This window comes from Eleutherodactylus coqui, chromosome 8 (genome assembly GCF_035609145.1).
Source record: "Eleutherodactylus coqui strain aEleCoq1 chromosome 8, aEleCoq1.hap1, whole genome shotgun sequence".
Lineage (NCBI taxonomy): Eukaryota > Metazoa > Chordata > Amphibia > Anura > Eleutherodactylidae > Eleutherodactylus > Eleutherodactylus coqui.
The window spans coordinates 34,851,720-34,973,615 of record NC_089844.1 but is presented as its reverse complement, the minus strand read 5'-3'; the positions used below and the strand labels follow the sequence as shown (position 1 = coordinate 34,973,615).

At 46.0% G+C, this 121,896-nt stretch overlaps 1 protein-coding gene across 2 annotated transcripts; it reads left to right on the top strand.

Moving 5' to 3' along the window:
- The first annotated feature begins 4,531 nt into the window (after positions 1 to 4,531).
- Positions 4,532 to 76,534, top strand: IHH (Indian hedgehog signaling molecule). Of its 2 annotated transcripts, XM_066575490.1 has the most exons (4): positions 4,532 to 5,363; positions 50,226 to 50,487; positions 54,201 to 54,372; positions 58,823 to 62,359. In XM_066575490.1, exons 1-4 carry the CDS (start codon positions 5,061 to 5,063, stop codon positions 59,040 to 59,042), a joined length of 957 nt encoding a protein of 318 aa, XP_066431587.1. In that variant the 5' UTR covers positions 4,532 to 5,060; the 3' UTR covers positions 59,043 to 62,359. The 2 variants fall into 2 exon arrangements, with proteins under 2 accessions (XP_066431587.1, XP_066431586.1); XM_066575489.1 differs by lacking the exons at positions 54,201 to 54,372; positions 58,823 to 62,359 and adding an exon at positions 74,745 to 76,534.
- Positions 76,535 to 121,896: the final 45,362 nt, after the last annotated feature.

Below are 121,896 nucleotides of genomic sequence, written 5' to 3'. Positions count from 1 at the left end.
AATACTGCCCCCTATGTACAAGAATATGACTACTATAATACTGCCTCCTATGTACAAGAATATGACTACTATAATACTGCCCCCTATGTACAAGAATATGACTACTCCCCTATGTACAAGAATATAACTACTATAATACTGCCCCCTATGTACAGGAATATAACTACTATAATACTGCCCTCTATGTACAAGAATATGACTACTATAATACTGCCCCCTATGTACAAGAATATGACTACTATAATACTGCCTCCTATGTACAAGAATATGACTACAATAATACTGCCCCCTATGTACAAAAATATAACTACAATAATACTTGCCCCCTATGTACAAGAATATAACTACTATAATATTGCCCCTTATGTACAAGAATATAACTACTATAATACTGCCCCCTATGTCCAAGAATATAACTACTATAATACTGCTCCCTAGGTACAAGAATATGACTACTATAATACTGCTCCCTAGGTACAAGAATATAACTACTATAATACTTGCCCCCCATGTACAAGAATATAACTACTATAATACTGCCCCTTATGTACAAGAATATATCTACTATAATACTGCCCTCTATGTACAAGAATATAACAACTATAATGCTGCCCCTATGTACAAGAATATAACTACTATAATACTGCCCCCTATGTACAATAATATAACTACTATAATACTGCCCCCTATGTACAAGAATATAACTACTATAATACTGCCCCCTATGTACAAGAATATAACTACAATAATACTGCCCCCTATGTACAAGAATATAACTACAATAATACTGCCCCCTATGTACAAGAATATAACTACTATAATACTGCCTCCTATGTACAAGATTATAACTACTATAATACTGCCCCCTATGTCCAAGAATATAACTACTATAATACTGCCCCCTATGTACAAGAATATAACTACTATAATACTGCCCCCTATGTACAAGAATATAACTACTATAATACTGCCTCCTATGTACAAGAATATAACTACTATAATACTACCCCCTATGTACAAGAATATAACTACTATAATACTGCCCCCTAAGTACAAGAATATAACTTCTGTAATACTGAGTCCTATGTACAACTTTAACATACAGTTAGACCAGTGGTCCCTAATTTTGAGGTTGAGGTTGTAGTTTCAAACTAGAAGGCAAATTTGGGAGCCACCGAGTTAGTCCCCCATCTTTGCCTGTTTTTTACAGGTTGTTTTTCATGGCCTCGGTATTGGCAACTGGTTCTGCAGGGGAGACAATGATAGGGTCCTCCTAGTGATTTACACTGTTCTTCGGGGGCTCCAAATTCATTTCAAGTTACACATATGATATGTATGCCCCTTTAAGCTTATAGTTGCTGTAGGGTCTCAGCACTGGGGATATGTCACATAAAGTAGTTACCCTATTACAGCAAGCCTTTGTCCAGTCTGATATGGCTGATAAAAGGGAGCAATATACTTTTGGTAGTTTTAGTGCCCCCAGGGCAAACTGCATGTGACTGCTTCCTGTTCTAACAGCCATAGACAAGCTGGATTTGACTGTTGCCGCATACTGACTGATCCATAGAACAGCAGGCAGAGGTGGGAGCACAGGGCAGGACAGGGAGAGGTCTCAGCAGGGTTCTCATCTCTCTAGCCAGTAATAGAACATAACCAAAGGGATTAACCCCCTCCTTGCTGGGAGATAAACCATGAAATATAATGTTCTTTTGCTATATGGCTCTTGACCAGCATCTTCCAGTATAGTCTGTATTCACCAGTTAGGGATCTGACCAGTATAAAGGTATGACATTTCCAGCACCTGTCAGTAATTGCAGACTGACCACTAGGAGGTTAAGCAGTAAAGTGCAATAGATAACTCTATAAATTGTCGGCTTTTGGTTCCATTGGCTGGCAGGACAGGGTGAGTCTTGTGGTTCTACTTTAGTGCCATAAATGTTCTGTCTAGGATTTCTGGCCTCCTCAGCAGGTTATTGTGGTTAGCAAGTGTGTTATAAAGTAACAGAATGCTGCATCACATGTATAAGGAGGGTCTAGGTGTGCCATCAGTGATACACTGCATCAGGGCTGTATCCTGCACCAAGTACCACCTAAGTGATCCAGTGCATCAGGAAGACGGTATGGTGACCCCTCCTATGGTCAGGATGGAAGTAGCAGGACACCGAATCAGTGAGTCAATGTATCAGGAGGACTGTATCCTGCACCAGGTGCCCACTCAGTGGTGCACTGTAAGAGAAGGGTAAACTGCACCCGGTGCCCTCTCAGTGGTGCACTGTAAAGGGGTAAACTGCACCAGGTGCCTCATCAGTGGTGCACTGGAAAAGAGGTGTATCCTGCACCAGGTGCCCCCTCAGTGATGCATTGTAGAATGGGTGTATCTTGCACCAGGTGCCCCCTCAGTGACGCAATTTAGCAGAGCGATGTCCTCTACCAGGTGCCCCCTCAGTGATGCAATGTATCAGGACTGTATCTTGCACCAGGTACCACCTCCTTAATGATGCATTGTAAAATAGGTGTATCTTTCACCATGTGACCCCTCAGTGATGCGATATGTCAAAGCTGTCTCCTTTACCAGGTGCCCCTTCAGTGATGCGGTATGTCAGAGCTGTGTACTGCACCAGGTGCCCCCTCAGTGATGCAACGCGTCAGGGCTGTATCCTGCACCAGGTACCCCTCAGTGATGCAACGTGTCAGGGCTGTATCCTGCAGCAGGTACCCCTCAGTGATGCATTGAAGAATGGGTGTATCTTGCCCCAGGTGCCCCCTCAGTGACGCAATTTATCAGAGCTGTGTCCTGCACCAGGTGCCCCTTTAGTGATGTGATATGTCAGAGCTGTGCCCTGCACCAGGTGCCCCCTCAGTGATGCAAGGTCAAAGCTGTGTCCTGCACCAAGTACCCCTCAGTGATGCATTGTAGAATAGGTGTATTCTGCACTAGGTACCCCCTTTGTGAAGCAATGTATCAGAGCTGTATTGAGCACTAGGTGCCCGCTTAATGATGCAATGTATCAGAGTTGCATCCTGCATCAGGTACCCCCTTAGTAATACAATGTATCAGGGCTACATCCTACATTAGGTGCCCCCTCAGAGATGCATTGTGAAAGGTCTATTGTACACCAGATGCCCCTCAGTGATACAATACATCAGAGCTGTATCCTGCATCAGGTGCCCCCTCAGTAATACAATGTATTAGGGCTACATCCTACGCCAACTGCCCCCTCAATGACTCAATGCATCAGGACTGCCCCCTGCATCAGGTGCCCCTTCAGTGATACATTTTATCAGAGTTGCATCATACACCAAGATGCACACTCCTTGGCTCAAGATGAAAGTAACTAAACATTGCACCAGTGATGCGTTATATAAGAGGTGTATTCTGCACCAAGTGCTCCCTCAATATCTCCGTCCGGGCTATATGCTGCCCAGGTGTCCACTTAGTGATACGATGTATCAGGTAGGTGTCCTGCACCAGGTGCTTACTCCTCTGGCCAAGGTGAATGTGGCAGAATATCGCATCAGTGATATATTGTATCAGGGCTGTATCCTGCACCAGATGCCCCCTAAGTAATACGTTGTATCTCTTTCCTGCCCCGGGTGCCCCCTCTTCTGGTGTGGCGACAGAGAATTACACCAGTGATACAGTGCATAAAGACGGTCTTGAACCCGGTGCCCCCTCAGTGATGCACTGTACCAGGGATATGTCCTGCACCAATTGCCCCCTCAGTGAAGGAATATATCAGGGCTGTGTCCTGCACCAAGTATCCTCTCAGTGATGCAATGTACCAGGGCTGTGTCTTGCACCAGGTGCCCCTCAGTGATGCTATGTACCAGGGCAGTGTCCTGCACCAAGTGCCCCTTCAGTGATTCAACGTACCAGGGCTATGTCCTGCACCAAGTACCCCCTCAGTGATGCAATGTGCCAGGGCTGTGTCTTTCACCAGGTGCCCCCTCAGTGATGCTATGTACTAGGGCTGTGTCTTGCACCAAGTGCCCCATCAGTGATGCTATGTGCCAGGGCTATGTCTTTCACCAGGTGCCCCTTTAGTGATGATATGTACCAGGGCTGTGTCTTGCACCAAGTGCCCTCTCAGTGATGCAATGTACCAGGGCTGTGTCTTGCACCAGGTGCCCTCTTAGTGATGCTAATGTACCAGGGCTGTGTCTTGCACCAGGTGCCCCCTCAGTGATGCTATGTACTAGGGCTGTCTTGCACCAGGTGCCCTCTTAGTGATGCTAATGTACCAGGGCTGTGTCTTGCACCAGGTGCCCCCTCAGTGATGCTATGTACTAGGGCTGTCTTGCACCAGGTGCCCTCTTAGTGATGCTATGTACCAGGGCTGTGTCTTGCACCAGGTGCCCCCTCAGTGATGCTATGTACCAGGGCTGTGTCTTGCACCAGGTGCCCCCTCACCTGGTGAGGATGTACATGACAGAAGATTTCACCAGTGATAGATTGTTCCGGAGCTGTATCCTGCACCAGTGATACATTGTGCCAGGGCTGGGTGCAGCACCAGGTGCCCCTTCCTGGGCTCGCGTGTGGCAGCTGAGTGACATCCCCAGTGGATGCTGCTGCTGGAGCCGCCCGCCCTGCAGAGGTGACCCGGGCGGATTATTATAGGTGACTGCTGAGAGGCGGCAGTGGGCGTGAGAGTGAGTGCAAGCTCCGCAGACCCCGGTATAAGAGCACCCCCTCCTCCTGGCGCTCCAGGTGCCAAAACAAACCGCCTGAACTATTTATTACGGGCGGACAGCGCAGAGCGCAACACACAGAGCGACAGCGGCGGAGCGGACCCGGGAGCGCTACCGGAGCTACACACAGGTCCCGGCGCACAGAGCAGTCCCAGGAGCGCTGACTGCCGGACAACCTGCACAGGGCGAGCGCTGTCCCCGGACTGTACAGGGCAGCGGTGGAGCCATTGCAGTGCACAGCCCAAGACAGAGAGCGCTGGACTTAGCGCTGGGCGCAGTGATCGCAGGAGATAACAGGACTGAGGGTCCCAGGTGGAGCGGCGGATGGAGCTCCCGTGATCCAGGGCAGCCCAGGGAGCACCGGACGCCCCATGCAGCTGCCCCCCCTGATCGTGCTGCTGCTCTGCGGCGCGGCGCTGCTCCTGTGCCCGGGGGTGCGCGGCTGTGGGCCGGGCAGGGTGGTGGGCAGGAGGCGAAGACCGACCAAGCTCAGCCCGCTCTCCTACAAGCAGTTCAGTCCCAATGTGCCCGAGAAGACGCTGGGTGCCAGCGGGAGGTACGAGGGCAAGATCGCCCGCAACTCAGAGCGCTTCAAGGAGCTCACCCCCAACTACAACGCGGACATTATCTTCAAGGACGAGGAGAACACGGGAGCAGACAGGCTCATGACACAGGTGAGGGGCACAGGTGAAGGTGGCACAAGTGAAGTGATGACGGGGTACAGGTGTGGGGCATATGTAGACACAGTTGAAAGTGGTACAAGTGAAGTGATGAAGGGGCACAGGTGAGGACAATGGAGGTTAGAGTGGGTACAGGTGTTGGGGTGGCAAATGAGGGGAAGAACATCGGCAAATATGAGGTATGGGAGTGACACAAGTGAAGGGTTAAGACTGGTACAATGTGTGATGAGGGAGCACAGGTGAGGAGGTTACAGGTAAGAGTGGCTCAGGATACAATTGTCGGCTTAGAGTGGCACAGGTGAGGGGGCACAAGTAACAGTAAGACATTTGGCACATATGGGAAAGGGGTAGAGTTAAAGAGTTAAACATGGCACAAGTGACGTGATGAGGGAGCACTGGCGAGGAGGGTACAGGTAAGAGTGGGTTGAGGACGCAATTGTCGGCTAAGAGTGGCACAGATGAGGGGGATGACAAATGAGTGTAAGACAATTAGCACATATGAGGTGGTGAAGGTGGCATACGTGAAGGGAAGAGATTGGCACAGATAAAGAGGGTACAGATAAGAGTGGGTTCAGGATACAGATGACTGATAACAGTGACAGGTGAGGGGTAACAAGTAAGAGGTTGTACCTGGCACCGGTGAGGGTGACACAGTCAAAGTGGTGAAACATGCCAAGTGAGGAATAAAAAGGATTCGGGGTACAGGTGCCGTATCAAGATGGCACAGCTACGGTCCTAACAAAGGTGAAAGACCAAGGACAGCCAGGTGACATAGATAAGAGTAGTCACAGGTGAAGACTAGTGGGTAGTAGAGGTGATATAGGAGAGGTACAAATAAATACTAACAATCATGGTAGTGGAGATGTGGCTAAGAATGGGCACAGAGGATGATCCTATCTGACATTGTGGGCAATGCCATGCGAGGCTGTGGGGCAAGTTCACGGTAATAGCTGGGGTTGAAGATGAGCTCCTGACTGGAGAGGCAGAGGATGGCCTATAGGACAAGGAAGACGACTCAGGGTCCAACTAATGAGATTATGCTTCACCCCAGATTCTTCATTTGCAAGGTGCATGCAGCAGCACAGTGAATAGTTACATAGTGACTACACAGCAACAACCTGCAGCAGATCCTGTAGTCCTGATAGTTCTGGCTGCGGAGGAAATGCAGTTGCTATTGGTGACTGCAGTTAGTAATTGGTAGGTGGGAGTCTCAGACGTCTATATGATGATGGTTCTTCTAGCTGTTGCCTGTTTATTTTGGGATTTAATTGCAGTTTGATAGAAAGTATGCAATGATGTTTGCTATGGAAAACCCATCTGGTCAACTATGTAACATCACCCAGAGTGGAGACAGGCTACCTGGAATTCTCCTTCTGTTGTAGAATTACAAATATCAGCATGTCATGCAGAATAAATGCTGTGATCTGCAATCTGTAACACTGTAGCTGTTGGGAAACCACAGGCTGTCCTGGAATGCTGGGAGGTGTAGTTTCATTATAGGCTAATGTAGTGTTGTTACATCTTCAGCCTCACCACATACATAGTCATGTGTTATGGTTCTATCATGCTGGGAGTTGTAGTTTCCCAACAGCTGGAGACCTCTAGATTAAAAACCACTGTAGTGTTGTTTCACTTTCAGCCTCCTTTCTTAGTCATGTATCATTGTGCTTTAAATGGTCTTCTGCCCATACAGTAGTGGATAGAATTTACGTTACATGGGACTGCTGATTTTGCTAAATTCAAGTGCAGAGAGGAACTGACTGATGGGATTAGCTATATATGTGATAGCAGTTCAATGATTGCCACATGATCTGCCCTGATTGATCCAGTGATCACATTGTAACTAAATCCAGATACAAACAGATTTGTAGGTGGGACGACCTGAAAAATGTAACAAGTTGTCACTGGGATTCCGAGATTTATTTGTCACGTGGACTTCGCTCAGGTTGTAAATCGCCAACAGGTTGACCAGAGAGCAACAGTAGGTTCACTGCAGTGAGGTTCCATGCAGAAGATATGAACTCTCTAGGAAGAGGTTGAAACTGGAATTAATGTGAATATCCCATTTCCTATACTGGAAGCTGAGATATGTGGAGCTGTATAGCAGGGTCCTTACATTGGCATGGCACCAATATATATATTTTTCCTTATGGGCTCTGCTATCAGGGGTTAAAATATATTTTTCTATCCTGACAAACAGCTCTCCATAGCTCAGCTTTTTAACCCTTGCCCCACCAGGGCTCATTACACACTTTTTCAGTGCTTTTAAACACTTGTTAAAAATAATACCATGCTTCTGTTGCTGTTTTACAAGCATTTCTGTTGACGGTTTTTATTTTAAAACATGAGTTTTTTTTCCTGGTGTTTTCCAAGTCCTATAGAGAAGGGAAAAAATGATAGAAAAATAATATTTATGAGCCCACCCGCTGGTTTCAGATGGCTGTAGTGTAGCTGCTTTGTAACAACTGCATTATGGCCATAAGAAGTGAACTCTCCATGTAGGTCAGATCTAGAATCCTATGATGCTCTAAGTACAGCTCAGTAGTACTTTTTTGGGGGGTGTTCCAGTGTTCCAGTTGCAATTACATAGACCAAGAACCAAGCATCCCAAGGCTCACCATATATGTTAGACAGCAGTTGCTCGGCTGGCAACCATTCCTCTCTTCCCCCCATACACATGTATGCTGGGCTTGGCTGAATGGGAAGAGGAGAGTAAGTTACTTCCAGAATGAAAGGATTGGGCATTTGGCAACTGCCAAACCTACTCTCCCCAACATCTGCCATCGGACAACAGTTGGAAGACCCCAAATACACTTTACATGGTCCACCAATCCCACCAAAATCAGCTGGTTTGGACAAAATTAACCTAAAATGTATGGTCAGTTTAAAGGGGTTTGATTGAGATTTTAAGAAATTGCCTACGAGCAGCAGATGGTATGAAAAATAACCAGTACTTGCTCTTTAAATCCCTCCACTGCTCTTGTGGTCCCCACTGGTCCTGCAATGATGACGTATCATTCATATAACTGCTGCAGCCAATCACTGGGACCATGTGCCATATATGCCAGCATCACCGCTGAGGCCAGTGAATATATGCTGCAGTCACATGACATCATATCTGCAGGGCCATCAGAGACCACGGTAGTGGCACTTGGGATTTAACATGTTAGATCGGCTTTACACGGACGCATTTCTGCGCGTATTTGCATAAGCAAAATTTGTACACGGAATCCGCAGAGAATGGAACCCATTGATTTCAGTGTGTTTGTACACATTTCCGTATTTTGCTCAAATATTTTGACTGCCCCCCCAAAAAATATAACATTCTATTTTTCTGTGCATTTGTACACAAAAGGTCCCGGGGGGCTGCGCAAATGAGTGCACAATATGCAAGGAGGTGTGTGAAACACTGCCTAATTCCGCTGAAAAAAACATCTGGAACTCAGACAAATTAGGCACTTCTATCGGTGCGTCCCATGCGCAAATTAACATGCCCTGTGGGCAGAAATACTATAGTAAGATACGCGTGCAAAAAGCCTTGTTCATAGCACAAATACGTTGCACTAATGCGCACGCAATTCTGCATGTGTTTGTGTGAAGTCTGCCTAATGTTTTTTAAAAAAAAATATTTATGTTTTCTTCTCATTTTATAATCTTTGCTGTAATGGAAGTTAGACGGATATATTGCTTAGCCTGTGTTTACAGTAATTTGAACAAGCAGAGCTGCAGTGTAAAGCATGGAGGCAGCAGCCTATGATGGCACTAGGGGTGGATTTAAAAGTACTCCAGACTCCAGTCCATAATGCAGTTAAGCTGAAATCATTGACTATAGCCGTGTCCTAATGGACCTAAGAAGCAGCCGTGAAAGAACATACACAGGTGTGCATTACCTGTATGTAACATATACAAACGGCAAGTGTCGTTCCCATTGAACTGGACCTTGCAGATCAAAATAAGGGTCCGGGCTGGCACTAGACATGCCATAAAACTGTGATAGCTGAGGGTCCGACTTCATAGTCCCTGCATATCAAAGCAAGGGGGTGGGGTACAGAGAATTGACTTCTGTGTTCAGAGTGCGCTTTGAACTTCATGCATGTGCCTAAAGTTCACGGACCTGCGCATGCGCAGAAATTTATCCCTATTGTGAACAGATTCGTTTTTCCCGTATACGCATGCGCTGGTCCACAAAATTCGAGATGTTCAAAGTGCAGTCTGAATGACGTGATACAGCAGAGACTGGATGCCCCCCATATGAACTATATTCTTAACTGTATACAGTGAGCTCCCCCTAGTGGTGACTGCAGGCAGCCAGCATGTTTTCACGTAATTATGTCCGCAGTGGATTTAGAGCTCTGCATCAGAAAAGTGGAGTAGTGACCATTATAAAGATATATTAGGAAACTAATCAGCCCAGAATGTTGGCTCTCGTTAGATTAAAAAATATTACTTTACATATAAAATAGAATATGGAGAGCAAATTGTGACTGTGGACTGAAGAAGTTAATGACTGACAACTGACTATTGCACAGGTCCGAGTTTGTTCTGATCTTCAGGTTACCTTATTCACACAGACGAGAACCTTGTGTAAGTTTTGTGTGTTGTGGGATGCACAAATAGGAACTCCATTCTTTTGAATGGACTTATTCACAAGTACAAGGAAAAAAAAAACAAAACGCAGGATGTTCTATCTTTTGGCCTAACCCATTGTTTTCAATGGGACCTTTAAAGACATTGTGTGGCACTTACATACCGTGCAATGTGCTGTTTTCCACTGAAATCAATGGGAAGCACCCATGAAACATGCGCCTGAGGATTGCAGTTTCACAGAAGCGACAAAAGGTGTTTTAGAATCGTAAATGCCTCACATCGGCATGAAAAATGCACTTTGGCAAGAGCGATATTGGGCTCAGTATCTCGACCCGATCTTGTTTTCACCTGTGTGAATTTAGCCTAACTATATAGCTTATCTCCAGTTATAAATCTGTACCCGAGGAATGTTCGCTTCCTCCATCACAAGTGTCCTCAAGCTAAAAGCCTATCAGGCAGAGTGTAGTCCTTGTATCCTCTATATGCAATTTTGAGCTCCATTTCACGATATCATATCCTGTATTTTACTCCAGAGCTGCACTCACTGTTCTGCTGCTTGATACACTGTACATACATTACTTATCCTGTACTGATCCTGAGTTCCATCCTGTATTATACTCCAGAGCTGCACTCACTATTCTGCTGGTGGAGTCACTGTGTACATGCATTACTTATCCTGTACTGATCCTGAGTTACATCCTGTATTATACTCCAGAGCTGCAGTCACTATTCTGCTGGTGGAGTCACTGTGTACATACATTACTGATCCTGTATTGACGCTGAGTTACATCCTGTATTATGTACTCCAGAGCTGCACTCACTATTCTGCTGGTGGAGTCACTGTGTATACATACATTACTTATCCTGTACTGATCCTGAGTTCCATCCTGTATTATACTCCAGAGCTGCACTCACTATTATGCTGGTGGAGTCACTGTGTGCATACATTACTTATCCTGTACTGATCCTGAGTTCCATCCTGTATTATACTCCAGAGCTGCACTCACTATTCTGCTGGTGGAGTCACTGTGTACATACATTACTTATCCTGTACTGATCCTGAGTTCCATCCTGTATTATACTCCAGAGCTGCACTCACTATTCTGCTGGTGGAGTCACTGTGTACATACATTACTTATCCTGTATTGATGCGGAGTTACAATCTGTATTACACTCCAGAGCTGCACTCACTATTCTGCTGGTGGAGTCACTGTATACATCCATTCCGTATCCTACATGGAGCTGCATTTACAATTCTGACATTTCCCAGGTTCTTGCTGGGAATGTCTATATTTACACCGGCTTTGTACAGTCATATGATGTGGGGAAAATTAAGTATCCCCTGCATTATAGAAGCTGTTAGGAGTGTTTCTGATGAGCAGCTTACTGACTGTTTCCAAATGATGACCAACAACCAGTAGAATTGTGACTAAGGCCAGCTGCACACGGGCGCAAGCATATTTTACATTTGCGTTGCATATTTGCGCAACGGGCTTTGCGTTCGTGCGCCCGTGTTTGTATTTTACTTTATTTTTGCGCACGTGCTCTGAGTATTTACGCAAAAAAATAGAAAATGCGTATCTTTTTTGTATGAACAAAATGTGTGCCCAAAATTTGCTCATGTGAACGAACACATTGAAATTCATGGGTTCCATTCACTGTGTCTTTCAATGGCCACACTTGTTCGCAGTCTTCAGCCTGCGCTTCCTGGTCAGGGGGTTCAAAAATCCCGCCTCCAGGAAGCGCTGGCTCTGATTGGTTCTCAAGCACTCCGGCTCAGCCAATCACTGCAGCGCTCGATGAGCCAATCACAGCCGTTCAATGCAGCAATATTCAGCATGCCGCAATCTTTTTTTCTCGTAATGTAGCAGCCTACAAAACAATCGCTAATGTGATGGAACTCATTGGAAATCATGGGCTTCACACACATGCGATTTGCAGCATTGTCGCATCGTGAAAAATCCGTCTGATCTTGCCGCGATGCGATAACATGAGAAAACGCCTGTATGTGAAGCCCATGCTTTCCAATGGGTTCCGTCACACTAGCGATGCTTTCTCAGATGCCATGCCAACATGCTCTATCTTGCTGCGATTTGTAGCCTGTGTTTCCCTATGGAGCCTCCTTATTTATCTCATCACTAGAGATGAGCGAGCATACTCGCTAAGAACAATTACTCGATCAAGCGTTGTCCTTAGCGAGTACCTGCCCGCTCGGGAGAAAAGGTTCGGCTGCCGGCGCGGGTGACAGGTGAGTTGCGGGAGTGAGCAGGGGGGAGGGGGGGGGGGGGGAGAGAGAGATCTCCCCTCTGTTCCTACCCGCTCTCCCCCGCAGCTCCCTGCCGGCACCCAAATCTTTTCTTCCGAGTGGGTAGGTACTCGCTAAGGACAATGCTCGCTCGCTCATCTCTACTCATCGATGCGATGCAGGATTATTCTCACGAAAAAGCAGCAATATCGTGGGGGGAAAAAAAGACACGATTTTGCAGCGATTTTCTTGCAGCAAAACTGCTGTCGCCCGTGTGAAAGAACCCTTAAGATACCTTTAGGCGGGGCGATTATCATCTTTATTAACGCTGGAAACAGTGAATTTGCGTGATAATCGGCCGCTGGCAGGACACTGATCGCTCGAACAACATTCATTCGTACGCTAGCAGCAGTTCGGACGATAGTCGTCTCATATGAAGCCACTGTAAGGCCAGCTTCACAAGAACATATGCGCAGTCGTGCAAGCCTTAGCGCAACTTACTATGTATAAACAAGGCTTTTTTGCAGCCAATCCGTTGCGGTCAAGCCGTGCTGAAATTGACATGCTGCGTGGAATTCAAAGACGCGGCATGTCAATTCTTTCCCCGGCGGCCTCTCTCCTTACTATGGGGAGAGATGGCCGCAGTGGAATGCAGGCGGCAAAGCCACTCCAAAATCTGCAGCGAAAGGCCGCAGGTATTGAAGCTGCATTTCTCCCGCTGAAATCTCGCAGTATTTCCATGCGGTCATTCTGCAAGATTTCCACCCCGTCTCACCCCAGGCTAAGGGGACCTTTACTGTGTACATATGCAGACAAATAGAACATGTTCTATTATTTTTTTGTGCAACTGAAATATGCGCGCCAAAATACAGAAATGTGAACGAACCAATTGTAATCAATGGTTTTCATTCTCTGCATGCGCAAATTTTGCAAATACATCTATGTGAAGTTTGCCTAGGGCCGGGCGCACACTATCATGTGCCTGAGTTGCACCTGAGATTAACGGACAAGTAGAGGCCACCTGATAAGGCGTAGTCCGTGTGGGAGAAAAAAAAAAAACTTACAAAGGTCTCCATCTGATATGCGAACAACTTTCCCAAACTCCTGAAAAGAAGTCTAGAAAACGCCGTGTGCGAATAAATATGGTGGCTGTAATGACCATATTGGTTGGGGACAAGCTCCTACTGCCATCATGATGGTGATGCCAGCGGCTGTCCGGGCTATTACTGAGCAGGAATAAGGATGCAATATAGGAGCGTCTCGCGCTGCGCCGTGTGAATGGTAGGAAGGGAGTATATCGGGACACGGATCCGGGATGTATAGAAGAACGCGGGATCGCTCTGCAGATGTCTTGACAAAGGAAATGTTGCTGGTGTAGGAATTCCCCTAATTAGAGCAGCGAGTGGCTGCAGACGGAACAATCACTCCCATTGGAAGGGATATTAGTGATACATTTTTTTAATGTTTTGTTGCTGCAGAAAAATCCAGGGAGCGGCAGCGCTCTGCGTGTCCCTCGCGCTCTCGTCGTGAGGTGTGTGTATATTGGAGGGGGCTTATACTTCCAGAGGTATGTGAAATATTTATTTGACACTGTAACATTCACAAGTGCAGCGAGCCTCTTCTCACATCGTCTGCAGCCAACAGAAGTCACAAACTCTTCTCCTGACAAGTTGATGAAAATTCGAATCAGACGTTTCATAGTTCTATTGGTTCCCCAAAAAGTTGGGTAACAACGTACATAGCCACCTTTACCCCTCCCACAGGCTGGTCACCCAACTTTTCAAGAGTCCTGAATGGCACAGTTGCCTAATTGTAGAGGCACACATTCAGTTTTTCTAACAGATCTGCCACTCAGAAGCTTGGGAAAGTTGGATGAGATGGGTAAGCAATATTCCGCCGCTGGGGATCAGGGGAAAGGTGTCAGTTCTCTGCGGTGAACCTATCTGACAGATAAAGCACGATTCTCCACAGTGAGCCTGAGTCCCGCGAGCAGAGAAATCGCTATGATTTTCCGCTTGTGGACAGGGGGACTGTGTTACTCGCAGGCGGATTATCGCCGTAACGCAATGCAAAATCGCCCGTGGACAGGAGCCCTAAGCGGGGGCATGCTGCTGTCACCCACAGGTTGCGGGGACTGATACAAGGAAGAACAGCTGAATAAACTTTTAAACCGCCCTTTAGTTTCTATTGCTGTGCAAGGCACGGATTGTTGTCAGTGACCTTGAGGGTGGAGCTGATTGTTCGTAGGGTGACAATGTTGCAGTTCTGGGCCTTGGGGACAGAACTAGGCTAAATGTTATTCAGGGGCCCTTTATTTGGTAGGAGGGAACAAAAAATAGATTAGAAAGTTCTCAGATAATAACTGCAGTATCTGAATAAATAACTGCAATACAGTCTCCAAATAACAGTGACTCCCAGCAGCTAAATAATGCCACCATACCATGTCCTATTAAGTACTCCATGCAGTGCCCAAGTAATGTGCCATACAGTGATCAAATGCCACCAAAATACTGTACCCTGATAATATCTCCACACAGTTCCCAGCAATATTCTGTGCAGTGCTCAAATAATGGCACCATACTGTGCTCTAATAACTCCTAAGAGGACTCAAATAATACCGCCAACCCTAATAACTCCATGAAGCACTCAAGTGATGAGCCACAGAGGGATCAAAAATCTCCATACAGTGTCCAGAAATGTGCCATACAGTGCTCAAATAGTGCTACAATACTGTGCCCTAATATCTCCTTACAGTGCTCAAATAATTGCCCCCATATTGAGCCTTAATATCGTAATAACCAGTCCACACTATGTCTATACAATATGTCAATCAGTGCTCAAATAATGCTACTATACTGTGCCCCAATAGTAACTCCATACAGTTACCATATAGTGTTCAAATAGGACTACCAGTTTCCATGTAACATGACTATACAGTGTGACGGAGACCATACTATATAGTGCCTACATAATGTGCCATCGCATATTGCCAAAGACTGTGTTAAATAGTACTCTGCTGCCAGATGCCAGGCTCCCATAGAAGTCAATGTAATAATTTCTATGGGCTTCTGATGAGCTCTCAGCAGTGTGATCCTGCAGTTGAAGAAGTTTTTGTTATGCTTTTACTTTTGGTCATGTGACTCTTTGTTAGATATCGGGGTGAACAACACTCAATTCAGATCCGCCATTGGGGTTCCATATTGCTTGTCCTACGTTTTGCCTTTAATTTGCCTTTCATTTATATTGTTCCGTAACTTTATACTCCAGTCACATCCGAAGCTACATAAAATAATACAATTCTCACTGCTGCTTGGAAGGTTTGTAGGTTTCCGCTGCTATCAGTCATGATGGGCCTCAATGCTTTTGCTATAACTGTGTAACAGTTATTTGAGTCCCACAATGCACTGCTCTCTGGAAACCATCCCAATTTGGAATGCGGCTTTGGCTGTGACTAGAGTATATGACACTTTGTACAAGATTAAAGTAAAGCTAATGTTTGCAGAGTTACCCATCATGCTGTGTAGAGGTTAAACTGCACAATTTAAGGCAATTTGTTGGGTTAACCTAAAAGTAGGTCAATAAAAGGGGACGATCCTAATTCCTCGCAGTCCGGACTTTGACACATTGTTTACTGTTCTGCACTGTGCGCTATCCCAGGCGCATATCAGATGGGAGGTTTGGACCTTGTGCATGACTGGCAGGGAGATGAGCACGCTGCAGAGAGAAAACAAGATGCACCCGGCATAATATGCACTTAATAAATGACTTATTGCATAGGCAGCGCTGCAGCGTAAGTCTCTCCAACTTAAAGGGGCTTTTTGGTTTCAGTAAATAAAGTTTAGTCATTGTAGAAAGAAAAAAGTTTGTCAAGTTTCATATACATTTTGTGTTTTAGTTCTTCACAATTTTCAAGATCTCTGCTTTCTGTCAGTGGAGAGAAACATTGTTTACACCCAGCAGCTACAGATCTGTATATAATAATTTTCACTGTTGAGTGTTGGATACAATTGTATCCTTCTAGACATACAATCCTCTGGGAGCTAAACATCTGAACTCCAGACTGATACATTGTAACAAACTCTTACTGTTGGGCTGGTCTGTGATTTTTGCATTCGCGCTTTAGGGCTGTATTTACACGGCTGATAGCGAGTTGTGCGCGAGATTCTCAGACACAAGTCGCATCACACAGTGCATGGACACCTCATATGTGTGCTGCGCGAGACACAGGACATTGCAAGTCCCATTCTCACACATGAAACCGGTACCGGTTTCAGTTTTTCCATCTCGCATTATTGTGTGAGAGGAAAACCGGCTGCGTAAATTAACCCATTGGAAACATTAAATCCCAGAAAATGGCCATAAACTTACCAATGTACTGAAGCAAGAGGGCAGGAAGAGGCATTAGATCTCTCATCATGCAGACTGCTATATGAAGGAGCATCACACAGGTGAAGGTTCTGATGAACAACCACTTAGACACCTTCCTTCTACTGAGGGGCGGCTGCTTAGTACTATACTTGTACACAGATACAGCATACAAAGGGTGTCAGGCCACCTAGTACATGTAGTGCACCATACAGGCTTACAACCGATTAGTCACATCATATGTCAATCCAGCGAGCTGCCCTGCACCTCATAGGTGAACCGCACCAGCACCCTGGGCTCCCCAGCATTCAAAGCTGCACTGCATGTTACTGATACGTGCCAAGAAATAACAAAAAATATGAGGTATTGGTTAATATTTTGGCCAAAATACACAAGCCCGCATCAAGGGTCCTCGTTTTCTTGTGAGACCCTACCCTAATATTAATAAAGCACATCTGTGCTTTCATTGGAAACAATGGGTTAATACATCGTGCAAGTTCTGTGAGTTGTACAAATGCACAGAAGTTGCGCAATTTATGCAGCCGTGTAAATATGGTCTTACAGGGGTTGTATCAAGATTGACTTATCCATAGGATAGGTGATAAATGTCTAATCAGTGGTGGTCCCACTGCTGAGATTCTGAGAATAAGGTTCTCGTGTCCCCCTGTTCTGTCACTGTGGGGATGCTTCTCCCACCTGCAGTGCCCTTAGATTGAAAGCAGCAATGGCTGTGCATGCGCAGCCGCCACTCGACTCATTTCAGCTGATGGAAATAGTGGAGCACTTGTGTCTCCAGCAGTCCCATTGAAATGAATGGAGCTGCACCGTGCATGCACGTCCATCGCTCTGTTCAATACTGCTGAGGGTGCAGCGAGCCTGCAGCAAGGAGGAGGGAGGAAACAGGATCGCTGTTCTTTGGGATCAGTGGCGGTTTCAGTGGTGAGACCCCCTCCAATCAGACTTTTATCACCTATTCTAGGGTTTTTGGGCTGTTTGGCACATTTATTCAAGCATTAAGATGCTCACTGGTTGGCTAAAACAATAAACCAACATCTGCAGTAATTGATAGGATCTGCATCTGCACTGCGTCCTGCAGCCCATTCCGTCCTGTGTGAACGGTACCTTAAGGTGACTTTACACAGGATGACCATCGGCCAAATAATTACTTGAAATAACAGAAACAGCAAATTCAGGCGACAGTCATCCCGTGTGCACGCGGCCGCCAACAGGGCTCTGAGCGCCAAATGTATATGAGCTAAAAACCGTGTAAACAGGAGTCACCCAATCTTTGAGCGACTGCCTGTTTACTGTGAACGGAGGCAAACCTTCAGAAGAGATCTCCAGCCGCTCAGCCTCCATTCACAGAATGACTGTCGCTCCTGTGTGAAAGTGCCAAAGCGATAGTTGCTGGAATGGCTGTTAAGTGCCCGAAAGTGTAAATTGGCCAATCCTGCTGAAATTGGTGGGCTCAGCGGACTTTCATCTAATGCGTATGGGGACCCTGGCCAAAAGGTCTTCCCCTTTGCCCCATGAATACTGGGATTATTGGCCCATGTGTCTATGTGAGGTTCCTGTAAGCTGGTCATGCTGTTTTCCAGGTGGAGCAGCAGGGATTTCTAGTGACTGAGGATGTTTGGCCGGCAGGACGCACCGTCCCTGCCGCTCATCTCATCATCTTGTGAGCTCACTTTTCCTGTCTCAGCCACGACCGTCACATGCCGGCATCTCTGGATTACTACTTAAAAAAGAAGCGATCCTTTAATTTGCTTTTCCCGTGTAAACATCTCGACTTTTCATAAGCTGGCCAAACTTAGGCGGGTGATAGATGGGGATTCTAGGAAACCGATTTTGGAAAATTGCAGGTTTGGATTATTTTCAGGGATCACCTAGTGAATTAAAGACATTTGTAGCATCTTGGAAGCCGCTCGGGGCTTGTAAGGCTTAGACAGGGCAGTTGGGCATCTGCACCACAATACATTAGTCATTATATATATATATATATATATATATATATATATATATATATATATATATATATATATATATATATATATATATATATATATATATATAGTGCTGCTTACAGGGGTGAATGTACCCTCGTCACTTGTTAGTTGGATCCCTTCCCTTTGTGATCAGGTAACATAGTATGTTAGGCTGAAAAACGGCAAATGTCCATCCAGTTCAGCCTGTTTCCGCCCCCCATGTTGATCCAGAGGAAGGTAAAAAAAATAAAACCCTAATGAAGAAGAAGCCAATTTTTTTTTTCCCGACTCCATAAGAAGTGAGCGTCTTTGCAAAATTCCACTTGCCTTGCTAGCAAATAAGGAGGGGGAATGATTTGGCTCGAAAGGGATGGTAAGAGTAAGGTCTAGCTGACACCATAATGGGGACCCAGTTTGATCCTTGCTATGGGGCCCCTCTAGGCCCTTTTACATGGGATGACCTTGTTTAGGCCCTTTTACATGGGATAACCTTGTTTAGGCCCTTTTACATGGGATGACCTTGTTCGGCGCGGATGCCCAACAGACCGTCCCAGCAATGATTGTTCGTGTGCTTTTACACTGGAAGATCATCGCAGAGTGAATAGAGGTGTAGTGAGCCACAGATCGTTCCGGCCACCCGCCTCCATTCACAGTAAACAGGCAGTCAGTCACAGATGAATAACTGCCTGTTTACATGGGCCGATCATCGTTCCATTTTTATGCCTGCAGAAACTGAATGACGAATGAGAAGCAAATTAATTCTCATACGTCGTTCAGTTGGGGGAATGCATTTACAGTGAATGAAATGTTCAGATTCTCACTTGATCTCGGGAATCCGGATGATTATTGGCTCGTGTAAAAGTAGTATTACTTCTGTACACTGGCCACGTTATATGCTTGATTCTTATTACATTTTAGACCCCGTTTGTTGTCATGTTTGTTGTCACCCAGCTCTCCCATAAACAGGACTATGAAACGACTGTCTGCAGACTTGGCAGCATTGGACGCTTCAGGACCTCATATTTATAGGGGATTTCTTCTTTTTTTGGGCTTCTCTATTAAGAGTTTTGAGCTTTATGACTGACAGGTTAGAAGGCATGAGCTGCGTTTGTCTGTGATATTTTTGTAAACATCAATTAATTCTGATTTTAGAACACAAGCGAAGAAAAAAATTATTGATCCTTCCTGTCCGGTCGATATGACGCTACTATAAAATGCTGCATAGTGTGAGGTTCTTCAGGGTCACCGCATGTAATAAGTTGCTGGCTCTGGTAATGCAGTTCTGTATAATAATGTAGCAGCATATACTCTGTGAAATGGAATGGGGCCGACCAGGTTGAGCACAAGGCACCGCTTGTTACCTCCTAATAATGACATCACATGCTGCTGTCTGTGATGTCATCATATCAGACATCTACTATGCCAGATATACCAAAAGGCTCCTGCAACAAAGGGAGACCGCAGAGCGCAGCAAACCTCCCACATGGGTAGCAGTCCTCCATCTGCTTTGGGGTGTTGTCCATGAATTAGATAATGATTACGGGGTTGTATTTACCTCTTATTATTGGGCACCGACTGGCACTTCTATTTGGCTCTTTTTATAATGAATTTTGGATACTGTATATCATAAGGCAATGGTACTATTCATATACATTGTGCATAGTGCTGTTGCACTGTATGATACTGTTAAGTTGGCACTGTATGGAAGAAGCATTAAACATGGCTGAGAGGACTGTGCGGCACTATTATTGGGGGCTCTATAGGTCTAACACAATAGATAATGTACACTAATCTACCAAAAGTAATTGGACAGCTGAGCAAGAATCAAAATAAGTATTCATTTCCATATGTTAATACTTAGTGGGGCTCCTTTGACCCTAATGACATCGGATACTCTCTGTGGCATACTTTCTACTAACATCTGATACACTTTAGCTGGTATTTCCCTCAATTCATCCTGCAAACATCCATCAGGTTCTCTCAAAGAAGATGAATTGGCCTGTCTACAATGGTGCAAGAAGTGTCATCATTGGACACTTGAGCAATGGAAGAACATGCTATAGAGTGACGAATCACACTACTCCATCTTCACATCACATGGGTGTGGAGAATGCCTGGGGAATGACTTCTCCCTAAGTTTGTTGTGCCAACAGTTAAGTATGGCGGAGGTTCCATTACAGTCTTGGTCCTTTGGTTGTAGTGACAAGAACCATGAACACAGAAGTGAACCCTGACATTCTAGACAATAGTGTTCTGCTGACAATGTGACAATACTCTGGGAATGGTCGGACATACTTCCAACAAGACAACCCGCCTTGTTACAAATCCAATGCTGTTTTATGTGGGTTTGAGGTTATGGATGTTGCACGATTGGACCGGCTGCACAGAGTCCCAACCTGAACCTATTTAACATCTCTGGGAAGAACTGGAACTTTGGGTCAAGAAATATGAACAGTGTCTGTCTTCTTTGAGAAAACTCACCAGACATTTGCAGGATGAATCGAGGGAAATACCAGATGAAGTGTATCAGACGTTAGTAGAAAGAAAGTATGCCACGGAGAGTATGCGATGTCATTAGGGCCAAAAAAAAGGCCCCACCAAGTATGGAAATAAATACTGTTTCTGATTCTTGCTTAGGGGTCCAATTACTTTTGATAGAATAGTGTATGCTATATAGCATTGTATAGGTCTAGCACAGTACATAGTGTATATTGTGTAAGGGTCTGTACAGGCTATTTGACTATCACCATTTTATTGTCTAGTTCTATGTAAATCTATGTGTATCCTCTTGGACGCCCAAGAACTCTTGTAACCGCTAAATAGGACTGACTGTCCTTTGTGTTTTGGACCTGTATATTTAGCTGTTTGGGGTGGATTACAGCGTGCCATGTGTTGTAGTTACCTACTGCTACTCTAGCTGTGACTTACGCCACAATTAGCGGCACATGGCAGAGGGTTATTGCACATGTTTAAGGGCGGTTTAGACTGCCGATTTCTTGTTTGAACGAGCGAACGATGTCAGAGTTCCCCCTGCAGCCTGTTTATACAGGCAGACTCATTGTTGGCTCGTTCAAATTTAAAAAATCGTTCAGTGACTGAAAACGACCAAACGATTAGTGAACGAGCCAACGAGCATAAAATGAACGATGAACAAAAAGCGTACGATTTATCGCTCGTCGCTGGCTGCGTTTACACTGAACGCTTATTGTTCATTTTTACTCGTTGGAACGCTAATCCTTCCATGTAAAAGGGCCTTTAGGAGTGTCTCCATGTGCAAAAGTGCCACCTTTAAATAGGGTCTGTTCCACAGGTTCGAGGTCTTTAGTTGTGGATGCAAGGAGTTGCTGACCGCGCACCCACGTGGGACGATCGTGATGTAACAGACTTTGTGGTGTTCACCTCTGAGAGTGCCAGTCTGTTGAATATTTTCAGAGACGCCATTAAAGAAGCAGATCAAGCTCCAGTTGCCATACGCCGCTAGCCAGAATCGCCATATTGCTGTATTGTAGCTGAGAGAAGGTTCCAGTGCTATTAAGAAGTGAAGTTTGCTTGAAGCATCACAATGTGGGCTTTTGGATATGTCATGCTGCCAAACCCCTTCATGCACCACTACTTGTATGCCTTCAGTAAGCCTGACCAGAGATACTGAGCCAGCCTCCTGTCCTCCCCGGCCCATCAGGTGAGCCCGGCATCAGCTTACAACCATATAGCACTGTATGGCTCTGTGTTTTTTGGGATCTGTATGGACATTGCACAATACACAGTATATAGATGTGTTTAGCGCTATTATTTTGACCCTGTATAAAGGTATCACAGTAGATGGTATATGGAACTATTATTTAAGCTCTGTATGGCTGTAGCGCAGTAAATGGTTTGTAGCTCTATATGGATCTATTATTTTGACCCTGTATAGGTGTAGCGCAGTACATACTGCATAGATCTGGATGGCACTATTATTTGACTGAGTATAGGGGTAACAACCTGCATGGTATATGGTACCATAATTTGGGCTCCGTATGGATCCTACACAGTACACTGTCTGTAGCACAATATGGCAGTATTATCTGGACCCAGTATAGAGATAATAGCACATAGTATAAACTATCCTACCAAAAGGAATTGGACACCTAAGCAAAAATCAGTAGTATTTATTTCCATATGTTAATACTTAGTGGTTCTTCTTTGGCCCTAACTACATCGGATGCTCTCCGTGGCATACGTACTACTAAAATCTGATATACTTTAGCTGGTATTTCCCTCCATTCATCCTGCAAATATCTGGCAAGTTCTCTCAAAGAAGATGGACGCTGTTCATATTTCCTGACCTGATGTTGCAGTTCATTCCAAAGATGTTCAGGTCGGGACTCTGTGCAGCCAGTTCAAGCATGGAACATCCATATCCTCAAACCCACATAAAACAGCGTGGACTTGTGACAAGGCGCGTTGTCTTGTTGGAAGTATGGCCGACCATTCCCAGAGTATTATCACATTATCTGCAGCACATTATTGTCTAGAATATCACGGTACATCTCCGTGTTCATGGTTCTTGTCACTACAACAAATGGACGGAGATTATGCCACGTAAAACATCCCCCGACCATAACGGAACCTCCGCCGTACTTAACTGTTGGCACAACACCCTTCAGAAGACATTCCCCAGGATCCTCCACACTCAGGTACCTCCATCTGATGTGAAGATAGAGTAGTGTGATTCATCACTCCATAGAACATTCTTCCATTGATCAACTGTCCAATGATGACGCTCTTTGTGCTACAATAGACAGGACAATGAATCTTCTTTAAGAAAAATCATCAAACGTTTGCAGGATGAATGGGGGGAAATACTAAGTGAAGTGAATTAGGCTTTAGCAGAAAGTATGCCATGGAGAGTATCCAATGTCATTAGGGCCAAAGGAGCCCCACTGAGTATTAACATATGGAAATAAGTACTACTTCTCAAGTTCCCAATTACTTTTGATAGGACAGTTGAAGGTGGTATTATTGGGGCTCTGTAGGGATGTAGCTCAGTGCATGGTATAAATCACTGTATGGCACTATTATTTTGACCTCTGTATAGAGGTAACACGGTACATGTCACGTGGTCCTGCTTAGCCTACGTCATGATATATAGTATTGTTTAGCACTAGAGATGAGCGAACTTACTCGTTTCGGGCGTTTTTGCACTCGAGCACCGCTTTTTCCGAGTAACCGACTAGTTGGGCGAAAAGATTCGAGGGGCGCCGGGGGTGAGCGGGGGGTTGCAGAGAGAAGTGGGGGGGGGGGAGGGAGAGAGAGAGAGCTCCCCCCTGTTCCCCACTGCTACCCCCCGCGCCGCCACGCCGCCCCCTGCCCCCCGGCGCCCCCCGAATCTTTTCGTCCGAGTAGTCAGTTACTCGGAAAAAGCGGTGCTCGAGTGCAAAAACACCCTAAACGAGTACGTTCGCTCATCTCTATTTAGCACCATTTTTAAGTAGTGACAGTACGATTGTCTAGATTTCTCCATAGGGCTAAGGCCGCTGCACACAGTATTTGGCCCATTTGTTACCCCTTTCTTCCCTATGTAACCAGTTACACAGCTCAATACTCCATCTCTTACTAGCGAGAGGTCAGGAAATAAACCCTCATTTTTTTATAGTGAAGCCTATGTCCAAAAAGCCTTCTGTCCCTGTATGGTTTCTCGGCGCTGATTCTGTACCTTACCTCCTTTCCTTACTGCTTCCTTACAATAAAGGCTTCCTTCCAGATCCAAGTATGTCGCTTCCAAAACCAGGAAAAAAATACATTGGCGCAAAGCCAATAAATGAATTTAAATTCGCCCCGCAGGTGACATGTCTTTTGAACGTTGTATTGAATATTTTGCAAGTGCGATAATTCCTTTTAACCAAAATGTGTAGTTAAAAAGAAATTAATCAAAAAGCGATTAGGACTTCTGCAGAACGTAAGCCTTTGATCTACTGCTCTTATTGCAGGTTCAGGGCAATTAAACATAATATATGCAGAGGTGAAGCACTCTTCCATGTTCCAATGTCATGTGATACAACAACTCGTGTCGCTAGGTCACACAAGTCCGTCACCTGAACTGCGCGGACTCTCCCCTCGCTGGAAGCGAAGACATCAGCAGTTACTCAGCAAAACCCAGAAGTAATGGAAGGCTCAAGCGTCCCTGTTTTACTGCCGGACACAGTCCACATTTCTGGGTTTTTGTATCGGCTCGCTTTATTAAACCATTGAAAGTTCTACAACTGTTGAATATAATTTGTGTATCAAGTCATCACCATCTCCAAGATCTCTGCTTCCTTTCGGTGAAGAGGGACAGTTAAGAGGTTTTTAACAATGTACTACGAAATGAGGAAAAAACCACATGGATATTGTGGACAACCTCGTGTAGATTAGGGGTCCCCAGCAGATGAGGGAATCACAGGGATTCTGTTGCGGTGATATCCCTGAATGACCCATTAATGTGGTGGAGTCTACAGCCTCCCACATCATCATGTACAACATTGTCATCATATAGCCTTCTATGTCATCAGGTTGCCTCCTAGGTCATAGTCTTGGCTCCCATGTCATCATTTAGTCTCCTGCATCATCATCTAGCTTTGTATGTCATGATGAATCCTCATATATCACCATATAGCCTTGTATGTCATCATGTAGGCTTGTATGTCATCTTCTAGTCCTCCACGTCATCATATTATCTCCTATGTCATCATATAACCTCCTATGTCATCATTTAGCCTCCTAGGTCATCATAGTCTTGTATGTCATAATGCTTCATCATATGTCACCATACAACCTCCTATATCATCATAAAGGCTCATATTATTTAGCCTCCTATGTTAGCATGTAACCTCCCATGTCATGACATAAACTTGTAAGTCATCTTATAGCCTCCTATGTCACCATATAAGCCTCTTATGTCATCATTTGGCCCCTTATCTCCTCATATGGCTTATGTCATCATAGTGCCTGCTATGTCAACACACAACCACATAAGTCATCATATAGCTTACGCCATCCTATAGCCTCTTATGTCATCATCCAACCATGTATGTCATTGTAAAGCCATTTCATCATATAACCTTATATGTCATAAACAATGCATCCTCATATGTCGCCATGTAACCTTCTAGGTCATCCTATAGCCTAGTATGTCATCATCTATCCTCCTAATATCATATTTAAAAAAATCTTGTTATTTGTATAGCACCAACTTATTCCGCAGTATTCATATAATACTTTATGCAATCTTTTAGCCTCCTATTGCATCGCAGCTTGTATGTTATAATGCATCCTCATACGTCACCATATAACCATCTATGTCATCACATTGCCTCCTATGTCACCATATAACCTTCTATGTCATCATATAGCCTTGCATATCTCCCTATAGCCTCTTATGTCACTATGACCTTCTATGTCATCACGTTGTCTCTTATGTCATCATATAGCCTTGTATATCTCCCTATAGCCTCTTATGTCACTATATGACCTTTTATGTCATCACCTTGTCTCTTATGTCATCATATAGCCTTCTATGTCTTCCTATAGCTGTTTATGGTATCACATTACGTCAAGTTGTGATCAATTTGCTTTCTTTGGACCTAAACTAGAGTGTAGTAAATACTTTACCCACAGCAACCATATTGGCAGATTAAGGCTGGGTTCTCACGGGATGGAAATCCTGTAGCTTGGCCGCACTGAAAATCCGCGAGATTTCCACGGGAGAGCCACAGCTTCAAAACCCGCTGCATTTCACCGTGAGTTTTGGCTTAAAGAGGTTGTGCAAGAAAAAACAAAACATAACTGCTTTCTTCTAAAAACAGCACCACACCTGACCACAGGCTATACTTGGTATTGCAACTCAGTTCCATTCACATTAGTGGAGCTGACTGCAATACCAGTCATGGACAGGTGTGGTGCTCTTTCGGGAAGAAAGCAGCCACCTTTTTTTGGTCTTGTACAACCCCTTTAACTGTTTCTCCTTTCCAAGGTCACCCAGCCAATTCTAAAGTGCAGCTTTAGTTGTGACTAGAGTATAAGGCACGACCTTTTAAAATATTAACACTGGAGTTGCGCCTTTAGAAAGTGTAAATTTCCTAAAGGAAGCGTCGGACTTGTCATGGCAAAAATAACGCCTTCACGGGTTCTCAGTGTTTGCGCAGGGAAGTCTTAAAAATATAATTGTGTCTTGGAAGCGGCAGAGGATTGACGGACAGCGGCTCCTTAGAAAAGAAGAACTTTTATTTTGAGACATCACCTGCGGAAATGGCAAAAACATGGAAACTGCCAGGCTCTTCTCGCATCTGGTAACACATGGCCAGAGACCGCACCGCTCGCCCCGTGGTTACTATTCTCTGACTACAAGTAGTGATGCAGTTATTTTAGGTTTTGTAAATTTTTTTTTTCTTTCGCAAGAGAGGAGGATTATGGGTTAACCGCAGCGATATTTACCACGAAAATAGAAATGATAGGTAAATATAGAGTCGTCACACTTTATTTAGAGATCTGCCTTTCTGGGAAAGCTGGTTGACAAACAATATGGTCTCCATTATAACTCTTGTAGGGTTTGTCACTCTGCTCTCGCTCACGACCGGAAGGTTGTGGGTTCATTTCCCGCTTGGTTCAGGTAGCCGGCTCAAGGTTGACTCATCCTTCTGGTAAAATGAGTACCCAGCTTGGTGGGGGGTAATAAGTTACCCAAAAACTTCACAGCTGAAGACGGAGCTCCATGGCTGTGGGCATTCCTCTTTCCTGCTCCCCAAACGGAGCTGGAAAGAGGAATCCTAGCACTGATGTGAAATCACCCTTACAGAGGTACCGCAGCAATTAAGGGCTATTTGTATCACCTGCAGCTTTGGTCACCTGTGTGGCGTCTGGTATGTTAGGGGCTCTCAGCTGTGCTTTGGGGGTTCCTGAACGTTATCTTTTCTCCTTAGGGAGAGCACCTAGCAGGTGAGTGAGACTTATAAGGCCATTCATGCTCCTCTGGGTAATATGCAAATAAGGGAGATTTTCCATCTCCCTTATTTGAGGGTTCCTGGTACGCTCATGAGTGGGGCAGATTTTTTATTTTTTGTGGGTTTCATAGCATGTGACGTGTTCTGCGCCTGTAGACAATTGTTCATATTGTGACGTCTATGTCATTGTCTTGGTGAATGAGCTGTCATTACTCATTTCCTTCCATGGTATTCTCTGCCCGCTTCTCTTATCACTGTGGACATTGCAGAGTGCAGGAGGATCTGGAGACCTCAGTCCCACACAAATATTTGCATGTGTCGGATTCAATTTAAGAACAACTTCCTTCTAATGAACAGCGCCCCTCCCTGCATTTACCCACTTCTTGATTATAGCCGTTTCAGGGAAAATGGGGAGGCAACCAATATGGCCGCCACTATAACTGCTACGGAGTTGTCACCTGGTTCGGCTGAAGTCCTGAGTTGGCCAGTCTGACTAGTCATGTGACTATACTGCGTGTCATGTCTTTTTTTTTTCGCGGCGCGGATTTCAAATTTGTGTCATGACGACAGCGATACAGATTCCCATTGAATAAAAGAGACATGGACTTGGCATGAAGCGGAATGGGTTTGGAGCAGAGTCAGCACCAAAATTGGGGACAAGGTCCGCAATATTAACATACATTAAAAATGTAGAGGAGGTGAAACAAGAAGTATTTTAGCAAGTTGTAGCGCTTTCCACCTCTGCACTGATTAAGCTTTCTATACGGGGACCTTCACACATCAAGTAAATGCTGCTGGCCCTGGCGGAAAAACCCACAGCAAATAGAAGACAAATCTGCACCTAAATGATGCGCACTTTGCTGCAGGTTGCAACCCTTAAACACTCATTGTAAGAAAAAAAAAATCCCTCCCCTAGAAGTTGTCAGAATGAAACTTTTCTCTGTGTGATTGTAACGTTGTTATAAGAAGTGATTACAATATCAGAGCAAAAGCATTGTTTGTTATGGAGGACTGACCCCTTGTAGGGAGGATCTAGTACCCTGTTGTACTGCCTCTAGCTTGGGTACAAGATGTGATACGGCTGAGCATGGAGGCTATAGTACCCTGTTGTACCACATCTAGTTTGGATACAAAACGTGATACAGCCGGTATAGATGCACTAGTACCCCGTTGTACCGCCTCTGGCTTAGATACAAGATGTGATACAGGCAGGCATGGAGGCTCTAGTACCTTGTTGTACCACCTCTAGCTTGGATACAAGATGTGATACAGGCGGTCATGGAGGCTCTAGTGCCCTGTTGTACTGCCTCTAGCTTGGATACACGATGAGATGCAGGCGGGCATGGAAGCTTCAGTACCTTGTTGGGCCGCCTCTAGTTTGGATACAAGCTGTGATATGAGTGGGCATGGAGGCTCTAGTACCTTGTTGAGCTGCAGCATATCGCTCCACGTTTGCTGTGACTGAGCCTCTAGATTGTGCAAACTCGTAGGCTGTCAAAGTTGGTGTCCCAGATGGTGTCATACATGTTTTATTGGTGATAAATCTGGTCTGTGGGTAGCCACAGAAGTGTGACAATGTTGTGGAGGCTCCTGTGACCCCCTTGTGTGTGCGGCCGAGCATTATCCTGCTGCCTCCTGGAAGTCGCCATGAGAGGAACACATGTGGCTGCAGGATGTCCTGAACATATCGCTGAGCTGTCATTGTCCCTCGTACCACCACTAGGGGGGACTGTCGTATGTGATAGCCCCCCAGATCATCATACCACTAGGGTACAATGTGCTGCTCCACAGCAAAGGCAGGATTGAGGTGCTCACCTCGAGGTCTCCCGACATGAACACGGCCGTCGTCAGCAGCCAAACTAAACCTGGATTCATCACTGAACACATCCCAGTTCCTCCGTAGTGTCCAGTTTTGTTGTTCACTACACCACTGCAAATGGGGGCAACAGTGTGGTCAGACAATGCATATAATGGGTGCCGTGAGACCAAATGTCCTTTAGCCTGGAAATGGTTCCAACAAACACAGGGGCCTGTAACAATTGTGCCACCTGTCTCTGGTCTCTGGATGGTAGACAGCGAAACAATTGGAGCTGTTGGTGCTTGTCGTATGAACAGATGATCCTCTCTACGGGTGATTTGTCGGAGGTCCTGAGCCCGATAATCTTGTGTGCCCTCACACATCCACTGGTCCCAACACCTCTTAACGGTCTGGTCAGACACTCCCCTCTACTGCTGGTCTGTAGGGGAAGTCCTGAGCCCAGTCACCTTGTATGCCCTCACACATCCACTGGTCCCAACACCTCCTAACAGTCTGGTCAGACGCTCTTCTCTACTGGTGGTCTGTAAGGGGGTCCTGAGCCTGGTCACCTTGTGTGCCCTCACACATCCACTGGTCCCAACACCTCCTAACAGTCTGGTCAGACGCTCCTCTCTACTGTTGGTCTGTCGCGGGGTCCTGAGCCCAGTCACCTTGTATGCCCTCACACATCCACTGGTTCCAACACCTCCTAACAGTCTGGTCAGATGCTCCTCTCTACTGGTGGTCTTTCGGGGATCCTGAGCCCGGACACCTTGTGTGCCCTCACAAATCCACTGGTCCCAACACCTCCTAAGAGTCAGGTCGGAAGCTCCTCTCAACTGGTGGTCTGTAGGGGGTGTCCCGAGCCCGGTCACCTTGTGTGCCCTAACACATCCACTGGTCCCAACACCTCCTAACAGTCTGGTCAGACACTCCCCTCTACTGGTGGTCTGTCGGGAGTCCTGAGCCCAGTCACCTTGTATGCCCTCACACATCCACTGGTCCCAACACCTCCTAACAGTCTGGTCAGACGCTCCTCTCTACTGGTGGTCTGTAAGGGGGTCCTGAGCCCGGTCACCTTGTGTGCCCTCACACATCCACTGGTCCCAACACCTCCTAACAGTCTGGTCAGACGCTCCTCTCTACTGTTGGTCTGTCGGGGGGTCCTGAGCCCAGTCACCTTGTATGCCCTCACACATCCACTGGTCCCAACACCTCCTAACAGTCTGGTCAGATGCTCCTCTCTACTGGTGGTCTTTCGGGGATCCTGAGCCCGGACATCTTGTGTGCCCTCACAAATCCACTGGTCCCAACACCTCCTAAGAGTCAGGTCGGAAGCTCCTCTCAACTGGTGGTCTGTAGGGGGTGTCCCGAGCCCGGTCACCTTGTGTGCCCTAACACATCCACTGCTCCCAACACCTCCTAAAAGTCTGGTCAGGTGCTCCTCTCTACTGGTGGTCTGTAAGAGGGTCCTGAGCCCAGACACCTTGTGTGCCCTCACACAGCCACTGCTCCCAACACCTCTTAACAGTCTGGTCAGACGCTCTTCTCTACTGGTGGTCTGTAAGGGGGTCCTGAGCCTGGTCACCTTGTGTGCCCTCACACATCCACTGGTCCCAACACCTCCTAAGAGTCAGGTTGGAAGCTCCTCTCAACTGGTGGTCTGTAGGGGGTGTCCCGAGCCCGGTCACCTTGTGTGCCCTAACACATCCACTGCTCCCAACACCTCCTAAAAGTCTGGTCAGATGCTCCTCTCTACTGGTGGTCTGTAAGAGGGTCCTGAGCCCAGACACCTTGTGTGCCCTCACACATCCACTGCTCCCAACACCTCTTAACAGTCTGGTCAGACGCTCCTCTCTACTGGTGGTCTGTAAGAGGGTCCTGAGCCCAGACACCTTGCGTGCCCTCACACATCCACTGGTCCCAACACCCTCCAACAGTCTGGTCAGATGCTCCTTTTTACTGGTGGTCTGTCAGAGGTCCTGAGCCCGGTCACCTTGTGTGTCCTCACACATCCACGGTTCCCACACCTCCTAACAGTCTAGTCAGACGCTCCTCTCTGCTGGTGGTCTGTAGGGGGCGTTCTGAGCCCGGTCACCTTGTGTCCCCATCCACTACAGGCTGCATCTGGACTTGCAACTATAACCCAACAATTATTGATAATCCGCAAGCTGTAGCAGGAGCAGCTAGCACTCACGTATCCGTTACCCAAAGACAGTAAATAAACTTAACAACCCTTGTGGGAAATCTGCTCCTCTGGTTGTAACAGTCAACAGTTGAATAAAAGGTAACTGGTTCGGAATTCCCTTTATTGGGTGCTGCAAATATTGATCGAATTGCTTCCTTTGCCACCCTGCAACGTTACCCAACTGATTTTACTATAAGAGTCATTCTGGCAGCGACATTGCGGTATATTGTGGAATATTGCGGTACATTGTGGAATATTTTCACGTGTAAATTTTGTTGGGGATTTGCTGCAGTAAAATTACTCAGAAGCGCCACATTTCAATCTGTGCGGCATTTTTGCCGCTGCTGACAATTTTTGTTAAAGCCTCATCCACTTTACTGCAACAAACTGCTAATTTAGAAGGAGTAGTCGCGGGCGCAGCCATAAAGTGAACCACATTTCATTGTTTGCATGGCTCCTTTCAAGGTATCTGCATTATCTTCTGGATCTTCTGGGGTCTTGAGCTCTTGGAGACGTTTCATTGTTTAAAAGGATTTTGAGCAAGTTGCACCTTGGGGAGGCAAATATTATTTCTAGTCAGCAAACAGTCTGATGGGCCCTTTTTCTATTGAGGAAGGTGAACATTTCTCTCTTCGTATTTACTTTAGTGCAGCTCAGCCTGTAAAAAACCCATTCTAGGTGAAAATTGTCAATGTGTTTACTCAGTGGGTCCGGTTCCAGGTCAGTAGAAGAGTAACCAGCTGCCTGGGTCTTACTGTTCCACTTGACGGTGCAGCTGGGCGCTGGCTGGGGCCTTACGGAACTGCTTCATATCAGTCCTTAAAGGGACACTATACTGAAGTCTATAGGACAGAACCTGGTAATTGTGCTGGTGAATGTAATCTTTTGTTCCCTGGTATCAGCCCTTCCAAGGATATATAGTGTTCTTCAATGGGAAGAGTCTAAGAACGATCTGAAAGGTCCGTGACTGCACGATCCCTACTTCAGCCAGAAGTTGTGTATACACTGAATGGCCCCTTTAATAAAGCCCGACCCTTTCAGGATTGGCACTACCCTGTATTGAAATCATCCCTGTGACCCTAAGGTACACCATAAAACCACGTGACAAGTTTTCCGTAAATCAGTTTCAGTGTGAATCCACATTAGATGGGAAAATCCAGCGATCTGAGCGACTTCCAATGGGGCCAGTTCATCGGTGCTGGACTAGTCGGGCCGGGATGTCCCCGCCGACCGCGTGGGGTTTTCTCTTGAAAGGGTGCGTGATCGAGAAAAAACATCCAATGAAAGGGGATCCCGTGGAGTCGGAGGAGGATGTCAGGAATTACTCTAAGAAACAGGTGCTGCACAGTCAAAAAAACTGCAGCTCAATATAACACTGGTGCTCCAACTAACGTGTCCGAATGTATAACTTCCTTTGCATGGATGGACTATAGCAGCAGGCGACCAGTTCAAGCACCATTGTTTGTAAGAGCACAAAAAAAGCACAAAAATTGTATCACTGAGCAGCGGAAAAACATCACCTCCTGGTCAGATGAATCCAGATTTCTGTTACACCATGTTGATGGGATGTCAGGATTTGGCACAAGCGGCATGAATCGCTGAACCCTTCCTGTCAGCTGGTTAGAATATGTTAGTACTGACATCTGATATGTGGCAACTGCAAGAAACTTCCTGCCCACAGGGGCCGATATTCTTGCAGAACAATTTCATCGCCTACTGAAATCTTCACGGTCCAGCGTGTTACTAAATGGTTGTCTCTAATAAAGTGACCATCCAGTGTATATAGAATATGTGTACTATAGCAAACAAAAAACAGACTGCTTAAAGGAGCTGCTTGACACCAGCACACCCCTAACCACCCACAATAGGACGTCATGATGTCCACATCCTATTTTCATGACTCTTACATTTTCCACTTCCTTGTTTGCCAACATTGCTACCCCTGTGGAGATTACATATTTTGAGCAAAGTCGTGACTGATCCAAACCAAGCCAAATTTTCCCAGCCACGTCTGGTCCATAAATAACTACAGAGGCAGAGTGGGGCCTATAAATGACTAAGGAGGCAGAACGGGACCTATAATTTCCTATGGGGGAACAGCGGGAGTTACAAATCGCTAAGGGAGCGCAACAGGACCTACAAATTGCTAAGGGAACACAGCGTACCTATAAATTACTAGGGGGGCACAAGGTGATCCATAAATTACTAAGGGGGAACAATGGGACCTATAAATTACTCAGCACAGTAGGGCTCTCAATTTACTAAGGAGGTAGAATGGGGCCTATAAATTGCTAAGGGAACACAGCGAGATTTATGATTACTAAGGAGGCATAGGGGGGCCTTTAAGTGACTCAGAACAGTGGGGGAATAAATTAGTAAGGGAGCCCAATGTGACTCTGTTGCCCGAGGGCCCACATAAACCTGAAGCCAGCCCTGGTACAAGCAGTAGCTTGCCCCCATAAGCCGATCCTTGGCCCATGTAAAAAGATTAAATGACCACTAATCAACGTGTGTAAGTCGTCACTGGTTAGATAGGGCCAAGAATTCAACCTCAGTGAAAGGACCCCAACTATAGCTTCATTACAGAAATGTCCAACTGTGTCCAGACATAGTATGGAGAACATAAACTGCTTTCAGAATGCTCGATAAGCTGCTAAATGGACAATTTTACTATAAACTTTTGGTTATGACAGAATACAGGGAGGAAAAATACTGAAATACTGAATACAACGCGGCAAAATCTGGGGTTACAATTCTGGTATTGTGTATCACCCCCCCCCCCCCCCAAAAAAAAAAAATTACTCATTTGGACAACCCCTTCTGTAAATGAGGACCAGCTGCTAATTAGATCCTTACAGATTCTGCAGCTGGAATCCCTGAAGAACAAAGGGGAGCGGTAGGCAGCTGCACAATTCTCTTGCAGTGACTACTACTGAAGGAATAGGGTATTACATGGGGACCTCCAGAGCAGGAGCGGCTCTGTGCAGCAGCTCTCTGATCTGACTAATAGAGGTGGGTCCTGAATACTGATTAGTATGTAGCACATGTCAATATGAGGCTTTACCTTCTGATGTGTTCTGTACTAACACCTGCTCACCCGACACCTGAGGAGGGACCTGCTCCTCACCCTGTGTTCTAGATGTGTTCATAGATTTGGATTAGAACATGTTATCATTAATACTCATTAGTTATCGTGTGAAGTCATCTCGGGTCGTGTACACAGCTGTCTTATCAGGTCACGGCGAGGGCTGCAGCAATATTCATCCATCGGTCCTCATGAGGTTGGAATAGGCGAACAGCTATGGCCAGAACTGACAACCCCATTGTACACTATTTTGTGTAGCTGAGGACAGTTGTCATTTCCCTTCCCCCACATGGTAGTAAAAGGGAACAGAGATCTTAGTGCAAGTCAGTTATTTGCCATAGAGGCACAGTCAGTATAAATGTGTCAATATGGGGCTTTGCAAAAAAATATAGTTTCCTAGAAATGGCATAGGAGGGAGGTGCAATATGCTCTTAATGGCCCTAATACTGGATCTATACACAAGTAATTGTACGCAGTCATTGGGGCAGGAAGCTGTACATTTTGTGCATATGTATGGCAGTAACCTTCTGTATGTGTTTGGCCGTTCCTGGGCTGCAATGTACATCCTGCTTGGATATTGTATTGCTGTAGGACATGGCTGTCAACAGGTGGACTTAACTGGGACGTGTTGCAGGTATTGATCAGCCGCTTAGATTCCTCGGCCTAATCTCTGTGCTGAACCAGTTGGACTTTTGAACCTCAATCAGGAGTTGACATGGAAAAGGCTTTTATTACGTGCCAGCCATGGGGTTTCTAGGTGGATCTCCACCTTTAAATAGAGAACAAACATTGGGCTGCATTCCAGTAGAATCACTCAGCGATGGGGTGGGAAGGTCCAAGGAGCTGACCTGTTAACCCCTTCACTCACAGGGGGCAGAAACTAGCAATAACCGTCTCAGAGATGGGTTAACCCATTACATAGTCCCTTATGATGGTTACAATATTCTGAGAACTGGTATAACATGGGCACCACCTGTATATAATTATATATGTATAGCTGGTATACGTTATCCTGTATATAGTGATAAAGACCATGCTTGTATAACCTGGGTATCTTCTGTGTATAATTATATATGTATAGCTTGTATAAGTAATGCATCTTCCTATATAAAGTGATACGGACCATGCTGGGTATCTTCTGTATATAAATATATATGTACACTGTGGTGCAGAGTGTTAGAGCAGCAGTATGCAGTCTAAGCTCTCACTCACGACCTGAAGGTTGCGAGTTCAATCCCTGCCTGGTTCAGGTAGCCGGCTCAAGGTCGACTCAGCCTTCCATCCCTATGAGGTCGGTAAAATGAGCTTGGTGGGGGGTAATAAATAAATTACCTAAAAGCACTGCAGAATAAGTTGGCGCTATACAAATCTTCCTGTATATAATCATATGGACCACACTGGTATCTTCTGTGTATAATTAGATATGTATAGTTGGTATAAACAGGGTTCTTACTGGCTAAATAAAACTATTAACCTAGATAGTTCCTTGGATTTTAGTATACATATATGGAGTACATTTTGGGGGAAATTTACTTGGCTAATATAATGCTGGTCCAAATCCAAAGTGTCCAAGTGCTCCAAATGTATTGGGAAGCACACACCTCTCAATAAATTAGACGCATGTCTGCCCAGTTAGTACACAACAATGTGAAATCTATACCATCTATGAGCTGGCGTAGATTTCCTTTAGAATTAATGCTTGTTTATGTTGGGTCATGGGAGGCCACGTCCTCTTTTGTGAATTCCCTTCCATGTTAAGAAAGCATGCAACGTGTTAACGCCAAGATTCTGGCGCAAGTAGTTGATAAATTCCCCTATGGACCTTTCCAGCTTTCTAGCTGTTTGTATGGAGTGTATCTGCACTATGGATCAAACGTATCCATTAATGAGTCCAATACATGTTTAGCAACATTAAGTCAGATACATTTGTATTAAGAAACACAAACCTAATATTGAAAGTGCACAATGGGGCTAAGCATGTAATAACAGATATTTCACCATGTATATTTAGCCATAACAGATATTTCCAGGAATGCAGACAAGTTACTGGCAGAGCAGATAGGCCTTTCTTATGTACTGTATCAACTGTGTGTTTTTGAGCTGCATAGCCATCGGAGACAAACAGCAACTAATTAATATCAATTATATTCTTGTACATAGGGGGCAGTGTTATAGTAGTTATATTCTGGTACCTAGGGGGCAGTATTACAGTAGTTATATTCTTGTACATAGGGGGCAGTATTATAGTAGTTATATTCTTGTACATAGGGGGCAGTATTATAGTAGTTATATTCTTGTACATAGGGGGCAGTATTATAGTAGTTATATTCTTGTACATAGGGGGCAGTATTATAGTAGTTATATTCTTGTACATAGGGGGCAGTATTATAGCAGTTATATTCTTGGACATAGGGGGCAGTATTATAGTAGTTATATTCTTGGACATAGGGGGCAGTATTATAGTAGTTATATTCTTGTACATAGGGGGCAGTATTATAGTAGTTATATTCTTGGACATAGGGGGCAGTATTATAGTAGTTATATTCTTGGACATAGGGGGCAGTATTATAGTAGTTATATTCTTGTACATAGGGGACAGCATATAGCAGTTATATTCTTGTACATAGGGGACAGTATTATAGCAGTTATATTCTTGTACATAGGGGGCAGTATTATAGTAGTTATATTCTTGTACATAGGGGGCAGTATTATAGTAGTTATATTCTTGTACATAGGGGACAGTATTATAGTAGTTATATTCTTGTACATAGGGGGCAGTATTATAGTAGTTATATTCTTGTACATAGGGGGCAGTATTATAGTAGTTATATTCTTGTACATAAGAGGCAGTATTATAGTAGTTATATTCTTGTACATAGGAGGCAGTATTATAGTAGTTATATTCTTGTACATAGGGAGCAGTATTATAGTAGTTACATTCTTGGACATAGGAGGCAGTATTATAGTAGTTGTATTCTTGTACATAGGGGCAGTATTATAGTAGTTATATTCTTGTACATAGGGGGCAGTATTATAGTAGTTATATTCTTGTACATAGGAGGCAGTATTATAGTAGTTATATTCTTGTACATAGGGAGCAGTATTATAGTAGTTACATTCTTGGACATAGGAGGCAGTATTATAGTAGTTGTATTCTTGTACATAGGGGCAGTATTATAGTAGGTATATTCTTGCTAATAGGGGACAGTATTATAGTAGTTATACTCTTATACACAGGGGGCAGTATTATAGTAGTTATATTCTTGTACATAGGGGGCAGTATTATAGTATATATATTCTTGTACATAGGTGGCAGTATTATAGTAGTTATGGTATATTCTAGGTATATGAGACTTTGGGGCATAAAAGTCTAAAAAGGTAAACATTAAAAAGCTTTCAAGTCCAAGGGTTTTGTCTCGGGATTGTCACCTCCTAGAGACTTGGTTGGGAAGGACACTGTTCCCATATCTTATCAAGTAAGAAACTAATTTTCCTTGCAGCTGTGTTTGAATTCCGAGGCCTTGATAACACTGTGTGCAGAAGATTCTTTACCTTTGGCTGGGACTGCAGAGCGATGGCAACATTGTAGCAGCAACAAAATGTAATACATTAAAATTGTAGTAACAATAGATGCACATACAGTATTGAAAACTTTAAAGGGCACTTCCATCATGCTTGCTTGACATACAGTTTCCATAATTGTGATGAGTGGGTTTCCAACTGCTATTATTTGACAGGACCCTCATATTGACTTACTTAGCTTTTTTGAGCCACTGCTAGACAGGGACAGTTTCCGCTCTGGCGAGCTACGTGGGTTCTGCTGCATCTTGTCTCCACCAGAACTGTGGGTGAAGTAATGGGTTTGACCTGGTGGAGTTATAGGGAACACCCACAGCGATTGGCTACCTCACATTCCTCCCCAGACGCAAGGTGAGACCTCTATCCATCGTTCTGCCATGTAGGCTCCCAGCTGGGCTGCTCTACGTGCTGCTAGCCCCATTGTTGCTAGTGGCGCTGTCAATGTGGCTGCGGCACCGTGCCATGTATCTCTCTTTCCCAAACCCACTGTCTCTTTGGCCGCTGGTCATCTTCCCTCCTGGCTCCTGTCAGTGTCCCCGGCGCTCTCCCTTCTCCCTCCTGCCCTCCCATCGCTGCTGCTGTAACATCATCTCCCCTGGCGGCTCATGTCACTGTGCTGTCCCCTGCTGTAAGTCTCCCCAGCGGCCTCTCATCAGCACTGCAATTTTTCTCCGGCCCTCTGCCTTCTCACCTCCCTGGTCTGGCGCTGTCCATCCCCCTGTGTCACTCTCCCCGCTGACCTCCCATCAGCGCAGGTATCTCTCATGCCCTCCACCCGCACAGCTTAAGCCGTGCTCGCGGTCTCTCCCTGCCACTCATCGTGCGCTCCAGCCGAACAGCAGCTGTGAGTTCTCGCCAAAGCCCGGCATGACAGCGCTGGAGAGGGTGGTGAGCACATCCCTAACACTGAGGACATCCCTAACACTAAACCTAACTCGGTTGGCTTTACGTGGGTGTTCCCTGTCACTCTGGCTGGCCAACCCATCTCCACCTGTAATTCTGGTGGAGACATAATGCACCAGTATTGGCTACATGATCATGATCAATGATGCTATCCATTGATTTAAGCACCGCTCACTACTACATATCCTGCAAAGCTTCCCAAGTAATTCAAGCTGATCTCTGGGAGACGACCCAGTTGTGACCATGTTACACATTTGCAGTAGATTTTTTTATGTGCGTCAAATGAAAAATGAGCTTTGCAATTAACCTGTTAAAATTGTTTTGTGTATACAGCTTTTATACAAACTACATGTGGATATGAGCGCAGGATAGTATATGTAATATGCAGATTCTACCTGTGCATTGCGGATTAGTGAGTTGCATTGTCCTAGTGACAATAGAGCGTGTGGGGCCTTATCAGGCACTGACCAGCATTCACAGCACAATCTACTGTAGGGAATAAGATACAAAAGAGAACAAGAATGAATGCAGTCAAGGATTTATGTGCAACGCTCCATGACACCCGGAAAATGAAAGTCCAATTAAAAAGCGTGGAATGAAAGATAAAATGAAGCATTCAGATTAATTTTCACAAGTACCCAAGAATTCTGTATGACTGCAGTTAGGATTATGTGTTACATCAAGCCACGTACAAATACTTTCTTAAAGCGATCCACCCGTTTTGGGACAAAACTCTGTCTGAGGACCAGAGGAAGGGGGTATGTTACCTACAGTAGTTTTTCTCTGCCGTCCCTCTGATTGGCTATTCCAGGTCCCATTTTCATCTGTCCAAGATGACCGACGCAATCTTCAGACTATCTAATTCCCACAGTGCATTGGATAATGTTAGACTACTAGTGTACTATACCTGCTGTCTGATTGGCCAGAGCGGCTCACATGATTAGCAGAGGCCAAATCAGAGTACAGTGCACAGTGTGCATTAGAAGTTAGAAAATTGCTGAGGCCATCTTGTTGGCCGAAAATGGGGCCAGGACAGAAGTTTGTCCAGAAACTGGACAGTCGCTTTAAATTTTACCTCTTAAATAAAAAAGAAATGCAAGTATATAGAAAATGACACCTGAAGAATTCATATCACACTTAACCCTTTGCAATCCAATTTTGGATTCAGGGTTTCCTAAGGGGCTTTCTCTTTCTGCCATTATACAATGGCGCCATCTGCTGGCTAGATCCAGTACTGCGGTATGGGACATTCTGGATAGGTCCCGGACAACAGAGTGGCCAGCAATCTACAGTAAGAATACCCTGCCGGACGTCTTCCGATATCGGAGCTGTACAGGCTTCAATCAGAATGTCTTTAGACGTCAGACAGTGGATTGGAAAGGGTTAAGATCTCTATGCTGCCTTTCCTTAGTTATATCTGCATCTGGGAAAGCTGGGTGGCAGTTAATATGGACTACATTACAGATCCTACAGCAGAAATGGTCCGTATTTTTCACAGAGGAACATTTGCACCAAAATCTGCATCAAAAGGTGAAAAGTCTGGACGGCAGGCGGCTGGTTCACCACCCAGACTCATATTCTGTGAAGCCATGCTGTTGTGTAGATGCAGTATGTGGTTTAGCATCATCTTGCTGAAATATGCAAGGTCTTCCTTGAAAGAGATGTTGTCTGGATGGGAGCATATGTTGTTCTAAAATCTCTATATACTGCTCAGCATTGATAGGGCCTTTCAGGATGTGTACGCCGCCCATGCCATAGGCAATAATGCAACCCCATACCATCAGAATGCAGGCTGGTGAACTGTGAGCTGATAACAATCTGGACAGTCCCTCCCTTCTTGAATCCACAGGACACGAAATCTGTGGTTTCCAAAAAGAATTTCAAATTTTAACTCATCTGACCACAGAAGTTTTCCATTGTGTCTCAGTCCATCACAAATGAGGTTTGGCCCATAGAAGACTCCGGTGTTTCTGGATTGTGTTGACATATGTATGGTTTCTTCTTTGCATGATACAGCTTTAACTTGTATTTTTGGTTTTTATGGCAAACTGTGTTCACAATGATTTCCTGAGCCCATGCATTGATTTGCATTACAGAATCATGCCCATTTTTAATGCAGTGCCACCTGAGGGCCCATTGGATCTCAAGCATCCAATATAGACCTTCAGCCTTGTCCTTCATGCATATGCATTTCTGTGTACTGTAGATGGTGGGATATTCAAAGTCATTGCAATTTTACGTCAAGGAGCATTTTTCTGAAATTATTCCACAATTTGTAGACGCAGTTTTTCACAGATTGAAGAACTTCTGACCATCTTTGTTTCTGAGAGACTCTGCCTCTCTAACATGCTTTTTATACACAGTCATGTGACTTAATTGTTCCAGAATTTCAGTGCCAATTGTACAGGGAAAACAACAAATCTGTTACCGGTATGTGCGAACTCACCCTAATTGTAGCCTCTGCCTCCACAGTTTTGGTTATAGCAATGCCTCTTTTTATTTAACTTTATATTTTTAGCGAATGTAACATCCAGCATGTTTGTAATAGGTCTTCATTATCTAGATCCACCTGTTTTCCAATGTATTTCTCTGCTACATTATTACGTGGAAACAGTCAACATGCAGGCTAGCTGTTGACTGACGATTGCTCAATTTTTCTAATTGTCGCTTATACACAAACCAAAAATAGTAAATGAAGCTGTACTCACCCGTCCATTCCTCTGATGATCCAGCACTGCAGTTCCCGCACTTCTCCAGGTCTTTGTGCACAAACAACTACCGCTGCAGCCAATCAGAGGTCACATGTCGTTCATTTAGCATCACAGCTCAGATGCTGGAGAACAGCATGTGACCACTGCAGCTTCTGATTGGTTGCAGCATTCAGGTGGTGGTCATTTGTACACGAACACCAGGACCACCGCAGGAGCTACAACACTGGATTTCCAGGTGAACACTATGAAATAAGAAAAAAAAATTGACACTGTGAATAACCCCCAGAGGTCTTATATAACATCATGGAGGACAGAGATGCTAAAAAAATTGTGAAAAAAAAAAGAAATTGCAGAATAAAAAACAACATATAAAAAAAACCCACACCAACCTAAACAGTCACCATAGCCGTCCTGTCATCCGAGACTATACAAATTATATATCAAAATGCCTGAAAGAAAATGGAGAGTCCGTTTCTGCAATTTATTTTTGCATAAATATGCAGATTTTTTAAAAATAAAAAACTATTGAAATGAAATTAACTCTCTGCACACATTACCCTTAAAAACAAAAACTGAAAAAAATTCAGTGAAAAGAGGTATTAAAAATAGCCTCATATGTCACAAAAAAAGTTGCAAAAATAATTTTTTTAGCCCAAGAAAAAAAATTAAAAATTAACCCATGAAACCACCACTAAAAAGTGTCTGGTTCTGTAGGACCAAAGCACTCTGGACCCTAAGGGGTTAAAGCGCCCCTGCTCCGGAGTTATTACTATGTCATTAATACATATCTTTATAATCATAAATGTGCAGATTATCGCTGTATTATACGTATCGCTCGTTGTGAGATTAATGTGGATTTAATTTATATGAACCTTCATCTCAGGAATAACAGCAGTCTTATATTTACCAGCACAGAATCAATACGTTCTGCTGCCATTAATGTGTTTTATTGATCGCACTTTATTGTCCGGCCTTAAACATTCTGCTGACTTTATATACAGTAATAACAAGGTCAGAAAGCTCGAAAAAATATACCTGCCGCCTTATAAATGTATATAGTATATCCCCTGCCGGTGAATACAGCGTACTAGCCCCCATATAAAATGTATATAGTATATCCACTGCCGGTGAATACAGCGTACTAGCCCCCATATAAAATGTATATAGTATATCCACTGCCGGTGAATACAGCGTACTAGCCCCCATATAAAATGTATATAGTATATCCACTGCCGGTGAATACAGCATACCAGCCACCATATAAAATGTATATAGTATATCTACTGCCAAGCAGGTGAATACAGCATACCAGCCACCATATAAAATGTATATAGTGTAGCTGCAGCCATACAGATGAAGGCTGGATTCAGACGAACGTATATCGGCTGGGTTTTCACGCCCAGCCGATATACGGCGTCTCTCTCTGCAGGGGGAGGAGGCTGGAAGAGCCAGGAGCAGTGCTCTGAGCACCCGTAAATAGTGCAGAGGGGCGGAGAGGAGGCAGGGAGGGGGCGGGAGCTCAGTTCCTGCTCCTGGCTCTTCCATTCCCCCCTGCAGATGAGGACACCGTATATCGGCTCGGCATGAAAACCCAGCTGATATATGGTCGTCTGAATCCACCCGAATACAGCATATCTGCCATATAAATGAATATCGTATACCTGCCACAGTGGATATAAAATAAGTCTACACACCCCTGTTAGAATGCCAGGTTTAAATGTCATGTTAAAAAATATGACAAACATGAATCGCTTCAGATTTATTTCCACCTCCCATGTTACCCGTTATCTGTACAATTACACTGGAAAACAATGAACCTTTTAGGGTGAAAAAATAAAACTAAAATAATGTGGTTGCATAGATATTTTTGCAAAAATTAGCCGGGCTTGAATGTTTTTATTTGTTAGATATGGCTTCCGTCTTGCCCCCCCTACCCCGCAGCTGGTTGTCACCTGCACTACACCACCAGTACTTGCCAGAAACGCCTGCAGCTCCTTTAATGCTGCTGTCGGCCACTTGACTGCCTCCCGGACCAATTTTCTTTTACCTTTTTCAGCAATTTTTGAGGGACGTCCAGTTCTTAGTAATGCCACTGTTGTGCCGAATTTAACACACTTGTTGCTGACAGTTTGTTACGTCTGTACAGGCCATAGGAACCATGACCTACACATGTAAATAAGTGCTGGAAAGGAGAATAGAGGAGTAGGCATGCATTCAAATGGACACGAACAACATAAACTGAATGTGCATACAAACAAACACAAAGACAACAGATGCCAAAACACTAACCAAATGTACAACAACAAAATAGCTGGAAATATGAATATGTATGTACGAGGTATTGGTTCATAATTTGGCCAGAGTACATAAGCTCACGAGTCCACGTCAAGGGTCCTCATTGTCTTGTGAGTCCCTACAAAAAGGGAACCCTGCCTACAAGCAAGGTGATTATTCTAATCGAGATAGCCCTACACTGGAACCCAGGGGTCTGGCTCACCCTAGATGGTAAAAGGCAGGAACACCAGACATGGGAAATACAACACACACAATGAGAACGATCCAGTTCACACCTAGGGTAGTTCACACCTGCAGACACACACTGAACAAGTCATTCTTCACACCAAAAGTCTGCTCAACTCACAGACAGAAGGAAAACCTAACTTAGAACTAAAAAGAACAGTGTCAGATATCACCCATCTGACAGCATACGGGACCTCAGATGTCTGGAGGCCGCACCTGATTAAGTGAAAGGGAACAGTGGCCCACAGAAGATGCAGATGGGGAGATCAGGTGTCCAGACCATCTTCAGGGAAGGTGGGAAAAGCAACTCAAACTAGCAGCATGCATAACGCCAAGTACTGAGTGGGAATAAGATTAAGGTTAAATGACCAGCACCCTCTAGTAAGAGTTGCTGGTATTTATGTGCACAAGACCGATGGTAATTGGCTGGCTAGAGAACTTCACAGCATCAGCCAGCCAAATCAGCCACACCTTCAGCAGTGTGTTTCTGGAGGTACATAGTACTATTGGTCCCAGGAGCACAATGTGACACCGTCTTCACTATGACCCATGGTACATGTAATGTCTTGGAGATGTTTTGGCCCCCTTCTCCTGACTGACATCTTCCAACAATCAGACCCCTCTGATGTGCTGTAAGATCTTTACGGACCAACTAAGAAAATGTCAGGAAACTGACTAGAAGAGCCAAACTTTAAATGGGGTAATCCAGAATCCATGTAAATAATGGCAGCGGAGTGCTGACTCCTATTTATATAAAGTATAAATGTGATTGGCTAATTCTGAACACAACTACACCCCCAAATATAAGAGGGTGTGAACACTTATGCAACCGTATTATATTAGTTTGGTTATATTTATTTTTCCACCCTAAATGAGTTCAGTTTGTTTTCCAATGGAATTGTACAGATAGCAGGTCACATGAAGGGGGAAAGAAATCTGAAATGATTCCTCTTTGTCGGATTATTTAACAGGACAAAAAAATGACTTTTTAACAGGGGTGTGCAGACTTTATATATCCACTGTATATAGTATAGTATACATGCTACCATAGAAAGGGACTATGATAGGCCTATATCTGATGACATATAAATATATGATATATTCTACCCCCATACAAATGAATATAGCATACCTGCCACCATATAAATACATCATATCTGTAGCCATACAGATGAATAAAGTATACCTGCTGCTATACAGATGTATATAGTATACCTACTACCATAGAGGACTATAGTAGGCCTTTATCTGATGACATATAAAATAAATGTACATACTGTAGTATATCTGCTGCCATATAAAGGTCTATAGCATACCTACTAGCATACAGATGAATATAGTACATTTGACACCATATACATGAATATAACTGCTGCCATACAGATGTACGTAGTATGCTTCCAGCCACAGAGATGTATATAATATATCTGATGCAATATAAATGTACATTAGATCACCATATTATAGAATTCCTGTGGTTAAATAGATAATTACTCTACTACTGCCATATGGATGTATGTAGTATATCTGCAGCCATGCAGAGGAATATAATATAGCGAATACCATATGGATGAATATAACTGTCGACATATTGATGTATACAGCATATCTGCAACCATACAGATAAATATAGCAAATGTACTACCACATATAGATACATGTATTATACTTACAGCCATACAGATGAATATAACTGCAACCATACAGATGAATATAACTGCAACCATACAGATGAATATAACTGCAGCCATACAGATGTATACATTTTGTCTGCCACCATATAAATGAAGATCATATACCCACCACCATAATGACTTATTTAAATGGTACTTCGAAGCATAGGACTGTGACAATGTATCATCACTGTGATGTAGGGAAGTGAGAGCAGGATATATGTGACTGATGCTCATGTGGATCACTTTGTGTCGTGGGACATGTAGATGGTGACTAGGATGGAGCCGCGCTGGGACCGTGTTGATGGTTGTGTTCTTGTTCCTGCTTAGCTCATTGGCACCTTCAGGTTTGTAAACATTACCGCATGGCATCAAATAATGATGAGGCATCCATATTTTATAAGTGTAGCTGTGTGCGGGCAGACAGCCTGATGCTGGCACTGAAGACTCGTCCCGGGAGGGAGATAAAACAATCTATTAGAGGCGATCTCTACATCAGTATACAGTTCCTGACTGATTGCATGTTTATCAGTAGAGCTGCAGAGAATGTATAAACCAGGCAACAGGAGTCCAAGTATAGGGGGTGTAGGGGTATCCATCACAAATAGCACCCTATTGCTGGGCTCATATGTTACATAAAACTTTTTTGTATTATCCATGGATCCAATAGAGTGGGACAGAAGCCCATGTGGTGGAATGCAATGTCACCAGCTCCTAGTTAGTGGTCCAGGTGAAGCTTTTACAGTGGGTTCCAAGGAGAGAGCTGGTATAAAGTGCATAACCCATCCTGGAACCAGCAACTGGCATTTCACCTGTTCCAACAGCGAGTTGAAGATTAAATGTAAAGTGTGTAGAGTATAGGTGTAGACACAGCTGGCAGGACAAGTCTCAGCACAGTCCAGTTGGCTGAACGGATGATAAGTCACTATGCCCACAGTTTACCGCAACATCTGATACCGTGTGTTTAAAGTCTGTGGGCATGAGTAGTTTGAGTTCTCTTCCATTGTCTCAAAATCAGGACTTTGAAATCGGGTATATCGATGACATAATTTGATCTCGTATGATTATGAAGTGAATACCTGTGGTATATTGGGCAAAAACAGCCGAGCAGAAGACAAAGAATGATCACACTTCATTTCTACTGCATCAAAAGGATTATATGTCACCCATGGACATCAACAGATCATCGGGCAGGAAGGGGAGCCACCCTTTGCATCATTCTGGATTATAGGGAGGGGATCCAGTGTGGGACCACCTCCTTCGACTATATTCATTGGTCCATTGTACAATGGTTGTCTACTATGACCTGGACCTCCAGTATAGCTGGTCATGGTCAGGCCTCTGTTGGGAATGACTAGTTTAAACAATTAAAAAGCATTGGGCATCTATGTAATGCTTGAATGACTGCCAGCGTTTCTGTTTTGCCTTGTCTATTACTAGGGGAATCCCTTTTGTTGTCTCCATAACCTCTAGTAGTAAGGAAAGGAGTTATCCAAAGTGGACAAAGCCTAGTGCAATAGACGATGCAGAACTCGCAACACGAATGTTGTAGAGCAGTGTTCTCAACATTCCCGAGCCAAGTAGACCCAACTCAAGTAATGCCTAAACACTATGCTGCACTCCAAAAGAATAGTATAAGAACAGTGTGAGTACCCCTTCAGACATGGCATATACCCACAGTAGTAACGTACTAAGGTTCTGGATACCCATAGTAATAATCAAACATGTGACTTTGATACTTCTTTTGTACGTTCCTGAAGGACATTTAAGTCTAATGCAATTTCATTCTTGAAAAATCACCTGTAACATACAATGTAGACCCTCACCCAGGGGCGAGACGAATTAAGCTAATATCCATAAGTAGAGTGAAACCACTTTGAGACTAAGGGCGGCTTTATACAGTTCAACTTTACAAGTGACCGACAGCCATCCCATCGATCACTGCTGTGCTCCCGGGTGCTTGCCTCCACTAACTGTGGACAGGCATTAATAGATGAACGACTGCCTGGTTACATGGGCCGATAGTCGTTTGGTTATTAGGTAAGCTAACAACCAAGTGACTGACAAGTGATCGCTTCTCGCTCAATTGCCTTGTTGGGTCCTATGTTTACATGGGACAAGTTGCCTGTAATTGCTCTTTTCAGCAACTACTCAAGTGACTATCGGCCAGTGTAAAGTCTCCCAAGGACATAGAAGGGCTTTCATTATCTAAGATCTGTGCAGACTTAGCTTTGTGGGTGTAGGGTAATTGTGGCTTTACACTGGGAAACTATCAGCCCAAAATATGCTCAGACAAGCAATTTTGATTGATAGTTGTCCCGTGTTTGAGACCCGACAGGGTGCTGAGTGAGAAATTGCTCAGTAGTCACTAGTCTCTTCATTTCAGCTCACTCGTTAGCGAATTCTCAATCAGGGTAAACAGGTAGTTGGTCATCCTTGAACTACTGCCTGTTTATAGTGGATGGAGGCGGACGGCTGGCAGAGATCTCCGGCAATTTCCGACTCTATTCAATAGAGAACTGTTACTCCTATGTACAGGAGCGATAGTCGTTGTCTCACCATAAGACTAAAAGCTGACGGTAGCGGGATAATGAGCACAGTTCAGCTGTATTACATGACTTGTGTAGTAATGCCCGGAGTTGTATGTAGACAAATACTGTTTGTGTACAAGGACTGAATCATTAATGAGTTGATACATTTGCTTCTATGAATCAAAAAGCACGTGCTACACCCCTGTAGCCAAACATGGTGTACGTGCGGATATTAGATGTGAAGGAGCCTCCTATACTCCCGTATACACGTGCACCCCGCATGCATCATGGAAAGTCAATGCAGGGTGGCAACTGCAGTAACAATCCAATTATCAATCACTATTGTAATGTACATCTACTGTAATTGAGGAAAGCTTTACCTTCTGAAATCCCCTGGATGCAAGGCGTTTTAACATGGAAATAGCCTCCCTTCATCCCCGCCGCGGCTGTCATGCTGTTCTCCCACTGTTTTCATTGGGGTTGGCGCTGCTGCTGCCGACCCCATTGAAAACCTGTGGAAACCCCTGGATGCGACAGCCTTGCATCCCTGTGGGACTGAAGGACTCCCCTGGCGTGGATATCACAGCCATGGTAGGGGATCGCAATGTTCTCCCATTGTTTTCAATGGGGCCGGTGCTGCTGCCACTGGCACCATTGATAACAATGGGCGATATCACAATAAGAAAGGATATCCTGCAAATTTTTTTTAATGCATGAGTGAAAGCATTGCAAATGAGAACGAAACCATTGAAAATAATTGGTTTCATAATCATGCGTTTTTACTCAGTCTTGCCTCGCGAGAAAATCGCACGATTTTCTCGCCACTGTGAAGGCCCCCCAATGCAGCTACAATGAAAAATTAAGCAACTTTGCAAATCTTCATGAAAAAAAAAATCTTTAGTGCAGTCCCTGCGTAGCCCGATCCTACAGTCATGTGTTAACCTTTTGCAATCCAATTTTGGATTCAGGGTTTCCTAGGGGGCTTTCTCTTTCTGCCATTATACAATAGCACCATCTACTGGCTAAACCAGTATTGCGGTGTGGGATATGATGGAGAGGCCCCTGACAGCAGAGCGACCAGTAATCTACAGTAAGAATACCCTGCTGGACATCTTCAGACATTGGAGCTGTACAGCCTTCAATCAGAATGTCTTTAGACGTCAGACAGTGGATTGGAAAAGGTTAAGATACCTTTGCACGGGCCAATAGTCGCTTGAATAATTGCTCAAATGAGTGATTTCAGGCAACTGCCGGCCCGTGTACACAGGGCCCCCGACAGGGCCCTGAGCGAGAAGTTGCTCAGTTGTCGCTAGCCGTTGCGTTTCAGGTTGCTCCAACGGAACGCCAGCCTGTTTACAGTGGATGGCCGGAACGATCCCCAGCCCGTTCCGGGTCCATTCACTTAAAGGACTATCCCTTCCATGTAATGCACAGGAGTGATAGTTGCTGGATCGGCTGACAGCCGCACCGTGTAGAGATAACTTTATTCTCTGCCTCCTCTTCTTGATAACCTACCAGAGGCAGATGGAAGGGAGTAACACTTGCCTGCAGGTTAGGACTACACCGAGTTTGTTTGTTGTCTGTAACTATAGCATTAGATACAATAGTTCAGCCTCGGAGCTGTATGCACTAAATGCTAATTTTTATTCTTTTTCGTCAAGACTATTTGCAAATGTACCTTTATGCTTAATTGGTCCGTCTTACTGATATCTTGTGTTTTCTTTTGCAGCGCTGCAAAGACCGTCTAAACTCTTTAGCCATCTCTGTCATGAACCTATGGCCGGGCATTAAGCTGCGAGTGACTGAAGGCTGGGATGAGGACGGTCATCATTCTGATGAATCCTTACATTACGAGGGGCGAGCGGTGGACATCACCACCTCCGACAGGGACCGCAATAAATACGGGATGTTGGCCCGGCTGGCTGTGGAAGCTGGATTTGACTGGGTGTTCTATGAATCTAAAGCGCATATCCACTGCTCTGTGAAGTCAGGTAAGAACATTGCTTTATATACCATTACACCTTATAGCATAAGACATCTTCAATGTCCTTCTTTGTGTCCACTGATTTATGTCCATTCTTCTTAACAACGGCTCTACCAACCGCAATAACCTCTTTTGTACAATTTTTGAGCAAGGTCTATTGTTGAAAGTTGTATCCCGACCAAAAAGGCAGATGATATGACGGTTATGGGTCTCTTGATAAGAAGGGCCTGGCCTCTTCTACTTTTGGTGACACTCTCATAATGCTTGCTTGCTATCAGTGGAGGCAGTTCAATGCATAGACAGGGCCATGTAAATCCAGATGCTGTGGGCTCCCCCCAGTGGTGGTTAGAGGCAGCCATAGTTTTACCAGGTATCTTATAGGGGATATGATGAGGATGTCAAACTTTTATTAAAGGCTTATATGCTGTTCTGGAGCTCACAGTTTGAAGAGTCCAACTCATATTAACTTCAACATTTTCAGGACTTTGCCTCTCTAGGGGTCTCAATAACCTAAGAGATGAAAAGGGCTGTCAACAACTCCACTATTTCCAAAACTTGAGAGTAAACCAGCTCTACGATGGTGCCCCATTTAGATCTTTATTATTGGCCCTCCTTCTTGTAAACCCAGACAGTGCATTCATTTTGGTAGTACTGACTGATCCGATGATCTATAGTGTCATTCAGTGCTTCAGATCTGTGTAGCAGTGTCTTTTGATATATAGTATATGCCTCCTATTGGGGTACCTCACATACCCATTTAATGTCACCCTCTCTGTATCCTTTGTGAATGAGCAGTGCATGATGGGACTACTCCTAAAATCACCTGCACCACCTGCCTAAAGCTGTTATGTGAAGTCCTTTTTCAAAATCTATTGTTGGTAACTTTTTACAGCCAGTTTAGGTATTTCAGGCTGATAGGATTAATTAATATTGACAATTGAATCCAAGTATTTGTCATATGTAGTCAGACTTTTTAAAAGGCACCCCCGTTCCTGCTCTGATTGATATAAAAAACCTCTGGTCAGCTCTTTGTAACTCCCAAACAGTAATGTTAAAGAACACATCCACCCAAACTTGTCCTTGCCCTCCCAAGATAAAGGTGCAAGGGGCAACAAAGACAACTGCTACGAATAGAATTTCTAGAAAACTATGTAAAAGGGCTTGTCCTCTTTAGAAAACCCTTTTACAAACCTTTCAAGAGAATTTTGGGTTAATAGTCATGGAGATCCCCTTTTGAGGACTCCACGGAGAAGAGGAATGTCAGTGCATTAAACAACCAGCTTGTTGATTTGAATAGTAACTATGTCATACTTCAGTTCCCCTGTAGAGGCGCTGCAGGAAAATATAACATTTGCTGCCAGGTTAGCCTACAAATCAGAGTGGATCCTATTAGTGGCATACCCTAGGATCTACTTAGCATCAAGGGGCTCTTTGAGGTTCCATTCTAAAACTGACAACCCCAGTACTAACTGTCCCTGTAGTATAATAATCAACTCCTATGACTAATGGGGGTTGACCATTACACTAATGAATGACTAATGGTGCGGTATACTTTAAGATGGAATGTTTGAGCTCTACAGGGTATTTTTCTCATCAAAAGTGGACATGATGAGTGCCTGCTGTAGATCTGGCAATCTTTGTAGAGTTTAGGGCTTTTAACATGGCCCAATAATCAGGCACGAATGTTCCTTTTTACCCCATTGTCAGGCCATGCAAACTTGCTAATGCTCAATGAGCAGATGCTTGTTTGTCGGCTGATTGGCTCACCTATGCTCAGGGGCCGGCTGCTCATCCCCTCGTATGAACAGGGTGATGTGCAGCCGGCCAATGATTTGCTCATGTGAAACACAATGTCATGCTCATTGTCAGTCAGTGCACATCCCATGGGCAGACGATGCAGAAGGATCCCTACTGCAGCATATCTTTCATTGCATGTAATTGCCATTAAATTAAGGGAGGTCTCTCCCTGGATACTTTCCCGATACTGTACCCGCTGTCAGACTAAGTTGTTTATCTCTTATTGATCCAGGTTAAAGCATGTCTTCTTAGAATAGAAGCCCAATAATCAATCAATACTGCACTTTTCTTTGGAGGACTAGTAAATCAAACGCGCTCTAATTGCAAATGCGCTAAAAATAAAAGATGCAAGAGGGAGTCACTCATCAAAAGTTCTCTGGAGCAGCATAGGACTATAAAGATTATAGCTGCATGAAATGAGAGCAGCTCATTGGTTGGAATATTTAATTGGGATGGGGTTGGTTACAACATTTATGGAGGAAATATATATATTTGAAGCAATCACATGGTTAAACAAAGGTGTTATGGGTAAACTTCAGTCATATGGTCCATGAAGATCCTGCCTTAGAGTGATTCACAAACCACCAGCTATGTGTATTTTAGGACAATTTGTAAAAGTTGTGCCCAGTGGTCTTAAGTGGTACTGCATTTTTTATACTGTTTCCAATTTGGGCGCTGCATGGAAAAGACATGGGGGAGTCCAAAGCAGTTTATTGGTTACAATATGTATATCAATTAAAAGGATGAGTCCAGGGGTGTTGCACCCCAGCCCTAGAATCTTAGGGGGCGTATAAAGTTTCTCTTCCCCATATAAGTTGATTGGGGCCCACAACTTCATGTTACACCTTTGGATGATTCCCAGCTATAAGATATGTACAAGGATTTGGAACAATTACAAGCTACATGCAAAGGATCTGTTAGCAACATTCCACATATGACAATCCCATAGCTCACACAAAATCCTGCCCTAGATTAGTTATCAAACTAAAACGGTGTGATCTATGTTCAGCTGTAAAAGCTGCACCCTGGTGGTCATAAATGGTACTGCAATTTTTTTACACTATGCATTTCATGAACGTGTCTTAATTTTGCTTCCTTCTACATTCCGTCTAATTCTAAATACTTTAAATCGTTGCTGTAAGAGGATTCATGCAAAGTAGTTCCTACTAAAGGAAGCAAAAAGAATTTCACCCCCGAAATTCCTTCAGGCAGCAGCTGAATCCAGGAGCTTTCTGTGCTGTGTTCTTCGTGGAAACCCTGTTATTACACGTCTTGTCATTGCCGTGCCTCACTTGCTCACTTTTAATGCCCATTTGCCTTGAGATTTCCTTTGTAAAATTAAAAAACAAACATTCCACACAAATATTTGCAGTTTGATCTGGCAGAGTTTGTACATAGCTCACTAGACCGTTCTAGATGTTTGCATAATGCGCTATACCCCCCGGGGTTTGACACTGGGCCGTCGTACAGCCAGAGGTGAATATTGGCATCGGCGCTACTGTTATGTTTTTGGATTGCAGTCCACATGTTAAAAATCTATATAAATTCTGCCAAGGAGAAACGAGAAAAAAAAAATGACACTTTGTAACAATTTTTTGAAAGCAAAAAGTTTTGAATTCCAGATGAAGTTTTCTGCAAGATTTACTATAGGTCTAAGAGCTGACAATCCAATGTGTGAATGACGTGTGCTATGGGACTTACAGGAATGGTGTGTTGAGAATGAAGCTTCCCGACAGTCTCGGCTTTGGGTACCCGATAGTTTCGATCTTTTTTTTTTTTAATGGTGCTCGTCACAGGGGTTCATGGTTGAAGATGGTCCCCTTTGCCTTGGTAAGTATTATTTGTTTCAATGTCTTTATATATTTTTGGTTACGACCAGCTGACTGTGGGTGGTTTATGGCGCTCTCTGTGTTTTCTCGACAGATCATCAGGCAAATGGAAATCCACAGATTGCTCCTCAGGACCGGGCCTGGAAATCTTCTCTCGACAAGAGTAGACCGGAAGAAGGTCAGGATCCATACTCTGTATGGAGAACACAGGGGGCTGCAGATGTGCAAGCAGAAGGGGGGAACGACCCTTGGAGCAACCTGATAAGGTAAGGTGATCAGGTGGTCTGAGTGATACCCTTCTAATTCCAAACTGAATTCTCAAACATATCATCCGTACTATTTAAAGGGACTTTTTAAAGAGACACCAAACATAGATAAGCATGCCAACAGAAAACATGCCGATTGTCAGCTATCAGTAGTTTCTGCAAAGTCTCCTAACTGATAGTTTTACAGGAATGTGCTAATGAAGTGGCAGAATTTACACCTTGGTTGTCCCCATGTTTTTGATGACCTACTGAGAAGGGGCGTGGCTTAAAGTGGTTGGCCATCTTACACACAAAACATAGTTGGAGAGGTTTGCAACTTAATAATGTGTTAAGCCTCTTTTACACGGGTCAACCGTCGGGTCCGACGGCTGTCCCAGCGATGATCGCTTCTGTGTTTTTTTACACGCAGTCATTGATAGATGAACGGCTGCCAGTTCAAACAGAATGATGTAGCAGCAGACTAATGATGATTTACCGCTGATTGGTCTGTCGCTGCATGCGTTCACACGCCACAATTATCGTGCACACTGCTCGATCTAACAAGCGATTTGCACGATAATCGTCTTGTGTAAATGGGGCTTAATTTAAAGCAATTCTGCACCTTTGTGTCTTTTCTTAGACTCTGCAAGCTCAGCATCTTCATGCTAGAGCGGTCAGCTGCATTGTCGCCATCAGCACCTCCCATGTTCTATGCTCTGCAGCTAGTACTATAACTAAATCAGATTGGGCGGATTATCTCCCCATTGAACTTAAAGTACGCTGGACCTGGCATTGGCCCTGGCTCTAAAATAATTCTTTACTTTTGCAAATGGGGTAGATGCATAGGCATGATGCCCCTAAAGAGTTAAAAGTTATAACCACCTTTACAACCATTTTTTATTTTCAACGTGCCAATGCATCTAAAGTGAAAAATGAGGTAACTTTGCAAAAGGTGTTAATTAAAAATGTACCATTGTTTAGGGTCTACAGATCTCTGCAGATCAATGCTTCTCCATGGTAACAGACAGCAAAGGAACACTGTGTAGTCTGATCCTGCAGTCACACCTTCTATCAGTTTCCAGTGCTATGCTAACATACACTGAGTGGGTTACTAAGAAGTAGGGGACTGATGAAAGAATGTATGACTGCAGGATCAGACTACACAGGGCATGTTTGTAGTCTGTTACCATGGAGACACATAGATCTGCATAGCAGCGGTATAGAGAAAATAATAGAAAATTTGGAATTCAGACCCTTTGCAAAGTTACTTAATTCTTAATTTTAGATGCATGGGCACAATAAAAAAATGAGAATGTGGACACATTAAATCAGTAGATAGTGTGAGCGGTTGTAAGCGGTGTCAGCCAATTAGCTGGACTGCCTACCGAATTCCAGAATGAAGGGGCAACAGCGCTCATTACAGAACCAGGCATAGGAATCACCAACACAATGCATTTTTAGATGCACCATTGTAATTAACAATGTTGTATCATGTATGCAGGAAGATAAATAGTGCAATTCCCCTTTAAATCTCTTAAAGGTGTATTACTTCTTAGTGACACAAAATATTAACAGACGTGACATGTGATGCCATTCATTATACGTAAAAAAATAAAAATCACAATGACTGCAGCTCCTCTGTGCTCAAGTATTCCCATGACAACACTTCCTGCCTGTCTTACAGTCTTGCTTATCCTAGTAAGAGGGACACCATGTTGATCCAAATCATCATCCACATGAATATGCACATATATACACCTGCATAACTGCTAGTATACATGTCAGGATGTGGTTAGTTATGTAGATTTGGACTCACCTCTTGTACACCACTTCAGGTGGAATTTTGAACAAAGCATTTGCATAGTTAAATAGCACATCAAATGCTAAATAAATTGTCCTAGAGCAGTTATCTACAGCCCACGGCACTCCAAATGTTGCAAAACTACAACTCTCAATATGCCCTGACAGACTGCGGCTTGCACTGCTCGCTGGAAGCTGTGGTTATGCAATTACTGGAGGTTGTAGGTCACTGCAAATTGTGCATTCATTGTACTATATACACTTTAGTACCAAGTCCACCTGTCCAGTTCCAAGTCATTGGAAACTTATGTCACTGAAGTTCAAGGTTCCTTGGAAATAACGGTGTGAAGGTAACAGATACACGCAGGCTGTAAATGCTTGACATACTGTAACCCAAAAACATGTGGCAATCATTAAAGTGGTCATATACCTCCTAAGTGCTGACATAACCAAGTCATCTACATTGGAAGTAACTGGTGAGCATAAGAGGTGTTAGCTGTAAGTTGTTATACCAGGAGAGATGCAAACAGTTATTACTTACTACTGATGCCATGATTGAGGAACATATATGAGGTCTAAACTCCATAGCACTGGAGACCATGCGAGGTCTAAACTCCATAGCACTGGAGACCATGCGAGGTCTAAACTCCATAGCACTGGAGACCATGCGAGGTCGAAGCTCCATAGCACTGGAGACCATGCGAGGTCTAAGCTCCATAGCACTGGAGACCATGCGAGGTCTAAGCTCCATAGCACTGGAGACCATGCGAGGTCTAAGCTCCATAGCACTGGAGACCATGCGAGGTCTAAGCTCCATAGCACTGGAGACCATGCGAGGTCTAAACTCCATAGCACTGGAGACCATGCGAGGTCTAAACTCCATAGCACTGGAGACCATGCGAGGTCTAAGCTCCATAGCACTGGAGACCATGCGAGGTCTAAACTCCATAGCACTGGAGACCATGCAAGGTCTAAACTCCATAGCACTGGAGACCATGAGAGGTCTAAACTCCATAGCACTGGAGACCATGCGAGGTCTAAACTCCATAGCACTGGAGACCATGCAAGGTCTAAACCCCATAGCACTGGAGACCATGGAAGGTCTAAACCCCATAGCACTGGAGACCATGCAAGGTCTAAACTCCATAGCACTGGAGACCATGCGAGGTCTAAACTCCATAGCACTGGAGACCATGCGAGGTCTAAACTCTATAGCACTGGAGTCCGTGCGAGGTCTAAACTCCATAGCACTGGAGACCATGCGAGGTCTAAACTCCATAGCACTGGAGACCATGCGAGGTCTAAACTCCATAGCACTGGAGACCATGCGAGGTCTAAACCCCATAGCACTGGAGACCATGCGAGGTCTAAACCCCATAGCACTGGAGACCATGCGAGGTCTAAACTCCATAGCACTGGAGACCATGCGAGGTCTAAACTCTATAGCACTGGAGTCCATGCAAGGTCTAAACTCCATAGCACTGGAGACCATGCGAGGTCTAAACTCCATAGCACTGGAGACCATGCGAGGTCTAAACTCCATAGCACTGGAGACCATGCGAGGTCTAAACCCCATAGCACTGGAGACCATGCGAGGTCTAAACCCCATAGCACTGGAGACCATGCGAGGTCTAAACTCCATAGCACTGGAGACCATGCGAGGTCTAAACTCTATAGCACTGGAGTCCATGCAAGGTCTAAACTCCATAGCACTGGAGACCATGCGAGGTCTAAACTCCATAGCACTGCAGACCATATGAGGTCTAAACTCCATAGCATTGAAGATCATACAAGGTCTAAGTTTCATTGCTCTGGAGACCATGCATGGTCTAATCTTTGTTGCACTGGAGACCATGTAAGATTAAAAAGGGATATCTAGCCATTTAAAATTTGTTAGAAAACACTAAATCTGCTTTAAAATAATGAAAGTAGTAAAACTCAGCTTACTGATTCCCCAACGGGTCCCATTCTATTGCTTCCTAGGTCAGACACCAGTCTCTATACTCCCTAGTTCCTGTTGATACAGATATGCGACTGCTGCAACCAATCACTGGCTGCAGCACTGACGTTCTACAGCCAGCAGTTAGCAGCAGCGCATCACATGTCTAGATCCAGGATAGCCAATACTTTGCTGTAGTGGTCGCACGGCTGTGTCATTGAGGACCAGGAAGTACAGAGACTGGTGGGAAACTTGGAAAGCATCAGAATAGGTAAAGTGGAATATTGATAAGGAGAGTGTTAGTTCTTTCATTATTTCACAGTATTCTGAGTATTAAAAAAATAAATAAATAAGAGCCTGGACAATCCCTTTAAAAGAAATATTCCCCACCACTGTGGACCAAGCATTCAAAATACTCATAGCTGCACTGTATGACCATCATTCATGAGAAGTTCGTTGTTCACGATTGCATTGTTATTAAGGAATGTAGTGACTTTAAACCCATTGCCAGTATTGATACTTTCTACTAAGCAGTTTCACTCACCGGCACTCAGCTTTTGAGAACCGCCCTATTACCTTAGAATGAGCTTCAGAGCACTTTCAGGAAATATGAATTCATGAAAGGACAGAGTGAATTGTAAGGATGCAGTGAACTAAAATGTAGTACTAGGGAACATTCGGGAATTGTCTGCCTGGTGGGATAGCCATTTATTTTCTTTTGTTTACTTCTAGGGCACATGCAGCTGAGGAATTAGGATCTACAAGCTTCAAAGAACAGAAACAGAAGAAGAAAAAAGGAGAAAGAAAGTATAAAAAGGAAAAGAAAGGGAAAACTCTGGTAGGGGCTGAGAGAAGAGTGAAAAAGAGGAAAAATGAAGGAAAAAACACAAGTGACAAAACATCACGGAAAGGAAGGAAGGAAGGAAAGGGAAGGGTGACAAAGGAGAATTGAAGAGAAGAAAATGTTGATTGACAAGGCTGGAGAAAGTCAGTGGTGGAATAGTGCAAAGACAAGGGGAAAAGAAGCAAGTGAACTGGGAGACTGTACCTTCCAAATCCAGGGCACCGCTATGGGCACTGCTATGGCCCCAAACAAGCACAAACCTAGGAGACAAGGAACAAAATGTTTCATAGAAACAGCAAGGACATAAAAGAAGAATAATCACTGGATATGTGAGAAAATATGAAGGATAATATGAAGCTAAATGTAACTGATCGACCAATGGAAATCAGCATAATATTGTATGTTAACTTATACATTCACATATATACCAGGCCAGTCATTTCTAGAAAATACTGCTGAGCTATTGTAGAACTTATTTCAGTGTAGTGGACTCGCTCAGTTCACTTGTAACAAAAAATGAAATTCCGTGTGAATGGTACAACAAGGCAGCTTCTAGCCATATTGTGAAGGCATCTCGAAGCAATTGTCACATTGCTCTAGCTGAAAAAAATTGTGAAAAATCGCATAGAAAAGTAGTCAAGGTGGAACTGTTAGTTAAAACATGCATATTGTATGCTGATTAAAACGAGGACCCCATGGTGAATCACCCGATATGTATAAATTTTAGTTTTTTACTTTTGTATTTTTCCTCTATAAATGTGTATTTTGTTCCGTTTTAAAGACACAGACTCTATATATACAGATACTATGATATTTATGCCTTTGCACAAATTAATATATTGAACAATTACTGTGCAACCAGGGGATGCATTAGCATTCATAATAAGGTAAAGATAGAGTACTTAAAAAAGGGGCATCTCTAGGATATGCCATATAGTTCTAAGAGGTGGAAGTCCAACATTAGAACTTTTTCCCAAAGCAATTTTAATGATAGGGCTAAGGAAACCATGCACCAGGCCCCATCTTTGGTGAGGTGTTGCTTGATAATGATATGCGCAGTGCTAATCAGATTTAGAGGAGGTAAGCAGAGGCTGGTTTCTGAAGAACGACTTTGTCAGGCACTTGGCAAATGTCTGAGGTGTTTTATTGGCACCTGTGGTAGGCAATCTGGGAGACATGCGAAGCACTGTATGGACCATCTGTGGTTGGCACTCTGGAAAGCATCTCTATGGCTGGCCCTGTGGAGGAGGTGAGGGTATCTGTGGCAAGCACACATGATAGGGGATTACTGGAGTAAAAAAGGCAAAGAAAATTTCCCCAGAACGATACAAATGGCTTAATTTTGTGCGCCACATTAGTTTTGTTCTAGCCAGAGAAGGGTACTTCACCATTGCAATTGGCCTGTAAGATGTAGGGGCCAGCCCAGGTTTCCTGAAACGGTCATACACAGCTTGGGATTGGAACGCATAGTCTCGTGATGGTCTACTTTGGATTGACCAACTGGGAAACGAGTTAGGTGAGGCAAAAGTGAATGTCTTTTACTTGTAGTTCTTAAATGGCAACATTGCAAATCACAAACTCTATGGGGTGGCAGAGGCCAGCACTAGGGTCACTTGGGCCATGGTTTCTTTATTCAGGCAGTCCTCTCAACTTTTTGTCACAGCGTGGCACTCTGCGGGCATTCATTCATGCCCCTCCAAGCACTTTTTTTCTAGCAGGGTACTAGATGACTCTGCTCACACACTGCCATCACTCTCCAGGGATATCTCCACAATGGTCTGGAATTGCAGCTTGCCTCTTGTCACTACACTCACACAGCCACTGCTCATGACTCTTATTGGCTGCAGTCACACATCCACTGCACATGTTTCTCATATCAACCCACGAACAACTCGTTTACATAAGAAACAATTGCTACACATGGCATTCCCTAATTCAGACACTCCCACACCTCATCACAGACTGTACTTTACCCAATGTTGGTTTACGCCATAACAGTATGCTTAGTTATCACAGTTAAAAAAAAACAAAAACACAGTTCAATAAACAAAAACATCAAAATGTCACCACATTTACTTGGCACCCATACACACCCATGCACATATGAGCAAAACCAAAAAGGGGTCCAAAATGTCTGTGTGCCCTTACAGGCCCACCATAAAATGTCTTTGCCCAGTCCTATTGGCAGGGGACCAGTGTCCCCATTATAGGAGGGACTCCCACATATCAGACATTTATGGCATATCCTAGGGACTTCAGGAGCCACTTCTGATAGATGTGTGCAGAAGATTTGACACGACGCCTGAATAAATTTCAGCGCTAATCATATTAAGTGTGGAACTGCAATAAGAAAACTGTGAGATTGATGAAAGGGCATTAGTGAGATTTGTTTTACGTTTACGTCTTCTGTAGTCATTGTCCCGGTCGTGATGAATGTCCGTTTGTTTTTGCGAGTCTGAAGGTGAAATTGGCCATTGATAGAAATCCCATAAGTGATATGATAGTGTCCATCCTTGTGCTGTGAGAAAAGAGGGTCTCAGGGGCGTAACAATAGGTGATGCAGGGGATACGGTTGCATCCGGGCCCGGGAGCCTTAGGGGGCCCATAAGACCTCTCTTCTCCATATAGGAAGCCCAGTACTATGAATAAAGCATTACAGTTGGGGGCCCTGTTACAGGTTTTGCATTGGGGCCCAGAAGCTTCAAGTTACGCCTCTAGAGGGTCCCCTAGTGAAATTCACATGGGCCTCCTGCATGGTATAGTTGCTCATTTGGCCACCCATGACTCCTTCCTTTAACCCTGTGTGCCCGCTGCCTGTACCACCCTTGCTATTCCCCTTCCCATCATAACTATTCTCTCCCATGCAAGATAGGATAGTAATAAAGTAGCCATTTCTAAAGCAACGTTGTCAAAATGTATCCTAAAGTCCTGGAAACGTTCTTTATGGTTTACATTGTATCTTGTGACAATGCAAGTTCTGGGATTTGAACCGTGTGTCATGGGAGTCCAGAGACTGTGCAATATTAACTCTTTCAGGTCCTTCTTTTCATCAGCACATAATATAAAAATACATGTGATTAAAAGGGGATGATGTCATGAAGACAATCCCACATCTGCCGCAGTGACCTGCTGTTTGCCATGGTTTGGCTATACATTTCTGCCGACCCTTCAAATAAATGGGTCACTCTGTGATAAATGGACAGCTGGGTCGTCAAGAAGGGGCCACTCTCTGCTCTGACTCATAGAGGGTCCCAAACAGGGTGCAACAGCAGGCAGGGCAGAAGATGCAGTTGCATCTGTGCTTGGAGGAGCCCCAAAAGTCCCACTGTCACATCCGAGGAAATCTGACTGTAAAGGCTCGTTCACATCAGCGTTTTTGTGTCCGTTCTGTTATTCCATCAAAGCTGAAAAAAAAACCTATATATATATATATATATATGTATATATGTATATATATATATATATATATATAATTAGTTCCGTTTTATTTCTCATGGGATTTTCTGAGCTTCAGTTCTGCAAATGAAAAATCGAGTGTAAATGGGATGACAATGGATAGAAATGGTCCATTTTTTCACATCTGTCTAAGAGATACATAAAAAAAAATGGAAACTAGTTTCTGATTGGCTCCATTTTAATTCTATTTTTCTGCGCATTTCATTTAAAAAAAACCAAAAATGGATTATTTAAAAACGAAAAGCAAAACCTAGGTGTGAACGAGCCCTAAATAATGAGGCCTGCTGCAGATTTTGCATTGTGGGTGAGGAGCTCCAGTTACACCCCCCCCCTCCCCCACTAATGAAGTTCACGCGCCACAATAGGACATGTATATGATCAGCGATCGTCTTGATGAGCGGCCCCTTTAACTTCTTTCCATGCCCCTTCTACTTTGTGATTGTCAATGTGAGCCTGCGGGGCACTTACTGAACAATTTATCTAAAGAGCTAATTTATTACTGTATTTTTTTATTTCCGTACAGAGTCGTTTTTGGTACTTCGGTGATTGTAGAGTGTATATTTTGCTTCTGTGAAATTGTACAATATATTTAAAATAAACTGATCTGTGAGAATCTGAACGTTGTTGATGATTTTAATCGGACGTGATTGATGTTTTTGGAGCTGGGATAATGAGATTATGTTCAAATGTATTCCTAATTGATCAAGAAACAAGAAGACTGTATGTGCAACTACAGTGCATCTTAAATCGAGGGAGCTCGGATATGAGGAGCTGTTAGTTGCACCCTCACACTCACAAAATCACTTTTTGAGGGCCGTCCAGTTCTTGGTGAGGTCACTGTTGTGCCAGATTTAATCCCCTTCTTGCTGACGGTCTCCACTGTGCCCATGGTACATGTAATGCCTTGGAGATGCTTTGGTCTCTTGTCCTGACAGACAACTTCCAACAATCAGGTCCCTTTGATGTTCTGTAAGATCATTATGGACCAACTAACTTTATATATGGGGGATATCGGAATCCCTGTAAATAATCGCTGCCGTGCTGACTACTGTCTATCAAGAGTAGAATTGTGATTGGGGATGAGGCTGTGTTCAGAATGGATGGATAGATGCATGGATAGGTAGATGGATACTGGGATGGGCTTTCTACTGGGTTGTCTATGGTGTCATAAAATGCATTTTTGGTCAATGAAAAATGGCGCAAATCAAACCAAGTTTACCAACACAGTGCACTTGGCATCATACATCTGGTGCAGCGCCCTAGGCACGTTGGACACATTCCTCTTTTTCACATCGCCTCATGGCTCCCTATATCTCAGCTTCTGTGATCCCCGTGTGAGCGGGAGGGCAGTCGGATACTGGAGGTAACTAATGGTAGTCAAAAGAACGCGCCCCCCCCTCCTTCGGCAAAGAGCTGAGCAAGAGACTGTGGGTCATACAAATCTCTGACTAGTATAAAATGGATTTGGGCACACCGCAGTCACATGACCTGTGCAGATGTGTGAAGCGAGGGTACCCCAGTTTTGCGGGCACCTGTGTTTATGACATTATTAGGATGGCATTCTGTGTTAGCATTCTCTGGCATACAATGAGTTAAAAGTATTTGCGGCTGAGAATATAAAATGGCTAAAAACCTCCAAGTGTAAAATAACATTTTTTCCCTATCAGTCATTATTTTCATGTTCCATTCCATCAGGTTATACAATACAATCCGGATCTCTCAGTTACAAGCAGAGGGGCGCATGAGCCAGAGGTGTAGAGACGGGGTCAGATCAGGAACCACCCAACTACCCGATAGGGATAAAATGTAGCTCTATCTATCAAATCGATCCAATGGATCTGCTCCCACTAGATCAGATTAACCCCGTCCTGAAATACTCAGTGCTGCTGGCATCCTTGCCCACTTCACCATGTCACCCAGTCTGATCTTCTTCTTGCCTCTCCACTCTCCCCCTCACATCATGATATCACCTCTCTGACGTGTAGTCCCACCCGGAGTGGATCCGTGACCTCATCTCCTGAAATCCTCTGCACTGCTGATACTCCGCTAGTATATGAGCGGGCACCCAAGAGAAATAGGAGTTGTCTACTGGTGGGCAGGGCATTACTAGTAGAGGCTTCTGTTGGTAGGCAAGTGTCCGCAGAATCCTTCTGAGGCGGGATGCCAGCTGTCGTTTTTGGGGAAGGTTGCGGTCGGCTCCAGTGATTTTTTTTTTTCCCACCAAATTGTTTAGTTTTTCACCTATTTTGTGATGGCTTATTAATACGAACACAGTGCAGCTGGGAAATTGGGTTTCCGTTTTTACCCTCAAAGCACTTGTGGAAAAAGTTGCACAGAGCGAGATTGGGTGAAATAGTCAGCGCTGTGTGGCAGTGCGTTGTCACGATGGAGGAACCAGTTATCTGTTTGCCCACACAGCGATGAGTGTTACGCCATTTTTGGCAATAGATGACATGACCCCTTCGCCTCACCCTCCGTATTGAACTGATCTCGCTCTGTGCAGCTTTTTATTTCACTAGTGCTTTGAAAGTAAAAAAGGAAACTAAATTTCAGAGCCGCACGCTGTTCGTATGAATCCGCCATCACAAAATAGGCGAAAAACTGAACTCGTTGAAAAATAAAAATAAAACAAATCACCGGAGCCGAACGCAACTGTAGGCTGGCGTACCGTCTCAGAAGCGATCCACGGACATTCAGCTAGCAAGAGAAGCCTCTACTAGTAACGTCCCACCCACCAGAAGACGACTCCTGTTTCTTTTGGGTACCCCCTCGCACGTCAGGCTGCAGCCTCCCACTAATTCCAATACCCTCCTCATGTCGTCACCTCCCCTGTCACATGCAGCGCTGTCCTCACATGAGTAGTCAGCACCCTTTGCCCTTAAGTAATAAATTCCTTCTACAGGTCTAAGATGCAGGTAAATCTAGAGAGAATTAGACTGCCTTACCGCAGCTGAAGGCCACAACTACTTTTTTTCCAGAAATAGCGCCAAACCTGTCCACAGGTTGTATGTGTTATTGCTGCCAAATCCCATTCACTTTAATACACGAGGGTAGCTCTCAAACTATTGCCCCCCCCATCTTATTATGTTGGTACACGACATCAGAAGCGGATGTTGGCGGTACGGCAATAGGAGGTTGACGTGGGAGACCAGCCATGCACAGCCGACACACCATGAATGAAGAGCGACCCAATCAGCGTGAATTGGCAGATAACGACCAGGGACCTCAATACGTTGGAATCAATGAGATGACAATTCGCGTAGATGAGCCGATCACAACTCTTCATCTCATGGTGTGACAGCTGTGCATGGCTGTCCGGAACATCGCCCATCTTTGACATTGCTGTTAAAACGCGTCACCTACCGCCTCACCGTGCCGACATCCACTGTTTGCTCTCAGCAAGCGCCAACAAATGTCAACGGGGGCAATTTTTTCCACCTTGAGGAATTGAATGACACACCTTTGCTTTCTGCGCACTTTCAGGTCACACGCCATTTTGTCAGACTGCCTTCCTGCTGCCATCTGTCGCACGGCAGCAACATTTACCGGATATTGGCAAAAAGTTCAAACTATATTGCCATACCGCCAGCACAACTCCTCAGAGCTGAAATTCCTACCATGACTCGTGGACAGATGTGGCGCTGCTTCTGGGAGAAAGTAACCTCTTGCAAGAATCCCGCAAAACGTATGAGATATGAGAAAAAATGGAAATAGTGCCCCCACGTTGATAGGTTGTATTTGGTATTGCAGCTCAGCCCTATTAACATCAATAAGACTGTCTTGGTAATTCATACAGTAAACAATGGGTCTGTGACCGGGCGAGGGTTAAGTAGAGCATAGCGCAGTGGGACGGAGGTGAGCGCCATCACGTTGTAACATATCCGGTATACTTGAGACAATGGACTTCTAAATGTACGATTTTTGCATATCTGGATTTTTTTTTAGCAATTAGTGGTTAATGATTAAACACGGCTCTCCTGACACGGTGCAGGAGCGAGCTGGTCCCGGCAGGTCTCGTCCTGTCCACACCCCTCGCTGTGCTTCGTATTGTCAATGACAGAGCAGGAAACACTGCAGAAACTGCCGGAACCATAACCTGGCCTCAACATATTTAGTGGCTTCTTAAAGGTTGAAAACATTTCCTTTAGGCTAGCGGCACACTGGCGGTAATTGCGAGTTGCACCCAAGTCATTCTGGCACAACTAGCATTGGACAGCAGTCCATTGGATATCCGGTATACAGGGACACCACATTCACATGCATTGGCAAGAATGGATGGGAATAGGACATGGCATGAGTTTTCACGTGGTCCACTAGTCCAGATGACAAAACGTCCATGTCTATGGCCTCATAGGCTATAATGAGGTTCTATGCCATGCATGGAATTACATTGTTAGCACATGGCACCATAATACTCCAAGTGTGCACCTTGTCTTAGTAACAGCTCAACTTCCTCAAGATCAGCATCCCCTCCAACGGCCCAATAACACAAAATAGGCCATCCACACGTATGCAGATTTTTCACATTCTTGTGTACCACCACAAGAGCGAGCCGAGCTACCGTCCCCCCTTCCTTTCCAAACGATAGCACTATTCTCTACTTTCCCAATGGTAATGGCTATCCTCACCCTTTTCCAATGGCAGCATCCACTGTTTCCCCTTTCTTTACTAATGGCACCAGCCACCATCCCCACCACTCACCAATGGCAACAACTACCATCCCCACTGCTCCCCAATGGTGGCAGCCACACTCATCTGCCTTACCCAACAGCAGCATTTAGTGTTCCCCCTTATTTTCCCAACATCGGAGGCCACCACTTTTCTCCCCTTTTCCAACAGTAGTGGCCACCTCTCACTCCTTTCCTTTGTCAACAGCGGAAACCACTCTTCTCCCCCTTTCCCAAAGCTAGCAGCAATCATTACCCCCACTTTCCCAACAGCAGCAGCCACCATTCCCTTTACTTCCCCAATGACCCCTTCCCAACAGCGACAGCCGCCATTTCTTCACCTTCTCCAAACATTGGCCGCCACTGTTCATCTCTCTTTTCCCAACAGCAGCAGCCACCGTTCTCTGCCCCCTTCCTCAATGGCGACGACCACTGTTTCTCCCCTCTTCCTCCAAAAGGGGCAGCCACTGTCCCGCCCAATGGTGACATAGTCCTTCCATTATAGTCTTAGTGATAGTTCTTCCATAGCAGAGGCAGCGATAGTTCCCTTAGAAGTGTCAGCTACAGGTTCTAAGGAATAAAAGCAGCCACTGTGCCAGCATGACTGATAGCTAATGCCCCCTGTGCCAACCACAGTTCCTTATAAGCACCAGTGTTCCCCTTCATGCCAGCCTGTCTCCATAATTTTTATCCACTGTCCCCATATGTGCTAGCCATTATTTCCACACAGTGGACGGCTTCCATTGAATTGAAATTACAGATAGGTTGCGGATTCTGCGTTATCGCTAGGCGATGACACGGGAAAAGCGGGGTTTAGGAAAAAAAAAACATTTGTAGTGCGCATGTCAGATGGCGAGCCGTCTGGACCATATGCAGCGCAGAAAAAGAAAAGAAATAACAGGTACGCGGGGTCGCTGGCTAGGCACAGGGCCAGATTCTGGTGTGGAATCGTGCAACCGTAATTGGACCTGGTCATGTGCAGCCGGCCTTATGCTACAATTACACCAGCGAGCGCGATATAACGCTTGTCAATGCGTGTTTTATCCACGGATGCAAGTTTTTTTTCATGCAAAACCGCCTCGCATCGCTTCAGTGAAATTCTGATCCTCACACGCAATAGAGGACCGCAAGTATTTCCATTGATTTAATTGGTTGTGAGTGCCATGTGATGTCTTTAACCCCTTAAGGACCAGGCTGTTTTGTACCTTAAGGACCAGATACTTTTTAGGGATTTAACCCATGTGGTGGTTTAGCTGTCCTATTTTTTTCCTTAAGCTACCAAAATTATTTTTGCTGCATTTTTTCCCCATGACATATAAGGCTATTTTTTTCACTGACTTTTTTTTTCAGTTTTTCAGTTTTATTGGGGGTAAATAGTTAAAAAAATGATTTTCTTATCATTTATAGTTTAAAAAAAAAAAAAAAAAATTGTATATCTATGCTTAAATAAAGTATGGGAACGGGTTCCTCATTTTGTTTCGGACGCTTTGATATATAGTATGTATAGTTTTGGATTACAGGGTATATACGGCGACGGTTTTGGTTGGCGTCAGCTTTGGCTTATTTTCTTTCTTATGTATATATTTTTATTTTATTCTGTAATTTTGTTTTACTTATTTATGTAATTATTATTGTTTTACTATCTATGTCCACCATGACGTCATATAAGACCTCTGGAGGACATTCACATATTTTTTGTTTTTTTTATTTGACACTTTCACACTGTAGCATCCATAGGAGCTCCTGTTACAGGAAAAAAACATCCCCTGTAGTGACAATAGTCGTGAATAGAGCTGATCAGGGCCTTATAGGACCCTGTAGCTCTGCTGTGCCAGGCAAAACCCCGCGGTCACATGACTGCCGTCTAGCGTGGTAGAAGAAATACTTTCACTTTTTAGTACATCGTGCTCATTGAGCGCTGTGTACTAAGGGAAAGGAGAAGGCAAAAACCCCTTCTGCCTTCTCCTTCGGGTTTTCAATTATGATTCACAGCTGACAACTCGTCCTGCTTCTGCTTGATTGCTTTAATTCCCCGCTTTGTTTTTACAATCGGCTGGGATTAAAGCCCAGGACCAAGCGCCATATTCACACTCGTGTGTATGTAGCCTAATTTCAGAATAAATATCTTCTCTCTTACAGAGCTCCAAATTTCCTGCATAGACAGAGATACATGCTGGAATTATGTCTGCCTGCAGTCACCACTAGGGGGGAGCTGTGGAGATCACTACATTAACCCCTTGAGTGGCACGCCCGGAAAAGTTCCGTGACGAGCTCCACTGCTCATAGCAACATAGCCCGGAAGATTTCCGGGCTATGTATCACTATGGGAGCTGCAGAGCACAATGCCACAAGCTGTGACAGTGTGCTCTGCCTGCACAGTCCCACAGAGAACAAAGCAAGGGCTTTGAAAAACCAGCAGAAGATATTGCCGACATGTCGGCAATGTCCTGCTTTGTTTACAGGTTGCCATAGAGACCATCGGCTTGTCAGAAGCAAGCCGATGGTCTCTGTGGCAGTGAGAGCTGGTTGTTAGCTGTCAGAGGACAGCTAGGTACCAGCTCTTACAGCAGAGATCAGAGAAAACCTCCGATCTCTGCTGTGTTAACCCTTTACATGCTGTAGTCTATGTGACTGCAGCATGTAAAGGGCTGTCACTGCAGCATGTAAAGGGCTGTCACCATCGGACCCCTGGAATGTGATCAGGGGTCCTGATGGGTCCCTGTGGAAGTCCCCTAAAGGGACAAAAAAAAAGAAAAATTTTAAAAAAAATAAAAAAAAAAAAAAAGGAAAAAAATTAAAAAAAAAATAAAAAAAACACTTGTCTCCCTTTACTTTGTAAAAAATCAAAAATACAATCACACATGTGGTATCCGTGTGCGTCGTAATGACCCAGAGAAGGAAGTTAATACATTATTTAACCCCTTAATGACATGGCCCCTTTTTTCTTTTTTCCCCATTTCTTTTTTTCCTCCCCCCTGTTTAAAAAATCACAACTTGTCCCGCAAAAAACAAGACATATGGCCATGTCAATGGAAAAATGAAAAAGTTATGGCTCTTGAGACGCAACTGCAAAACTAGTTGAAATTCAATGATTAGACCATTTTAAAAAAACCTGCCCTGGTGGGCACGACAGGGTGGTAGGAAACCTGCCACTCAAGGGGTTAACCAGTGAGCGCCCCCTGGCAGGCACTACAGCTAGAATAATATCTATCTCTAGCACTGTGTGCAGGGGATTGGAGCTCTGTATCAGACACATCATTACTATGGATTTCGGGGAATTGAATAAAGGACGCTGCAGTAGGTTTGACCCTTTTTATAGTAGAAGGAAGGATAAGAGGCAGCGATGATGTAAGTCCAGATAAAAGGCTGTTATCAGTATCAAGGTGGCGAGCAGGAAATCATGGCCATTATTGACCAAATCCCAAGAAGGCGGGGGGAGCAGAATGAGGAGGTTACACAGGGACAGAAGGTCCGGGGAAGGAAAGAGTGAACAGGAGGACAAGGTAGCATAAGACAGAGGTGAGAGAAGAGCGGAGGAGAACGCTGGCCCCCGAAAAGCAGACGACTGCCAGGCTGCTCCCCTTCGTGGTTACCAGCAGCATCTTAAACCCACATCCCCAGACCACAGAGAACACACAGAGCCGCCCAGCAAAACAAGACGGATATTAAAAATAATCACAGTTAGGTCCTCGGAAAAGTTCAAAACGACCTGATCACCTATATTTAAACCAAAAGCAAACAGGGGTTTGAGGCCGGGAGGCGGGTGTGTCCAGGGGGTGCCGGGGAGGGTCCGCTCAAAGAAGACCTTTTACTTGCCAGAGGGCTATAGAGACAGAGATGACAACTCATTATATGAGTGTAGAGCTAGTCTATATAAGTGGTACCAGGGCAGCAAATACATGGATATGAGAGAGATATGAGATAGATATGAGATAGATAGATAGAGAGATATGAGAGATAGATGATAGATAGATAGAGAGATATGAGAGAGATAGATGATAGATAGATAGATAGAGAGATATGAGAGAGATAGATGATAGATAGATAGATAGAGAGATATGAGAGAGATAGATGATAGATAGATAGAGAGATATGAGAGAGATAGATGATAGATAGATAGAGATATGAGAGAGAGATATGAGATGGATAGATAGAGATATGAGAGAGAGATATGAGATAGATAGATACTGATATGAGCAAGAGATAGATAGATATGAGATAGATATGATATAGATAGATATGAGATAGATAGATAGATAGATAGATATGAGATAGATAGATATGAGATAGATAGATAGATATGAGATAGATAGATAGGAGATGGATAGATAGGAGATGGATAGATAGGAGACAGATAGGAGATAGACAGATAGGAGATAGATAGATAGGAGATAGATAGATAGTTAGGAGATAGATAGATAGGAGATAGATAGGAGATAGATAGATAGATAGATAGGAGATAGATAGGAGATAGATAGATAGATAGATAGATAGGAGATAGATAGATAGATAGATAGATAGATAGATAGATAGATAGGAGATAGATCGATAGATAGATGAGCGAGTGTACTCGGATGAGGGAGCGTACTCGCTCGAGTAATTTGCTTTATCCGAGTATCGCTGTGCTCGGGTCTGAAGATTCGGGTGCTGGCACGGAGCGGGGAGCTGCAGGGGAGAGCGGGGAGGAACGGAGGTAAGATCTTTCTCTCCCTCTCTCCCGCCCGCTCTCCCCTGCTCCCCGCTGCGACTCACCTGTCAGCCGCAGCAGCACCCGAATTTTCAGGGACGAGCACAGCGATACTCGGATAAAGCAAATTACTCGAGCGAGTAGTGCTTATCCGAGTACGCTCGCTCATCTCTAATAGATAGGAGATAGATAGATAGGAGATAGATAGATATAATCTGTTAACTTATTCCGCAGCGCTTTGAGGCATGGGATAAGTGCAAACAATACACCAATTACAATGTGAGGTACAAAGTATAAATAAACCACTCTGATTGCACGGCACACCATGATATTACATCGCATTAAGGGCCCGTTCACATGGACGCATTCAGTTTCAGGCCCAAACGGTGTCCTTTTTGTGCGCATGTTCATTGTGTTTTTCACGTGTGCAAAAAAACTTCAAGAAGGTCCCATTGACTTTACATGTGAATATGCAGTAACTACTCATGTATCATACATATTCACTGTATATTTATGGGCTCCCATTGACTATAATGGCCTATTTTAGGCAGTTATGTGGAACTAAATAGGGCATGTTGCGGTTATTTTCACGTGTGTGAAAAACTCATGTCTGAATGCCCCGATACCAATCAATGGGGTTTTAGCTCTCCTTCTTATGTGTGTAATATGGAACGTAAATACGCCCATGGGAATGAGCCCCAAGGCTGCTTTCACACAGCCAAGAATCTTGCGCGAGGTTGGTGCATTGCGAGAGGCATAAAACTTGCGTGAATATGAACCCCATATCAAGAATATCATGCTTATAAATGAAAAAAAGAAAAGAAAAAACGTAATTAATTTAATAATTTAGCCAATATTGCCATCTTGCCCCCCTTGTGAGCAGCGGGTGATATTCCTGGAGCCCCATCCAGCAGGGAAGAGGTGAACCCTGCGGATCCGCTGACCTGTGTGTTCTGAGAAATCTCATTGATGAAGACCTTGGTGAAATGAGAGCAGCAGGCAGCACGCCGCGCCTGGCACCGGGCCCCCTGCCGCAGGCAGCTCTGTGCCCAACTCAATATTTGTGATCGCGTCTTGTTTACGTTACTGATTTTTATTTGTGGCTTGTGGGATGCGGGCAGCGGCCATTCTTGGGATGGATCTATTTGTAAGCGCCCGTGGCCAGCGCTATTTATTCTGTCCTGTCTCTCTCCGGGGCTTCGCTTAATTTTAGGTAAAGGGTAAATATGTGACTATTTCGGCCATCCTCCCTCTTCATGGCATAAGAAAAAGTAACAACGACTAATAAGACACATAACAAAACAGTGATATAAATGGAAGCCACCAACAGAAGCGAGAAAACAAAAACACCCAATATTAACGCCTCTAATACTAATCTGATTATTGCACGTGTTCTATGCAATATTGCAGTTGAACCTCGTTCGCTACAATGGAACTGAGCTGCAATACCCCACACAACCTATGGACAGGTGGGGCGCTGTTTTAGACACAAAGCAACCATGTTTTCTTATCCTGTAATAGTATTGTATTTCAAAAAGTTTTTCACTTTTGGGTTTCAGTTTCTCACTAGGTTCAAGATCTCTGCTTGCTGTCACAAGCCATGGTGCATCACTGTAAGGGCTCATTCACATCAGCGTTGGAGTTTCAGTCACTGAATTCCGTAAAAAAAAAAAAAAAAGTTGAAATATCACAGCGTGCGGCACCACTTTATCCTGTAAAATGCCGAAAGCCGAGCCAGAAACCGAATGGACCCATTATACTCAATAGGGTCTGTTCAGTTCCATCATACGGCGGTTCTGTTGGGGTATTGCGTGCCATTTCCATACTCCCACTATGCAGCAAGAAAATGAAACCCAAAAGTGCCGATGTAAATAAGCCCTAATTAACGGAGGCGCGTGTAAAGGTGATTTCACATCTGCATTGGAACCTGCTTTCCGGCCAGCTGAGCGGAAACCGAACTGACTATTATAGTCAATGGAGCCCGTACAATGTGGTCCGGTTTCCTTTTCCGAATGGAGCAGAAAAGCAGAACCCCCTGACACAGATGTGATCCCACCCTGAGGTTATGTGTATTATTTGCACTGACACATTGTAACAAATTGCAGCACTGAGCAGCATTAGTTCTGCAGTGGTTTTTCACTCTCTCTAACATTGGGGCATCTGCCTTGTGCCAGAATTGTTTCATCAAAAGTTGCAATTTTGTTGCAAGTGCCAAAATTGTGACTTTCTGCCACTTGTTAAAGAGTGGGCGGGGCCTGGTATTAAGAGGCATGCCTGCAAGCAGGGCATCAGATTTACTACAATTGCCAGAGCTATGACTAGGTCAGAAATTAGCATAAACTATAGCAGAAAGCTATGCCATCTCCTAGCGGACGTAGACTTCAGTCTGGCGCATGGAGGTGCAGCCAACTGCAACAAACGTATTAAGAGTCTTGTGCCCCAGAATACATTTGTCACACACGTTACTGTGAAACACTCATCTAAATAAATATGTCCTAATGTTTCCATTCATTAAGAGCAAGCAGAGATATTGAAGAATCAGGACAGTCTGTAACACAATGTCGGGTGGCATTACATGGGCCAACTATTGGGCGAAGCGATAGTTGCCCCGTGTAAACACAGGACCTGGTAGGGTAGTGACGAGACATCACTCAATAGTCACCACGTTCTAGCTCAGACTAGTCAGCGAGTTCTCCATGTAACCATCTTTGAACGACTCCCTGTTCACAGTGCGCGGAGGCGAGCGACCGGAGGAGATCTGCCTGCTCACTGTGCATGAAGGTGAGCGGCCGGAAGAGATCTCTGGCGCGCTCCACCTCCAGTCATAGAAAGCACATGAGCAATAAGTCTCGGGTGACCATCAGACAATTATGTGCCCGACAGTTGTCCTGTGTAATGCCACGCATGAGAAAGGTTCATTGGTGTTTGAGTCCGTTGGTGTTTCAGTCCGTTGTCTCTCTCTGTTTTTCTAACCTACTTTTGTTTTTTCTTTTTACGTAGAGCATTCTGCTGCGGCAAAGACCGGAGGCTGCTTCCCAGGGACAGCAATGGCCACCTTATCCTCCGGTGACAAGATTCCCATCTCAGAACTCCTCCCTGGCATGAGTGTCCTGGCCATGGACAGCGATGGCCGCACCACCTTCAGTGACTTTGTAACCTTCCTGGATAGAGATCCCACTTCGGAGCATCTATTCCAGGTGATCAAGACTAAGGACCCACCTCGAAGACTTTCCCTCACCCCGACCCATCTTATCTTTGTAGCGGACAATGTTTCTACCTTGGCTGCTGAATATAAAGCTATATTTGCCAGTCAAGTAAGGCCCGGTCAGTACATCCTTGTGACTGGAGCTCCAGGTCTTGTGCCGGCCAAAGTGACCTCAGTAAGTTCAGAGATGGACACTGGAGTTTTTGCTCCCCTCACCCAACATGGGACAATTTTGGTGGACAATGTTGTTGTTTCCTGTTTTGCCCTGGTACAAAAACAGAGGCTGGCACAGTTAGCTTATTGGCCTTTGCGGGTACTATATGGCCTAGGTGCAATGATGGGGAATGAGTCATCTCAGCAGGTGGGCATTCATTGGTATAGTCAGTTCCTGTACCGGTTGGGCCGAATGATCTTCAACAAGAATGAGTTCCATCCTCAGGGGCTCCTCCAACTGGAACGTTGAGCTTCAGCCAGGAGAGAGTTGAGGACTAACCAGTGAGATGACCCTGAACTGTGTCTTACAAGTGGTGACCGACCATCTTGTTCTACTTGCGTAGTCTACTGACCTACAAGGAGAGGTATAAAAGGTCTACATCGCCATGAGGTCATATCCTACTGTTCTGGTCACACATAGGAGATAAATGATGACTGGTCATCAGCAATGACGAAGACAGACTGTCTCCCATAGATCTCTTGAGCCTTAAGGTACCATGAAGTCCTCAAGGTCAAGAACGTTCCTCCAGTAGCACTTATCTAGATGGTTCTACAAAAATGGGGCAATACCAGAACTGGCAACTTAGTATTTTCATTACCAACCCAAGCCATCTGCTGGATCCATGAGTATCTTCAAGGTCTTCATGTAGAACATTAGGAGAACCCTGAGGTCTGGGACATCGTCAAGGTACTAACCAAAGCAGGAACCAAACTGTTTACCCAAAGAGTGAACTGAGATAGAACTTTCTGCCTTCAGACCCAGTATAGACACCAGACTTTATGTATTGGTACAGTCCAAAGAGCGGAGGTGGCAAACAATGGAATTCCATGAGACAGACGGCATTAACCCTCTACGTGTCGATTGTAAACTAGAAGTGTACAGTCTGGGCAGACAGCATGTTTTATGTTAAATCAATTCTTCTGGTGCCGAGGATCTGGAACGATGAACTCATGAACGTCTGCACCTGCACGGGATGAATTAACGTGAATGGACCAGTAATTAATGTCTTCCAGGGAGAGATTCTTAAGGCATTGCATGCCCCCTCCCCTCAGTTGACTCATGTCGTCGCCCCACGTTCCTACCACCGCCATATTTATTTTATTATGATGTATCTGTGTATTATAGGTGTATAAATGTTTCCTGTTTATATATATATAAATATATAAAGACAAAGTTATTAATATTATATTCCTGCCAGACTTCTATGGAGGGAAAAGAACTAGTCTGAGGGTCACATGATGGAGAGAATATTGTTCTGGGGGTCTGGGAAAAGTCAGGAGAGAACGCTCGGAATAGCATCACTGCACCCCGGGCAGAAAAATGATTCAAGCACATTTACAGCTCAGGTCTTCCAATAAAAGTTCATTCTGACTTCTGGGCTGGTTGTCTTTTTATGCAAATGTCGATGTTGGGAAGATGAAAATGGGGGTATGGATATTTAAAGGGTTTTAACGAGTAGCTGCACTTGCAACTAACTTTGGACATGTCATAGAGACGTCAGAAGTTTTGATCAGTGGGGGTTGTGCTGCGGAGACCCCCACTGCTAGTTAGAATGAGGGGCTGCAGTGCTGACTCGAGCTCTGTTACTTCTCAGCAGACTGCGCTGCTTTTCGGTTCCTCCCGACAGCTGGAGACCACTGCTTAGAGCTCCATTGAAAGCCCCATGCACCTGTATGCGGCAGTCTTCAGCTGCTGTGAGGAGACAAAAAGCAGTGAAGATAGCCGAAAGGGACACAGCACGCAGGTGAGTGCTGCAGCTCCCGCATTCTAACGATCAGTGGGGGTCTCAGCCGTGGGACCCCCACTGATCAAAACTTTTGACGTGTCTCTATGGCATGTCAAAAGTTAGTTGAAAGTACAGCTACTCTTCGAGGGGTTTTCTGGGACTTGGATACAGATGACCTCTTCAAATATAGCTCATCATTATCAGATCGGTGGGAGTCTGCCACTAGGGACCCCCATGATCAGGTATTTGAAGATGGCATGGTGCTCGGGCAAGGGCCACAGCCTCTTTACTGCCAACCTAACACATTTAGTAGCCGCTCAGCACGGTATAGCAGCTTACTCCCATTCGCTTGAATAGGATTGCGTGCGGTTAGGCTATGTGACAAATGAACGTGACGTCACACGCCTGAGGAAGGGCTGTGGCATTCATCAGTACACCATGGCCTCTTGAAACAGCTGATCCTTGGGAGTACCAAGCGGTGGACCCCCCAGTGATCAGTTATTTTTGAGCTATCCAGAGGATAGGTAATTAATATTAAAGTCCTAGGAAACCCCTTTAATCGCTGTGTAAAGTCTTGTAACTTTTTAATAGATTTTGTGTTTCAAGTTTTCATAATTTTCAAGACCTCTGCATTCTGTCAGTGAATGGGAACATTCTTGTTTACTTTCAGAGGTGGAAACCCGTACAGCCCCACGGCTCTAGTCACACCGATGTCATTGCTTGCATGTCATAAAAATCTGTTCTTTCCTCTCACTGATTTATACCAGTTGGATTTCCATTTGCTCCACTGTAAAGAATAGCACAGAAAGCCAAAAAGAGTCAACAAGGTGAGCAGAGCCTACTGCTTCTCACATATGATGGTTTATTACAGCTGGATGCAGTCTGGACAATCTTTTGGCCAAGTTCATATTTGTGCGATTATTTCCATTGTTTGGCTCACACGTTAAAGCCCACAAATAATGGAAATGCCAGACCGGGCAGCTAACTGGCATGAATGACACTCAGTGGACTACAATGACTATAATGGGCCCCAGTGGACTTCCATCATGTTGCCTGGGGGCCTCAGGACATTTTTATTGTTCTGCTCTGTCCTCTGGGCCAAACAACAAAAATACCGGAATCACCAAAACCAGCCAGAGTAGAATGGACCCCATTAACTATAATAGGGTCCGTCCAGCTGCTGGCATTCCAGTTGGCATTTAAATGGACCAAATAGAGCAGCAGAGGGCACTATGCCACCTGGGATCCACTGTGACGGAGGCTCGCACAGATCCTGTGATAAAGATGTGAATAGGCCCCTGTGCCTCGTCCATTCTGTCAGCTCTTGTGTGTTGCTTTTTGACACTCTGTATTATTCTTTTTGGTAGAGCAAATGGAAATCCAGGTTTTCATGATTACGTTGGAAACTGAAGGACTTTTACGTTCACTTAGAGCAAGCAGAGATCTTTGAAGTGGTGAACTTTTAGGACTGTTCATTATGCAGTACAATAACTTATACCGCATTTACACTGACAGATGATCACTCAAAAGTCGCTCAAACAACAGTTTGAGTGACAGTTTTGAGCGATCATCTTTGCATAGTCTATAGTAGCTAAGCAGCTACTAAAGAGCTATCCAGGCAGAGCGGGACTCCGCTGCTATTACTCGGCAAACAATACAGCTGTTCTGCATAAGCAAACAGCTGTATTGTTCTCCACGCTTACAACTCGTGTCCCGCTGTGAACTACCAGCGGGACACGAGCTGAAAGAATCTTATCAGCGCTGCTGACTGTGATAACAGCCTGCACCGTTGATAAGAGTTTATCGCTCAATTCAAGAGAACTAGAATTGAACGATGAACGACTCATGCATGAAAACTACGCGATGTCCATGCATTGAAATGCAACGGTCATTGCTCAAAAGATGGCTTTGAGCGATAAACATGGTGTCTAAATGGGCCTTAATATGCATTTCCATAAAATCCCTTTACAGTGAATCTGAGATTATAGATTATGGGATTGTATCATTAGGGGTTCTCTGGTGATTAAGGCCTCATACACATGGGCGGATCTTTGCTGCAGAATCCAGAGAGGGCGTCCGCCTCCGGATTCCGCAGCAATAACCCTCCATAGCAAGCAATTGAAAAATGATTCATTGTGCACATGAGCGGAACTCAATTGCGGTCGCGGATGAAAAATCGCAGCATGCTGCATTTTACTGTGGTTCCCCCATGGGTGGCTTCCATTGAAGTCAATGGAAGCTGTCAGCAGATAGGCTACGGGAAACGCAGGGGTAAAAAAAAATCTGTACTGCGCATGTCCAACAGCGAGCTGTGCGGACCATCCGCAGAACAGAGAAAAGAAAATACAGGTAGGTGTGGACGCCAGCCAGGCAGGCAGAGGGTTGGATTTTGCTGCAGCTCCCGCATGTAGAATCCGACCCGCCCGTGTGCATGTGGCCTTAATGGGAGTTTTCTTCAGCATGAAGAAGGAAAGGTTCTCTATATGAGCTACTATAGCCGCGCACCGCAACCTCATGTCCTCCAGCTACTGCAAAACTACAACTCCCATCAGCCACAGGTGGATGATCCATTCTGTAAGGCCCCTTTCACACTTGCTCCAGGGCTCCAGAAGATTTTTGTTTGGCTCTGTCCTCAAAGCCGAACAATGAAAATACCAGAACGACCAGATCTGGCAAGGGCTAGCACTGAATTGACCCCATTAACTATAATGGGGTCCGCCTGGCTTCTTGCATGCCAACTGCAATCTTAGCAGAAGAAATATTGCAGCATGCTGCACCATTTCATTCTGGATTTTCTGCCAGATCTGCACCGGAGGAACGGAACCTCCGCCACAAGTGTGAATGTGCCCCAACTCTGCTATATTTAGAGAAGCCTCATCTTCAGAAGCTCAGCCAATAGCAGTGACTACTCTCTGTGACTTAACCCCTCCGTGACCACATACAGGTGTATCCATTGCTGTGAAGAGGAATTGTGCAATTGCAAAGACTTTACTGCCATCTTGTGGTACACATTGGTATTACACACCAGCCAAAACAAAATACAGCAGGAGAGTCCAACTTTTTGGTGCTTCTAAGCCACATTGGAAGAGGAGGAGAGAGTTGTCTTAGGCTACATATTAAATACACAAAATCACTAGACACAAACAAATAGTACATAGTTTTTGGGATCTCCACCATCACAGGTAAGCAAAAAAGTCCTCACATAATCCTAATTATGCAGTGGCGAGTCTTTCAATATTGTGAAGCAGTTCACAAGTTTGTGATCACTAGTATAGTAAATAATACTCAAAACACCCCCCATCATCCTCCACTGTGCCAAACTACCCCTATCTTCCTAATACTCCCACTGCCATGGCCAATGAACTGCAGACTGGAGTCAGTGCCTGATTCTGCATGCAAGCCTTGACACACAAACCTGCCCAGGCTCACAAGCAGTTGTCGGCGGCTAACCAGTTTCTGGTACCAGGGAGGGACACAGCGTCCGCTGACCACGATGAGACCACCGTCCCTCGTCCTGACCACAACACTGGGTAGCAGCGGTCAGGACTCGGGAGGACAGGAAGGAGACTCGCACCACACACCAGACCCGCATGAGGTCACTATAAACCCCCAGCTGCAATATTTACTACAAGAGTAGAATTGCCAGGCTGACGGGTCAAACGGTAGCTGAAGCTGCTAGCAGACCGGAGCTTTGTATCAGGAGAGACCTCAGAAGTGCGGAGCGGTGATAGCAGCCCCTATGGCCAGAGTGACCCAATAACCCTCTCGCCCAACCAGTTATATATTGGATTTGGATAGAGGCCTGCTGACCGCTCCCCTATAACCTTCAGGTGTTTATTACCAACATAAAAAGTGTCGCTGTGTAAGTCAAACTGCAGAGCTTCTCCAGCCGTGCCATCCACACTGGTGCGCCCCGTCTGCGAAGGATTTCCTGCTGTATTGTACTTTATACAATTGGTTTTATTATTGGTTGTCGGATACTTTTACCATTGATGAGTAGAGATGAGCGAACGTACTCGTCCGAGCTTGATACTCGTTCGAGTATTAGCGTGTTCGAGATGCTTGTTACTCGAGACGAGTACCACGCGATGTTCGAGTTACTTTCACTTTCATCTCTGAGACGTTAGCGCGCTTTTCTGGCCAATAGAAAGACAGGGAAGGCATTACAACTTCCCCCTGCGACGTTCAAGCCCTATACCACCCCCCTGCAGTGAGTGGCTGGCGAGATCAGGTGTCACCCGAGTATATAAATCGGCCCCTCCCACGGCTCGCCACAGATGCGTTCTGACAGAGATCAGGGAAAGTGCTGCTGATGCCGGAGCTGCTATAGGGAGAGCGTTAGGAGTTATTTTAGGCTTCAAGAACCCCAACGGTCCTTCTTAGGGCCACATCTAACCGTGTGCAGTAGTGTGGAGGCTGCTTTTAGCAGTGTTGCCCCTTTTTTTTTTGTATATCGGCCGTGCAGAGCATTGCGTCCTGCAGTAATTTTACATTGTCCAGGGCCAGTAGTGGTGAGGCAGGGACAGAAGACATATTTAGTGTATATAGGCAGTGGGCCTTTCCAAAAACATTTGGGGAAAAAAATCTATTTGGGCTGCCTGTGACCGTCCTCAGTGTACTGGGTCTCTGCTGGGGGTAGTTGTCCTAATTCATACGCAGCCAGCTAAGTGTTACAGCAGGCTTGCGCAAAATTCTTTCCTGGCTTTGTGTTGCCTGTTACATCACCGCTGTATTCCTGTCCACAGTGAAACAGTCTGCAGTAATTTTACATAGTGCAGGGCCAGTAGTGGTGAGGCAGGGACAGAAGACATATTTAGTGTATATAGGCAGTGGGCCTTTCCAAAAACATTTGGGAAAAAAAATCTATTTGGGCTGCCTGTGACCGTCCTCAGTGTATTGGGTCTCTGCTGGGGGTAGTTGTCCTAATTCATACGCAGCCAGCTAAGTGTTACAGCAGGCTTGCACAAAATTCTTTCCTGGCTCTGCTGTGCGTTCCGTAAGCGAAGTCAGCCTCCAACCACAGGCCAATAAGCGGCACATTTAATTACAGCGTTCTGTTTCTGCACTACTGGTAATACAGCATGCTGAGGGGTAGGGGTAGGCCTAGAGGACGTGGACGCGGGCGAGGACGCGGAGGCCCAAGTCAGGGTGTGGGCACAGGCCGAGCCAGTGCGGTGGCCAGGGGTAGAGGCAGGGCAAGACCGAATAATCCACCAACTGTTTCCCAAAGCGTCCCCTCGTGCCATGCCACCCTGCAGAGGCCAAGATGCTCTAAGGTGTGGCAGTTTTTCACAGAGACGCCTGACGACCGACGAACAGTGGTGTGCAACCTTTGTCGCGCCAAGATCAGCTGGGGAGCCACCACCACCAGCATGCGCAGGCATATGATGGCCAAGCACCCCACAAGGTGGGACGAAGGCCGTTCACCGCCTCCGGTTTGCACCACTGCCTCTCCCCCTGTGCCCCAACCTGCCACTGAGATCCAACCCCCCTCTGAGGACACAGGCACGAGTGCCTACCGGCCTGCACCCACACCCTCACCTCCGCTGTCCTCGGCCCCATCCAGCAATGTCTCTCAGCGCACCGTCCAGACGTCGCTAGCGCAACTGTTTGAGCGCAAGCGCAAGTATGCCGCCCCGCACGCTCAAGCGTTAAACGTGCACATAGCCAAATTGATCAGCCTGGAGATGCTGCCGTATGGGCTTGTGGAAATGGAGGCTTTCAAAAGCATGATGGCGGCGGCGGCCCCGCGCTACTCGGTTCCCAGTCACCACTACTTTTCCCGATGTGCCGTCCCAGCCCTGCACGACCACGTCTCCCGCAACATTGCATGCGCCCTCACCAACACGGTTACTGCCAAGGTCCACTTAACAACAGACACGTGGACAAGCACAGGCGGGCAGGGCCACTATATCTCCCTGACGGCACATTGGGTGAATTTAGTGGAGGCTGGGACAGAGTCAGAGCCTGGGACTGCTCACGTCCTACCCACCCCCAGAATTGCGGGCCCCAGCTCGGTGCTGGTATCTGTGGCAGTGTATGCTTCCTCCACTAAACCACCCTCCTCCTCCTCCAACGCAACCTCTGTCTCGCAATCAAGATGTGTCAGCAGCACGTCGCCAGCAGTCGGTGTCGCGCGGCGTGGCAGCACAGCGGTGGGCAAGCGTCAGCAGGCCGTGCTGAAACTACTCAGCTTAGGAAAAAAGAGGCACACGGCCCACGAACTGCTGCAGGGTCTGACAGAGCAGACCGACCACTGGCTTTCGCCGCTGAGCCTCCAACCGGGCATGGTCGTGTGTAACAACGGCCGTAACCTGGTGGCGGCTCTGCAGCTCGGCAGCCTCACGCACGTGCCATGCTTGGCCCATGTCTTTAATTTGGTGGTTCAGCGCTTTCTGAAAAGCTACCCACGCTTGTCATACCTGCTCGGAAAGGTGCGCCGGGTCAGCGCACATTTCCGCAAGTCCAAGACGGACGCTGCCACGCTGCGGACCCTGCAACATCGGTTTAATCTGCCAATGCACCGACTGCTGTGCGACGTGCCCACACGGTGGAACTCTACGCTCCACATGTTGGCCAGACTCTATGAGCAGCGTAGAGCTATAGTGGAATACCAACTCCAACATGGGCAGCGTAGTGGGAGTCAGCCTCCTCAATTCTTTACAGAAGAGTGGGCCTGGTTGGCAGCCATCTGCCAGGTCCTTGGAAACTTTGAGGAGTCTACCCAGACGGTGAGCGGCGATGCTGCAATCATTAGCGTCACCATTCCTCTGCTATGCCTCTTGAGAAGTTCCCTGCAAAGCATAAAGGCAGACGCTTTGCACTCGGAAACGGAGGCGGGGGAAGACAGTATGTCGCTGGATAGTCAGAGCACCCTCATGTCTATATCTCAGCGCGTTGAGGAGGAGGGGGAGGAGCATGAGGAGGAGGGGGAAGAGACAGCTTGGCCCACTGCTGAGGGTACCCATGCTGCTTGCCTGTCATCCTTTCAGCGTGTATGGCCGGAGGAGGATCCTGAAAGTGATCTTTCTAGTGAGGACAGCCATGTGTTGCGTACAGGTACCCTGGCACACATGGCTGACTTCATGTTAGGATGCCTTTCTCGAGAGCCTCGCGTTACACGCATTCTGGCCACTATGGATTACTGGGTGTACACACTGATCGACCCACGGTATAAGGAGAACCTTTCCACTCTCATACCCGAAGAGGAAAGGGGTTCGAGAGTGATGCTATACCACAGGACCCTGGCGGACAAACTGATGGTAACATTTCCATCCGACAGCGCTAGTGGCAGAAGGTGCAGTCCCGAGGGCCAGGTAGCAGGGGAGGCGCAGAGATCAGGCAGCATGTACAGCGCAGGCAGGGGAACATTCTCCAAGGCCTTTGCCAGCTTTATGGCTCCCCAGCAAGACTGTGTCACTGCTCCCCAGTCAAGGCTGAGTCGGCGGGAGCACTGTAAAAGGATGGTGAGGGAGTACGTAGCCGATCGCACGACCATCCTCGGTGACGCCTCTGCCCCCTACAACTACTGGGTGTCGAAGCTGGACACGTGGCCTGAACTCGCGCTCTATGCCCTGGAGGTGCTTGCTTGTCCTGCGGCTAGCGTCTTGTCAGAGAGTGTGTTTAGTGTTGCTGGGGGAATCATCACGGATAAGCGTACCCGCCTGTCAACCGACAGTGCCGACAGGCTTACACTCATCAAGATGAACAAAGCCTGGATTTCCCCAGACTTCTCTTCTGCACCAGCGGACAGCAGCGATACCTAAGCAATACGTATTATGCACCCGCGGATGGAAGCATCGTTCTCTATCACCATCAAAAACGGGGACCTTTTAGCTTCATCAATCTGTGTATAATATTCCTCCTCCTCCTCCTGCTCCTCCTCCTGAAACCTCACATAATCACGCTGAACGGGCAATTTTTCTTAGGCCCACAAGGCTCAGTCATATAATTTTTGTAAACAATTTTTATATGTTTCAATGCTCATTAAAGCGTTGAAACTTTCACCTGAACCAATTTTTATTTTAACTGGGCTGCCTCCAGGCCTAGTTACAAATTAAGCCACATTAACCAAAGCGATTAATGGGTTTCACCTGCCCTCTTGGTTGGGCATGGGCAATTTTTCTGAGGTACATTAGTACTGTTGGTACACCAATTTTTTCGGGCCCTCGCCTACAGTGTAATCCAATTAATTTTTTGCCCACCTGCATTAAAGCTGACGTTACATCAGCTGTGCTGGGCACTGCAATGGGATATATTTATGTACCGCCAGTGGCTTCCTGGGACCCACCCATGCTGTCGGTCCACATGGACTTCCCATTAGGGAGATGTACGTGCCTGTGTATACTTATAAAAAACTCGAGCCTGACTGGGGCATGCAGTTTGGGCCGAAGCCCACCTGCATTTAATCTGACGTTAGCTCTGCTGTCCAGGGCACTGCAATGGGATACATTTATGTACAGCGGGTAGGTTCCAGGGAGCCACCCATGCTGTGGGTGCACACGGAATTCCCATTGCGGAGTTGTACCTGCCTGTGACTATTTATAAAAAAACGCAGTCTGACTGGGGCATGCAGACACCTTGACAGAATGAATAGTGTGTGGCACATAGGTTCCCCATTGCCATGCCCATGTGTGCAGCTCCTGATGGAGGTGGCACAGGATTGGATTTCTCATTGCTTCTGTACAGCATTGTGGGCTATCGTCCTGCCCCTTTTAAAGAGGGTCGCTGCCTAGCCGTGCCAACCCTCTGCAGTGTGTGCCTGCGGTTCCTCCTCGTGGCAGACGCACTTATAAATAGACATGAGGGTGGTGTGGCATGAGTGCAGCTGAAGGCTGCGGAGGGACACTTTGGTGTGCGCTGTGGACACTGGGTTGTGCGGGGGGGGGGGGGGGCAGCATGTAACCCAGGAGAAGTGGCAGCGGAGTGTCATGCAGGCAGTGATTGTGCTTTGTTGGAGGTAGTGTGGTGCTTAGCTAGGGTATGCATTGCTAATGAGGGCTTTTCAGAAGTAAAAATTGTTGGGGGGGGGGGGGGGCCCACTCTTGCCGCTATTGTGGCTTAATAGTGGGACCTGGGAACTTGAGATGCAGCCCAACATGTAGCCCCTCGCCTGCCCTATCCGTTGCTGTGTCGTTCCCATCACTTTCTTGAATTGCCCAGATTTTCACAAATGGAAACCTTAGCGAGCATCGGCGATATACAAAAATGCTCGGGTCGCCCATTGACTTCAATGGGGTTCGTTACTTGAAACGAACCCTCGAGCATCGCGATAATTTCGTCCCGAGTAACGAGCACCCGAGCATTTTGGTGCTCGCTCATCTCTATTGATAAGGTGTCCTCAGGATGGGTCATCATAAGTTGATTGACAGGGCCTGGCGCTTGGGATCCTCCGTGATCGCCTGGCTTATTGTCAGTGCAGACTGAGCTGGACACAGTTAGCCTTGTCCATATTGCAACTTCCCAGTTTGGTGCTGCAGGTGTAGCTCCCATTGAATTCAATGGACACCATGTCCGTAGCACCAACCTGGATCGCTGCAATGTTGACAGCACTAACTGCTTCTAGCACTGGCGACACCGACAGCGGGCTGGCGATCAGCTGATCAGCAAGGATCGCAAGCGCCGGACCCTGCCAATCAACTAATGATAACCTATCCTGAGGATACCTCATCAATTATAAAAGTAGTGGGCAACCAATAACGCCACGTCCTGTGTAGCCCCAGAAGTCAGTGTGGAGTTCCTAGAAACTGAAATTGACTGGGGACTACTCATACTGACCAGCAGAGGGCAGCAGGGTATAAAGTACTAATTGGCAGACAGAGGGTGGCATAATCACAGAGCACTGCTAACATTGAGCAGCAGGTTACAGAGCTATTTTCATGCTGACCAGCAGAGGGCAGCAGGTTAACGAGGCTACTCATACTGATCAGTAGAGGGTAACAGGTTACGGAGTACAACTCAGGCTGGGCTCACACAGGCATGCACCGTGATTCTGCATGCACAGCGGATTCCGTCTGTGAGCCTGGCCGGTGACCCTGCTTACCTTATTTGGCTGTATTGAGGATCATCGCAGCAGCTCACCATCAGCCATGCACAATACAGTTTTTTTTTTCTTTTTTAATTTTTGTATTTCTCACGCTGTCGCTTAGCGATGGCATTACGTATGGGCTATGGTTCAGACAGCTTCCATTGACTTCAATGGAGGTCGTCCGCGTGGAATTTACAGCAAAATAGAACACTGTGGTTTTTCCTCCGCTCGTGGAATACATAATTCGTATCTGCAAGTGTGAGCGGAAAAAAAAAAAAGTACATGCTTTTCAATATCCGCGCGGACACTGATCACGGATTCCACCCGTGTGAGCCCGGCCTCCTACTGACCTGAAGAGGGCTGGAGGGTACAGAGTTCTACTAACATTGACCAGCAGATTACAGCGCACTTATCATACTAACCAGCAGGAGGCAGCAAGTCACTAGTAATGATATAGATGCTTCATACTAAAAGTACTAGAATTTTTTTTTTTGTATATGAAAACCCAAGAAATGTCCAAACTTTATTCACTGCTGCCATAATTGTTACAAAACACAAGGAGCGTAAAATAACTGTCAGCAGCGCGTCTCCCCACCTGTCATCTATTGATTCCGGCACCCCGAAATGTAAATCTGTGGGCTCTGCATTAACTGCACACAAAACAGAATTACGCAGCTTTTTAAATACAAGTGCTCCATTATTTCCCCTAGTGGTGACTGCAGGCACTGTATTGTGAACCTCCAGGTTGTAGTTAGGGATGAGCGAGTATACTCGCTAAGGCACTACTCGCTCGAGTAATGTGCCTTAGCCGAGTATCTCCCCGCTCGTCCCTAAAGATTCGGGGGCCGCCGCAGCTGACAGGTGAGTTGCGGCGGGGAGGGGGGGAGAGAGGGAGAGAGAGATCTCCCCTCCGTTCCTCCCCGCTCTCCCCCGCAGCTCCCCGCCCCGTGGCGGCACCCGAATCTTTAGGGACAAGCCGGGAGATACTCGGCTAAGGCACATTACTCGAGCGAGTAGTGCCTTAGCGAGTATACTCGCTCATCCCTAGTTATAGCTAATTACTCAGCCCAGAATGTGCGATCTAATAACTAAATAGTGTTACAATTTGGAGGTTCACCTTAAATAGTCTAGAAATAGTTATGTAATTTTCCAATATACATGACGTTCATTTTCAGCTGAGGGTTTGCTGCAATTGTATCCACAATGCCCCTGTGTATTATGTTAAAGGGGTTGTCCAGGCACAAATACTATTGATGACCTATCATCGGGACAGGTTGATCGGCTGGGGTCCGCTGTTTAGGAATCCGGACGATCACCTGAGCGGGTGCATGTTGTCAGCGCCGCCATAGACCGGGGTGTAGTGGAAGCCGCTGCTCCAACCCCCGTGTAGTGGCCAGCACTTGTAACTACAAGCTGGGGTCTCATTGAAATCTATGGGAGCTGCACCTGCAATTACAAGCGCCGGCCACTACACAGGGGAGGGAGCAATGGTGCTGACAGCATACTCAGCTGATCAGACGGGTTCCAGAGCGGCAGCCGATCAACTCTTGAAAACCTATCCTGAGGACACGTCATCAATAGTATTTACTCCTGGAAAACCCCTTTAATGACACAATGATATAATGGAGCTTGAGCGGTTCACCATAGCAGTGTGCAGTATATATGGGACATGTGAGGTCTCTGCTGGAGGACCTGGTGTAGCTTTTATGTCTTCCCTGGAATGAGGACAATACATGTGTTGGGGTTGGCTGTTTATATATTAACAGAGGCAGTAAATGGCATATGTCACAGCACATTCAGTGCAGCCTTCTGCAGGAGCCCCAGGCAGGGGGAGCTGTGGCTGCAGCCGCTCAACAAACAGTTGTCATGTCAGAAAACATCCAGTATCTGATCCTGCAATCACCGATCCCCTGCTGCACCCCAAACGTGGCACACGTGGTGGCAGGAGTCCCGGGGCAATCAGCAAGGACTCAACATAAAGGAGTTTTCTGGTTCTAATTGAAGCTATGAAGGGATGCCCAACCTAACGAAGTTATTTCCAATCCACAGGGACTCCCCATTATGTGAATGAGGCGATGGTGCACACGCTTGACTGTTGTCCCGTTCATTTGGGGATCTTCGGGACCCGTTCTTCAGGCTCCTTTTTAGACAGACTTATTTGTGCGCATAAAAATTGCACGTGCAAAACCCAAAGAATAGAACCCGCTGATTTCAATGGGTTTGTTCTCATTCCATTTTTTGCGCACACATTTCAAGGGCCCCAATGTAGTCTATGGGTGGTGAGTAGAGATGAGCTAGCGTACTCGCTAAGGCAAACTACTCGAGTGAGTAGTGCCTTATGCGAGTACCTGCCCGCTCGTCTCTAAAGATTCGGGTGCCGGTGGGGGGCATGGAGCGGGGAGCGCGGGGAGGAATGGGGAGGGGGGGGGGGAGATCTCTCTCTCCCCCCTGTTCACTCCCGCAACTCACCGCTCTCCCCCGCTGGCACACGAATCTTTAGAGACGAGCGGGCAGGTACTCGCATAAGGCACTACTCGCTCGAGTAGTTTGCCTTAGTGAGTACGCTCGTTCATCTCTAGTGGTGAGCAAATACTTTGCAAGCATGATATTAGACTGAGCCTCTTGGACCGATATCACACACGGCAGAATAAATATAGCCTAAGGCCACCTCACACTAGCGTATTTGCATACACAAAAATTTGAGCATGTAACACCCAGTGAATAGAACCCATCGATTTCAATGAGTTCGTTCACATGGACGGATTTCCTGCACATTTTCGTTGTGCAAAATAAAAATACATGCGCAATACACAAGGAGATGCATGAAAAACTGCGCAATACTGCTGGAAAAAGAAGACAACTGGAACTAACACTAATTAGCCATTTCAGCCGGTGCGTCTGTTTGCGCAGCACAAATGAACATGACTTGCAAGTCAAAAAAGAACAGTAAAATACACCAAGGTGTGCGCAAAAAAGCATAGTTCATTCTGTAACTACACAGCTTTCAAGCACATGCCTTTTTATGTCCTGGCTTTGTGGGCTTTAATCCTCAAAGACGTAAAAATATGCATCCCCGAGGATTAAAGCCAACACCCTGGAGCTGTCATAGGGGCAGCAGGACTTCCCTCCCCCGGTCATGCGATCGGATAGCGCTGTTCACATTAAAGTAAATAAAAAGTGAAAAAAAGTTAGTTTCATCAGCTCCCCTCATGGATTGTATGCATGAGGAGTTCTGAAACTCCTCAGCCCTGTCCACCGCGAAGTCCCGCGACAATCTGGTCCGAAAAGGACCTTCTGCCGTCTTCTGTACATGTGCACCAAAGGAAAAATGGTGACGCATGCGCAAAAAAACGGATCGTCACGGGACACTTGAAATTTCAGGAAGCAGGAGATGTCCCCGGGCCCGTGATTGCCATTATCTAATGGCAAGCGCCAATCATGGAAAAGTTGAAAAAAGTTAAATAAAGTTAAAGTTTCACCTCCCCTCATGGATCGGATCCGTGAGGGGAGGGGAAAATACTCACCCCTGTCCTCTGCAATGTCCCGCGGCGATATGGTCCTTATCACTGGAGACCGCTGCACGCGGTTCCCTGTTACATGATCACTGTTATCATGTGATAACAGTTATTCATGTAAATTAAAAAAAGGAAAAAAGCTTAAAAAGTGTAAGAAAAAAAAGTTTAAAAAGTAAAAGTTTCATCTCCCCTCACAGATCATATCCATGAGGGTTGATGAAACTATGTACCTGATGAATAATAGCAATCACGTAAAAGTTAAAAAAAAAAAGGTTAAAATGTCACCTCGCAACACGGATCTGATTAATGAGGGGAGGTTATTTGCCTAACGCCTCCGGCGATGTCCCGCGCCAGGACCTTTATCAGTGGACCTTTCCCCCACTTCGGCACATGCGCCCGTTGCCAAAGTGGTGGTCGCAAGTGCAGAATCTGGGGAAGGCAATTTAAAATCTCCCTGCTCCTGGCTACTAAAGGTAGCCGAGAGCCTGGAGCAGTGACCGAGGGCTGCGGTGAGCGTTCTCAGGTCATGTGATCACCGTTATCCAATGAATAATGGGACACGTAAAAGTTAAAAACAGTTGAACTTCAATGCTCCTTTCAGTTTTGGCCCTGTTGTGCAGCCTGACATAAGATTAGGGCTACAATGGATATATTTCTGAACACGGGAAAACATCCATTTTGAGGTGAAAGTCTTCATGTGTGTGCGGTACAAATTTTTTTTTTTTTAATTACATAATCGCAGAAAAAATGAAAATCGTAATTTTTTTCCCTCTGCTTTGCTTAGATTCATTCAAAAACTCCAGGGGTCAAAATACACAGCACACCCCTAGATGAATGTGTAAGGGTGTCTAGTGTTCAAAATGGGGTCATTTGTGGGGGTTCTCCATCGTTTTGGCCGCTCAAGAGCTCTGCAAGTGGACAATGGGGCCTAAAACGCCAGAATTTGTGTTCTAAAAAGTTAGTTAAGTTAAAAAGTTTTTCAAATGTTCACCCAGAATAAAGTAAACAGATAGAAATATATACAGTATATCTTAGCAAATATTTTTTATATGTTTGCACATATTTGAGATATTAAAGTTGAAAATGTGAAAAAAATATATACATTTTTTCCAAAATTTTCCCAATTTTTGCACTTTTAGTAAATATACACAAATCTATCGGTCTATTTTTACCGCCTTAATGAAGTACATGTGGTGAAAAAACAATGTCAGAATCACTTGGATATGTAAAGCCTTTACGGAGTTATTCTATGTTAAAGTGACACGTCAGATTTTCAAACTTTGGCTCTGTCACTGAGGGGGTTGAAGAAAAAACACCTGTTCCAATCGTATCCAGTCTAGACAAACATCCGTGACCTAAACACATCAGCAACATAAGTCTCTCCTGTCCCAACTGTTTGGTACAATGTATCAGTGCAGGTAACGTCTGAATTCAGGACTGGTGGCCCAGGCTACATGGCCACCTGTAGTTACACGAGTCATTGCAATATTGTAGGACATGGCTGCAACGGTCTCCCATGAGGTGGTTGCAAACCATCCAATCATGTTCAATCATCATTTTTAGGAAACTACTTTGTTTGCAGTAGCAACACAACTTTTCTGCAATTCGCATGTAACAGAGAGTCGTCCCGTAGGCCGACCCAGCTTCAGCTCACAGAGGATTGCAGCATCCCTTCAGTATGCCCGCATGGATCTTACGCCTCTGAAGAAAATCAAGGATGTTCCCATTCACAGCAAGCAGAGATCTTAAAAATAATGAATTGCTACACAAAGTAGATTAAAAAGATGCTTGGTTATTGTGAAGAACTGCTCTAGGGGGTCGCTCTGCCCAGTAAATAAGAGTAGGTGACATTAATCGCCACTTTTCCTCCATTCCTGGTGCTGAATGATCACTTTAGGATGCTGCTGATAAATGAGCATTTGTGGGAGGCTCCGCCATTAATCTGAGGCGTTAGCAGCACAATGCAGTGACATGCAGACATTGGAGAGGGTGAACCCCTGCTGCCCTCTCTTCTATGTTTGGCACTAAAGTCAGAAAGCTCCCAGCATCCTCCAGTGTTCTGTGCCCAGCCTTCTGTCACTGCCGTGCTGCGCCCTCCTGGTAGGGAATATCGAGACCAGATTTCACAGCATGTAAATGACTGCCAGGCATGATTGGAAATGCAAAGAAAATAATCACCAGGTTCAGAATAATCTAACAAAATTCTTGAAATTAAAAACAAACAAACAAACAAAATTCTATAACACCTGGCCACCCAGCTTTCCTACAACCCTGAGCATCGAATGTCGAAGAGCCCTTTTATAGGCATAAAAACCGAATGGCGATCGGCCAGTGAAAACATGCAGTTGTTCATCTACGGATGGCGGCCTGTTTACGGTGAATGGAGGTGGGCGGGTCAGAACGATTCCCGACCCGCTTCGTCTCCATTCACTGAGTAAGGATCGCTCCTGTGTAAAAGCGCAGAAGAGATTGCTGCGGGGATCATTGCTGGGTCCTACGTTATGAAGTAGTACAATGACTGCTGTCTAGATTGCACAGTGCTTGACATTCAGGACTCTATGAAAGCTGAGTGGCCGTATTGGGGCAGATTGATGAATATAGATGAAGGCAGATTTACTATGGTGGATTTGGTATAAAAAATGTATATATTATTTATTGCAAGTTTTTAAATATTAAAGTTGGGGCTCCTCGAAGAGAAACTGGTGCAGATGTGACATTTATTGCGCAGGTTGTGTTTGATAAAATCTGCATCGTGTTCATCAATGGAAAACCGGTGAGAAAGGGTTTTGTTTTTTGCTTTTTTTTTTACCAATGTCATCCGTTCTGTTTGCAAAACATGCAAAGTACAAACATAGTAACATAGTTTGTAAGGCCATCTAGTCCAGCCTGTCTCTCCTGTGTTGTTGATCCAGAGGAAGGCAAAAAAAACAAACAAAAGCAGAAGTCAATTAGCCTTTTGGGGGAAAAATATTCCTTCCTGACTCCCTAATGGGAGATGGTAAGCAAAGTAAAGAGAAGATTAACCTCCCACCCCCAACACACAATATAATCACTACCACAGGAGTCATGTCAGCAGCTGTTATACCGCGGCTTTGTACGGACCTATCACAGGGGACAGAATAGGCCGCATGACGCACGCAAGCCGTGGTAAATCCTACACCATTACCTGCCGGCTTCCTGCGGATTTTGATGTGGAACTGAAAATGGTTTAAAACCTGCCTGCAATTCTGCATCAATATCCACAGTTAGACCTGCAGATTCTGGTGTGGAATCCCACAGCTGCGGGTTCGGCTGCGTCCGGCGGCGTGCAAAGTAAGAATTATTTTCAAAAATAGAAGCATCTGATTGACTTCAAAATATATTCTGCAGCAAAACAACCACCTCAAACATCCAGCCAGTGGCGTTTAGGACCATCTTCAACGTAAAGAACGAGGAGTCCTGGAAGTGATGATTTGGCCCCACAGAGCCCTGACCTCATCATGATCCAGTCTGCTGGGGATTACATGAAGAGACAGAAGGATTAGAGTGAGTGTACATCCACAGAAGATCTGTGCTTAGTTCTACAAGATGACAAGTTCCTTCAAAAAAAAGTGTGCCAGTGTACCTAGATGCAAATAAGGGAGATGGAATAATACCTGCATAGTGCCACCTATTGGAAGGCAGCATTCCTTCAAGCCAAAGTTAGACTCTTTATACAAGCCTTGTAACAATGAATTAAAGGAATTAAAACAAAGCCAGACTCCATGTACAGGCAGCTGTTTCAGGGTATTTGCCCTTCATCAGTGTACAGTAGGAGTCTGGCTTTGCTAGTGAGAGACTTGGGATGGGGGGCAGAAACATTATCTTTTCTCCTTTTACCCAGAGAAGCATGAATGGCCTTTGGAGTCTCCTTACTCACCCTCTAGGTGCTCTCCCTAAGGAGAAAAGATAGTGTACCTAGATGAATGGACTGTATTTTGAAGACAAAGAGCGGTCACACCAAATACTGATGGCATTCAGATTCCTATTTCGTTCAATAGCTTTGCATTTTGTTAATTGACCAAAAAACTATGAACACTGTTTTTGAAAGCATTACTTTGCAGCATTTTCCACACTTTCCTAAGGGCTCATGCCCACAAGCATTGCGGGATCCGGCTGCGGATTAACGCCACGGGAGTACTGCGTGTAAGAAACACGATAGTGCCTGTGAGTGATTGCGGAATTTCGCAGTCTCCATTAATATACTATATTAATGGAGACCTCCCGCAGCGTAAATCCACGGCAAATAGAACATGCTACGATTTATTTCCCGTGGCGGAATTCCACAAGTGAGCATTGGCAGCCAGAGAGCTATTAGCTTCAATAGAACCTACCTAATAGCTGGGGATTTCCGCTACAGGTAATGCAGTAGAAATCCATCTGTGGGCATTAGCCCTAAAACCTTTAGGGCTCCTTCCCACGGAGGGATTTCCGCCGCGTAATTCACGGCGGAAATCAGCTGTGTTGCCCGCTGCTATTAGGTTCTATTGAACCTAATAGCTCAGTGCTCACGGTGCGGAATTCCACACCGTGAAATCACCCGACCTCACCCGCGGCATGCTCTATTTGCCGTGGGTGTACACGCGGACGGCTTCCATTGCAGTCAATGGAAGCCGTCCGTCATGCTGTCTTCCGCTTCCCCACTTACTGCCGCCGCGTCATGTGACGCGGTGGGCGTGTCATGTGATGTGGCCAGCGTGTCACATGACGCTGCGGCGCGTCACGCCGCAGCGTCATGTGGGAGCGAGGACGCCAGATCCGCAGGTAAGTTTGGGGGTCTCTGGGGGACGCCGTGATGGGCTCCGCCGCGGAATTCCGTGGCGGAGCCCATCATGGCCGTATGCAGCCGGCCTTACTCAGTCCTGTATATACTAAACACTTCCAGTATTATGGAAATGATGCAAAGTCTGTTTATAAATAGAGAAAATCTGCAACTTTCTAATAAGATTTTACTTCAATTCTTCACCATTTTCAAAATATTTGCTGATCAGCGAAGGAGAACACTTCGGTAAGGCCGCCTGTGGACGGGCGGAAATTCCGCGGCGGGATTTCCCATGGAATTTCCGCCCCTTGAAGCTGCCATAGGATTGCGTTAACAAACGCAATCCTATGCAGACGGCTGCGATTTGGCCGCAGGAAATCTCGCGTGGCAAACAAATCGCGGCAGGCTCTAATCCTGTGCGGGGCTCACCGGCTGCCAGCTCGCTCTGCACGTGCGCCGGCTGCCCGGCAGCCGGCACATGAAAGAGCCGGAGCCGCGGGAGAGGTGAGTGCCCGGGTCGGGTCCCGCTGCGAGAATCCGACCCGGCTGTCTGCAGGCGGCCTAAGGCCGCTCTCACACAGGTGTTTGCAAAACATTGCGTTTGAAATCACAGCGTTTTACCACAATTTCGATCTGCATTTTTTAACACATTGTACAGCGTTCAACAGCATTTTTTAACGCACCCATTCATTGTGATGGGTGATTGGGTGCATTAAAAGCGCTAAAACGCTCAAAAAGAGCAGACAGCGCTAGAAAATCGCAGTGTTAGAAACGCCATGTTCAAGCGCCGGTCTAGGAGGCCCCATTGAAATCAAATGCTGTAGAAAGCTGGCTGTGTGAGAGCAGGCTAAGCTCATGAGTCATATCCTGTCCTCCTCCAAGTTGAGAAGTGGATAGAATTGTCTACAGTGCAGACAATGCTCTGTGAGCTAAATAGCCAGGCTAGTTCCATTAGTTTGGAGCGTTCCGAGGAGCGAAAAAAATAAAAAAATAAAATAAAAATAAGAATAAAAAAAGGACATGCCAGGATTTTTTAACTTTCATCTCTGAGAGCGAGAACATTGTTCATGTGTATAATTGCAAAAGAATGGAGTTCATATTTGTGCGTCTCGAATACATGAAGCCTTATAGAGAGTTGTAGAAGTCTTCGTTTGTTTGTGTATAAAGTGATTACACATTTACATAAAAACAGATTTAAAAACATTTTATTTTCTTATTAAAAATGTGCCTTTAATTTTTAACAGTTTTTAAAATGAAAGCAAAAAAAATTAAAAAAAATTAAAAAAAATTATATATATATATATATATATATATATATATATATGTTACATTTTAATTTTTTGTTTAACCAAGCCACAGGGCATGATGAATCATAACCAAGGAGTAGATAATATCTATCTCATATAAGCCGTACATATACCAGAAAGTCCCCCCTATAATATATATCAAACAGAAGAAAGGCAAAAAGACTTCAGGGGCTTGTAAAAATATATAGATTTATTACATGTAGTTGGATATATGACTTTTCTATATGTAATAAATACATATATTTTTACAAGTCCTGTGCTCTAGTTTACATTTCTTCTGTTTGATATTTTAATTTTTTGGTAAAATGACAGATTTTCACAAAAATAGAATTAAAAAAAACATTTAAAATTTGGCTGAACTGATTGGAATAGTTTAAGAAAAGAAAAAAAAGCAATTCTTCCCAGCAAGATGACATGTAATATTCATGTGGTCATTCCAGGATATAATCCCCCCCCCCCGTCCGCGGTCCCCGACCTCTTAGTATGATCAGCACGGATTTATAAATCTGCAGTTGCGCCTGTAAATAACACTTTATTCTCATCACCCGTCTCGAAGTCTCCATTATTTTAGGAGACGGGGAACCTTTTGGCCGTAGATTTCCCTCATCAGGTTAGTGGCCTGGAGATATATGGTATTGGGGGATAAGTGCCCTATCGACCTGCTGACCCTTCACACAGATCACCATGTAGAGGAGACCTCCGGTCCGGCAGTCAGGCACTTGTTGTGTGGGGATTGGAACGTTCATTAGAATTAATAGGTGATAATTTGTATACATTGGGCCGTGGTAACAATGACGGATGAGGCGCATTGTGGCGAAGGGACTGACAGATGTGTTTGGGAGTGTGCTGGCTTTCAGGCTGCTGAATAGTGGGCGGAGAGACAAGGCGAAGACATCCAAGGTGAACACTGGGCTGCGCGGGGACGGGAGACACAATGGTGGTCACAGATGCCCGCCTGGTCCACTTGCCTTTTCATTAGCCTAATTACAACAGCAGCGGGTGCTACCAACTGATTAGATGATCAGGGATGTGATGGCTCCCAGGGGGGCAGCTTGTTGTAAATCCCATCTCCTACAAGTGGGCTGAGTGATACGGATTAGACAGCAGCGCGGGAGCTTACAATCACACAGTGGTGTCTACAGTTTGGGTTAAATGTCTCCATGACATAACAGGTGCCGAATATGACGCCGATTATGGAAAGGCTTCACACAGTTCATAACAAAAACAATACTTTACAAAAAGCTGGATAATAAAGTAGTAACAAGAATAACCTGTAAGGGTGTCCTATCACAGATAGCGGTGTATGCGCATCCAACAGTCTTTTGTGGACCTCTCAGATGGGTGGAAATTGGCTGCAACATCCGCCAAAACATGTGGAAAACTCAGCGACAAATTCCCCCCGTCTCGTTGCTGAGATTGAAACAGAACTGAAACCGCCTTAAATTTCCCTACAATTCCGCATCTAAATGTGCATTCAGGCCGGCTGGTTTTGGTGCGGATTTCTTTAGCAGCTGCCAGTTGAAACCAAATTCCGGCCCGTGTAAAAGGACCCTTAAAGAACGGGTGCCGGAAATGATAGGTGCACAACGTCAAGTGACCCCCCCACTCAAAATAATGCCCACCTTGGCCAGGGGTAATAATACACCCTGAATCCAAATGCATGCTGAGTAGAGATGAGCGAGCATACTCGCTAAGGGCAATTGCTCGAGCGAGCATTGCCCTTAGCGAGTACCTGCCCGCTTGAGAGAAAAGGTTCGGGTGCCGTCGCGGGGGAGCAGTGAGTAGCGGCAGTCAGCAGAGGTAAGCGGGGGGGAGAGAGGGAGAGAGAGATCTCCCCTCCGTTCCTCCCCGCTCTCCCCCGCAGCTCCCCGCCCGCCGCCGGCACCCTAGCCTTTTCTCTCGAGCGGGCAGGTACTCGCTAAGGACAATGCTCGCTCGAGCAATTGCCCTTAGCGAGTATGCTCGCTCATCACTAATGCTGAGGGTCTCCCCATTAGCGCCCCCTGTATTCAATGGTCGCGGGTTTCTACATAGCAATGGATAAATCGCGTCCTTCCGTCCTGTATGGACAAGCACAGCATAAGCAAGATAGACTATAAGGAATCCTTCACACGATTGTATGCACAATTGCGTACTCTTCAGCGCAATGTAGTTGCGCTATGCACTAGGTAGATTTGTGCACCCATCACAGCATAGCACTGCACGTTTTGCGCACGGGATACTACCACGCCCCGATTTAAAAAGGCGCCTTCTTTCACGGAATTGTACAATGTATTACGCATTTGCACGTGTATTGAGTGAGCATTCACACACCTCCCATAGGCTTCTATGGGGACCTTGGGTGTGCAAATGTGTTTTTTACCACTCCCGCAAAATGCACACGCCCAAAAAATAAATAAATAAATAAATGAAAACAAACCCATTGAAATCAATTAGATCTATTCTCTATGTATTGCGTGTACATTTTTTTTGTGCGCAAATATGTCCATGCGAAGCCGGTCTCAGTCTAAAAAATAGGTGTCAATGTATGGCGCCGTTTCTGTTACTATGTAGTCTTCTGCGGTGAACCATTCAAATCACAATGTATAATGGCGAAGAGAAATGCGCAGCTCAGACACACGGCGCTCAATGTAATAAATGGCCGCCGCAGATAAATATATCTTCAGACGTTACTGATAAGCCAATCATGGTAATGGGCACGAGCGGCCGTGAGTAATGGACTCCTTATAATTAGGAGGTCTCCGTAGATATGGCGAGCTCGTGTTGGTACAACAAGAAAAACGCCCTGTAATGATTATGAAAGTGCAGTTTAACCCTCTAACTGCTGACGAGCGATACCTGCGGCCATGAAATATTCATCACGCTGCGCCCACGGGGCCCATTGTGTGTATAGGGAAGGTCTGATGACAAACGCTGCAGGAAAGGCATCGCCAACGAAAATTAATCTTTGCTAAAGCAAATGGAGCCTCTTGAAATTAGAGTGTGAGGAATCGCATTTTACGCAATTTCTGATTAGATTTTTAAAGGAGTCGTCCGCTTTCTGCCGCTTTGTACAGTTTTTATTTGTTTAGCTACACAAAAATCGGAAATCATACCATTTTCTATGATACAAGTGCTTATAATTCTGTTCTCATGCCTTTCTTATACCAGCGCAGTGGGTCCCAGATGCTCAATAGAAGGGTACAGCCCATGGACAAGACTGTCTATAGTAACGGCCATCAGTCATGTGACCATTGGTGTCGAACTCACACTGGTCAGATATCGTAAGCGCTTTCACGCGGCTGAGAAAATCGTGCGAGATTCATGCGTCACGAAACAAAAACGCGGCATTCCCTATGTTTGGTTGTTCCCTCAGAACCCCTCGCCCATTGTTTTCAATGAGGCTGGCAAAAATGAGGTGCAAGTGCAATGTAAGGGCTCGGTCACACGAGCGTTTTTTGGGCCGATCTGCAGACGCGCTTGCGATCTGCAGATCTATAGACCCAATGCATCCCAATAGGATCGGTCACATGTCCGCTTTTTATGTGGATGTCCGATAAATTATAGGACACAACGATTCGCAGAACGCCCCTATCTGCGTTCTGCGCATCGTTGTGTTCTATATACGTGCTCAATGGGGTGGGCGGCAGCAGCGCCGACCCCATTGAGAACATATACTAAAAATCATTCTCCTCTGCCACAGCTGTAACAGCGAACGATGTTCGCCCATTGAATTCAATGGAGCCGGCAATACAGCCGGCTCCATTGAAAGCAATGGGCTGCCGGCAAGCGCTGGATGAATTTTTGGGGAAGGGCTTAAAATATAAGCCCTTCCCTGAAAACCATCCTGAAAATGTGTAAAAAAAAAATAAATAAATAAAAAGTATGCTCACCTTTTTCCTGCAGCCGGAGTTCAGTCGTGTCCGGCAGAAGTTCTCCTGAACTGCTCTCTGTAGCATTCAGCAGGCGGGGATTTTAAATCCCCACCTGCTGAATGGGCTGCCTCTGATTGGTCACAGCCCTCACCAATCAGAGGCAGCTCTCACTCACCCATTCATGAATAGGTGAGTGAGTGCTGCCTCTGATTGGCTGAGCGCAGGGACCAATTAGAGGCAGGTCTCAGCTATTGAATGACATAGGAGCCCATGCAGCAGCCGATGTATTCAGATCCGAAAGATAGTTCCAGAACTATCTTTTTGGCCTGACGTAAAAACGCCCGCCGCTATGTTGGCCAGCCGGGCACTTTTACATCTCAGGAATACGGCCATGTGATCTGATGCATTGGAATCCAGTGCATCAGATCACAGCGTATATCGGTCAGCCGTGAAAGCCCTCAGTCGTAGGAAACTAGCATTAATAGGTGGATAGTAGATTTCTGAGGAGCAAACTCACTCCATATTACCTGCGGCGTCATCATGCGTGCGCAGGAGCAGCTCTTCTATTCCCCTCCCTGTCTCCTCTGTTTGGGGATTTGCTTTTTCAGTTGACTTCAGTTTTTACGAAAGTCACAGCCAGTGGGATGAAATCTGCTCATAAATCACAGAAAAGGCCACATTTAGGACTCCTTCACTCTAGCAATCGCGATATCGCCGTGAGAAAATTGCGGCAAAAATCGCAAATTTTTCCTGCAATTTTTGAGCGTTAGCGCTGCTTTTTCTCGCAAAAACATCACTGCCGCATGCAATTTTCATGTGATTTTTTAAATGTGAGTCAATAGGACCTTCTAATGTTAAACACGCATCACATGAAAAATCACACGTTTTGTGGCTATTCTTCACGATTTTAACATGGCTGGCTGCAGCGTTTTGCAGTGCACTGATGCCGCAGCCCTGAGATGAAGGGAGTCCACGGCCGGGATGAAGGGAGTCCCTGGCGGTGAGTTCACTCCTTTCTCTTAGATGCAATTTTTTTTACATACCTACTCTGCGACAAAATGAAGCTTGTGTGAACGAGGCCGTCGCTCGGCTTCACATGGACTTTTGCGGGTGCGGTACAGAGAGAAAAGAACCCATTGATTTCAATGGGTTCGTACTCATTTCTTTTTTTGCGTGTGCATTTTTCGCACATGCACACACAAAAAACCCAAAATAGAACATGCTCTATTTTGTGAACATTTGCGCACCAGAGGGCCCCATAGAAGTCTTATTGGGGGGGGGGGTGAAAACGCACATGCAATACGCAATGGGATGCGTAAAATACAGCGCCAAACTGTGGTGAGAAGAACACAGGCTGATTAACCATTTGAATCATCTTTGTCTGCTACGCACAAATGTACATGCCTTGCAGGCATACTAAAATACGCGGCGCACACACAAAAACGCATCGTTCATTCTGCAAAAATGCTACGCTCATGCACATGCAAATACGCATATACTCATGTGAGGCCTGTGTCACACGAGCATACGTGCATTCACATGCACATTTGCACTGCGTTTTTGTGCAATGGGTGTTGCGTATTTGCATGCACAGCACCGTTTTTTAATGTACTCTTTGCGCGGACAGAAATAACGCACTGACGCTCTCAGCCACTGAAATAGCCAATTAGTTTAAGGAGTTCAATATGTGTTCCTTTCCTGCGCAAATACACAAGAAACTAGAGGATGCTGGGGTTTTTTTTGTGGGGGGGGGGGGAGGTTGCGTAACGCAATTGCACACGCAAAGTCTGCACTTGTGAAAGAACCCATTGAAATCAATGGGATCTATTTTTTTGGGTATTGCGTGTGCAAAGACATGTGCAAACACCCCTAAGTGACACAGGTCTTAGGGTACATTAACACGGGGGACAACAATTGTGTGAGTTGTGTGTTGCAAGACGCGCAAAAATACGACCCATTATTTGCAATGGTGCATTTATATAGGCGATTTTTCTCTCCCAGCGATGCTGCACCATGGATGTGTCGCGGTCCGTTTTATTCTCACGCAAGCCCCACACAGAAATAGAAGATGCAGTTGTGCAGTCCCCGGCACGTCACACAGCACCCAAGAGTGTCCGATGCAACTCGCTGTCGCCGGTCTATATACACCCCAACTGTGCGGGGCTTATGCAAGTTTACCCCAAAGTGGGTGTTTCTGGGAGGGTTTGTGGGCATTCCTGTGCAGGTCGGGGCATGAAGGGGGATACGTCTCTGTGTTCAAGGGTACGCTCACACACAGCGGTGTAGATTTTCTGCAATGGAAAATCTGCTGCAAAAACTGTGGCTTTTGTAGCTAAATTTGCACGGATCCACAGTGGACTTCACGCCTTCAACGTGTAAAATCAGCCTCGAATCTTTAGCAAAAACGTATCAAAATCTGCAGCGGATGAGCAGGAAAATGTGACCGAATCCACTGAAATCAATGAGTTCTATTTTCTGCGTATTTTGCGCACAAATACGTCCGTGTGAAAGGGAGGCCGGAAGCGGAGCCCGCAGGGCTGTAGGTAGAGGCAGACATGACGGGGTTAACGGGGAGGAAGGGGTTAATGGTTTTAAAAAATAACAAGGATAGGATGACGTTAGAAGGGGAGGGGTTAAAGAGGGGGGAGTGAAGGATTATGGGATAGAAAGAGCGCGAAGGGAGGGGGAGGAGTCATTCCGGGTGCAGCAGAGGAAGAAGACGGACCTGGAGCCGGACGGGGAGAAGAGTGAAGAGAAAAGTGAAGAGTGAAGACCTGTGAGGAAAGTGAGGACCAGCGGGAGAAAGAAGACGACCAGCGGGAGAAGTCTGAAGAAGATATCCCAGAAGAAGACCGGCGGGTGGAGCGAGCAGGAAGAGCCCGAAGCGGACGAGATCGGTGTGTAATGGAGGCGCTGATGGAGCGGATCCGGGCGGCGGCGGCTGACAGAGGCATCTCGTGGCTGGAGAGGTTGGCACGTCAGGGTGAGGAGGGAGCGGTGGCGGTTCCGGAGAGGGAGAGGAGGCCGCGTCGGGCGCGTGCGCCGGAGAGGCTCAGCCCCGAGCACGCGCCTGTGCGCCGGTGCCACACAAGGAGTCCACCCATGGTACCTCCGGCCGTGTTGCCCCCGCAACGGCAGCCGGGGGGAGCAGGGCCGGGAGGAATCCTGCTCGGCGGCGTGGCGCAGCGTTCAGCTCAGGTGCCCGTGCCGAGAGGGGGCCGGGGCCTGCGGCTGCACAGTCGGCTCCAGGAGCAGGGAGGGGGGGGCCATTCCAGCATCAGTAGCAGAGAGGAGCGCCCCTGCCCCGGTTCGTCGGGAAGATCCGGAGGAATAGCCAGTAAGGGGTCCAGAGCTGCAGGTGAGGAGCAGTGTGGACTCAGTGGGGGGGCCAGCCAGGAGGCCAGGGAGCGGGAGGAGCAGATTTCGGAGCTCAGTGGGGGACAGCGTCAGGCTGGTCCAGGTGTTGTGCCTAATGCCGGTCTCTTGAGTTTCAGCGGGGCGGCTGCGCGCGCAGCGGAGAGGCGGCAGTCGGCAAAGGAATCGGAGGGACCGAGCGGAACGTGGATGCATTCTGGGACGAGTCGACATGAAGACGGATCGGCGGCTGGTGGGCCCACAGCTCCTATGCAGCTCGGTGAGTTACACAGTACACAAAATACTTGCAATGTTTTGTCTAGATCCGTGCCCGCCGGGGTTAATTTAGGTATAGACAGTAGTGGCGTCAGTTTTTCCGGGCCACGTGGGGGGGACAGTGAGATGAGGGCATTGGTAGGGTGTATGTGGGAATTTTTACGGAGGCAGGAGATGGGGACGGCGGGATTGCCTGTTTTGGCGCATAGCACGATGTATAGTGAGTCGTCCGTAGGGGGGGTTTCAATGGCCGCCCCCTCCGGGGTGACTGGGGGAGAACAGGCAAGAGGTAGTGGGGGGTCAGGCATTGGACCGTCGCCGATTGCGGCTTGGAGTAGTTCACTGCCAGCATCATGCAGTAGGGTGAGTACGTTGGGAGGGGATTCGGTAGGTGTAGAGGAAACGGCGTCGGGAGTTGCAGTGGCGGTACAAACAGAAAAGGAAGGGGAAGCAGTGCGATTGGACGATAGGGCTAAGGGTGAAGTGTATGTATGCTTCGAGGGTCCCTTGGGGGCCCATTTAAAAAGGAGGTTGGGGAGAAGATTTGGAGGGACGAATATGTGGAAATATTCTCCCTCCTACCTTTGGAAAAATTCAATTTAGACAGAGGTAAAATAACGGAGTTTAAAAAGGAGGAGGAAGAAAAACGCAGGTGGCGTTTAATTCCTCAGACTTTTAATAACTGGTTGCAGGCTTTTGCGATCTTAGCAAGTGTCATAGGGGAGAGGGCGCCGGATAACTGCTCGGGCCTTTTCTGCTACCTAGACTCAATAGGAGAAACGTATCGAGTGTATGGGGGTCAAACATGGTTAAGATACGATGAGCAGTTTAGGCAAAGAAAGGCGATAAGACCGTCAATCCGATGGGACCAGAAGGACATCGGTTTATGGTTACGGGTGATGGCGCCAAGTCGCTACGGGCAGTCCTTTCACGGGGGAGCCGGGCTTCTCAAGGGGGAAACCAAGGGGGACAGTTTGGGGGTAACAGGATCGGTTTGTGTTGGCAATTTAATGATGGCCAATGTAAATTTAGGCAAGGGTGCAGATTTAAGCACATCTGCTCCCATTGCAATGCTGGGTCACATGGAGCATCTAAATGCTTTAAGAAGGGAAAAGGTAAAGCCCCAGGGGGGCTTGGAAAAAGGGACGATGCCGGTGAGACTGGAAGGGATGGTCAGGCTCCTAAATAGGTATCCTGACAGAGAAAAGGCTACATTGTTATTTGAGGGTTTTCGGGACGGTTTTTACATTCCGCCCCCGTTGCACGACGTTCCATTCTCGACGAAGAATTTGCCTTCGGCCATGAGGAATCCAGGGGTGGTTTCGGGAAAAATTGCAAAAGTCAGCCTAGGCAGGATGGCGGGTCCTTTTCAGGAACCTCCTTTGGCGGATTTTGTGGTGTCTCCTCTTGGGGTAGTCCCCAAGAGGGAACCGAACAAGTTTCAGTTGATACACCATCTTTCTTATCCAAAAGGGGCATCTGTGAACGATGGCATAGACGCTGAGCTGTGTTCAGTGGTTTATACATCGTTCGATGCAGCGGTGAGTTGGGTGAGAAGGTACGGGAGAGGGGCGCTGTTAGCAAAGGCTGACATTGAGTCAGCTTTTCGCCTTTTGCCGGTGGCCCCGGAGAGCATTCTCTTACTGGGCTGTTTTTGGGAAGGACAGTACTTTGCTGATAGGTGTTTGCCCATGGGATGCTTAATCTCGTGTGCATACTTCGAAGTTTTCAGCACATTTATTGAATGGGTAATTAAGGACACGGCTGAGTTACAGTCGGTAATTCACTACCTTGATGATTTTTTGTGCATTGGACCAGGGGAGTCGCCGGTGTGCGCGACTTTGCTGGGTACATTACAGTGGGTAGCTGAGTGTTTTGGGGTGCCGTTGGCCCCTGGTAAGACGGAGGGACCTACGACTTCCCTTCAGTTTTTAGGTATTTTAATAGACACAGAGGCAATGGAGTGCCAGTTACCGGAGGACAAGTTAAAAGATTTAAAAAATGAGGTGGAAAGAGCCCGGGGTTTGCAGAAAATTACGCTAAAAGGGCTCCAGTCATTATTGGGCAAGCTGAATTTCGCTTGCAGGATAATGCCTATGGGTCGAATTTTTTGCCGCAGAATGGCGTCTTCAACAGCGGGAGTTCGTGCCCCACATCATTACATTAGATTGGGGAGGAATGTAAAAGGGGATTTGGCAGTGTGGGCGTCATTTTTAAAGAAATATAATGGTAGGTCCATAATTATTTCCGAAGTGAGTGAGAACGTGGATTATGAACTTGTCACGGATGCGGCAGGAAGCGCAGGATTTGGTGCATATTGCCAAGGGCAATGGTGCGCTGGGGAATGGCCCGGAAAAATGGAAGGAGGAGGGTTTGATAAAGAATCTTGTGCTGTTGGAATTGTTTCCAATAGTGGTGGCCATTGCGCTTTGGGGCACTCGCCTTCGGAACATGAAGGTGAGGTTCCATTGCGACAATATGGGGGTGGTTCAGGTGATTAATTCCCTGACTGCCTCCTCTCCTCCAGTGGTGAATTTGTTACGCCACTTGGTTTTGGAGGGCTTAAAACTAAACATTTGGATAGCGGCGGTGCACGTACCAGGGATTAAAAATTCAATTGCGGATGCTCTTTCTCGGTTTCAGTGGGAGCGATTCAGGACCCTGGCCCCGGATGCGGAGGAGCAGGGGAGGACGTGCCCGTCTCATCTCTGGAGTGTGGTAAGAGAGCAGTGGGGCACCTGATTGAGAGGTCACTGGCTCGGGGTACTAGAGCTACGTATACCGCAGCATGGCAGGAGTGGGAAGGCTGGTTAGGACATATTAGGTCAGGAGAGTCGGAGGAGGATAGAGTGGGGGCGTTGTTGAGTTGGTTGGGGAAGGTAGAGGAGGATAATGTTTCGGTGTCGTGGGTTAATCGTTTCATGGCAGGGGTGGCATTCGGTTGCAAATTAAGGGGTTTGGGGGACATTACTAAGAACTTTGTAGTTAGGCAAGCATTAAAGGGTTTTAAGAAGGGAAAGGAAAGGGCCGATTCACGTAGGCCAGTTTCTTTTGATTTATTAGAGAAGATTGGGGTGGCGCTGGACAGCATTTGTGGTGGATTGTTCGAAAGTTTATTATTTAAGTTAGCATTTTCATTAGCCTTTTTTGGGGCATTGAGGGTAGGGGAGTTAGTTTCACCCAGTAGATTGATTGGGGGTGGGTTACAGATGGCTGACATAAGAAAAGTCGATGATCATCTGGAGTTGTCTATTCGGCGATCAAAAACAGATCAGGCAGGGCGGGGACAGTTGGTCAGGATAGGAAAGGTTCATGGGGCAATAATGTGCCCTGTGGAGGCGTGGAAAAATTATATTAGGTTAGTCGGTGAAAGATCAGGCCCTTTGCTACAACACGAGGGGGGGCAGTTTTTGTCCCGGTTCCAGTTTGCAGCGGTCTTTCAGAAGGCGCTGCTACAGCTGGGTATGGATGAGTCACAATTTGGGACTCACTCCTTTAGAGTGGGGGCAGCTACGGAGGCAAGGGTGCATGGGTTACCGGAAGAAGCAATCAAGAGGTTAGGTAGGTGGCAATCAAGGCGGTATAGATTGTATGTGCGCCCTCAGCTATTGTAGAAGTTCGTGAAGGGGGGGGGCATCAGTTTCAGGAGGGAAAGTTGTTCAATATTGTTTTTCTTTTGTTGCAGGTCCACAATCGGCGTTAGTGTGGATTATGGGGCATTCATATGTATATTGGGGGACAGAGAGAGCCAGTGTCAGGCAAAACGGGAGGCAGTTGAGGTTCCCTAGGTCTGAGGCAGTGTTGAGGTTTTGCACGAATTCGAGAGAATGGTAAGCTTAGATAGGGCCCCGGATATAGTCGTGTTACACGCTGGGGGTAATGATTTGGGGAAGAGGCCATTTAGGGATTTATCGAGAGATATCAGGTATGATATCTTGAGATTATTAGCGTTGCATCGAAAAATGGTAGTGGTTTGGTCGGAGATAGTTCCAAGGACGATATGGAAATTTGTACGATCAGCAAGAGGTTTGGACAAGGCGAGAATTAAGCTTAAAGGGGTTGTCCCGCGGCAGCAAGTGGGTCTATACACTTCTGTATGGCCATATTAATGCACTTTGTAATGTACATTGTGCATTAATTATGAGCCATACAGAAGTTATAAAAAGTTTTTTACTTACCTGCTCCGTTGCTGGCGTCCTCGTTCCCATGGAGCTGACTAATTTTCGCCCTCCGATGGCCAAATTAGCCGCGCTTGCGCAGTCCGGGTCTTCTGCTCTCTTCAATGGAGCCGCTCGTGCAGAATGCCGGCTCCGTGTAGCTCCGCCCCGTCACGTGCCGATTCCAGCCAATCAGGAGGCTGGAATCGGCAATGGACCGCACAGAAGAGCTGCGGTCCACGGAGGGAGCAGACCCCGGCGGCCATCTTCAGCAGATAAGTATGAAGACGCCGGACCGCCGGGATTCAGGTAAGCGCTGAGCGGTTTGTTTTTTTAACCCCTGCATCGGGGTTGTCTCACGCCGAACGGGGGGGGGGTGTTAAAAAAAAAATAAAACCCGTTTCGGCGCGGGACAACCCCTTTAATAGAGAGGTTTCTCGCTTTGTGGGAAGGAACGGGGGGGGGGGGGGGGGGGTAGCGGTGCGACATATAGATTTGGAGGCTGGCACGGGGAATTATTGGAGACAGGATATTGGGGTTCATTTAAATGAAATAGGTTTCAATTTGTGGTTAGAGGCAGTGCAGGAAGGAGTGGAGCACGCTTTGGTTTTGTGGAGGGCGGCGCAGGCTTGAGGGTTCAAGCCGTGCTGGCTGTGGCGGTTAGGGAGGGGTCCTTGGAGTCAATATACGAGGGGGTGGGGGGTGAGGCAGGGGTAGTAGAGTTACCTCCTCCCCCCTCCGGTTTGGTTTAAGTTGTAGGTGGGTCTGTCGCCTCTTGGTTTGGCAGGGGGTTACCTGCTAAAGTTGTTGTTGTTGCTAGCCGGGGTATGGCTAGATAGCCTCGGGGTCGGGGGGTTGGTGACTCGAGGTGAAAGGGCGAGTCTCCTGAGTCAGGTGATTGGAGACGGGAGACAGTGACACCTATTTTTCCTTGGTTGGTGAGGCGACAGATAGTTTTGTTGGGAACTCCAAGGATCTCTCCATAATAGTTTAGGAATAGGGTTTTAGAAAGTGTTATTCATGTTATATTATTATATTTATAATAAATTGGCTGCTGTGGCCATAAAATTAATCCAAAAAGTTGTCAGTGTTTATTTTGGATAAGCGGGGGTTAAAAAGGGGTGGGGGTAGTAGGTCACAGCGACAACTCCGTTGTACCTAGTCATGAGGCCTGAGGCTGGTTTCAGATCAGCCTAATAATAGTGCGTAAAACGCTCATCTGAAACCAGCGCAACAGTCTGTATTCCGTATAGACCCCCAGAGCCCCGCTATTCTACTGAGCCAGACTCCGAGCTCCACGAGATATGAATCCACATTTTAGCCTCCATTGACTTCATACCTCATGGCCGTCCTCCATCTGGTCTGACCGTTCCAAGTGTTTGGATTACCAAATTCCAGATTACAAGACATTTTGTGATTATTGCCTGCTGTGCGCTCAGGGATCCGACTCCATATAATCCCAGCAATCATCTCTGTGCCGCTGCGGACGTTTGTGATGACTGGCAGCGAAGGGTCGAGCGCAGAATTTAATTCTGTTAATTGGAGTTCAGGTGATCCTGGGGGACACTAACGGTCAATAAAGGGAGAATGAAAATGTACTTTGGGTGATTAGTTTCATTTACACACCAGATATTTAATTAGAGACTGAAGGTGGATGAGGGGACACAGCGAGCGTCATTTACGGGGAAGTGACAGCGAAACAACCACAACGACGAGGAACATATATCACAAATAATGACATTATGATGTCTCCGGATGTCCTCAGCCCCGCTGGCTCTACTGAGGCTGCAGTCACGCACAGAAGTCCCTCGCCAAGTAGGTGCGTCAAAAAATAAATAAATAAATCACATCTAAAAGAACCCATAGTTTGCAGTGTATTCTTTCAGAACAATTTTTTGCCAGCTGATCGCAGCAATAGAAGCTCCATAGAAGCCTATGGGAGCTGCTGGCAAAGGGAGGGGGAGGCAGCTCCCAAAGGTTTCTATGGGAGCTGCCAGCTAATCGCAGCCAAATTATAGGGCAAGACTTATCTTTTCCGGCCGTGTGTAAAAGTGGCCGGCTGGCCTCCGCAGCGTATGTGGCATCTTTCCATGCCAGCCGATTTTATGCTCTGGAAGTCGCCCATCTGAACGAATGCATTAAAATCCAATGCTTCAGATGATCAGAGTTTTAGCCGACGTTTTACCGCGCCAAATAGCCGCAATACGTTTGTGTGAATAAGGCCTGAGGCTCACTCTCTTGAGCGTATGGGGGCGTCATATTACGCATATTCGTATTTTTCACACAGTACATAGTTAAGCCGCCATCACACGGGTGAGAAGATCGCGTGAGATTTGTGCGTTGTGAGACAGACGAATATGAGTCCCATTCTTTTGATTTCGCGCTCACCCGTGTGAAGGCAGCCTGAGGGCTTATTCACATGATTGTATTTATGCAAGTATTTCAGTACATAAAAAAAGCGCCTAAACCACGACTGTGCGGAGCATTGGATTTCAATGGCTTAATTCAGACGAACGTTTAATTTTAAACCCCAAAAGCCTGTAATGATATATATAAGAAAAAATTAGGATAGCGCTGCCTGAGTGTACCGAGAAAGCATGGCTGGATATAGGTGCATAAATTATATATCACACTCACCCGGTGCCTAGTGAGGATCCTGTTGGATAGGGTCCTCACTGACACTCTTTGTCCAAGTTCTCCTATATAAATGTGTGCTCCTGCGCCTTTAAATCCCCTGATGTCCTGCTGGGCCAGTCAGCTGGGGAGCCGCGGTCCTCCTCCGTCTCTCACTACGAGAGCCGCTCAATTCAAGTGTATATATGCTATAACAAAATGGGTCCGCGCTCCGGGAATATGGCACTTCAGTACTTTAATCTTCCACAACGCGTTTCATCCCTTAACAGGGACTTTATCAGGGACTGAAGTGCCATATTCCCGGAGCGCGGACCCATTTTGTTATAGCATATATACACTTAAAAGCCTGTAATGGGCATATTACGCGCGTAATACAAAGCAAAGTAGGTCATGTAGGGATTTTTTTTTTGACTCCCATGTAAAAAATGCACTTTTGAATGGCTCAATGTAAGGTGGTGGAGTCATGGCTGCCTCCGCCTTGTCATGCACTCCCGCCCATCTCCTGTCCCCTTAATTAGACCATATAGCTTGGTAGCCTGCTTTCCTTGGGTTTATTTGTAGGCTCAAGTCCAAGACAGATGTATTCCAAGGGCTCCTTCACACTGGTGATCGTGATATCGCAGTGAGAAAATAGCAACTTTACTCATGAGATGTCTTGACATCAGTGATGCTTTTTCTTAATAAAAATAATAATATTTGTATAGCGCAAACTTATTCTGCAGCGCTTTTGAAGTACAGGGGAGCTCAATCAAAATGGGGTGGTATGGGAGCAGGAAATATACATGATAGCCGTAATTTGAGGGTTGGGGACTAAATCAGGAGAGTTGGTATGCTACTTTGAAGGTGTGAGTCTTTAGGGCACGTCTGAAATTCCATGCATCAGAGATTGTCCGGATGTTTTGGGGTAGAGCGTTCCAGAGGATCGGCGCTGCTCTAGAGAAGTCCTGGAGGCGAAGATGTGAGGTTCGTATTAGAGGGGCGTCTAGTCTGAATGTGTTAGCCGAGCAGAGTGCGATCTCTCCCAGCAATTGCACATAATGGGCCCTAGCTTGGTCGCACGCAATAGAACAAGATGCAAAGGCAATAACAGTTCTAACAATGTTGTCACGTAAAGCCAGTACCTTTGGGGGCGGGTGAACTCTGGTTGATGGTTTGGAAATAGTTGAAACGAGTCCACGTAGCTTTGTTGCTAACTACAGGAACACAGTTGACTAGTTTTTTTTTGTAAAGGAATGTACTAACAGTTCGATATACAGCGGTGCAGACTTATCAATTTAGACAAATGGCGCTCCAAATACATTTAGCTCCACTTCAATGCCCTCTCTCTCCTTTGGTCTAAGGTTACTCAAGGAAGAATTCCACCAGTCTAAGTATCTGAGGGTTTGTTTCCCAAGGAGTAGTTTAGCAGGATATGGAGTAACTAGGATAGGGCCACTTGCATTTTCCCTGGCTTTGCATTTGCAGGGTCTGGTACAACTCACTGTTGTATACACTGTTCCTAGTCCTGTTTTTCCTCCACACTGCTCTTGATTCTGTAGCCTTTTGGGCTCCTACTCATCATTCCAGCACCATGTGCTTCAGACCTTCTCTCTTGTCCACCTCCCGACGACAACCTCCCTCCTAACACTTCCGCCTGTTTCTCGTGCTCTTTGTCTCTAAGCTCGCCTAACATCCTTTCTCGCCCTGCTCATTTTCCCGTGCCTAAATCTTTTCCTCCTCCCTCTACCAATCAGGGATTTTCTAGGGTAGCAGCCAACCAGGAGCAAGCTGTTACCGGACAGACTAATCTAAGCCCGTGAAGAAGGGGGTGATACGGGGGGGGGGGGGCAGGATCTCTCCACCGTGCGATACCGTCTATGTCTCTGTAGTCCCATTGGGGCTGTGTAGATAAAGAAGAGTGTCGGGGGGACCGAGGACGAAGCCCTGTGGGACCCCAACAGCGAGAGGGAGTGGATGGGAGGTAGAGCCAGCGAAGAAGACACTGAAAGAGCGGTCAGAGAGGTAGTAGAGAATTCAAGAGAGAGCAGTGTCCTCTGAGGAGGAGGTCATGGTCAAAAGTATCAAACGCAGCAGACAGGTCAAGGAGGATTAGTAGGGAGTGGAGATGAGCGAGCATACTCGTTAGGGACAAATACTCAAGCGAGTATCCTTTTCGAGTATCTGCCTGCTCGTGAGAAAAGATTCGGGTGCCGGCAGGGGTGAGTGCTGTGTTGCGGGAGTGAGCAGGAGGGAGCGGTGGGGGGGGGAGGGGGAGAGAGAGATCTCCCCCCGCTCTCCCCTGCCGTCACCCAAGAGCGGGCAGGTACTCAAAAAGGACAATAATCGCTCGAGTATTCGTCCTTAGCGAGTATGCTCGCTCATCTTGACAAAGGCTTTTGCCGAAACGCGTTCAGCGTCACCTGTGAGCTGTATGCTTTATTTTATTCAATAAAGAAGGAAATTTTTAACGGTAGCAGCTCTCCTCCATCTCTATTTTCTGCTCATATGGAATCTGGCCGCTTGCCGTCGGCTACTTGAGGATGGAGCTCCTGTTGGATCCCAGATCTTCCTGCAACATTGAAAGTTACTGCTGGTGAGGTGAGCCCACATCTTTCTTTTTTGGCTCATCTCTAGCAGGGTGTAGTCGCCCCTTGACTTGGCTGTCATTAGGTCATTTGATACTTTTGTGAGGGTGGTTTTGGTCGAGTGTAGGGGGTCGAGAAGAGAGTTATCAGAGAGAAAGCGTATGAGGCAGAAATAAACCAGGAGTTCTAGTAGTTTGAGATGAAGGGAGGTTTGAGACGGGTCGGTAGTTGGCAGCGTCAGTCGGGGCAAGGGTTGGTTTCTTTAGCAGAGGGGATATGATGGAGTGTTTGAATAAGAGGGGAAGATGCCAGAGGTCAGGGAGAGGTTGAAGATGGTGGTGAAGTGGGTGATGACAGCCGGGGAGAGGGACTGGAGGAGGTGTGAGGGGAGAGGGTCGCAGGCACAGGTGGTGTGGTGAGCAGAGGAAAGCAGTCTGGTGACTTTTTCCTCGGTGGTTTGTTCTAGTATAGTGAGCGAGTGATGAATGCAGTGCTGAAGAGATCGGAATCAGGGCTATACATCTAATGTTTAGGGATTTCTTTACAGATATTTTGAAATGTGCGGCTAGCGCTCCAGCACTGTTCTTTGGGGCTGAGGAGGGAGTGGAAGGTGTCCAAAGAGTCGTTTGGGATTGTGGAATAGTGAGGAGACGAGGGTGGTGAAATAAACTTGTTTGGCATGGTGGAGGGAAAGATTGTAGGTTTTAAGCATAAATTTGAAGTGGATGAAGTCCATAAGCTATTTGGATTTATGCTACAGCCATTTGGCACATGTGGAGCATCGCTGGATGAAGCGTGTTTGCGGCGTGAGTGAGGGTTCTTGTGGTCTGCGTTGGATGGCTCGTGTCACGGGGGTGCTGGGGGGGGGGGGGTCATCCAGGGCGTGTCTGAGGGTGGTGGAGTAGTATTCGGCAGCCAGGTTGGGGCATGAGAGGAGAGGGATGGGGGACAGGGAGGACTTTAGGGTCTTGGCGAACTGTTGGGTGGGCACGGTCTAAGGTTCGAAAGATGGGAGGGTCTGGGGAGATGTTAGAGTGCCTAATGGAGAGGGAGAGGAGTTTGCGACCTGAGAGGGGGGGGTTATTAAAGTGGGAGGTGGAGCAACATCGCTGCCAATTGCGATAGGAGTTTCTAACGTTTAAAACGCAATGCATCGCATTAAAGTCGCAAGTTTGTGCTTTGTGATGCGATAAAAAGGAGGCTCTACGGGGAAAAATGGAAGATTTAAAAAAAAAACAAAAAAAAACGCAGAAAGATAGGACATGCTGCAATTTTTTTTTCACTCCACATCACATGGGTGAAAACATCACAGATGGGAATGAAACCATTGAAAATCAATGGTTTCATAATCCTGCAATTTCACTCATGCTCGCATTGCGTGAAGATCATGCGATTTTAATGCAACTGCGAAGGCACCCTAAAAAAGGTAGAACCCCATCTCTCCCAGGTTATAATTAAACCACCTGGTATTAGTGTGGTTTATTTTTCCATTTCCAAATGTCAAAAAGGACTCCAACTAATAAGCACATGCGGAAATTCATTGGTAGTATCTGATCTATGAAAGGTTTAGCATTTGGGGTTGTGAATTAATAAATACTGTTTAGACTGTGAGCCCTCTAATGGCAAAGGGTGGTACTGCGGCAGATACCCCGCGGCTCCTTCCAGGAAAGTCATATTGGCCCCATTAACATTGAGCAGATAAGTAGTGACTGACCTTGCTCAGAGTTTACAATGGTGTCGGCTGTGGATTGGAAACATCTGTTACATAAATATGAGGCTAAACCAGTTCATCACTTTAATGAGGCTCCATCACATCCGCCTTCCCCAGCCAATCTCCTGATTAACCTGCCACTCACTCCTCCGGAGGCACCAACACTGAGCTGCCATCGACCTGTAGGTCTGCACTGGCGGATAGCAGCAGAAGCTTCTGCGCCTCCACCCATAAGGCCGCCTTGTCACATGGCAGAATCGCTGCGGGTGTTCCGCAACAAAATAGCCGTGGCAGTTTAGCAAGAATTGCGCAGTGGCTAAATCAGCACCTATGGCCAAAAAAAAAAAAAATTGTGCGAGATTTGTGTGTTGCAAGACGTTACAACCGCATCCGCCGTGCAGAAGAAAGAAGATCCGGCCGCGATGGAGGAGACCTGCACCACAACTGGACAGGTGAGTAAATAGCTTTTTTGCGGCATGTCTGCGAACAGGAGTCCACTGCGGGATTCCACACTCAGAATCCATGCGTGCCCGCGGACATGGGGCCTAAGGGCTCCTTCACACTGGCGTATTTACACACGTAAAATTAATGCGCTCAAAAAGCAGAGAATAGAACCCATTGAGTCCACTGGCTTCGCACACATTTACTGATGCTCTATCTTTCTGCGCACCATGGTCCCCATAGAAGTCTATGCAGGGTTCACAAATGTGCGCAATATGCAAGCAGGTTCGTGAAAAACAGCAACATTTTGCAGGAAAAGAACACATTAGCAACTTATTAGCTATATAGCCATTTAAATCAGGGCAGATTTGTGTCCTGTGCGCAAAAAGTACAGTAAAGTACACCGGTACGGAATCAATTGGCTTTTAGCACCACGTATTACACGGGGGCCACATACGCCCGTGTGGGTGAGGCCTTAGGGCTCCCTCACACTGATGATCGCAAAATGGCATACGTGCTCATGAGATGTTTGAGCGTCAGCAATGCTTTTTCCTAACCAATCTCGCATCGCTGCTGCTTGTGATTTTCTCGTGCGATAGACAATAGGAGTTACTAATGTTAAAAACGCATTGTTCGAACATGAATGAATAGCTAAGCACTAGCTGTAATTGGCGGAGCGCTCAGCCAATCAGCACAGCCCTTTCAGGAGGCGGGGATTTAAATCCCCGCCTGCTGAAAGTGCTGGACAGCAGTGTTGGGGAGCCAGCCGGAGGACGCGTCTGAGGTGAATAAATTTTTTTTACCAGTTAATGATGATTTACAGGGAAGGGCTTATATTTCAAGCCCTTCCCCAAAAATCATACTACGGGGTTTGCCACAAACCACTGCTTTCAATGGGGCCGGCAGCAGTGCCGATCCAATTGAAAGCAATGGTATGGCATGCTGCACTTCTGCCACAGCTGTCACAGCTGTGGCAGAAGTCGGCGGTATTCTCCCTATCTTTTCAATGGGGCTAGCGCTGCTGCCGCTGGCCCCACTGAAAACACTGGTGATATCCCGGCGTCATCCCAGCTTTTTTCTCGCGCTGCGAGGCCAGTGTTTTCACTAGCTCTCGCAGCGCAAGAGAGAATAAAGCGCCAGTGGGTGTCCGCCCTAAGTAACGTCATATGGGCATATTTGTGCATGCAAAATTTGTGTGTGCAATTTGCAGAAAATGGAACCCATTGTTCGTTCACAAGCTTAATCGCACTGCGCAAAAAAATAAAAAGAAGAAGAACTTCATGCTATATTTTCTAGCGCATTTGTGCAGGAAAAGAACACATCCGGTACTCATTAAAGAATTTGGCTTCTTAAACAGCTGGGAGCATCGGTACATAATTAGTTGCACGACTTTTGTGCAACTTGCATACACAAAGTACAGTAAAAAACGCAGTTGTGTGTGCAAACACGCAACTTGCATTCCCAAAAATGCAATGCAAAAACTAGCGCAAATACGCTTACACTCGTGTGAAGGGGCTTTTTGCTGCCGTATTTTCTGTTCTTTGTTTTATTTTCTGATGGGATATACAGATCCGTATTTGCCCAATGGAAAACAATACAGAGGCAAAAACGGAAATAATAGGTCATACTGCGTTTGTGAGTTATTAGCTCCATATTAGAGTCCACAAGACACGGACCAAATACGGAGGTAAAATACGCTTGTGTGAAGGCGACCGCAGGCGGCCATCCCCAGTATGTGAGGGCATCAGGGGTTAAACGGTAGCAGCTCTCTCGCTGTTTTTCACTCTTCTGGGATGACTGATTCCCAGGGCTTGTTGATGGATAAATCAAAGTGTCTGCTCAGACCTTGGCATTTAATTAATGTCCATCATTAACAAGATAATGACCAGTGATTGCCAGCAGTCTAATTATTAACCACTACCCACACTGGACACAGCCGGCGGCGCACGAGAATAGACGGACGCAGTATAAATGGGAATATCTGACAAATAATCCTAGAAGTCAGTGGGGGATGAGCAAATGCGCACGCAATACACAAGGAGACATGCGAAACGCCTCGTAATGCCGCTGGAAAAAAAAGAACACATTTGGAACTCAGACTAAATTAGCCCCTTAAACTGATGCATCTTGTTTGCTGCGTGCAAATAAACACGCAGTGCCGGCAGGAGACGTGCAGCCAGATACGCCAACCTGCTCGCAAAAAAACCTTGTTCAGTGCGTAAAACTGTTCTGCTGAAACATGCGCAAATGCTTGTGTGAAGAGTACTTAGGCAATAAAAACATTTGCGGCTTGTCTTATCTTTGGCCGTTACCTCAGAAAACCTCATATCGCCCATTCTTTTCAATGGGGCCAGCACAGCATCGCACAGCGTGTGAGGTGCACGTGAATGCAACGCGATGCAAGGTTTACCCATTGAAAACAATGGGAAACACTCTGCGATATACATCTCCTGTGCTATAACCTGGGCATCCTATGTGTATCAAAATACTAACGACCACCTGTCTGTGAGTGACTGTTATGTGTGATGAGGTCACCATCATGTAATGAATCACCAGGGCTCTGAGCTCCACCCCTGATCACATGGCGATGTCTTCACAGGTCCTAAAACATGCAGCGCCTGATAGCAGCCACATGCTTATAGGACCTGTGATGTCATTGTCATGTGATCAGTCACGTGTGTGAAGTGCATGTACCAGAGCTGCGTGTGCGAGACGTGCATGTACCACAGCCACGTGCATGTGTGCAAGACGTGCGTGCACCAGAGCCGTGTGCGTGCAGCAGAGCGCTGCGCGTGTGGGGGACGTGCGTGCGGCAGAGCGCTGCGCGTGTGGGGGACATGCGTGCGGCAGAGCGCTGCGCGTGTGGGGGAAGTGCCTGCAGCAGAGCGCTGCGCGTGTGGGGGACGTGCCTGCAGCAGAGCGCTGCGCGTGTGGGGGACGTGCCTGCAGCAGAGCGCTGCGCGTGTGGGGGACGTGCCTGCAGCAGAGCGCTGCGCGTGTGGGGGACGTGCCTGCAGCAGAGAGCTGCGCGTGTGGGGGACGTGCCTGCAGCAGAGCGCTGCGCGTGTGGGGGACGTGCCTGCAGCAGAGCGCTGCGCGTGTGGGGGACGTGCCTGCAGCAGAGCGCTGCGCGTGTGGGGGACGTGCCTGCAGCAGAGCGCTGCGCGTGTGGGGGACTTGCCTGCAGCAGAGCACTGCGCGTGTGGGGGACGTGCCTGCAGCAGAGAGCTGCGCGTGTGGGGGACGTGCCTGCAGCAGAGCGCTGCGCGTGTGGGGGACGTGCCTGCAGCAGAGCGCTGCGCGTGTGGGGGACGTGCCTGCAGCAGAGCGCTGCGCGTGTGGGGGACGTGCCTGCAGCAGAGCGCTGCGCGTGTGGGGGACTTGCCTGCAGCAGAGCACTGCGCGTGTGGGGGACGTGCCTGCAGCAGAGCGCTGCGCGTGTGGGGGACGTGCCTGCAGCAGAGCGCTGCGCGTGTGGGGGACGTGCCTGCAGCAGAGCCCTGCACGTGTGGGGAACATGCTATTTGTCTTTCATCCCTATGCACTTAATGAGGGATTGCAGGCGGACTACATCCCCCTTAAACTCCTGTGGTCTCAGTTGTTATGGATGCAGCAGTACTCAGTCTGGCAGTTTGTAGTTGGTTGAGCGACAGCTGGACACCTGTGCAGAGACTCCAATAAATGACACCTCACAAATGTCCACATACATATCTGCCGGTGCATGTTGACCATCAACCTCGCAGCCTAGTCCTTCCCCGCTATCTTCACATCTCCTGAACATGATATCATGTCATCTCCAGTGCTAATGCCGCCAACACCAGTTCAGCCTTCATCCAATCATCAACTGTTGTCCAGTGCTGAAACAAACCGTCGCTGTCATGCAAACATGTCACCACAGAGGGTTTAACCCCCCGTGAAGCTAATGCAGCTTACATGACACAGCGGCAAGCCATGATCCCACCTCAGCCACCAGCTGAAGTTTGTAAATGTTGTACGGAAATATTTTGACCAACTCCAATCCCTTTCACTATATTATATTAGTAAGGGGTGCATTGTGCCACCAGAGACACTGGTACTAGTAATTATATAACTACAGCTGTTATACGTCATACATCTCCCTGTATATAGTGATATAGACCATGCTGGTATAACCTGGGTATCTTCTGTAATATATATTATATAGATACATACACACAGCTGGTATAAGTCATACATCTCCTGTATATAGTGATATGGAGCATGCTGCTATGATCTGGGCATCTTCTGTATATAATTATGCACGTCATACATCTCCAGTATATAGCGATATGGACCATGCTGCTATAACCTGGTTGGCCTCTGCCTAACCTTTTAGATTCTAGCAATGTCCCTGGCTGCTAGTGTTGCATTGATGGGCTTGTTAAGAGACCCAATAATGCAGAAGTAGGTTGTGAGGGGGGGGGGGGGGGGGGCATGCCTACGAGCCTTTAGCTAATCCTCTGGGTATAAATATAGGATGCGTGCAGAGTGAGTGGATACAGGCAAGTTACTTCAAATTTACATCACACAAGACCCCACTATAGAAAAGATAGATCCCAACAGCACGCAGACAGATTCCAATTAGGCAAGGTGAATACAATGCAAAGCCACCTAGGGAACTTGAACCTTAGTTCCTTTCAATAGTCCATAGAAAGCATATACGGTGAAGATCAGATCAATAAATCTTTATTCCTCCATATTTCCAAGAATAAGCTACGTTTCGATCTTTCTTGGTCTTTATCAAGACCCCGCTGTCACCATCTTCCTGCCTTCTCCTGAGCCTCTGGAAAGATATTAATGAAATACATTCACGCCGGCCTTGTGTTCTCTGTGGGAGTCCAGGGGTTCTCGTCTGACTCCTTATCAGTCCAGCCTGGGAACCCACAGGTGGACCTATAATTTGCGGTGTCACTCTGCTGGTATTTAGCTGAGAGATGCAGGAATTAGAAGCAGGTGACAAATTGCTGCGTTATCAACAAGCAGGAGCTCATTAATTGACCATAATGACGGATGATGGCAGTGCGATAGTTCAGGGGTCACAAACTTATGCACCATCCATCACACTGAGCATGCAAACAGGAATTTGATTCCAATGGAGTCACGCCAGAGCCCGGGAACAGGACCTGCCTTTTATACCCAACCCATCAGCCAGTCAACAGGCAGCGCAAGTCCTGCTAATCCACAACAGCAAAGTTAGAGAAAATACTACACAGATATGTGACCTCTCTGAATGTTCCTCAGCCCCATAGAACAGGCCCCCATGTTGAATCACAGTGCTGGAGAGCTAGCCGCCTATTTCGAAGAAAAAAATTGAAAACATCCTAAAAGAAATCTCGAAAACCGCATGGCTAGCCCCGATCCCAGTCTCTACAGCACTGCATCCATCACACATTCACTATCTATACTAGAACCAATGACAGAGGAAGTAGTCTCCAGACTGCTTTTTACTCTGCTCGCCCCACCACCTGCGCTAGTGACCCTCTCGCCTCCCACCTCCTTCGGTCCCCCTCCTTGCCTGTCATCACCACCATCTTTAACCTCTCCCTGACCTCTGGCAGTTTCCGCTACTCATTCAAACACTCCATCATATCCTCTCTGCTTAAAAAAACTACCCTTGACCCGACTGACGCTGCCAATTACCGCCCCATCTCTAACATCCCTTTCATCTCCAAGCTACTAGAATGCCTGCTTTATTCCTGCTTCACATACGTTCTCTCTGATAACTCTCTCCTTGACCCCCTCCAGTCCGGCTTCTGCCCCCTACACTCGACCGAAACTGCTCTCACAAAAGTATCAAACGATCTGATGATGGCCAAGTCAACTCCTTACTAATCCTCCTTGACCTCTCCGCAGCATTTGACACTGTTGACCATCACCTCCTCCTTGCTACGCTTTGCTCCATTGGCCTAAAGGACACTGCTCTCTCCTAATTCTCCTCCTACCTATCTGACTGCTCATTCACGGTCTCCTTTTCTGGCTCTCGCTCTCTCCTCTCTGCTGCCCCTCACTGTTGGGGTCCCCCAGGGCTCGGTCCTTGGTCCCATCCTCTTCTATATCTACACAGCCCCAATTGGACAAACCATCTACAAATACCATCTCTACGCTGATGACACATAGTTATACACCTTTTCCCGCGACATCTCTGAATTATTCCTCCAAAATATCACTGACTGTCTGCTGTCTCTAACACCATTTTTCTCAAAATCAAACTCTCAAAAACTGACTTCTCACCATGCCACTCAAGACACTCATTGTCGCCCTCACCCATTCCTGACTCAACTACTGTAACTCGCTGCTCATTAGCCTTCCCTGCACCAGACTCTCCCCTCTACAATCCATACTAAATGCAGCAGCTAGACTAATTTTCCT

Coding starts and splice junctions, on each gene's coding strand:
- IHH (XM_066575489.1), top strand. CDS start 5,061: ATGCAGCTGCCCCCCCTGATCGTGCTGCTGCTCTGCGGCGCGGCGCTG. Junction 5,364..50,225: donor CAGACAGGCTCATGACACAG/GTGAGGGGCACA, acceptor TTTCTTTTGCAG/CGCTGCAAAGACCGTCTAAA. Junction 50,488..74,744: donor CCACTGCTCTGTGAAGTCAG/GTAAGAACATTG, acceptor CTTTTTACGTAG/AGCATTCTGCTGCGGCAAAG.